The 125,606-nt window shown below is 40.9% G+C and overlaps 1 protein-coding gene and 2 long non-coding RNA genes across 5 annotated transcripts; 1 reads left to right on the forward strand and 2 right to left on the reverse strand.

Annotated features, from left to right (window-relative positions):
• Positions 1–2,728: 2,728 nt before the first annotated feature.
• On the reverse strand, positions 2,729–65,545 carry nlgn2b (neuroligin 2b). Of its 3 annotated transcripts, none has more exons than XM_082548563.1 (9): positions 64,823–65,545; positions 41,271–42,018; positions 33,914–33,967; positions 27,565–27,714; positions 10,441–10,626; positions 7,743–8,008; positions 7,289–7,442; positions 6,617–6,977; positions 2,729–4,562 (listed from the first exon to the last, which is right to left on the reverse strand). In XM_082548563.1, exons 2-9 carry the CDS (start codon positions 41,785–41,787, stop codon positions 3,632–3,634), a joined length of 2,619 nt encoding a protein of 872 aa, XP_082404689.1. In that variant the 5' UTR covers positions 41,788–42,018; positions 64,823–65,545; the 3' UTR covers positions 2,729–3,631. The 3 variants fall into 3 exon arrangements, with proteins under 3 accessions (XP_082404689.1, XP_082404688.1, XP_082404690.1); XM_082548562.1 differs by having other exon boundaries at positions 6,617–6,983; positions 64,823–65,544; XM_082548564.1 differs by lacking the exons at positions 41,271–42,018; positions 64,823–65,545 and adding an exon at positions 35,061–35,118 and having other exon boundaries at positions 6,617–6,983.
• Positions 65,546–81,657: 16,112 nt separating this feature from the next.
• Positions 81,658–85,453, forward strand: LOC309715440. Its single transcript, XR_014279208.1, has 2 exons — positions 81,658–85,094; positions 85,241–85,453. It is a non-coding gene; the product is annotated as an uncharacterized lncRNA (long non-coding RNA).
• Positions 85,454–87,488: 2,035 nt separating this feature from the next.
• On the reverse strand, positions 87,489–90,388 carry LOC309715438. Its single transcript, XR_014279206.1, has 2 exons — positions 88,848–90,388; positions 87,489–88,195 (listed from the first exon to the last, which is right to left on the reverse strand). It is a non-coding gene; the product is annotated as an uncharacterized lncRNA (long non-coding RNA).
• Between the last annotated feature and the right edge of the window lie 35,218 nt (positions 90,389–125,606).

Genomic DNA, 125,606 nt, shown 5'->3' on the forward strand with positions numbered 1-125,606 from the left:
GTGTAAACATGTAAACTTGGTGAGTGTGCTTCCGTTATCTGTTGGCTCGTCCAAATCCCTTGTTTCCAAAAAAGAAGGAAAAAAGAAAGAAGGAAAGAAAAACACACATTTTCTTATGCTGTGGCTAACTTAAACTCACTAACAAACAGCTGGATCAATAATCCCCAAAATTCAATGTGCAGACAAGATTGCAAAAAGGTAGCAAAACAACCACCGTGGTTACTAGAGTTTGAAATTAGACTAAAAGAATACAAAGGATTTCACAACTTCCCAATTACAGGTTATACTGTATGACAATGCCCGAGACAATGTGAGACACTAACAAGTAAATTCAACAGCATCACAAAGAAAAATAAAAAAAATAAATCTTTTTTTTTCTATTTTTGAGCATATTTAAAGAACTAACATGTTGTTTTTTCCAAGCCTCATTTCACAAATCTTCTCAATTTCCTCCTTTTTCGTGTGTTCTCCACAGCTGTTCTTTGGCTTTTCTTTTTTTTTTTTTAAACCAATGAAGGGATTCATTTCACTCAAAAGCTGCCTTCATGATTGATGGAATAGTGTCAGGCCTGTACGTCACATTTTAGGCAAGACTATTTTTATCACAATCTATGCGAACCTGAGCCGTAGACATTCCTTTTTCATGTTCATGCTGCCCTCAACCACGCTGTGCCCATACAACCTACTGGAACCTGACCTTGAGTTCAAGGAAACAAAGGAGAATCGAACATATTTGAAAACCATGTAAGTCACCAAAACTTGCACCTGTTGTCACAAAGAAAAGATCCGGCCAGTCAGTCAAACCAAACGACAAACATAATATTTACAAATTCCAGTTTTGTTCGCTTACACTTAAAAAAATGTACAGTTTGTTTTTATGTGTTGTTGGGTTCTTTTTTTCCTTTTTTTGTTTTTTTTTTGGGTGGGTTCTTTTTTTGTTGTTGTTGTTGTTCTTTTGTCCTCGCAGCTTGCTCCAGTCCAGCGTGAGGGATGGCAGTCTGGCTCCAGAGTGTGGTTATCCTAAGCAGACGGGACATCACAAGGAAGGAGGGGGACAAGAGAGGAAGAGGACGGGGGATCCTGCTCACCTTGCGTTCACGGTTTATGTTGTGTGAGTAATGTCTGTTAAACTGGGTTTTCAGAATGTATCCTCTGCGCACTGACGGATCGTACTGTCGCTATTTTCGTCATCGGCACTGTGTTTGTCCAGCGTTTGTCCTAATGTCACTGTTTCTGTTTAGTTTGCTTTGTTTTTTTTGTTTTGTTTTTTCCCTCCTCCTCCTCATTGTCCAGAGTGTGACCCGTGTCCGTGTTGGATTGTGCGAAAGATGTGAAACGCGCATACAAGGCTCTCTCACCTTTTTTTTTTTTGACCATAAATACATCTTATCCTTTCTCCTGCCTTTTGCAAAAGCCAGAAACATGGGACAACAAAAGAGCAGACGGAAAAAAGATAACTGTCGGGCAGTCCTCAAAGACTTTGAAGCAGGAGGGAGGTTAATGTCCAGTCACAGACAAAGACCTTATTTATACTCTTTGTGTAAAGTAGTCATTTCTTTTTTTCCCTAACTTTAAAAAAAAGTGCTATCTTCAGGTTGATTCAGAGACAGTGACTGTGCAAGCTCGACATTGCAAAAAATAAAGAGAAACAGCAAAAAAAAAAAAAAAAAAAAAAGGGGGAAAAAAAGGGGGTGGGGGTTATAAAGGCTTTCATCAGTCTTTCCTGTAGTTTTTGCAGCACAGCCTCGGTGTGTTAGGGAATGAAAAAAATAAAGAGGAAATATTTACTCTCTTTGTTATAATCATAGTTTTACACAATATTCATCTTTTAATACTTTAATACTTTCTGAAGTACCACAAAGTGCAGCTGATATTGAAACGGGATATTAAAAAGAAAAAAGAAAAGATTTTCAAAATAAAATAAATGGCAAATCATCAAAATGACAAGCTAACTTCTAGAAAAAAACCCAGAAAAAAAATCCAAACATGCAACAAATATCCCACACAGTAAAGTTGTTAATAAAACTCCTTAAAAAAAAGAAAAGAAAAAGAGGATATATTGAATCTGATTTCTCTTTAAAGAAGAGACCAGCCACAGTGCAACATTGAGTGGAATTAAAAAAAAAAGTTTAAAAAAAAGTGTGTGGTTCAAAACTAAAGATGAAGGGGTTGGCACTTTTTTTTATGGTAATTCCTTTTGTAAGATACAGTCAGGGTGGACCTCTCCAGGCGGTCCACTGGACGCCAGTAAAAGAGGAACTTTATCACAGTACTTGGCACCAAGAATGCTGGTAAAAACGAGATATCAGAATATCTTTTTTTTTTCATTCATATCCTTACAATTTATTAATAATACATCATTTACACTTGTGTTTTTGTATAAAAGACTCCAAAAGGAAAAAGAGAGTCTAGAAGTGATTGCAAGAAAGAGGAAAGGAATGCAGATGGATTATGTCGATGGTTTTAATAAAAAGAGCTACAAGGGCAGATGCAGAGCGAGAACGAGAGAAGCGGTTAAATGAGACAAAAGAGATTGTGGGTATGAAGATAAATAATGTAATGGATGTGATTAGAGTGTGTGTGGCTGAAATGCAGCGACTTCTAATGGGCAGCCTGGATTCCAGGTTGCATCCCACAAAGTGAGTGGGATTCAGTAATTTCCTGTACCGCCCCACAGTTGAGGCCTCAATCTGGAAATGTTTTGAAAGCAGCAGTGGTGAGTATGCACTTTTGTTTTTGGTTGGGTTTTTTTTTTTAAAGCGTGGGCAACTTAATCTCCATGGGATGCTTTATGTTATTCAGCTAGCATCACAACCAAAGAAAAAAAGAAAAAACTCAAACAAACAAACCAGTAAATATATGTCTAATTAATAAAATCGCATTTTAAAATTAAAAAGTCGTGATTCGCCATCCAGTGGATTCCACCCCTTTTCCTTCTAGGCCCGTCAAATACATTTCACGCTAAACAATAATCCCCAAAAATCACAAAGGAGGGACAGCTGTTGGGACAGAGTGCTAAACACAGGGTGCCAAATTTCACTTCCAGATTGGGCCTTTAAAGCTGCAATTTGTAAGTTTCAGGGAATCAACGCTTCATGACAGGCAGCTTGTCGGGACATATGTTGCCTCAAACAAAGCTGCTCGCTACTGTTTTATCTTTTTTGCTAAATGAGTGAAAATGAATATTTGCATTCGGCGTTAAACATAGTTTTTACACTGACACAACAACACATGCGCAAAACAACGGAGCTACCACAATACATGTCTGACTGATTGTTGATGAGCCTGAGAACCCTCTGCGAGAGCTACAAGCTTAAAGCTGCGTGTTTGGTGGCTCTCCAAAGCACCAGATGTTGAAAGCGCGTTGACGGGGAAAAGCGGTATGCATCTAGTATGACGGTGTTTTGGCAAAGGACCTTTCTTAATCAAGTCCCCCCCCCACCTTGAGTTACGGTTACAGTTTAGAGGTATTTCACTGCTTCGTATCTTACAAACTGCAGCTTTAGTTGAGGGCTTAATGAGAAAAGAGAAAAGTAGAGTAAAGAAGAAGAGAAGGTGGAGTTTGGATGGAGCAGTTTGTGTGGTGCATCTCTGTAAGCCCAGAGTGGGGTAGCAGAGCTTGTGCCTGGTCCTATACACGGGTGGTGGAGTGTTGGTGTGGCAGAGCATTGTTGCTGTGGCTGGGGACGGGTGTAGTAGACGGGGCTGGGACAGGGGGATAAGTGTTGAAGGGGTGAAGGGGCTGCATGCTGCTAATGGTGCTGGGGATCATGGTAATGGTGTTAGCTGTCATCAGTGGCACATCTTCGGGCGCTCGCCGCAGGGCCAGCGTGTAGTCAGGTGGGCACACGGGAGGCCGCAGCGGTTCCAGGTCGCCGTGGACACCGCGGGACGGTAAGGGGGTCCCATGCTCTAGCTCCACCCTCTGCTGTTTCATCTGCAGTGACATTAGCTCCTCCTCCTGACTCAGCGCTAGGTCGTTGTGCGGTGGGGCCCCTACGACTCCCATGCCAACACCCATGCCCATTGTCGTGCCGCGTTGCGGGGAAAGTCGGCGGTGGCGTCTCTGCATGAGTTCATGGCGCTTGTCCCGCTTATAGTAAAGTGCGGCAAAGGCCAGCACGTTCAAGAAAAGAAGCGAGGCGCCGACAGCTACCGTTACGCTCAGCTCGGTGGAGTAGTCCCTCGTCTCGCTGGGGAAGGGAGGATAGCGGGGCCTCTCTGAACTGTCAGGGTCAGGATCCGGCGGGTAGGTAGAGACCACAGGGTGCCGTGTTGAGCGAGTGCCAGGATGAGGGGCCTTCCAGCGGCTGGTGCCTCCAGGTGGCAGACGGGTGGTGATGGAGTTAATGATTTCCTCGTGAAGGCTGTGGAGGTGCGGTACCAGCTCCAGCCAAAAAGCCACCTTGTTAGCGCGGTAGTTATCTCTGACACGGGGCTTCAGGCCAATATGCAAGTACTGCTTGTCCTTGGAGCTGAACTTGGTCCAGATGACCTCCTCAAATCGGTTAGGCTTAGTGTGGATGAACGTGGTGTCCTGAGGAACTGGTAGGTTAGGGTCTCTGTAAGACACAAGACACAATTATTAGGCTATAAACCTAACCTTATATTTGCTTTGATAAAGTCAGTCAACCAAAAAAAAGGAACTGATATGACATTTGAGGGTAAAAGAGCAAAGAATAGCAAATTACTAGGCGCTCTATAACCTTCAAGTGCTTTACTGCAGGTGGTTTATGCTTGTTGTTGTCATCCTTGTGCTTTTGTGTTGTCATGTACCTCCTAAAGTTTATAACCTGCCATTTTAGCTGGGATGGAGGCACAAGTCAGCAAAGAACTTGGCCTCTACAGGCATCTCTCTGAATCAGTGCAGGAGCTTAGGGATTCCAAAATAGGCACACAGGCAGAAAAAGTTGGATAACATGATGTTCTGTAGAAAACTTGTTTTGACATCTTCCTTTTGGAGAGGTGAAGTCGTGATTGTAGATGGTATTCTTTTGGGGCATTAATGCATAATGTTTTTGGGGGGGTGGTGCCTGTGGTTATCGACATAACAGCAGCAGACTGGCATTTATATGGTGATCTAGTGATCGCTCTGAGCACTTTATGGTGCTGTTTTGTATATACTTCAAGCATTCTATCTACCTCACATTCATGGCCAGTTTAGAATCACCACAAAACCTATCATGCATGTCTTTGGAGAGTGGGAGGAAGCTGTAGCACATACAGGACCAAGAGACTACATACTAGAACCTTTTTTGCTGTGAGCCAACAATGCTAACCACTGGGCTGCCACAGTTTGCAAGAGCAGTGAACAAAGCATTGATTACCAGACCTCAAAAGGCTGCATCCTGGCTGCTTGGGCAAGATACTAACCCCATGTTTGCCTACTGGTGGTGGTAAGAGGGCCCGGTGGCGCCTGTGTCCGGCAGCCTCGCCTCTGTTAGTGCGCCCCAGGGCAGCTGTGGCTACAATGTAGCTTGCTATCGCCAGTGTGTGAATGTGTGTGTGAATGGGTGAATGACTGAATGTAGTGTGAAGCGCTTTGGGGTCCTATGGACTAGAAAAGCGCTATACAAATGCAGGCCATAATCAATTTCTTGCAGTGAAGTCCCCTAAACTCACTGCCATGTTTATAACAATGAGTCTGATTTGCCTTAGCTAACATTTGCATGTGAAACAGTCTTACCATAATGCTGGAAATAGCAATTAAAAGATGGTAAACTGTGGCTACATGGGCTCTCTATTGATTTTTTATTGTGACAGTAACTCCTTGTCCTTCTTGTTATGTGACAACGGTACTAACCAGTGCCCTCCCCACATACAGCAAAATATGATGCTTTTAACCAATTAAGAGCATTTGCAGCATTTCAGAGCTCAGCAACGCAATGTGGGGCCAAGTGTTTTCCCCTCCAGTGGGTGTGATTATGACATAGTGTTTCACATGGTCTGCAACAATACTCAGGCAGGATGTGGCATTCAAACCATAATTAATTCATAATTAATTCTTATGGTGTGCCAAAAAACATTCCCTGCACCACTGAACCACCAGCAGGCTGGACTGTTGACACAAGGCAGGGTCTATGGATTAATGCTGTCCTCAAGTGTCCTCAACTTCTGACCCTATCATTTAGAGAAAGCAACGATCAGTTTCCAATTTTCGGGTTTTGATGATCTTGTGCCCTCTGTTGCTTTAGATTTCTGTTCATGGCTCACAGAAATGGAAACCCAGTCTCTTCCACTGTGGGGGATTCCTCTGTGTCACTATAGGTTTTGTGACAACACCAATTCTCCTCCAAACTCTTTTAACGTGAATTTCTGTGAGTTTCTAGAGATGGCTGTGTGTGAAAATTCCAGGACGGCAGTTTTAGAAATGTCATGTTCTATGTTAGTGTTTACTGAAACTCTTGTATGCTGTGTGTCTTTCAGAATCTCAACACAGAGGACTGATCCATAAAGCTTTATACACAAAAATGTTTCATCTGTAAAATCCCCAGAAATATCACTGGGCTTGTCTTTTAAAAGTCTGACTGAGTTAGTCATTGTGTTATATGTGACAAATATAATCAATACTTTATACACAATTCATAATTCACTTGAAATTAAGTGTTATACTGACCCTGACTTGGCAAAGTTGGTCCAATATGTCATCACAACAGCACTGAGCATTACGTCATTCTTGGAGAAGTTACAAGGAAACAAGTCAGTGGCCCCCACCATGGGAATCCCAAACACATAGGGGATCTCATCTCCATGGGCAGCATCTGCCCAGTCTGGCCTCGCCTCGGTCTGACAGTGGTGGTGGAAGGTATAGAAGTAGACAGGTGACTGGAACTCAGCGTGGAGTTTGGCAGTGGCGACAGCTGGGGCCACCCACTGGTGGTCTGTGAACAGAGCCAGGAGGGTCTTCCTGCGCATGTCGCTGTTGTCTCTGTCAGCCCAGTCTGTGTACATGAACTTTATGGTTTCCCTGAGGATATCTTTACCTTGGAAAAAACAGAAGTTAATGTGAGCATTTATGCCATGATAGAGTCCATGTTTGTCTGCGACATTATGTGGAAGCATGTAAGGCTGAAATCTTTTAGATTTTTTGGTCAAAACATGTTTTTTGCCACAGGAAGATTCCGAAACATAATTTACTGTGAATACTGTTGACCAGCCTGGCTTACGAAGGACTGTAGTCGCTATTCACAAGCAAATCGATGTCATTTTTATAAATGCTTAGTGCTGTTGACAACATTTAGAAAGAAACACATCGTAATAGTCTAGAAAAATAGGGATAGGATCTGACCATCGGGGTATCCATACAGATTGTCCACAAAGTTGGAGATAGTATAGTCAAATGAGGCAGCTGATATTCCATCTTCTCCTTCACTGTCATCCACAAACTTCAGGCCCTCTCCCTGGTTGACACCCAGCAGTATGTCGTAGTTGAGGAACTCGCCCTGGTGTCACGACAAACACACACAAAGCATGACATACAAAACAGAATGGAGCAGTAATGCTTGTCAGGAATGTATTTATATAGTATAGGTTAAATAATTATTTCATCCTCTGCTGAATTTGTAGGTTTGAATTTCTGATTTTATGTGATTTTCATTATAATGGAGAAAAATGAAATTGAAAAATCAAAGTCAAACTGTGGGAGCCAGAATTCTGTCTGGCGCAGCGGATCAAATACTTTTTGATATTCTGTCTCTCACAGTATCACACAGTGTACGGTAATTGAAGAATTCAAAGCCGACCTGCTGCATGAGGATCTCAGGGTCATCAGGTACCACGTCCCCATCTACCACAGGACCAAAGGCGATGTGGTATCGGGCAGGCTGGATGTCTTGGTCCACCAGCTCCCTGAAACTCTTCCTACGCAGACAGTCCACCAACTCTGCATTGTCCCCTGTGGTGCAGCCAACCTTCTTGGCCAGGATCTTGGTATAAATCTGCGGTCGGTAGTTCACCGACCAACTGGAGATGGCTGAGCCACTCTGAGCAATGGCCCTCTGGAACAGCCCTATACAAAAACACAGTCATATACACCAGATGTATTAAAACATACAAACACTTATTCTCCATCAGCTTAGCTGCCCCCCCCCCCGACACACTCTTGCTAGCAGCTGATGGTGTCTTCAAGGCCTTACGTTAGGCCTTGAAGACACCAAGGCCTTGAGAGCACGTTAAATAATGCATATGTTAGAGGAGGAGCAATTGTAGAGTATTACAGGGGCAAGATGAAGTAGATATCCTGCTGCACTTCTTAGCTGGAGAAAATCTTTATGAAGACCAGAGTAAAAAACATGAAGTGTTTCATTTACATGCAAAGAGAGACAGCAGCAAGAAAAATGGCGGCAAATCTGCGCACGGCTTGTTGGATAAAGCGAAAAGGACAGAAAGAGAAAGAAAACTGCTCGCACTGTTGCACCGCTGCACTGTTATGTAAAGTGGCTTGCTGTCCCTCTGTTTTATCTGCAGATTCTGTCATTAATAATTAAGCCCCCCCATATTCTGCGTGTGCCCCGCCCCGCTCCTCTCCCTGTGAAATCAATTAAGAAGCCTCTCAGCTGCAACTCCAGCGCCTCATCTCATCTCTCCTCGGCATACGCACACACACACACACACACACATGCAGACACGCACACACTGTACCTTTAAAAGCTGTTCAGCCTCCAACTTTTTCTTGACTTTGCGTTGCTTCAGCCTGCTTTCAAAATGGAGTTGGGCTAATCTATGCAAAACAACCAGTTGTGTTTTTCTGATATTGCACCCACTATTAAACCTGCCATAACACTGACCTACAGTCGCGTTCTACAGAAGAAATTCTCAGCAATGCACAAAGCACATAAAGGAAAGTGTGATCAGTGTTGATGTAATATATGTGTTTTCAGTGGAAAAAGTATATAAAGTCTGTGAGCCTCAGTGTTCAACCTGGAAACCTGGACTATCAAAGTATCCATGCAATATGAGCTGGTATTATAGGAACCTTAAAAACTTAGCAAATGACCTCCTGACTTTTTTCCTGACTCAATCCCTTGCATCAACCGAGAATCTGCTTCCTACAGTATATGCAGTATTTTTATTTGTTTAATCCGTCCAAGATTAGTCTCTCTGCGTGAAGGTTAACAGTTTAGTAATATCATAATCTGAATTCTTGGTAAGTAATGAAACGCTATTTGACTTCTCAGCTCCACAGACCAAAATCATAGAGAGTATTAATGACAGAACACCTGGCGAGAATTTAGAGATCCGCCATTCAAGAACTAAACGGTCCTTTTCTACTAATGAGGTGCAGATGCTAGTGCCTAATCCAGAACCTGTTATGTGGATGGTTACAGGTCCCACAAAATGAAACAAATTTCAAGTTTCAGGCTCAAATCATTTTCATGGTTTGGGGCTGCATCTAGACACTTGTGTTGGGGGGCTTGTCAAAAGTGATAGAATCAGATTTTGATCCACCATCCTTCAGAAAGTGTGTACTGCATGGTACTGGCTTTAATTTTCAATATGAAAATGATCCCAAACAGCTAACCCTGGATAGAAAAACACCACGTGGAACACTATCAGTCATGGATTGGCCTCCCCAGATCCTGGACCTCAACATTATTAAAGCAGTGTTGGACGATCTTGACAGAGAATGGAGGGGGGGGGGGGGGGGGGGGGGGGGAGGCAGCCAAGAGCCAAAGAAGAGCTTTAAATGTCCTTCAAGAAGCCTGGAGAACTATTTCTGAAGATGAATTAAAGAAATTACAGCAACATATAAAATAAAATGCTGGATGTCTTAAGCCTTATATAACATTAAAAGCACATTAAATAATAAAGTACACATTTATTACACAAAGCTTGCACACAGGTGCATCTTAGGCCATGCTTATGACCATGCTTCCTAGCAACCACCTATCAATGGGCTATGTTTGGGCTAGTTTATGCACCTATAACACATAGTAAAAGTTTAGATTCACAACACTATATGTAACTCTGTAACATTTAAAAGCCCAATTTGACAGAAAAGTGATGAGAAGACGCACTCATTCATCTCAGTGCTTTTTCAGTGACTGTAGTTTCATGTGGAATGATGTTATTTGGAATTATTAAAGGGTTTTTGTCCCAAGGGGAGTAATGGTTTTTAGAGCAAAAACCTACTGTCTAAAACCATTTGTCAACTCCAGAACTCACAACCTTGTTTTCTTTCAAATTACTTGATCTTTGGAGTTTTGTCCTGCTTATTGAAATAATACCATAGTGCCCCAAACTGTAAGTGACTCATCTCTGAATCCCTTTCTTCGTGGGAATAATACTGCAGTGCATTTTTATCTGCTTTAGGCTTTTCACTGAAAAGCACCAACATGCTCTGTAAAGAAATACATTACCCACACACTGTCCTGAAATATTAATCCCCTTTGAGTGGAGTATGTGACTACTAATCGGTCAAGGACAGGAAAAGAACCTTACCCTCGGAGTGGTGGGAGAGGATGAGAAGGTTCACACAGGCGGCACCAGCTCCAGAGCCAAAGATTGTGATTCTCTCTGGGTCTCCTCCAAAGTGGCCGATGTTTTCATTGAGCCAACGCAAGGCTTGGATCTGGTCCAACAAACCATAGTTCCCCTTAGCAGACTGATCCCCGGTGCACAGAAACCCTGCAGGGCAAATTAGAACAAATACAGACAGGAAAAGAATGAAAAAACATAGATTTTCCCAAATGAAGGATCAGGGCCCGATTTAAAGAGACGGGATATGTGTATATCTTTTTCCGTGTCCCACACAAACAGAAGATGGCATCCTGTCATTGTCAGGAACTTCTAAGCCTCCAACTCACTTCAAGTCTGTGGAGATTTCACACAGAAAGCTTGCCAAATTACTCATTTTTAATACCCACGCTGAAAATACAACACAGTTAAGAGAACTTGTCAACAGAGAGAGGAGGAGAGCAACAGAAGGCATGTTTCACCTACTTCCAGGACACACATTTACACAGTTGGTGCACACCCACAACAAGATAAAATAAACTGAACAAAATGCCACACACAAACACACACACACGCACACACACACACACACACAAACACACACACACACACACACACACACACACACACACACACACACACACACACACAGCTCTGTTCTTATGAGAGTGAATTAAAGTACTTTACATGTGTTTCAAGCAGCTTCACTCCGTAACAAATGTAGCATTTCAAATTTTCCACTGTTTGGATGACTTCAATACCCGTGAAACAACTAAAAATTATTTCAGTTAACTGCACACTTCTCAGAGCCGTGGCTGTAGAGGTGGAAGATATACTGAAAAAGAAAATCGTGTTCAAGCATGTTCACCCGACTTTGATTTAGCCAAGTCTGCTTAGCAGTATTTACTCAGGCGCTTCCTGTGAATAAATACAATTTCCTATCCGGTCGTTAAGTCTGACGTCACTAGCCGTGTCTGGGCCTAAACTCCGCTGCAGGTCCATATATCAAACGATCACTATGGCATTACTGAGAGTTGAAAAACTGTCTAAAGTCTTTCATCTTTAATAAAATGATCAGCGTTCTGCTCTACCAGGTGTAACAATTGAGTTTAACATCCAGGCATCCATGAAAACGGAATTTATGACATTTAACGGAATTAGAAGTTAGCAGGAAGTTAGCTTGCAAGCTTCTATCTAAATACAATATAGCATGTCCTGACTGTGGGGTTTTGGAAACAAATTAAAACGTACAGCTCTGTTATCACTTCCAACATAAATGAAGACAGAAAACTAAACAGCAGTGACGTTTGATGTGCTACGTGACCGCTAGCGGCTCAGCTATGTTAGCATAATATAAACAAGCTAACTTTTTTTCCACTCGATAAAAGTTAACGTGAGTGTTCTCGGTGGTCAGGAACAAATGTAATCGCATGGCGGGATGCTGTAAAAGGACTTCAGCCAAGAGAACAATTGAGATAATCCATCCACAATACGAGGTTAGTCATTCATATACTGCACGGGCTGGGGTGTAGTTACATCCTAAGGTTTTAAAAACTGAGCTTAAATAAATGATTAGCGGTAATAAAAGCCAAGGGAGGTCAACAGTGATCACTGACTGTTTTAGGAGCTTTTTGAGATTAAATAGAAGAAAATACAAAACATTAAACATGTTAACAACACAAAAGCCATATTAAACGCAGACTACTTTAGGCCTGGAAGTAGGATTCGTCACGTCATCACTGAACGACCGGATTGTTGCCTATAACTAATACCAGGGGGCAAGATTTATGGAGACAGAGTTTTATTATGGCTTAGATCTAAGGGTCATATAAGGCACAAGGCTGTTTTGATCTCAATTATGTAAAATGGGGCTAATTTGGAGTGAATTTTTAGGGAAAAAAAGGACAAAAAATGGCTGACCGTGCAAGTCGGTAACCTGCGGCAAACAAAGATGCTCAGCTATCTCGTCATGCTAATGTGGTCGCTCTCTGTTCTGACTGTTTTCTCCACAACACTGTTAGCAAACAGTAAATTACCCTGTAGGATAATGTAGTTATTTGGTGCCACTGGTCACTCTGTGTCAGTGACTGTTATCACTGAAACATGGATCTCAGTTCAGGCTGAGTCTGGAAGCCAGCTTGCTAACTTATTACGGTAGTGTTAAAAGAAAATCCTGTTAGTGCAATGTTATAACTTTTTTAATAACACTTAAAAGCCACTTTGCTAAGACTTCATGATGCATGCAGACTGCACTGTTATGATACCTACTGTATTATATACTCAGTGTGAATACACTGACCTATCCACACTGAGCCTGGTACAGCATCACCACCTGCCCATGTGCACTGTGTTAACTTAGAGTCTGTAAACAAAGCCAATGACAGCTAAATGGGCTGAACATGGTTCCCTGTTGGCAGTGCCTTAGTAGACCGTAGGGAGCTATGGACAGCCCGTCTACCTGCAGTGAGCATCTGCTGCCAAATGGAAACAGTGTCCAAAGTTTGTGGTAAAACCAGCCTGTGGGCTACTCTTACTTGTGCTGTTCAAACATGTCAGGAGAAGAGGAAAGTCATAACATATGAAGAGCTGAAGTGAAACTGAGTGTTAAAAAACAATGAAAAGTGTCCACTGCAGCCATCATCTGTGCTCTGCTGTATTTTTAACTTGTTGTTAAAGATGTTTTGCTTTAAGCTTGTCCGATTACTGGTGAACTCCCTTCCCTGCTCCAGTCCAGCATCTCATCTACGTACAGCTGATCTATGAGGCGTTGAGCTTTTGGAGGCTTGCACGACACCATGTTTGCAAAGGTTGAAAACCCCTCACTCTGTAGGCAGTCTGAAGGCAAGCGCCTACGCAAGCAGACATGACAGCAGTACTATAAAACAAGAATAAGATAATTGTTCCACTGCATGCCCTGAGTCCTACCACAGGAGAATGCCACCATCACTACAAAATCACAATATGATGCATATGTTTATGCATCATATTGTGATGTGATGTGAGATGCTTTGCATTGATGGTTTATATCTGAATGTGGGACATTTACTGGGCAAAATATGAAGCGGATCAGAGTGCGTACATTTCGAAGTGGATTGTAATACATCAAATATATCAAGGGAATACTGTTATTTTATTTTAATATACATTATGCCTATTTTGCAGATATCATTTTTGGCGTTCTGAACCCTGTGCTGCCTTTCTAACATAAGACGAGGTAAAACCAGCCAATAAGATGTAATGTTTAACCGGTAACAAGTTTTACAATACTTGCAATGTGGCAAATGTGTTGGCTTTGATATATTAGAATGATAATAACCCATTTTCAAGCCAGGACTGTTCATTCAAGAATTAAAACACCAGTCTTTGAAAACCAGGCCTGCCACATCAAAGCAAAGCCTTGCCCGGCTAAACTAATCAAAACGAGCAGGTCAATCATCTGGAGGCGGGATCTTTAGTGTCCACCACTTTAACATCAATTGTCAAGGAAAGAACTCAGAGGGACTAGCTGGACTCGGAGCATGAATGGGGCAGTAAAGCTCTCATGGCTCTAGGCTTTTCCGATTTCCAATTGCAAGGCTCAAATTGTCAAAACGTGCAACTTAAAATGCGAACGTGAAGACTGAGGAGGCTTTAAAAAAGACTTTTAGAGTAATCTTTCTAATTTGGCAACCCTCTAATATGTCAGATGTTCTCTGTCATTAAGAATGTATGTACCTCTGTTAGGTCATAGCCAGCTCAACACAGCCTTTTCTACAAGAAAGTGTATCCCTTCCAGATTCACTATTCAAATAGTTATAGTAAGAGTTATAACAATAATAATAGAGCTTTAAGGTATTGGCCCAAGGGCAGTTGGGGCACAAGCACTTGGGAAGGGACAAAAGTGTCAGAGGTCAGGGAGAGGTCAAGGAAAAGCTTTCAAAAGCTCCAGGGTGCTTTGTTCTAGTTAGACCTGGGGTTCAAAACATAAGGCCCAGGGGCCAAAATCCACCCAGCAAAGACTCCAACCCAGCTCCCTGGACTGGATGTCTTTCACTAAACAGAGCAGCATTTCTCTTCATTTCTGTAGAAAAACTGTAAAAAATAACTTATTTTTCTTATATTAGGATATCTAAAGATTAAAGTTCTTTCCACTGACAGAAAGGGCGGCTTTACTGGTTTGGCCCGCTTAAGATTAAAGTGGGCTCCATGTTTCCCACAATGTAAAATGAGTTTGTCATCCCTAAATTTGACTGAGAGAAAAATGAAGGCTAGCATAATACTAAAGGGTAGTCTAAATCAGGGGTGCCCAATCCCGGTCCATCCAAATGTCATACTTTCGTTTGGATGAAGCCAAGTGACCCAAAAACTCTGGGAACACATTTTAGTTCATTTAGACCAGGGCTGCCCAATCCCAGTCCTCGAGAGCTACTATCCTGCAGCTTTTAGATGCATCCCTACTCCAACACAGCTGAATCAAATGGTTTGATTACCTCTTCAGCATGCCATCATGTTTGGCAAAGGCCTGATAACAAGCCATTCATTTGATTCGGGTGTGTGGGGACAAGGATGCATCTAAAAGCTGCAGGACGGTAGCTCTCGAGGACTGGGATTGGGCAGCCCTGGTCTAAATGAACTAAAATGTGTTCCCAGAGTTTTTGGGTCACTTGGCTTCATCCAAACGAAAGTATGACATTTGATTTACGTTTTAAAATGGTATGACTTTGCTTACACATACAGCTAGTCATTGAATGTGGCTATCTTAAGCATTCAAGTATTCACACATCCACAGGAAATCTTTAAGGAAAATGGAGCTCTCTGCTTCTATCCGACAATAATTTGTGACTTCACCTGCTGGATTATACGAAAGCAACCATCAGACCTAAATAACCCCATCCGCTGGTTGGCTTTCCAGATTGGCGCTTGCTTTACACTCTGAGACAGTCCATATATAGTTCAATAAAGATGACTAGTTTATGACCACATGCTACTTTACATAATGCAGCCAAGTCTCAAATAGGTTTCTGAGCAACGTCATCAAAATGTACCAGGAGGCTGAACACAAATCAAGATGACTGGGAACTTCTGGCTACATGTAAAACCCTTTTTAGCGGTTTTAAACTGCACAAAGTGACCAGAGCAAAATACTGGCCACAATCCTGGACTTTGCACTGGAATTAGAGGAATATGTGCACCTTTCAAGTTAAGACAATGAACCTTGTTGGTATGGGTTTTTTTTCCAGGGAAACAGTACAAACATCGTTCTCTGTGATCAGTGTTTCAGTAAGCAGTCTGATGTGCAATGTCACTCCAGTCATCTTTAATAGAAGACAACAGTCTATCTGGCCTATTTTTGAGAAAAAAATCTTTTCACAGATGTCACGAACAACTAATGGCACAAATATGTAACCAGAATTTGGGCATCTGCGCACCATAACTTGCGCAGAAAAAGCTGTTATTACATATTGTTGCTTCCTGGCTTTTGCTCTGATTTAGGACAGAGCTCCAGATTTATTACTAATTCCAGGCCAAACATTGTTTGGTCTGTGATGCGGTGCTTCCAGCATCAAGTTTCAAAATATCTTGCCAAAAACCGACAGACAACTGTCAAAGGTGAAATGTAGTAAACCGTGAATTGCTTTGGATAAGCCACTGGTGACTGTCACACCCAAAACAACAATTATTTTTCTGGTTTCCAGCAACTGAACACTGAAAATAACCATTTTTGGTTTCATGACATTGCATTGGCATGTTTTCCACCTCCCTGCTGCACATGGATCCTAGATTGTTTGTACAGTATGTCACCTAAACGTGCATAGTGGCTGAATAAATGTTTACCGTCGCAGGGCAATGCACAGCATAACCTTGCGTATGCAACTATATACAAGGTCACAGCCACAGTGTGTTTACATAAACTGTGTTATAATACTTTCTCCTGAAGCAGTATTGTTTTGTGAACTAAATTCCCATTCTAGATGTTTTCTCGTGCGGACAAAAGAAACACACTGTATAAGAAACTGAGTTAAAGGGCAGTTTGTAAAAAAAAAAGGTGGTATAGCTCAGTACAAAGGGACAGATGGTAGGAACAGACAAAGCACATTTTCAAGTGTGTTAAATAGCAAATTAAGTTTTATTGTTGATGATTATTAATGAAAGTGATGGCGATGCTGATGAAGGTAACAGCAGCCATGATGACAGTGGTGATGATAACCTGCCAAATTGACCTTTCTACTACAGTCAGTGTGACACAACACAACTCTCATTCCACACTCTTCACTGTACTTACACTACAGTCAACAAGCACTTGAAGCCTGGAGTGTCGTGTTGGGTTAACCTGGCTTAATTGTGATTCACATTACAGAGTGCACAGTTATTTTGCTGACTTTTGGGGGTTTTCTTTCAATATGACTGTTTGCCTTGGACAAAAAGTGCAAATTCCAGCCACGATGACAGCTGATGTGTCACTTTATCATAGCTTAAAAAAAGTAAAAATCTACGTTAACTTAAAGTCAACATTTGACTTGTAATGAGCATTAATTAAAAAGTTTTTTCATTCATTTTTATTTTGGAATTTAATCCTCAAATGCTGTGACAGGATATTTCACATTCAAAGAAAACACTGCAATCAGCAAAGTAAGCAAAGAATATGCAACCTCAAAGAGTGACCTCGTCTTGAGCAGGCAATAATGTTTGTTATGAAATGGCTGTAATGTGATAATGATTTTGAAAAGAAAAAAGTATGATTAAACTGTAATATAGAGATAATTGGATTACCAAATTTATAAGAAACCACAGCTGCTGCCTGTCTCTATAGTGCAGTGTTTAGTGTTGGATGGATTATTAAAAAACAGAAATCATGTCTCAGTGCTGTAGCAGAAATATTACTTTGAAAGGATTAACCCCACTAATCAAGATATCACATGTTACTATGTAATTGTATTATCCTTGCATCATCCCAGCAATTGACTGGTTCTTAGCCTTATGTGGCTCTGACCTGGTAACATATTACCACTGACCTGTGCCGCTTATCAAAACCATGTGCACGTGGAAGTGTCTCCTGCCCAGCCAAGTGCTGAGCTGCCTGCCACAGTTGCCTGGCAACTGTCTAGGACTTCAGGCAAAATGAAATGGACAGGCACTCACGAAGGCACTCGGATACCCACATTCAAGCACTTCCATATTCAAGTACGCAAACAGCAGCATGCAAATGCACGTGAACTCCAAAGTCAGTGCATGTACATGCAGGCAACTTCACAGTATGTGCTAGCATGCTAGCTCTAGTGCCGCTCTCTTTGAAAGGCCGACATGAAGGGAGGGAATTCGGTTTATCTTCCACCATTGAAGATAAGTCAAACAAGTTCCCTCCTCTCCTTTCTTTCTCTTTCAGTAAGTTTTCCTTCTGATCCACCACCCACACCCCTCCCATCTGCTGAGTTGGGTTTCCTACTGACTTTAGTGCTGAGAACAGCAGTTTATGAGGCTGAACTCATGCATATTCAACACTTGCTTGAGGTAGCAGCCAAGGAACTGTGAGGAGAGTCATCAACCTCTAAAGATACAGGTTGAAGACAGTGAAGTGAATGGATGAAAGAGAAACAGAGGAGGAGTGAGGAAACCATGGAGGGAAATTTAAAAACAAACTGTATGATAATAACTGGAGCTTCCAATACCTCTGGGATTGTTACCAAAAGCTCTTTCCACAATGCATCTACTCTTTCTCTAATGTATGCCAATGAGGAGAGTCATTATAAAAGCTATTATTCCCAATAGATATCGTATTGCGTCTACAATAGGATGAAATATTTGCATTAGCTGGACTTTTATTCATTTTGGGACAAGATACAAAAAAAAAAAAAAGACCAACACAGAGATTGTTATTGGTATGTTGTGTCTTTACTCTAATTCTCTCTTAGTGAACTGCACCATTCAGAACATCCTCTGTTGTCACCCATATTTGTAAAAGTCATTCACACATTTTAGCCCTAAAACTACGCTCAGCCATATTATTGCTTTACAGAGATAGGAACATCTGCAGAGCAATTTACAGGACTGAACGGAATAACTGTAGTAGGTCACTGAACATATTTCTGTGAACAGAGAAGAAAGAACAATAGGAGAGGGAGGGGGGTGGAGTTGAGGGTGAAGGATTAAAAAAGGGAAAAAAAAGAAAGAAAGACATGAAACAGGTATTAAATCAAATATTGCCCAAAGCTACTGTCAGATGTTAACTGACAGACAGTAGAGAGGAATACAGTGAAGGACGAATTATATAATTTCATTGTGACGTCACGCAGGAGATGATCAGAGATGTCTACATTCAGAGGAAAGATGTAGATTTTATTTTATATACACAGGAAAGGTGATTGAAAAGAGGAAACAAAGCGTTCTTGTCTCTGTATATGTGAGTCACAAAATTAATGAAGCACAGGTAGAGGCATTATTATACAAAAAAAGGAGCGGGGAAAAAAACCCTTAGCAGATGGTGAATGTCTCTTGCACACTGAAGACTCTGTTTAGATGAGCAGAATAGAGTGGATTGGATCACTCAATACTGTGCACCGGAGTCGGGGATTATCTGCTATGTGTGTATGTAACAGTAGATTAATATGACAGGAGAAAATCACAATAGAAAATTCTTTAACTCAGAGAGATGCTATTGTAGTTCACCTCTTGCACATTCTTGCTGGATTATCTTTTTTTTTCTTCTTTTTTTTTGGTTACACAAATCTGTTAAATCTCCTTGTCGGCACCAAGGGTTTGATTTGAAGACTAGCTGGCAGGTCCGTTTCAATTATGCATCATTCTGTATGTCAAGTATACCCAGAAATGAAATTATAACGCAATTGGGTTTCACTTCCACTGAACTAATGTTAGTTCAGTACACCGCCCATAGGCCTCTGATGTCATTGTATTTATTACCTTACTTATCTCGTTCAATTTTTCCTCACAACTGTCTACTCAAATGGCACCGTGCCATGCAATAACACCAGGCTGCCATGCAAATTTGAAAAGCAGCGGTTCAAACATCATGTTGCCTCTCAAGACTTTTCAAAGCTTTTCAAAGTTCTGTTTCAGAAACGCCTTATTGCTCATGAAAACTGCAGCCTGCCTGAATAAAAAATCAAGTCAAATTAAATGAATTAAGAGTCTTGAAACAGAGCCTCGTCTGCAGTAGGGGACGCAATTTTAATCACAGGGCTAATATTTCAGACATGAAGCTATTTTAATTAATGATATGGTGTCATTAATCATACTTGTTACATGTATCCACTCAGCCTCTTAATATGGCAGTTCAGGTGCCCAAGTGATTGGCAAACATTTATGTAATTTTACATTTACTTACGCATAATGGTATTTAAATGTGGATATTTCACTTTAATCACTGCCTCCACTATTAGGTAACAGTCAGATTAAGGCTTTAGCACTGAGTAGATGACACAAATGAATGCTAACACCAATTATGGCACAAAACGGGGACAGATTCATCAAGCTGAATGAAAAATCTTGCCATCAACCGAGATCTATCTGTCATGTAAAGGGGCATTTAAATTATTTAAATAAATGAACCTTTTTTACATTTCGCTAGTATTAAAAATATCTCAGTTAGTTTTACAGTTAATTCTATCCTGAAATCACGAGTTAATACTGATAATAGACACTGGAGCAAAGTTTTATCTGAAATGTGTAAATCACCCTGAAAAGAAGAAAATGTGTGAATAATGTCTTTCACTGCCAGAAAATGTTCCTCCTTTCTTACTTGTTGAATTCCTCCAAGGGAGGAGAGACGCACAGTCTTGAAATCTCAGATTTAAATTCAGAACAACTGTGAGCAAAGACACAGCTTGAATATCTCTGATGTTATATCATAAACATCTACGGGATACAAACAGAGGAATAGATTTCAGTTGCATACACTGGAAAGCAGCGCACAACAGTGACTGCCCACTTTTTTAAGCGCTCCAGTTCTGTAAGTGAATTTTGTCCTCGTTTAAAAAACAAACAAACAAAAAAAAAACCACGTATAAATGTCTTGAACCAAGCCAATCAGCTACGAAGTGAATTATAACCATAAAAAGATTTGATTTGATTGTAAAATAAAATGTAAAAAAAAAAAAGAAAAAAAAGAAAAGGGCAAAAACACATCATTACGGTGTGATTGTAATACGTGTGAAAGAAATACTCATCCCAAAATACATTGCAGATGCAATGTAATACATTACACAGAAAACCACATTTGAGCTTCTGGAATTTAATCGTTTCTCATTATTGTAGTCCTGTAAAATAATATACTTGAATATATTTGGTAATATGTGTAGGGTACACCGCTCTTGTGGCTTCTAAAGTTTCATATTCACTATGTTTGCAGCAATCAGAGATGTAGCTGGATTCTGGGTAGATTAGTTCCGTAAAAGAAAAACAAGCTTGATGTCATACAGACCTGTGGTTTTTACAGAAGAACATGCCATTGTTTTACAGTGTTGTAGCTCATAGTTAGTCTACTTTGGATGGTTACAACATCACAATCAGTCATAATCGACTGAAATTTAGGTACTTGAGGCCTGGACAATTTAAGGTCCCTTATGTGTGGCATGTAGGTTGTAGAGCATCAAGTAAGGGGAGCTGCATAAATGATCCTTCTCTTATTTGATTGGTGCAGCTGTGTATTTGGCTACCAGCCTGCGACACAGATTGGTGTCAGTTTAAGTCAATATGCCTATAAGTCCTTAGGGTTCACTGAAAACTGTCTCTGGCTACTGATCCATGTGTCAAGAGCCTCATGCACGTTATAATACACATTATAAATAATGTCCGCAAAGCATTAAACACACTTTTGCAAGGAACAAAAATAACACGAAATGTGAAATATTTAGAAATATGTAATTTGTAGAGTGTAGATAGAGGATTTTATAGCTGAATCTACTCACAAACAGATAATGTTAGTTTTTGATTCTGTTATTACAGAGAATGCATCATCACTAGGCAAAAAGAAAAAAGAAAATGAGGGTTGTGAGAAGACTTTGTCTAGATGCAAAGAGTGGGAGGTGTGTTTTATTTGTATTTAGAGAGGAGCTGAGTGGTGAGAAGGCAGCAGGCTGAAGTTAATTGACAGCACTGGCTAAAAATACTGTTTATGTCATATTTAAAAGGATGTGTTTGAGAACAACAGGCAACACAATGTAAAGTGATTCCGAAGGCTGACTGAGCTATGCACTATTTATGGATGCACTGACACTGTTTGACTTGACTTTCACTAAAAATGTTTCAATGCACAAGATTTTAAAATAAAACATATTAAATAAAAGATAAAATGATAAAATTACAGGAGTGTCACAAACAGAGTACATGAGCACATCATTTTTAGATACGTCATTTTTACCTACCAGTCTCTAATTAATGAACAACTCAACTAAGCATAATACAGCGTAAGACATTATGAAGGCTTTTCTCTGCATTTTGTAATTATAAATACAAAGTAAGGACATTCTTTTCATTTCTGGGTAAGATTAGTAGAGCATTTTAAACAGTTAATTATACTGTTATCAATGGTCATGATAATTTGCTTACTAATGATCAAGGAACTGACCTCACAACCTATTTTATTCATTCAGTGGGCTAGCTTCAGTCATTGTGCAAATGTACTATTTATAAAGTTGGGGAAACCTGCAGTCAGCTGAGACCGAAGAAGTCAGTCAGATGGGTGACAGTGTTTCTCCCACTGAAAATTCTATGTCCGGATGAACAGAATCAACCATTTGGGAGTTAATTAGAATTTTTTTTGTATTTAATACACATGCAATTCAAAAACGCAAGAGATAAAAACATTAGTAAAGACTTGCTAGCTTAAATTGTAAAATGACTGATTTGATGCTATACTACTGTGGTACCGTAAGTGGTTTCAGATATCTCTCTTTGAGCACTAGTGTTCAGTTCAGTGTCCATTTGTACGTGTTACCAATTAAATCTTTAACAAGCAACCTTTTCTGATCAATAAGCTAATGAACTGTAACTTTAAAATAGCAAACATTATACAAGCTAATGTAACTAGCTTGTAGTTTAAGCTAATGCTCGTACCAACTCAGCACCTGCTTTTACTTTTCAGTCTGTCTTCTGCCAAAAAAATATATTGCTAACATTTAAAAAAATGGTCTGACGCCACTGTGTCAAGAATTTGAAACAATTTTGTTATATAGAAGCTTGTGTTTAAGTACATAGGATTTTTTTTTTTACTTTGGTATCAAACTAGCGTATTCAGAATCTGTGTATTTCTACAAGTACTACTAGAGACGCCTACATTTCTGCTATTGTGACAGCCCAAGCAATATGTTAAACTTATCTCAAATTGACATAAGTATATGATATATGATGAGTATATAAAAAACTTGAATGTTTTTTTTGAGGCAGCACACATAAAACACAATTTTCAGGGAATTTACATCAAATTTACCATGTTTTCAAGCAACTTTAAATCATATACATACAACATTTTTATGCTGTGAACAAGATGATATTAAACATGGTGGAATTTACTCCTAAATAGGTTACTTGCTTACTTGCAAGTAAAGAGCTGAAATTGGGAAGAGAAATGTTTCCAGAAGAAGCGTTTCATCTCTCTTCCTGCGGTGAAAAATGTTCTCACTCTCAGAGCCCACGATGGTGGGCCTTTCCCCAGAGTTCATTAATTAGTTAATTAGTTAATTAGTCTAAACAGATGGCTATGCAACACAAATCAGAAGGCTCTCTGGGCCTGGAGCAGGAGGAAGGTAGGAAAAGGTGAGCTGAGCCGCGATCTCAAATCACAACTGTCACTGAACCTCTGAACCGGGCTGTGTGCTGCAGACATTTTCTTCTGGTTCACTTATTTTATTCCACCACAACGAGGCGCATGATAAATTAATATTACAAATCCATAAAGTATATCATTTGCTGGAAATTGACAGATGCACGTGTTGTACTATAATGAAACCATTAAGTCATGTGCAAGGCTGCTGCGGTCACAATGCAGGAGGGTTTGTTCGAATGAATACTTTGCATCACTGCAGATTTAAAAAAGCATTTCTGAAGGTTTATTTTTAGACTGCTCCCATCTCCCCCCTTCTGTTTCCTTTTCCCTCACTGTCTCTCCATGATTCTCCCTCGCTCATCTGTCTCTGTTTCCTGCACTCTCTGCTTCCCCTATTTCTGACTCCCTATCACTCTTTTAAAGGCGCAGACATTGTATGAAATGAGGTTGGCATGTGTAAGCTCCTGTGAGTGTAAGTACGGGATAATACTTAAGACAAGAATGTAAAACTATTAAAATACCAAATGCCTGTGTTTCTCACTGTGACTCAAATGCACAGTGTCAGTGAGGAGTGCTATTAAAATTGCAGATGGATGGTGCATTATTTATATATATATTTTACGCATGGCACGCAACCAATTGCCTACACACACTCTATCACATGCAAAAGAAGGACTTTGTGTGCACACAGACAAAAATGCATACATGCTTGTGCCACACAGAACATGCAAAAAGACACACACACGCATACACACAAGGATTATCGCCTTAGTACAGTAACCCATTTAAAGCATATCTGAGAGTCAGAGTGAGAGAGCACACATTCGCCCACATACCAAAATTTTCAACAACATTAAAGGAATCGAGGACACTGCGTCATAATCACTCAGCAGGATCTATCTCCACCTCTCTCAATGTGCATCTTGCATACTTTAATGATTATATGTGGACGTTCTGTACAACACATGAGTGCACTCCACACATCTCTAATGTGGATCACAGCAAAAATGTCAATGTAAATCAAATACCTTTACGGTCCGGAGCCAAGGTCGAAGTGAGTGTAAGGAAAGCAAACGAGGATGCCAATGAAGAGCATTTGGAATAGCTTGTAATTTTATGCAACAATATCAGTTCCAAATTGTGAACTCAGTCTTTTGGCTCGGCTTTTTAATGATCGTGATTTGTCAGGCAGCTGCGAAGAAGAACACGCAGAAAGGTGAAACTGAGCCGTGTAAAGCAGCAGGTCCGGGCCCTCATTTCGCTAACTCTCAGTTTGTCCTTGTCCCTCTGCCTCTCCGCTGGCATTGTCAATAACAGTGTGGCTCACGTTACCCTCTGCTAATACTTGCAGAAACTCTTGGACTCCATCCTAAACTACTCCCATTTCTCTGTTTATCATTATCCTGATATGTTGAAACAGGCGTGATGCAATAAACAAGATCTGATTACCCAACCTGGCAGCCGCAATGAATGACACAGGGAGCCTGTGTGCAAACACCTCCAAAAGATGACACCAAATGTAAATACTTGACTCCACTGATATCCAGCAGCAAAAAGGGCTAGGCGTACACATGCACACAGCTCAGCCCACACTCACTGGCTCATGAGCTCTATAAAAATGAACAAACAGAATACCCCTTGATACAAAAATACAATGACAGCAACAGACGCAGTTCTGTTTTCTGTTGCTGAATGTTACACCAAAGGCGCTAAGTTGTTGTTTGTGTCTTTTGAAGTACAGAGACTGTGATCCTGGCTGTCGTCTTTACAGAAAGGCATGTTAATACAAAAATTAATGAATTACTCTAAAAAGGAAAAGCCAGGATGTGAGAAAACAGAAAATACACCTGTTTGTGTTTTAATACAAAGTGCCTGCTGCAGGAAGACATAGAGTCACTGGTGAAATGTGAGCAACAGTAGCCAAAATGATACCAAGATTAGCCAGAACGTTTCAAGACTTGTGGAAACACAATATGGCCGTTTAGGATTGATACACTTTGGATACACTTTGCTTAGGATAGTCTATAAGATTAGATTAGACATCTTATTGTTCTGCTACATGAACTGATACTTCATCAGAAACTGTGGATATGTTTGCATGAAGTTCTTTTAAGCTATAATCTGTCAAAAAATATCTCCGACATTTTTTCAGGCACAGTTTCCACATAGTGTAGGCACTGCATTGCTAATTCCATCATCTGCAATAGATGAAATTAGGCTTTAATGCTTGAGTTGGTTAAAGTTCCTAGATTTAGCAGTACCAGTGAGGCACAAGAGGGGGGGACACACAAAAATACTGCTGCTCATGTACCTGTCAGGATGATCCAGGTTAAACCTTAAAGACACTGGCATTTGAAGTAGTAACGCTGAACGCTTATGTCACGTCTCTGAGTTAGGACATGCTATTTAACTTTATTAGATTGTTTCCTGAGCCTAGTTCCTTCTGGATAAAAAACCCCTCCAGAATCCTCTTTCCTCTACATCCCCAAACATGGGCAAGCCCTCTACACCACACTACACCACAACTCAATTCAACTAATAAATGTATAAATTTGTAAACTGCAGTTTTATGAATAAGTTCCGTGGTCTAAAATTTGATTACACGTTTCAATTTGTTCTGAGGGCATAGTCGCGCATAAACAGAGCATGAAGTTGCTATTCAAGTCAAAACATCACTTTAATCTTATGAACCTTCCTAATCTTAAGAGGTGCTCTTAAAAATGGCCGTAGATTAATAAGTACCTCCTACACAAGAGCAGATGGCTCAGAGAATCTTAAAAGCTGCAGAACTTACTCAAACATGACTTGTATGACTGAAGCTTTTTGCCCTGTGTACTTATTTGCCTGCACTTTTTAAATAAGCGCTAATGGTTTCTATTAAGCATGAAAAAAAAGAGTTAAAGGGACAATAGGAGCTTTGTTTTTGTTTTTTAATTTGTGCTCAAAAGATGTTTTCTTTATCAATTAATTAAGAATAAAACATACTTACACTTTTAATTATACTTTTTGTAATTATGTGTTCTCATGTTTGGATTTTAGCCACATGTCTGTTTTACTCTTTTTATGTTTTTCATAATTTTTATATTTGTGTGTCTTCAGAAGAAAATACAAAAAAATATGGAAAAAACTGAATAAAATATAAAGACAGAGGAAGAAGTGTGCTATTTTACTTTTTATGGGACACTGTTGCTCCTTTGAGATAGTATTTATATTTATACCTGCCTCTTTTTCACACATGCTGCCATCATTTTCCCTGACATGTCTTTTCTACTGTGGCATGTCAACACTGCTAAAAGAAATAAAACTCAAATGGCATCTTTACAGTATATGACATGACTGGCATTAATAGAAATTCACACACCTTGTAATATTAACTCAGACCATGTAAGGACTTCTTTAGTGCACACAGGAGTACAGTAACAGGAGTTCTGATTTTTCAGTACTGGGCAAAACTATTGAGCCAACCCCCATGTCGTTATGTTTTCCTAGGAAAATGGCACATATGTGCAGGGATTTATTAAACATGTGCAAACACAAAAGGAAACATGGTATATAGTGCTAAAACAGAGTTCGCACAATTCTAACAAGCTTGAAAATTAGTATTTGTTATGACCAATTTTATTTTTCAACATACTCCATATCATCACTCCATAAGACCTGTTGCCATGGGTTTTTAGGCCTGTCACTTCTTTGGTCCTCTACTTGTCTAGTTTCCTTAAAAAAATTTTTTTAACAACATACTTTACACAATGCTGAGAAATGCCAAATGTTCAGTGAATAGCTCTTTGGGAATCATTTTGCTGGTGTAAAAATCTTATTTTATGCCTGTTAAACTATGTTATCTTTGGCAGTTCTCACATGTTTCAACAAAAAAATGGAAACTAAGTGTCTGCAGGTAAAGGAGACAATGAAATAACTTCTTTAGCACACACAAGACTACAATAGAAAGAGTTCTGATTTTCATTCATAGGTCAGTGTTGAGTTGCTTAACAAAAAAAACCCCTTCTGAAAATGGTCAAATACAATAACTGGACTGAAAATGAGTGAAAAAGCAAAGAAAAGACTGTCAGAAAGCCTGGAGAACTACTTGTTATGACTACTTTCACAGATTACAGTAAATTTTGGCTCATAGGAAGCAAAATATTTTTAAAAAATGGTGTGTAACTCAAGACGTTTACACAGTAAACTATAAAGAATTTCAGAATGTTATTTTTCATGCATGTGAATGCTGTCATTTTTAAATACAGTTTAACATGGCACACAAGGCCTGGTCTAGCTGAAATGAGGCAGACCAAAACAAAGGTTGTAAATGTATAAACAGTTACATCAAATATCTGACACATCAAACTTACCGAGCACGCCAAGCCGATAGTTCATAGTGACCACGATGACATTTCCATAGGCAGCAAGGACACTACCATCAAACATGTTCCCTGAGCCCTCCATGTAGGAGCCTCCATGGATGAAGAGCATCACAGGCTTCTTACGGCGATCCCGAATATCTGCATAGCACAGATCAATGCAGGTGTTTGTTAGTTTAGAGTTGATCCACTAACATATGTTAAAGAGTTGAAATTCAGCTCCATTAATCCCTGGCTATGGTTTGAAATTTTCTCCTGAAATAGCATCTCTAAAATCAGTCACTAAATGGAAGAATCAAATTGTCTATATATAAGAAACAAATCTAACCTAAAAACAAGTAACAAGGATAATTAAGTTCAATTACATTTTATTTATCGATGACAATTTAATTTAGTCACCTTAAGGCTCTTTATATTGGAAAGTAAAGATCTTACAATAATGGAGCGTAAACCGCAGCAATCATAAAACCACTTGGTGCAGTTCGTGATAGTGGGAAGGAAAAACTCCCTTTTAACAGGAAGAGACCTTCAGCAGAACCAAGCTGAGGGAGGGGCGGCCATCTGCCATGACTGGTTGGGGGTAAGGGGAGGAAAAGGTGTCCTTGTCCTTGTTATTAGTTCAGAGTGAACAAAGAACACTTCTTTTACCTCTGCCTTGTAACAGTAAAGTACAAATCCACTGATATTAAAGGATTTATCTGTTGTGGTTGTTCTAGTACTAGGTATTTAAGTTAAAAAAAAAACCCAAAAAAACCATGCAAACTGTCTTAACCTCAGGCATCCTGTGATTGATGAAAGAAGAAGGTGAAAATACAAAGCACAAAACACTTGTGTTCATCTTCTATTTTTTATTCTGTGATGTTTGTTTCCCCTGTCCTGAGCCCTGATGGTACCTTCCCAAACTGCTATTCCCCTCCATGTTTGGAGCAAATGGTGCAGGCAGTTCTGTTGCCCTCACTGTTATTGGTGTCTTTGTGTCCATCAGTGTGTTGCTATGGTTCACTCTGTCAGCCTCTGTGCCTCGCCACCACCCCCTTCCTCGTCTATGGTACGGCCTGAGTGTCTGAGTGTGGATGAGGCTGAGGGAGCTGCCAGTGCAGCCCAGTTAGGCTGAGCATCTGCACTGTGCAGGGCCTGTAGATAATTTGTATGAAAGCCAGACCAAGTGGAAACATAAATAACAGCCACAGCATCTGTTTACCCTGATGAGCTTCAGCACTCAGAGATGGAGGAGACGGGGAGATAAGAGGAGAGAAAGAGAGATAAAGGAGGGAAGGGGGGGGGGGGGGGCAGGAAAGAGACAGAGGAAGGAGATGAAAATAGGGCAGCATGAGAGAACTGACGGGGGTAGAGAAATGCATGAGAGCTTCACACCAAGAAGAATAAATAAATAAATACGATTTGATAGCATAGATGGAAAAAAAAACTATGAAACGTTACAAAGCAAGTCATACACAGTGAGGTGCGTTAATGAACATTCACACAGGATTCACACAGACACACACAAGCACACATACACACACAAACTCTTGCATAGGCAGCTGCGATGTTGAGTCGCTATGGAAACTGCTTCTCGCTAATAGAACTGCACCAGCCATTCCATCGCACCGACTCACTGAATGCCTGTTGCCGTGGTAACAAATTCCACTCACGTATTTGCACACCCGCCTGCATCACCACCTGAATCTCAGGTTACACATGCACTTGGGTGCGTCACTCACAGTCGTGCGTGCAGACTCACACACACACATACATGCAGACAAGTGGATGTGGTAAAGCGGCACGTATGGCTTCAAACACGCAGGTATGTTTTATAGATAGCACGTACGACACAGGCAGGCTGGCTTTAAATTAAAAAAAAAACCAAAAAAACTTTGAGTTGCACACTCTGATGTGCTGCTCCTTTTCCCCTCTCTTCTCCGGTGTATTCAGAACCTTGGCTGATTTCCCAGAAGATACGTAAAAAAGTTCAATTATCTTGGCATCACCAGGACAGTAGAAAGGAGTGACGTTTCAGCCGGCATCACGAGCAGCGCTCACAGCCACACTCCGTATCTCTCAAGCAGAGAATACATGATTTATCTACATTTTTAAAGTCCCATTTAGCAGTGTTAAGTTTTTACAGCTTTCATATATGACTTTCAGACCCACAGTGGGATCAACCACCCGGGTTCTGAAAAATTAACCCAACCCAGAAATGCCAAAAACTGCAGTTTTTCACATGGCCACTTGAGGCGAGCTCCAAAAGTGATTTAGTCCCCTTAGACTGTCACAGTAAAATGAACAGCACAAAGAATTAGATTTATAGCCTTGTAGGAAAAATATATTTTGCCTGAATGGAGGCAAATTCATAACTCAAAGGTGGGTGTACATTTTCATAACTCACTGTAGTTATACTAGTAAGGCTTTAGGTTAGAGTCCATGGATGCTTTGATTGACAGGTGTGCTAACATAGGGACCTGTAGTTGACTGTTGTGTGTCTTAAGCCTCACCTCTGCCAATAAGTCACTAAACTGTATCTTTTGTTAATATACTTTGATATTGGTCCCTTTTTTTGCAATTTTTATGGCAAATATGCAACGGGATAAAACCCATCTAGAAATCTGTGCTTTAGTTTTGATGATTGAAATTCTACTATTTTAGTTGTCTCTTACCTTAATCGCTGATTCTGATTAGCAGACATGTGCCTGTGCATCTTGTGCACACATGGTAACTTCTGTCAATGGTGTCATCCAATGTAATCGTGGCACCAGCTAATGTAGCCTAATGTAGCTTCGAGCAGAGGTGAAAACTGCAGAGGTCCGGTAAGCTCAGCTCTTTCTTACTACACACAATGCCGTTTTTAGCCTCAACAGACACCAAGTTTGTCTGTGTGTTAAAATGTTATTCAACATCTATCATTAATCCCTATTAAAGTTTTACTTTTCTCCCTGTACATAAAGCATGTTGATCTATCTCTGTAGCTATATCAACTAAGATAAGATAAGATAACATCAAATTACATTTTTGGGGGTCTCTTGTGTCACAGATTACATCTTTAATATTTTTTAATAGAAAAAAGGCTTAGGGATAGTTATGGGGCTTGGTAATTCAAGATCTATCTCTGTAGCTATATCAACTAAGATAAGATAAGATAACATCAAATTACATTTTTGGGGGTTGTGTAAGGACAGATTCTTTTCTTTCTACTTGTGTCACAGATTACATCTTTAATATTACATTTTTTTAATAGAAAAAAGGCTTAGGGATAGTTATGGGGCTTGGTAATTCAAAATACTGCAGTGGTACTTAAACCACAAAATAGATATATGTGGGGAGGTTGCAATGTTAAACCATAATAAATGAATATTGTTAGCATGATAACTGGAGCTACAGAATTCATAACAATACACACTAATGCGCAAGTATGAATCAGAGGAATTAAAAGGCAAAGTACTATAGCTGGTACTGCTAATCAAATGCACTTGATTAATTGCGTGAGCACAGTGTGAGGATTTTCATAAAAGGAGAAACATCCCAGTAAATTCACACCAAGGTCAGACAGTGCAATACTCCCCAAAACAGCAACAACAACCCCCCCCCCCCCCCCAAAATAAAAAACAAGAGCTACATCTCAGACTCTATAGGCCTCAGTTAACATGTTAAATGTTCATGTTTATGAGAGTATAATTAGAAATAGACTCAAATATATCTTGTTGGGTTGCCAGGAGAAAACCTCCACTCTAAAAGGAACTGTAAAAAGAAGATGGCAGCGTGGCTTAGATTTGTGAAGCTGCATCTAAACAAACTACAAGACTTCTGGAACAACTTTCCTTTAGATAGATGAGACCAACGTAGCGATATTTGACCATAATGCACCACATAACAGCTCATACCAACTGTTAAGCATGGTGGTGGACGGATAATGATTTGGGCTTGTTCTGCAGCCTCAGGACCTGGGGCACCTTGCAGACATTGAGTTGACCATGAACTCCTCTGCGTACTAAAGTATTCTAGTCAAATTTGAGGCCACCTGTTTGAGAGCTTGAACACAATTGTGTCAAGCAACAGGACAATGATTCCAAGCACAGCAGCAAATCTACATAAGAAGGGCTGAAAAAAGAAAAGAATCAATGGCTAAGACCTCAACCCAGCTGAAATGCTGTGACAACCTTAAGGTCTCAATAAAGTGAAGCAACTATGTATAGAAGAGAGTTCCCAAATTCCTCCACGGTGATGTGACAAACTGATAAAGTCATACAGAAAATGATTAGGTCAAGTTATTGCTGCCAAAAGTGGCAGTCCTGTGAAAACCTTCTTTTTCACATGACTGTATAACTATTTTTGCCGATCTTATCTTGTTTTTCTAATAACAACAAAGGCGAGAAAATATTCACTATCCTAATAAAGCTAAAATTTTAAAAATAAAGATAACAATGAAAAAATCATTAATTTTGAATAAAAGATCATACGCGCATGCACAGTCACAATTAAAAGTGTGCGTTTGCATAATTTTGGGGGGGGGGGGGGGGGGGTACAGGCATACAAATGCCTAGCTATGCATTCTCTGGAGATTTTGCCACACAATATTTCAGTTTTAAAAAGATGGAATATTTGAATGTGTTTAAGAGAGGGACGTGTCGGAACAATTGAAAGAAGCTCAACACAAATGCAAAAATGATGAGACGATGGAGGGTGATCCACTCAGTCCAAATTTGAGCCTATAAAGCCAATAAGGAGCTGGCTGTCTTCCCTTCCTCCCCCCATAACACTGGCACATTATTCGCTTCTCTCATTTCCACCTAACCTGATACTGTCCTACTCAATATCCACCTTTGTCCTGCACAGACATTCTCACATTAATGTCTTACTGTTTCCAACAGATACTGCCCACTTTCCACTTTTCCATTCCTCCGGTCCTCTCTCATTCATTCCCTTATGGAAATCTTCATTGATTTGGGTGTAAAAGTTTTCAGCCTGCCTCAGCACTTGAACAATTTTCGCACCCGGACCCACAGCCAAGACTCTACACTTTCACAGAAAAAACTTTCCAGCAACAAAGCGCTAATACTACTGTTTTACAACAATGTTTAAGAAACTCTGTCCAATCCATACCTAAACAATTAAGCGAGGAATTCAGCCATGCCCTAGCCCTCCTGATCCTGTCAGGATCCATCAGGTGTCGGCATAAATGTCAAGCTCTACCAGTCTCCTACTCATCCACCCTCTCACTCTCTCCTTCTCCACATCTCTCTCACTTTCAAAGCTCTATAAATGTCATTTCATAATGCACTTGTCTTCATTATGACTGTTTTTTCCCCCCTCCTCTCCCCCACCGCTGCCCTCGCCAGTGCTCTCGCGGTGTTCAGCTTTTTTCTTTTCTTTCATCTCTATTCAATCATTCTGCTCCTCTCCTTTACAATCCTGCATGGATCCTTATTTCTGTTTTCACCGTTAAGAAACCACACAATTGGATTAGCTACATCTGTCTCTTTTTAAAACACAGCAATTAGAAATGCAAGGAAGGGAGAATTCAATACTGAAATAGCACAGAGCCTGAAATACAAAACACACAAACACACACTGAGGCGCAAACTGGAGCACACGCGCTCGTGTGTTGAGTTGCACATGCGCTGTGCTCAAGTAGACACACATGCACGCACACACACATGCACAAATGGAAATGTGGAGCACTGCATGTGTGTATAATACTATGCAATATACAGTAAGCCTGGGCACGTGTACAAAAACACACGCACTAATTGTCTGCACAGATTTTGGTGCACCAGTAAAGTGTAGTGCGAGCATCTCCCCTTGTCTGCAGTGATCTTGAAAATATACTACAGTGGCAGAAATATGCAGAAGTCCTTCACTTTTTCCCACTTTAAAAATGAAGGATTGGGTAGAGCCCAATAACGTTATGAAGGACGATAATTTAGCCGAGCAATTCACGAGAACTTTAGTCCAAGAATAAAAGCGCAGGTGAAGAAGGACTGAATATCGATTTTCAGTGATGCGTCACGCTGGATAGCCAGAACATCAGAGTGTGGTTAATCAACCACACAGCAACCAAGCAAGGAAAGTTAATTAGCTCCCCGTGCAAGCACACAAAACGCAGCATTTGTGACAAGGGTGGAATAAAAAACAAATACTTTGTATGTGGCTTTTATACGACCAAAATGCGTGCCTGTGAGAAGGAGTGACAGATTTGTATGCTAATAAAGGCAGTTAACACAGGACAATGTAATGTGCACATAGGGTGATTACGCTCAGATGGTTATTAACACAGATGAAAACACCACAACCCCCATGGAGTTTGAAAAATAGAGCATGAGGGGAAAAAAACATGCAATTAAAATACCTTCATCCCTGGGTCTGTTCATTGAAGACTCATCGTGTTTTTTTGTGAGCGGACCTGAGGTTTAGAAAAAAGACAAAAGACAAAATTCAAGGTTGCACTGGTACAAAAAAACAAAACAGAAAAAAAATTAAGAAAAGGATTAAAAGAGAGGGAAAAAATATGCTGTTTCTCGGTTTCATTTCAGTGGCTGTGTACAAGGATTACACACTGTTTCCTTTAAAAATATAACCCCCAAACTCATCTGTTTCATCTGCTTAGGATCTAGTCACGGACTGCCTCGTAAATGACCCCAGAGGCCACTTCTCCTCAACCCTTCTCCCAATCAGTCTTGACACACTGCTGCTTTGTAAAGAAAAATCAATAAACAGAATCAAGCCATCACTCTTTTGGGTCAGAAAAAGCAAAGGAATGCCAAGATGCTGCGTGTCCTGCTCTGAGGACTCAAAACACAAGGTTCATCCCTTCACTCCTGTATAAATGTGACTGAATATATATTAGAAACACCAGCCTAAACCTAAAACATGACTTAAAAGTCTTGCCTACCTAATTTGCCAAGAGGAAGTTGGGGTTTTTTGACGGTTATGCCACCTGCATGGGTTTGTGACAGGATTGGCCTCATCAAGGTCAAAGAGGAGCTCTGCATTAAGCTTTAATGGTGACACCAGTTAAATGCACTATAGGGGAGAGCCAATAACGAGCATTTATCACCGTGACCAGCCAACGCCCTGGCATGTCAACCTCTGTAAGTCTTAACTGATAAGGATCCCATTAATTTGTTTTTTTTCTTGGCTTCTGTCAGTGGGGCTTTTTCATCAGCAAACACTTAATGCTGCATTTTGTGTCGTCTACAGCTGCCGCCTGCCCGTTTGGAAGAAAGTCACAAAATACACTAAAACACCTGCAGTCCCACACACATTTAAATCACACACCACGCAAGGAATGTTAACAGTTTACAATCAACTTGTGCTGTCGTCCTTGTACACACCCAGCAGCAAATTTCCCTCTTTCCAATGAAATATTGTTGCAGTCTTTTAAATTTGCTCTATACTCGATTGCCAAGAGGGTTATCACTCTGCTTCTGTGCTGCTGACATGCCTGTTTCTACCCTTTTGCTGAAAACCGTCTTGTAAAGTTATGGCATATATACCTTTCACAGTAGTTCTCATCTATTGACAAAGGAAACACCCAGCACTCCACCATTATAATGCAGCATTTTCACATCTCTATCTGTATGAATATGGTTTCCTGGTATAAAATGTTTATCTTCCATTAAAATGGGACAGGATCAATGCTGAATGGATTTGCTGCATCCCATGAACACCATCATCAGGCGCCTGATCCAGAGAGCACTTAGTGCCATAGCGGGAGATGGTATAGTCGTAGGTCCTGGACTACAGAGCAGGCAGGTAAGCAGACCAGTAATGGATAGAAGGGCACATTACTACCCTATCTTGTCGGCACTTCCTCACTACTTATCACCACTCTAAAACCACACCTTCCCGCTTAATGGATGGACTACTCGGATTTCAGTTCAAAGTCCTCATGCCTAATAAGACTTAAACTTTATGTGAAGATGAGCAGCACATCCACACTTTGTCATGGAGCAGATATCGCCCAAAGATATCCACAGTAAATTTGTTAAAAAACAGAAAAAACACTGAAGAATCTTTTCTTCTTTAGTATTATTTTCACTATGAAATAATCAGTTTAAAAGCCTAGCACAGCTAGCCAAAGCCCAGTGTAAAGGCTACAGCCATGCTAGCATTTCTGTAACGGCCCCTAAAGACTGACATTTCAGACATCCCGAGATGTCTGAAATGTCATTGAGAGTTCATTGAGAGCCACACTGTGATGGTTTGGTGTAAGATATCAAGTTTGATGCCCGGAGACTGTATGACTGATAATACCTCCTGAATCCCGGGGTATGATGCGCATCTATGAATCCTTTGCTACTTGCAAAGGACAGCTGGATAACAGCTGGATGTTGGACTACTGTTGTGGAGCCAAAACGGAAAATCATCCAAAGATGACCAGCACAATTCAATTGTGCTGGTCATCTTTCATCTGCACCAGCCCAAAATCACCTAAGTTGGCTTAATTGGTTTAAGCTACATGTCAACATGCTAGCACTGACAAGCCTAACCACAAAGCACAGTGCAGATGAGGTTGATGGGAATGCCACTGGTTTTGCAGGTGTTTATTCATAAACCAAATTACTTGAATAAAAAAACGAGTCACCAAAATGACTCAAGTCTGAACTTAACTTCACAACAATCCATCAAAGAGATGTTGAGACATTTATTATACACTACAAATTCCACAGTGGCTCTATGAGAAACATCACTAAATTATCTAAGTCACTGGATAAATCATTTTAGCATTGGTAGTGGTTTTATTGTGGCTATTTTCCATCATGGCTAAATGCTACAGTGGCTGCGCTTGTGTGTTTAATATACTGAATTTGCACTAAAATAACTGCTCATGGCAGTATCTAGGTCTTGCCCGACTTGACTAGGGTTTGAAGAAATACTACAATGGATTACACAAGACATAAAGTAGGACCTAGCCAAAGGGAAAAACATACGCTTTTTGGGTCAAAAACATCCATTCCATCTGCTTCCCATCAGCAGAGAAGCCTGCCGGTAGGCTGAGTGCCACATGATGTAATGGGCCACTGGTCAGTGAAATGCTACGGCCTATGCAGGAACATTTAGCTTGGGTTGTCCCAGTACTGTTTGACCTAATGCAGCTCCATCTCTCAGTCGACAGCGTTTCTGTTCGGTTCAGTGAGCTAGTGGCCAGTACGCAAGCTGTCTCCCGTCCCTCTCCATTTCCTCAGTGCAGTAATCGGGATGAAGCTGCAGTATGTCATGTCTGTGGTGGCCTGTCTGCTTGACAAGGTGTCAGACACAGCTTCAGATCAACACCCCCACTTCCTGCAGCTTCTAGCACATGCAGTCCTATCCTTTTGCTCTCTATCTCTTCTACTGTGGCCCCAGCCCCCAGCTCCATTCTTGCCTCCGCTGTCCTGCCTCCTGAAATATGGTTTTTAATAAAGAGCACGGTAAATGCCTGCTCTAGCGGTAATAAAAATGAAGAATCTCAGGCTTTTGGCTGGGGAGTGTCTTGGGGAAATAGGAAATGCGATGAAACAGTGCTCTTGCCTGACAGCCTGACCAAATGCTAAGAGTTAGGGTGGAACACTAGAGAAGGTGGTAGAGAGCAAAAGAGAGATAAAGTGAGAGTACAAATCTCACTGTTCAATCGGGGAAAACATTTGTGCTATTTACATGGTACTACAAAGTTGAAGAAGTAGCAGGCTACATAGTGGCCTGTTGGGGAAGGGCACTGAGCTCATTTGCATTCAGAACAGTAACCCCTTCTACCGCCATCTGCATAAAGATGGAGGAGTGAGGAGAGCAGAGAGGAGAAGGGGTAGGGGATGGTTTTAGGGAGGAGAGAGAGCAGGACGGGTGAACGGATGCAGAAAGAAATAAAGCTTCTTCATGTCCAACCAATCACATGACGAACATGGTCAGAAAGAGTATTTCTGGGTATGAAATAAAAATCCCAGTCAGAAGGTGCATGACTAGAGGATACTACATAACACTGAACTCTAAAAGCTCTTTATGAATTTGTGCTGACAATTCATTTTGGCCCACCTACATCCGTTGTGCGTGGGAATGCAACTCCTCGTTGCCAAACACAGCACAATACAGCCCCAGCAGCCAACCTTTATACATGCTTGACCATCACTTTAGAAAACAAACCTACTCCTGTAGATAAAAAGCTCAGTCTGGCTGAAACATCACTAAGAGTCTACAGGAACAGATGATCAGTGAGGCCAATGTGCTTCCACCAGTAAATCTTAAAACTTAGCTTTAAAATGCCTCTGGGCTCTTATTTGGGCATTTGTTTAGAGAAAAAACACAATCAAATTTAACTTTAATTTCTGTGGTTACCAGGATATAATACTGGATGCATATAATCACTAGTCACATCTGATAATTCTGACATTTCTTTGTTAATTTTGACCACAAATAACCTTTTGTTAGGCTTTTTTTAAACAATGGAATGGAATTATTTTAGTCTTTTCTGAAAAGACTTTCGGTCCTTTGAGCACGATGTCCCTCTGTTGTATTTACAAGTAGTATAAAAACGACAGCTGATGTCAATATAAACCAAATTATCATGGGAACAAAAAATCAGGGCCAAATAATAGCACAAAATTCTAAAGTGCAGTTCATCTTCATCCAAATCTAATGGCAATGAATCCTATTGTTCCAGAAATCCTATTCTAAACTATAAATGTAAATCCAGTGGAGGCCCCATGGGATCACTAATGAAATGGACATGCACTGTCTTGGAAACATGACAACAATTAATTTTACAGAGGTCGACCAATTATAAATGTCTAAAGGAAAACGTTTCATGACATCAGGATGGATGCTTTGTTTGTGGTTGATCTTTTTGTTTTAAAGTTTTTAAGTGAGTGATCCCAAAAAATTGATCTCAGATTATAATAATACTTTAAATGTCACAGTGAAACACTTAAAAAAAATCTGCTCCATCCGATAAAACCACCAGTTTAACATCATATAAGCAATTTGAGAGATTATGACAGCGGTAATATGTGAAAAATGTATCTGATTCCTGGGGCATATCACTCTCCTCCCGTCTCTATTTCTCTCTCTCACACACACAAGGCAAAACATATCCTCGGGGAAAGCATTGGCCTTGTGTAAGTGGTGACCCGTGACAATAAGTGACAGATTCTGACAAGCAGACAGGGTAAAATCTGTCTCACTCATTTGCACACCTTTCCCCATGGGAATAACACAGAAAAGTCTAAATAATCCTTTTTGTAAATATATGTATATAGCTTAGATATTCCACTAATTCTGTCCTTATGGCCAGAATATGCACACTTTCCGTCATGTTAAGAGGAATTTAAATCACTTGATAATCTCTGTCATCACTTTCTACTACGCTAACGCTCATTTTTTCCACTTGAAATTAACATTACCATCTTCTCTGGGAGGGCGGGGGGGCATGGGAGCACTCATTAATGATATATAAGTTTTCATTCCAGCTTCATTGTTGAAACAAGAATGTTTTACGCCACTCTAGACTAATCTTCGGGCTAGGCTTCATATATTTGCAGCAGCTGTAATGCATAAACATGTGTTTTGCTTGAATACTCTCAGGTAAGTCTCAGGTGAACCCATTAATCATAGGCTTTTTAACATTTTATCATTAGCCTTGCTCACTATCATCAGCAGCATATGCTTTGCCTCCGAAGTCAGACTTTGATCCTGTGTTCTCTTACCTGCCCATCTGCTTTCACAAACGCTCTCCGCTGGCTCATTAATGCAAGAACTACACCCAGGTAGCCCATGTGGAGTAAACAAGGTTATGCTTGGCAATGTATTGTATTTGTTATATATTTTAATAACCTAATAAAAAAATCACCATATTGGCAGCGCAACTTTGAGGAGACAGTTCCTATTACTGCATGAGACAGTATGAATGCCAGTCTCAGAGCTCAATATTATACAGGCATATTTTTGACAATTATAAGTCAATCATATTGTCTTTATATGTAAACTCTTAACTGGAGCAACCTATAAAGTGATAGACAGCAAATGGGACATGAGCTAAAAGCTCAGTCATGCTAGAGTAAAAATATGGAACTAGCAAAAATCAGTGATTGTGTTGAATTTTTTCGCATTCAGCAATAAGATCCAAACAGTCACAGTGACCCAAATGTTCAGTATGAAACACCTTCAACCTCTGGGTGACCACTTTCGATGGCTTGCACAGGTTGCCTGGTGGAAGGCAAACTATTTCCAAACAGTTGTGGTTAGACTCAGACTGTCTGCAGTCGCTCTCAGGAAGGTTGTTAAAGGTTTCCAAATAACTGCCATCTAATAGATAAACGCAGACTGGTTGAGAACACGTTGCAATCATTCTGAGTTACTCTGCGCCGATGAGCGCAACTCATTTGTGTCTCTTTGCAACAGCGTACTCGGCTTGATCTGTGGGGTTGTAAACATATAAAATGCAAGGTCATTTTGCAGTTAAATTGTTATCCTGCAGTAATTATGTCACTATTCGTGTATTTCTGAATTTTTAATTCAAATTCATGAGGTTCTGGCATGTTACAAACTAAGAGCAGACTGACTCTGTCTTACTGATGTTTTATCACCATCTTAACACAGGTTGAGATGTGGTGGACCTGGTCCTTGTCTTTGAAATAACCATTTGAAAGCTAACAAGACTGCAAGTTCACTGCACATGGTTTCAACCACTGTGGAAATGGTTGCAACAGTGTCATTTGATGTGATGTGATGTCACATTATGTTATGTTGCAACCACACTGGGTGTGACTTTGATAAGTAGGAATTCATTATTGAAAAAGCACTGCTAACAGTATTGACAGTACTGTCATAGTCATAATTGCTGGTGAAGAGTTGGTAGAAGAAGAGAGTTACCTTCCTCTGAAAACACTTGAATGGTATAAAGTCATAGTGTGAAGGACAGCTGTGTGGCTACAGGGGATTCTTTGGTTTGATTCTCTTAGCAACATTGCTCTACACTTACAAGTTTGTCAAAAACTAAATGGAAAAAAAACAAACAAACGCTAAGTTTTCATAAAAGTTTTTAGACTGTAGAGTTTGTATGGTTTCCTTGTGCATAATGGGTTTCCTCCCACACTCCAAACACATGCATTTAGTTTAAGTGGTGAAGATATGAATCTGTCTGTTTGCGTTAGCCATGTGATGGACTGGTGAACACTCCAGGGTGATACCCTCCTCTCACCCCACGACAGCTGTGACCCTATGTTAAGAAAATGGCTGGAAACAAATGAGCACCAGTCAAGCTAAAGGATATTACAACACAGTGCTGTTAAAAATAGCATAATAAGCAGCTAAAATGTTTTTGCTTTCATTTTTAAAAGTCTAATGATATCCATCCATCCATGTTAAAATGAGTTGCACATGAGCAATAAAACTAAAACATATAACTTTGTTGCAGCATTAACATTTCTAAACAATTAGGCCCAATCAATAGTAATTTAAACAGACCTTCTTTGGAAATCTCCTGATTGTCTTTTGGCTTATCTTCCTCTGAATACAATCCAGATAAATTTATCAAACTGACACTATTTCATGGAGTACTTACACTCAGTATAAAATGTGAAAATGACAAGAAAAGTACAATCTGTTCTTTCTCTGTGATACAGTTGTGACACAAACTGGTGCAAATTATTAACGAGAATTCGCCGACAGAGACACTCAATGCAAGACTTTCCACTTGCATGTAATACAAGCTACACCTCACATTACGGACTCACCATCTTCAGTGGGGACATAAATGTTGAGGTAAAGGCAGTCCTCACTCTGGTTCTGAACATAGGTGGCTGCAGCATCCAGGTTGTCTGTGAACCACACTGGTAACATGATCTCAGGAAGCACCCCGTGCACATTCTGAGGACACACAGGCGCAAAATGAGTGGCATTGCGAATCTCTTGCCAGGAACCTGGGGCTTCAGGAGGCTGGAAGCGCCTCTCGCCAATAGGTGCGGTGGCATATGGCACACCTAAATACTGTTCCACTGGGCCCAAGATTTCATTGTTGAGCTCTTTCCTGATACCACGGACCTTTCCGTAACTCGTGGATACTATGGGGTGTTTCAGGTCAACTCGTTGACACGAGGAAATCGTCAGGTGCAGCACTAGTCCCAAGAGCCACACCAGACAGTGATTAGCAACCTGCTGAGTAGAATAGTGATGCTTGCCGCCATAGCCCTGGTGGCTGGCAGCGCTGAATGGAAAAAACAACATGTCCAAAATAAAAGCTCTTGTACTCATATCAAAGGGACTTCAGCTGGGAGCAGAAAGGGATCACAAACTCAGTGGGATATGGGGGATGACAAAGGCAAAAAGAGGATTGGTGGAAGGGGGCAGGTTAACGGTGTTCCTAGAGCGCCATGGTGAGGTTGAGGGCCAGACAGCATTCTCCAGTAGACTCTGTGGTCTCATATGTCTTCCTCTTTGGAGCTCCTGAAGGGTCCAGAGCTGCAGCTGGGATACCAATTAAACCTGGAAGACACAGACAGGTCGCAGGTTTGAGTAAAGACATGTGAATAAAAGCTCTGTCAGGTCAGGCTGTTTTATAAAGCTGCAAGAGACACAGCAGGACAGAAGGATGCACTCTTGTGCTAACTATCTCACCGAACTTAAACCAGATATTATACAGTGCGTCATTTGTATTTAAGTCAGAGCTATTTAGCCAGTCTATGGTATCACAGTAATCAAGTATGTTTGCTATAATAACGACTGTATTTTCTACACATTAGCATGACTTAGCTCAACACACTGCTAGCAGCTAGCATGGCTATACAATTCATGTTCTGTATTAGAATAAGTGTTTATAAAATGTTATCATGCTAGCTCAACATTTAATAATTCTAGTCAGGATGAAAATCATTAAGCACCGAACGAAACTGTCATGTTAGTCACCTATTTAAACTTAATAAACATTTGGCTAACATCTATTTAAACCCTTTCCTTATATTTTAAGGCTGCATTTTTACCACTTTGCTAATAAGATTGGAGAATACTGTGTGTAGAGTGCACCTTATGTTGTGTCATCTGAATAGACTCTGAAAAGTCTCAGAATTATCTTGGCAGTTGCTACATGTTGTGCGATGGCTCCCTAATGGATTTAGGCTGTATTTAGAATTCTCTCAGGGTTTTCATCATGTTAAAAGGAAGTTTTCTCCTCACTGTTTCCAAGTGCTTGCTCAGTGGGAACTGCGAGGTTTTTGTCTGTCATATTCTAAAGTCTTTTGTTAACAGTATAAAGTGCAATGACATTCACCGTTGCGAATTTGTGTTACATAAATTAGCGGCACCTTTTCAAATTCTTCATTCTGTATTTGGTGGCGACTCGTTGACTCGTTCGGTGACCGTTAAGTTACGTGACTGTTAACATACGTTAGACAGGACATGTGAATCAAACGCAAATTGAGAAAGTAACATTATTTTTAGGATATTTACACAAGAGTTACACCCCTTTGCTGCTCTCACATGCTTTCAGAAATACTAGAAATATTTTAAACTTGAACTCTAAAATGCTATGAAACTCCGAACCTTGGGTTTTTGAAAACAGAAGTTTATAATGAGCATGTGAAGCCAGGGTTATTTCTGAGAATATTCAACCAACGTGGCTTCAAAAACATTTAAATTTCATACCAAAGGGAACATTTTCAATCACTATTGTGTAATGCTGCCACACTTTATGTTTTCATCTTCCCAATAATCACAGGACTTTGAAACCTAAAACTAATAATTGTATGATAAGCTAATAAATAACAAAAAAGTAAACACAGGCTAAAGCATGATTTTAAAGCATGAACAAACCCCACTGGCCCTCCACCCTTTTCAGCCATGTGTCAGAGTTAGCCTTTTTCTCACAAGTTCAGTTCCTTCTTGCTTCCACATCATTACAGATGAATGGGCAGTGCTTATCTCACTGTGGCTTTGGGAGACAGAGCCGTTTAGGTGTGATAAAGGCTTTATGTGGTGCTAACTGTTGGTTGAACGCCACCTCATCCCTCCGCCCACAACCTGACAGTATCCACACTCTACTGCCAGTCAGCAGGCACAGGGATTGATAGTTAAATATAGCACAGAGACAGGGTGCAATGTCATAGGATGTTTAAAGTTAGTAATGTACATAATGACAAAATAAGGAGAAGCTGTGTGGAAAAAATATCCACTTGATTAAAGCCTTATTACGGCATATCATGGAGGAGGTATGATTTGTAAGGACACCCTGAATTGGTGTGCAGACATAGTCAAGCTGAAAATCCAACTTAGAAAAAGATTAATGTGAATTATACACAGTACATGACTCTAAATTGTGCTGGAAAGACTCATTGTGATGGGGTAAGACTGCGTGGTTGGAGAAGCCACTAAAGTTGTGGAGTAACTGAGAAATGGATGAGACGTGTTCATTCCCCAAATTGCTCATCTCATTTTGGTATTAGCATTTTTGACTAAGCAAAGCACACTTAAAGGAACAGTGTATCATTTTATTTAGTCTTTTTTTTCTTATTTAGAGGATAAGGTTTGACACCGCACTTCTACCTGTCTCTTAGAGACGTGCCTGCCACTTCTAAAGCTAGCTGAACCCCCTTCATAATGGATAAAAAACTTTTTAAATATTCACAAACATCTGTCCTTTCTTTTTAGATGGAGAGATTACTATTGGCTAATAACTGCAGTGGTCATAACTGCTTTTCTTATTTTGCTAGGAGCTAGCTCAGTGGTTAGTTAGCAAGTTCTTACAAACAATTTCCATGCAAATTACAGGCGAAGGCAGAAATATGCCAGAGACTGAACAATGACAAAGAGATTTTAGGTGCAGAGCCCTTTTTGTGAATTATTTTACTTGCCAACCAGTTGTGGAATACTCATTTTTCCCTAGCAACCAGAAGTTGTCAGGAGGTTGCCAACTGGTCTCTAGTCCAGTGTGGCTGATGTCTTAGATGAGCAATGCTGGCAGTAAGTGAAGTAGTAAAGTCAATGCTGAAGCAGGGGTGAGGAACAGCCTTCTGAGGTTCAGTGAGTTCACCTCTTTCTAATTCTAAAACGCCACAATGTATATTTTAATATATGTAATCTTATTTCCAACTAACAGTAACTCGGTTGAGGCAAGCTGTCAGACTTCTGTGAAACTACAAATGGTTTAGAAGCTTTTTTGCACATATGTAGTTCTAGTCACTAAGACCTCAAAACAGACTTTGATGTACAAACCCAGTCGAGTTTTCCATTTAATTTGCTTTAAAACTGCAGGGAGATGCAAAAAGATGGCTTCAAACAAACAAATCAAGCTTCAGAAAACACAGAAACAAAAAGGAAATCCTGACAACTGGTCTCAAACTACTGTACAAATGATCAGTAATATTTGAAGTTAGTGAGACCAAGAGAATAAAACAAAATGCAGACAGAAACTGAAGTACTACACATACACTGGCTCACACAAATAAATATGTATGCACACTGTAAAGAACGCCTTTGTAAAGGTTGCAACTTTAAATAGGGTCTGATTACACAACAGATGCTGTCACTGCTCATTGCTTACATTTTCTATATTTGTCTACACATCTTGATATTTGAACAGCCATCTGTGTTTGCATTCTGTCGGTAAATGTAACTTAACATATAGCACAAGCCCAAGGTCAGAGCACCTCTTAGTATGCCCAGCAAGGATGCACACAGAGGTATGTCCTTTCTGGGAAGGATTGCATAGGTGGGTCAAATGTTAGCAGCCCGCCAGATTGTTCTTTATATACTATCTTGCCTCTCTGCACGTGCTAGCAATAATATGCACACATATGCACACAGATGTGTAAAATCCAATGAGGCATCAGATGTTGCATGCAAGAAGAGACTACTGTAAGTACATGTCTCACATGTGGCTTGGAAATGGTAGTACCCTAACATCTAACATCTGTTCGTGTCAACCATCCGTGAGCTGGAACGGCATCGACCGCGCATCTCCACGCATAAAATGAGATAAACTGACACACAAATCACCAGGCTGATGTAAGCTGTTTTCTCTTCTGTTTTATATAATAGGTAGTCCTGTCAGCTGAAGCTATTTGAGAAGGTAATGCCTCCCTGCCAGTGGGACTCTTTTATGGGTATGTTTTAACGAAATGGTCCGAGTGGTTTGTGAAAACTTTCGCTGAATGGTGGTGTTTGAGGAAAATGCTTGCCTTGGGATTTTTTATTGCTTTGTTTCCACTTTGACTGTTAAAACTACATACACTACTTCAGCTGTCAAGCTGCTCTGCTCTGCTAGTCAACATCTGTGGATGACAAGCAGCTTAGCAAGCCAGAAACAGAGTGCTGAGTTTTTGACTAAACTTTCTATTCTCTTATCTACTGTCTCTGTGCTTAGAAAATGAACCTCTGGTGGCTGTGTGTTGTCTTCACTTGCATCCAGCAATATGTAGATACAGCAATCTGTTGTCTTTTTTTTTTAAATGCACCATTATTTGATGAGAAAGAGAAGTCCTTTTCCGCAGAAGTGAGGCTTTTGTTTATTCCCTTCAACAGCATCTTTGCGAGTTAGCAGCATGCTACATATACCAGCTCTTTTCTTAGAGATTTTGGGAAACTGCTTTGGGAATTTAAGTGGTAATCTAGGCTTGAATAATCTACATTTGTAGTATTTAATTACTTGCTTGGTTCTACCAATATTAGATAGCTTACACAAAGCTGTTTTATTAATGCATGCATATTATTAAAATTTGGGACATAATGGTTGTATTGATGGATAGCAACTTGAAATGCTCCAAATATGCCACTACAGCATGTAATAATGTAAAGATAAGCTCTGGCAGACTTGGCTCTGTGCTTGGCTTTAAAGGGTTAAAGGAAGTAGAACTCGACTAAACCCAAGCTACAATGCTAAAGCCTGTGCACTTAAAGATCTTGCACATGTAACCCAAGAAAACCTTCACCGCGCTGGGAAAAAGATATACACAAAACTGTTTAAGTAATTACAAAGTATTTCTTATATAAGATATATCTTTATATCTTGGGAACTAGGTTTAGGTGGGAACGCATTGGCATGATGTAAGGTAAGAAAGCAGGTGACTCATGCATGCTGTCTGCCTCCCCATGGTTCTTGTTCTTTTCTGATAAAACCAGATGATTCGATTGCTTAATGTTGTCTTTAACCTTAAATTGACCGGGGAAGAATAAGTTGTCTTGTTGATGAATTGAGAGGCTAGAAGATTAGACTTGTCAGACTGCATATGTAGGTTCAGCCAAAGAGCCTTATCCCCTTTTCACATGCGGTCCTGAAGCTACCCCAAATCCACTCCAGTTCCTCTGTGTACAGCTTGCCAGGGTGCACAGGGTAATTCAGGGTAAATAGACTATGAGGGAAAAAAGAGTTGCAACTTCCTGGAAGTTGCAGCTCTCGCTCTTCCAGGACGTTCCAGCTCTCTCTTTTCTAATGGTGGCTTTTTAAAAGTCACCAGTAGAAAGATTCATTTGATTTGATAATTCATTACTGAAGATGTTAGTCCATTTATTAAAGGTCATTACAGGTGAGTTTTATGCTGTTCTTGTCATCTACAATTACGTGTGATTCATCTGCTTAGAGACCCAACTATCAATCGATTTTCTTAACCGCTTATCCAATTTAAAGCCCTCTTGGTGCTGCAGTCTATCCCAGCTGAACTGAGCGGCAGGACAGGTTGACATTACATCACAGGGTTACCCCAGAGAGGCAGTCAACCACACACTCACATGCAAACTCTACACAGAAGGGTCATGCCCAGGCTGTTTTTGTTTTTTAAAAAACAGTTGGTGGTGAAATGCTTTAATTTAATGTATTAATCCTAAAATCTTCTTTTTCTCTTCATCTTCTTAAACGTATTAATATTTACAATGGTAATAGACAATATCCAGAATAATATTTTTAGATGTGCCAAATACCAAAATAGTATTGGTACACTTTCAATTTACCAGTTAACCTAGATTCCAACTCCGGTTAGTGACAGAAAGAAAGAATGAGCCACAGATCTCTTCAGGTTTGTTCTACAGAACCATCTATGAAGTTGGTCTTAGCAGCTGTTGTAAGATGAATCATGTTTCCACCCCTGCCTATCACAACTAACTTGAAATCATTATAAAGACTGCAAAAAAAGGAAAAACAAGCCTCACTCGGAGAAGCTTTGCAAGCTAGGAAGTTCTCGATGTAGCTAGCAGGCTCAATATTTAATGCCATCTCAGCAATGAAAATAAAAGACACTTATAGCCACAGGCATTCACTTTCAAAAAGAATTTGGGCAACCAATAGTTGCAACACTTTTGGCAAGTATTTCCTGTAGGATGACCGTTGCTCTGAAGCAGGTGTGGATAGCTAGCTTGCTAGCAAGAAAACAACAAAGGTTGCTTTACTTTGCTGACTCTAAACTTCAGCAAACACATGTCCCTCTTCTGGATGGAGTGGTAAATGGACTGGTTCTTATATAGTACTTTGCTACTCTGTCTGAGCACTCAAAGCGCTTTATACAACTAACTCATTCACCCAATCACTTCTTATAAGCTCTTAAGTGCTCTATCTAACGTTCATACTCCGATAGATGCATCAGAGAGCAACATGGGGTTAGTATCTTGCCTAAGGATATTTGGCATGCAGACTGGAATAGCCTGGGATCGAACCACCACCCTTCTAGTTAGTGGCTGACCTGCTCTACCACCTGAACTACAGCCTTATCAGCCAATATGAAGATTTGAGCAAAGACAATTCAGCTGTATTTTTCAACTTCTATTTATATAGCATTGGTTCACAGAAAAAAGCCATCTCAATGCTCTTAATGATGCAAGGTAAAAACCCCAACGGTGGCATCCCATGAGCAAGCACCTGGCGATGATTAAGGAGCAGATCACACCAACTTTGCAACCGTGCCAATCCTGAGTATTCTCATGCTGCCAAGGGGATCAACCCTTCATTTTTAATAATCAGATGGCATTTCCTCAAGCAGAACCCTAAGAGAAAATGACATTGTAGCAACTTCTGAAAAAAGCACTTTGTTTTTGCGTTCATTACAGCAGGCACAAAATTTTTATAGTCAGTTGCTATAATGCCTTAGCATCACTGTCATTGACTGAAACATATGAACATAAGTGGGAAATAAATGCCATGTAAATTAATTTCCCCTTAAGCTTTTGTGCACATGTTTTCATAGAAAGTCTGCCATGATTTCAAACTAAATCACTCTGTAACAAATCTGGTCTAGAGAGCAAGATCCAAACAAAGGTTAATCTGTCAGAGAAATATTTTAGGTTGTAAGTTCTTGTCACGGTGTTAATTTTTATAGCGACCACATAATTGCGGAGAACTGCTGCATTGTTAGTGCTGATGGAGGCTTTGAACTTCATCCTAAAATTTATTCCATTTACCATAAGCTCTCCAGACTCCAACAGCAGCTCAATCAGATACCATGGCCGCTCCATCTGCCACTACACTCCCATCATCATCTCACTGCAGCCAGAAAAATCAGAGGGATATCCTCAAGGAAATATCACTTTACACTTATTGTAATCAAACCAAGCTGCAAGCATCCATTTCAAAAGGCAATAAGGCTTTCTGGACAAATCCTGACAGGCAAAGAACGGCCAAGCTCAATATAGCCCTTTAGATCACAAATTAAACACCTCTATTTTTCTTCATGGACTAATCCTGATAAATAATAGGAAAACACAGGTTAAGATGAAAGAAAATGTTGACAAATGATCAAGGAGAAGTCAATTAAAGGGGCCTTAATGATGCGGGTTATTAAAGCTGCGGTGAGGATCATCAAGCAGCAGGCAGTCGGAGCAGATAGGAGATGGTAGACAACAGGCCCTCTGTCACCGCTGGACCAAAAAATCAATATGTTGCTGTTGGTAACAACAGTTTCTCTATCCGCTTAACACATGTGGATCACATGGAAATCCATTTATCTTACAGATCTACAAACACAACAAAATAAACAATCAAACAGAGAATGATATCTTGACATCAACTGGCAGCGTAACTTTAGAAATGTGTTATAGTAGAACGCTGTTGCCTCTAGGGGCTGTTACTTCTTATTTATCCGCTTTTTTTTAAGTGTGTTTGGGGGAGAATGTGCCAAATTGAGGCCAAGTAGTGAGCACAATCTGGTGACACACTAATTAGCGATGATCTAGGTGAAATGCTAGCTGTGTTAGCATGTGTATAAGTGTCTGTGGGCGATACACACAGTTTGAAGGAGCAGTCTGACAGCTGCTTTGCCTCAGGCTTAAAGCTTATTCAAGAACAGAATGGCGAACTAAGTTAAATAGAGAAGGCCGCTTAACCATGTTAAAAATGACTGTCCGATCTTGCTGACACATGGTGCCTGGAGATGAGAAAGACGATCGTTTTCAAGCTCAGAAAAAAAAAAATACAGTCGCAAGTTTGAAAACAGTGCAAAAGAAAATGTGTCTAGAGGGATCAAATTTACAAGATGTTCAGAATGAAATTGAATTAACTATCCTGCATTCCTCTGGGCATGCATGTTCAATGCTACCCCCCCCCCCAAAAAAGAACAAAACAAAACAAAACAAATCTACAATCAGCTTTCGTCTTGATTCTACTGGAGCAAAGTAAGAAAACAACTTCAGAGTAGCAAAACAAGAAGCTCAAACTTTATCAAACTCTGAATGGGCCTGCAATTACTTTGACCAAATTAAAATGTGATCATTGAATGTTCATGTAATGTGTCAGCCTCTAGTTTATAGACCGACAAGCTACAACCCATTTTATTATTTCCCAAAGCATCTGACTCCCAATAAAAATGCTGCAAATGGTTGTCTCATGCTCTTGATGTGGGTGTGTTAAGAACATTTTACTGGCAACGTGCACGTCTGACTAATTCATCACCCTCTGTGACATCCACATCCAACTGACAGGCAAATCCCTTTCCTTTTATTTGGTGAATGTCTGGATGGAATGCGTAGCAAGTTGGTAAAACAAACTGCCATCAAAGCCCATACAAATCACTAATAATATAACAATTATAAAAATAACATTACATGAGAATAATATTCCAAACTCACTGTTTAATATTTTGAATACGTATTTATATTGTATCCAAATACATATTACATATTGTATCAATTGCACTTGATTCAATTTAATTCAATTTCCTTTGTATAGCACCAAATGACAACAACTGTCACCTTAAGGTGCTTTATATTGTAAGATAAAGACAATCTTATCTTACAATATAAAGCACAATGTTGGAGAGGAAAAACCCAGCAATCGGACAACCACTTTGAGCAAGCACTTGGTCACAGTGGAAAGGAAAAACTCCCTTTTAACAGGAAGAAACCTTCAGAAGAACCACACCGAGGAAGGAGCAGGCTTCTGAGCATGACCAGTTGGGGGGGAGGCAGTGTGGGCAGGACAAGAGACAAACTATAAAAAATAAATGTTAAATTTAAATTATTGGTAATGATTAAATGTAGTAGTTCTACATAAACACACAGGAAAAGAAAACAGATGAGTGAAGAAAAATCCTCAATGCATCATGTAAAGCCAGGAAGGATTCAGTGTTACCTGATTGAGCCCTAACTATAAGCTTTGCTAAAAAGAAACTAAATCTCAATCTGCTGTGCGATATGGCCAAAATCTCATATCCCGATATAAGAATTCTATCGTCCCGATAACGATATAAATCACAAAAATGTAACATTTTCTGTAAATTCTGTGAATCTCGGGCAGCTCGACTTGCGGGAAGTGTTTCCAGCTGCGCGTCATGTAGCTGGAGTTGAGTGTTTTAACAGATGCATGAAACTATGTCATTTTTTAGACATAAGTTGTAACAGCCGCTGTTTTCTTTGTGAGTATTTATTACTCGGCGTGCTGCGGGGAAAAGCCTGTTCTAACGTTTGAGTCTAAGGTTTCTAACCCTAACCCCTAACCCATAGGTGTCAAACTCTGGCCTGCGGGCCAAGTTTGGCCTAATTACATTTGGCCTGCGAAGCCATATCAAATTACTATTAGAGCTGGCCTGCTGGTATTATACAGCTAATATATATATTGTTTAGTATTAAGCTTTGCTTGTTCCATATTCAGTTTTTCAGCTAAACTTGTTTGAGTCCATAAGAAAAGATTCATTCTTATATCTGGAGGAAGATTTTTTTTTCAATAAATATTAATGTTAGCCCGCGACTTTGTTCCATTTTGAATTTTGGCCCACTGCGTATTTGAGTTTGACACCCCTGCCCTAACCCTTTAGCACCTGGCGGCTCTTTTTTACTTCTCATCTGTAAATAATCTGCTCTTTCACGTGATTCAGTTTATTTTGAAAAGTCTCAACAGGATCTTGAGCTTTATTGTGAAAGGTTGATGTGGAACATAAACAAGCGGACACGCGATGGTGTTACCGTCGTTGTTGCTCACCACAACGCATAAAAACAGGCGCTTGCCCGTCCGTAGTGTGGTTATATTAAATATAAGAGAAAGAGAGAACTTTAAGAAATTAATATAGCCACTACAGCGACCATCAAAACAATGAAAAAATATTGCCGTAAACAGTTTATTTTGTGACACCACGAAACAAACGATAGCGTAAAATGAAACGATAGACGTTTTTACATCGTCATCCGATATATATCGTTATATCGAACAGCCCTACACTATCTTGTGAAACATTTCTTTTGTTCCTATGTTTTTGTGTTTAATCTGTTTTCATATTCATATATTCAACATCCTTTGTCTAATATATTCATTATCCCTCCTGGACATGTCCAAACCATCTCAGGCTGCATTCAACCTGATACATCACAGCATGCCACTAACATCTCACTCTTGACCTTTCCACCTGTCGCCCTCTGATTCACAGACATGTAAGATTACATGGGAGTGTGGAGGTATGCACTGACATACCTCCAGACTTCCAGGTTCTCTTCTATCTGCTCCTTACTTGGTGTTAGCATTTCAAACCCGATACAGATAACTAGGACACTTCAGTCCTCCATAGTGTTTTCAATCGCACAGGCAAAAAATTACAAAAATGAAGAGGATTTAAAAGAAACAGAAGATTAAACAACACCATCAATAGCAACGCTATTTTGAAGTTGTCTGCAACAAACAATAATACAAAACAAAAAAAGGTTACAGGTGGGTACAGTTGGCTGATAACGTTGGCTGCCTGCATTGATATTATTGTTTTTTATAAAGCCACTGCCTCAGTGGTAACTTAAAAGAGGGATAATGTGGCTATCGAGTATATTGCTAACAGTTAAACAGCTAACGCTTACATGTGTACTCCGCAGTTATGATAAATGTTTAGTACTTGTTCAGTGTTACTGAAATCAAAGTTTTACTGGCCTCTTGTTATGAAGGTCGATTACTTGGCAGCTAGTGAGGGGAGGGGCTATGTGTCTTGTTGTTGGCATCAATGGTCCAATATAAATTTTTTGTTTCAATTATTATTTCAATTAGTATCTGAGTGTCTATTTTTGGACAGCCCTACCGTCAAATAACACTTTTGTTTCGTACAATTTTACACAATTTCTGCTTGAAAAAAGGCAAAGGAGGGCAAAGTAAGAGAAACATAAGACCTCACTTAGCTTGTTCAGTCTATGATATATCACTAGTCATTAGTAAGAAAGGCCAGGTGATCCCATTTTCAAAGCTTTAGAAATACTCCTCAAATCTTGTCCCAACAATCAGCAGCTGTGCACCTCTAAGCGGTTCCCTCTCATACTTGAGATGGGAATGTGAAAACAAAATAGCACTGCATTTTTAGGAAGCTCTTCCCACTGAAGATTTATTAAGAAATAGAAGTTAACTGAAATAGGAAGTTGAGTTGGCTGCTCATTGGATTGCTAGAAAGGCAAATCAAAACCCCTATTTGGCTCAAAGAAGACCTTTAGGGAGGTTTAGCTGGCTCTGGAGTGGTGGTGCACTGTTCTACTGTGCAGCAACACCTGCACAAGCATGACCTTTATGGAACATTCATCAGTAGAAAACCATTCCTGCAGGAGAAGGAAGGGTGCAAAATGTCATGAAAAGAACAGCTCACCAAATGTTCCACACGGGAATGGATCGATCATGCTTTGGGCTTGTGTTGCAGCCAGTGAAACCAAGAACATTTCACTAGTAGACGGAAGCACAGGCTCAGTTAAATACCAAGCAAGTCAGTGTCTGTCAAAAGGCTGAATACACAACAACTCAAAATCCTAACTCAAAATCCACAACGGACTACCTAAAAAATACCAAATAAGTTGAAGGTTTTCCATGCGTATGACAACTGTGATTATAAATATGCACAAAGTCTCGGGAATATTAGCGTAAGTAGGTATAAAAGGGTGAACTGCAAGTCTCGCTACTGACAAGCGTAGTGCTTGCCAAAAGGATGGTACTAAATACTAACTTTGCAGGCTTCCCAGTTGTTTTTTAAAATAAAAAAATATATATATATCAATTACAAAACTAATCTGAATTAAAATATTAAAGGTCTTATAGTTATTAGCTGTTTTTATCTTAAAAACATTGTTCACTGGATTAAGAGCATCAACTTAAATAAAATAATAAAAAACAATCTGTTCTTTCTTAAAGGGATTCCAGATGATGTGATAGTTTTTCTGCCAACAAAACGGAGAAAGGGAAATAATAATAATAGCACAAGAAAAATATCCCAAGGAATAAAGATGGAAAGAACAAGATATGAAGCCAAAGTTAGCACAAAGGGGAAGGCTTGGGAAATAATGTGAGGAGAATGGTGGAAAGGTAAAATCAGCCATGGCCACAATACAGGCAGGTGCTGGTAGTAAGGGTAGAGTGGTTTGCTGGCTGTCATGTTAGAGCTCTTCCTCCTGGTCTTAAATCACACTGATAGTTTATGAAGACAGCATGTCGAACCATAGCTATGAAAGAATTATACTCTTAGCATAGGTTGAATAGTTTCCGTCTGGTCTGGTTTCCTCTATTGTATCTAACCAAGGATTTACACATCTAAAACAGTGATACAAACCCTGTTGCTGTACAAACCTACTGGGGACCTCAAATGTCCCTAAAGCCAAAGGCCAGCACTTTTACATCACAGTCATTGCTTCATTTCACTTTACACATGGCGGTCTACCTTCATAACACGTCACTCGTCAGTACTTTTCTGCCTGCGCTGTTTATATTTTCAAATGGCCATTCTGCCATGAAGTTTCCCTCGCAGCTCATTTCAAACCAATTCAATTTCAGTAGTGTCAAAGGAGAAGTAGCATGGTTGTTAACTGTGATTTTATAAGCCACGGACGAAAAGAGAGAAAAATCTCTTTCTAGGAGGCAACAATCTTGACTTATCTGAACCAGAACAGTATGTTATTGCACATTTTTAAAATGTTCTTATTTACTTTAGAGCATTGGTCAGTTTAATATGCAAGTAAACTTAAATTTTTCTTGTAAGGACTAAGCGTTAATATTCAAATTTACCAAGCAGCCACAGTTCTGTTTGACTCTTAGATAGACTAGTCTGTAAAGTTTTAATGAGTTTTGAATATTATTTTAAAGAATTAATATCAAACTACAGAGAAGCCCATGTTGAAAAGAATGAAAGAAAATGTTTTTCACCGATCATAATTGTTTTCAGTCAATTAAACACAGCCCTGTATTAAGATGTTAAACATGTCACATCAACAGTGGTCTACTAAATGTGTGACAGCGGGATATGGGGATAACCTGGTAATAACACCAGCACTCCAGACACTAGTCATTTATGCTTTTGCTTAAACATGTTCTTTTTGTCAAGAGGGTTAGGAAGGATTTGACAAGAATTCCCTCATGGTGTGTTTGCAAGGCCGACAAAATGGAGCTGTAGTACCGAAAGCCCTCGTCTTTTTTGATTGAATGCTTTCAGGTAACCTTGCGAATAATGAGACCTCGCTCAAAGAAACAACAACAAGAAGTCAGGCCTGACATTTCTCGGTAATTCCTTGTCTATGTAAACTGTCCCCGGTCTAACTAAACATACCCCTGCTGGGTTAAATCACCTTAATGTGAACTGAGCGTATGCTTAATTGAACTATTACTGCAATCTGTGTTGTCCCAGTAACAAGCATGGCCTTGCCTTTTTACTATCATATAATCAAAGTCTAGCCACTTATGTTTTGAACATTACAACAAAAATGTGATTAGGTTTTTCTTTATTATGGATTTAAAATGATATTTTGTAATGGGTGTTACAATTTGAAATTTAGTTACACTCCCAAGGGGAAATAATACACATAAGGAGCATTAGGAGATTGTGCGGTTCTTACTTGTGTAAAACCATGTCAGTTAAAAAAAAAAAAGCTATGCTACAGAGATCACATATGCTGAGAATGCAGTGTGTATTTGGAGAGAACCAGAGGTGTATTGGAAGACATAACACGAAGTGCAACTGGAAAAGCAGGAAAATTGAGCTGTAATGCTAAGACGGGGTGATAAGTAGATGTAACGCTGTGCACAGAGGCTCCTGTTAAAGTGAGAATGAAAAGAAAAGACCACAACGACATAGTTTTATGAAGAAATGTTACCATGTCAAATTTAAACTTTGATTTAGCAAAATCTATTATTTTTTGTTTCAAATCTTTTTTTCCTTTTTTTCCTTTTTTTTTTTTACCCGATTTGCTTTGGTTTCCACACAATGCTTGTTTAGGTTCAGGTACCAAAAGTACTTGATTAGCTTTAGGGATTTTTTTGACATTGTAAAGTACAGGTTAAAAAGCTCTTTTCTCTAGCTTACAATAGCATTCCCACAAACATCATACAACCACTATGTCTCCTTCATAATCTTTCATAAATTATTGATTACAATAGATGAGCAGATAACGTCTGGGCTTATTTATAGGTAATAGTGGGAGCCTGCTTACTTGTAATATGTATGTTGGGCCAACATCTGATAACAGCATTGTATTGCAACTGGGCGGATAACTTCTTAATAAAGTAGTGGTAAAGAGTTCAGCATCAGCAAGATTTTACTTACACACAACACAATTTATAATACTATAGGTGCAAAAACATATATTTTGAAATGGATAATACACGGTAATTTTGTAACCAATTCAAATCCAAAACCATGAGCATCAATAAACCTTTTGATTCAATACTGAATAAGTCTTTACACCAGCAAAGGTGCTTGTTTAGTTGCTCAGATGCTTTGAAACATTTGATGCAATTACACCAGCGTGTTACTGTCTCTCTGTTTGGAATTCAATGACTGTCTTGTGTTTTTAAGTACATGGCATTCATTCTGTTCGCATGTTCTTGTTTGTGTTGTTGGAGTCTTTCAGCGCTGCTGAAACCCATCTCCCTAACTGCTGTGGTAATGCACTGTAGTCCAGTTGTGTTCTGCACATCCAAACAAATGAATAATTAAAATGTTTTTTAAAACAAGGCTGGATTGGATAACCTGCGTAGCGTTTTCTCCTCTTTGGCAACGCGGCAGCCTTTTTCCTCTGAAAATTAAACCAGGCGAGCTCTATAAGTGTGAATGCAGCTACTCCTGCAATATCAGCAAGGGATCCCAAGAATAACAAATTGAGTCTTTCGGGTTGTTTTTTTCTTACCCTTTATTACACCGAAAAGGGAAAATGGCATTGAAAACCATAAATATCACCTTCCGCAGTAATACGTAGCATTTTCATACTCTTCAGAAAAGTCTGAAAAGTTAAAATACATACAATAAAATACATTTACCTCAAAGGAATTAAAAATACACTCATCTAATTGGATGAGTTGGCATGGAAACTGATATTAGGTGGACTGTGTATCTGCTAAATAAGGTTCTTGCATATTCTGATTGTTTGACTGATATAGGACTTTTAGGACGAACAACAGTACCGATATTTCCTGATAATTCCTTTTTCAGACACACAAAACATAAACACAACAAATCTGTGTTACATGTAGTTATTTAATTACTCATTTACACTAGGCTCTGCCCAACTGCTGTGTTTGTAGGAAACACTTGTTGCGAACAGTGAATTTGCATAGTGCCCTCTGGTGGACAAGCTATGCAATATTGACACTCATAACGTAGTTGAAAGATCTTCACTTTTTTAACCTTCATTTATCCACCCTTAGACTTAAATAAAAACTGAAATAACAATCATAGCTATGAAAGCTGTCTCTGCTTTTAACCAAGTGCTTTCACTGTATAAGGCTTAATGTAACTTAAGTAACTGAAAGGGAAAATGTTGTGAATTAAAAGAGCAAGCAAACAACTCACATTGTTATAGTAAGGATCCAAACAAAAATCTGCTTTTTATGATCAGGCACAATCACGATCTGCTTCCATACTGCACATGGCACAAGTAGGTTTTTTCACAGAACAGCAGGAGGTCACCTTGCCGAGGAGTTGAAAATGTACACCGGTCCTTAGCAGCTCCTCCTCAAACAACTAAATATAGAGCCAATGCTTCTGAGCCAAAATTAAAAACGATCTGAAGGGAAAGATCTCCCATTAATTACCATTATCTTGTTTAGCGGAGGGGTTTTTGGTGAAAGACTGCTGTCAAAGCTAAATTCATTAGTAAATATATTACTCCTGTGGCTTTGCTGCAATAAAAGTCACAGTGGGTTTTGCAAATTGCCTGCAAATCTTTTGCTGCCCTCAAAATAGCACCGTAACAATGACCAGACACTGAAAGATAAATCCAGATTGTGCAATCTGGACTTCAACATATTGAGGAATCATTATCAGTAATGCACAAGACCAATCGGTGACGGCTGCAAGAAATATGCTTTTCTTTTGATCTTCAGGAAGCCATTATCATATGTTTTACATCTATATTTCATGAAAACTTGCTGCCAGGGGAATCTGTAATACTGTCTGAGATGCAACACTGTAAAACAAGTGTTATTACACTCTGGCATAAATCGATGGATACCCAGAGTGCATCAATATTATAATAACTTGTCTACAGCCATTTTAAACTCATCCATTAAAGAGCAGCTATTATTTGGTAATGTAGATGTGCATCATATTGGAAATGTGACAGATTTTAAAATAGATTTACAATAGAAAACTAAAAAAAAAAAAGCAAAAAAACATCACACGATATATGCGTGAGAGAGCAGGTGCATTATATCTGATCATCAGTGAGCACGATAATGGGCAGGACAATCGTCTATAAGTTGTGCAGCCGGTCCCACGGAGTTCAGCAGCATGGAAAGCGGGCCTGCTTCATCGTCTTACAATGGGGCATCATTCATAGTAAATACGCTCTGTGCTATTTAAGGTGACACGACGCAAAACAGCTACAGAAAGTTAAACACTGACTGTCACGTTCACTGGAAGGTGTACTCTTAACAGATGGGATGGCTGCAGTCATGATCTTCTGGGTTAGCTTACATAAAGCACTGAGACTTGCTGTATGTGATGTATTCTGCTGGAATGATTTGTATGCCCAAAAGTGTTGAGAGGTTTCCTGTACTCCAAAGGTACTGCTGTGAGGTCAGCTGAATAAAAGATGGGGGTAGGGGCAATCTGGGTTTCAATGCTGGTACTGACTTTAAAAATAAAAATAAAAATGAGGAGAATACGAGTAGTTAACTGGATGAAGATTGTTGTTTACTAAATTTGATCTGCTCTTGAGATTTTTCAGTTCTCTCCTTTCATAGTTTGCACACCAGAGACTCCGCCATGCCACTTGGCTTCACCATCATTAGCAGAATAACACACACAGTTCACGTGGACTGCTGTTTCTAATAAACTGCCCTGAATCCTTTGATGTAAGTATTTGACTGAACTACCTGACATACTGTAAGGGTGCATCTGAACTCCCTATGCTACCACAGTGGTCCTCGATGTTCAATCATTTCAAGTGTCCTGAGCCGTGTCTTGTTATTCTGTACTTTTGCTGAATTTATTTTCAGTTGTTGAGGAAGTCCTAAGATTAGTAATGCAAGCAGAATATTCCATTCAACTGAAAATGATCGTCAAGGTCAGCCTTTGTTCTTCTGGTAAAACAATGGTCACAATGCAAGCGCCATAGAGGGTGGCTTGTAGAAAGCAGTAGCACGCTCTGGAGATACAGATGATCAGGTGAAAATATGGATGGTGTAATATGATGCAGATTTAGGTGTTTACATGAAGCTGAATTACCCATAAATCACTATGTACTGTAGAATTCCTAGCATGTGTAGCAAGTCAGCAGAGCAGCTTCTCCAACAGGTGACATGCTGAGGAACTGTATTTAGGAAACACTGAAATTTCATGTATAGCCACTGTAGATCCCTGGTGGTCTAGTGGTTAGGATTCGGCGCTCTCACTGCCACGGCCCGGGTTTGATTCCTGGTAAGGGAACGCCTTTTACTGAATATGCCGGGGGGAACCCACCCGAGGGATTAATAAAGTTTCATCTGATCTAATCGAATCTAGATATTCAGTAAAAACACACACAAAGTAACTCAAAGTGTAACAGAGTACATAAATAGAATTTTGGCTGTATTTTGCACATCCAACATGGGTTTTTACACCAAGTTGAGCAAGATACAGCATCTAGTGACTTAATGTATAATAAATAAAACACAACAAATCATCCTTGTGGGATGACAATTTTTACACAGGGCAGCAAGTTTAATGTTCAGTTATTTAAATGTTGTGTACAGTGCATGTTTTAGGTGAGAGACCAAGATTCAAAAGAAGACAAAATTTGAAAAAGCTCCAATTTTCACATTAAAGCTCGCCACTTAAAGTGATGCTTCAAAGCTTGCTCTTTTTATCAAATCCACACCCAGGGGTTCATATTTTTCAGCAATGAATGCAGAACGTCTGCAGCTTTTGTCCGAATTTTGAAAAACATTTTTAAACATCACTAGTATTCGGTATGCTGTTCAACGCTGGTCAGAGTTTGATGATTGCTGTTCTGTATTTTTAAATGAGAGCGTTTTACATTACCTAGCATCTTTCTGTTGGCCACGTTCTTACATTGTGCTTAGCTTTAAATATTGATTTGGTGATAGAGACAAAAAGGACAGTGGACACACAATGACTTCTTAATCACCGCATCAGTTTTCACTGACTTCCCAAATTATGACTTCACCTTTATTTGTTGGGCTCCTGTAAAGCAGTGATTGAACTGCCAAGCACCAGCTGACATGAATCACACACTCTTGTGTACTTTACACCGAGCAACAGTTCAATCCTGCAGCAGTGGCAGAAAGCAAGTGGTTATCTACAGTTCCTGCAGTTCTGCTGTATTTCACACTTGTCGTCAGTGTCCTTCAGCCGATGAGACTACCGTTCGCCAGTGTCATAAAGCAGATATCAAATCCCCATCTAAAAATGTAGATGCTGACATTTAAATAACAGCAAAATGGGCTGCCGCCCTAATAAAAAGTATCATGTCAAATGCGTCTCATTCATGTCAACACAGCCCACAGCTCCATAATAACCATGACAGGAATATTTATTATAATATTTTTTTAAGAATACATGTCATATTTCAATGCCAGCTGGAGTTTGTACACCACTGCAAAAACAAATAAATAAAATAAAATTAATCAAATATTACAGCTGCTTAATGGATCACGTGCGATGAATTTAAAAGGTGGATCTTTGTGTTTCAGGAAAGGTCACGTGTCCCTTTTTACTGGGCTTTTGCATGTGTCACTAATAAAAAGACGCATTAACTTAGTGCATATTTTAATGGGTTTTGCCGTGATATTCTTCTCGGAGCGCGCGAGACAGGATGGCCCTTATCCTGGCTTATCTTATGGATCACTCTTATGTGATGTTGTTTCAAAGGAGGTTGCACAAGATGGTTACCATGGCATTTGCACAGGCGTTTTCTCCAGCTTTACTTTGCTCACAGATAATGGGTCAGGTCAAGCTATTCTACAGCTTCTCCTCTCTGTGGTCGTGATATGACTGAGAGCTGGGTCATTTTAACCTCCCTTTCCTCTGACTCGACATCTTCGGGCAGAAATTAAAATCTCCGAGCCTCCATTACAGCAGCTACAGGTTTAAACCCAGCATACAGTCAATGTTTTATATCAAGAAGGGTTAAAGACACTTGGCTAAGGTACGGGATACGATGAGCGGATAGCAACAGCTCCCACAATTCAAATATAAACGAGCTGCAGATGGGTTTTAGTGCTGTTTTGTCCGGATTTTTATTGTTCAATTTTTTTAAAAACCCACCATTAGAGTGTTAAAGACTCCAAATTTAAGAAGTGATGTCCTATGTGCAGCTTTATGGACAGCTATTAAGTGGTATTAAGTGTACTGCAGCAGTGACTATGGGTTACATCTAATCCCAAAGTTCAGAACAACAAAAATAACAGACTTGTGAAGAATGTTCTTGATAAATCTCTAAGGGCTCAGGTCAGTCCCACACAGTACAATTGTAAACGGCATGAGGGCTCTTTTGTGGAATTTTTGGACTCTTGATAAACACTTTCTCTAAGTGCACAACCCTGAAGACTCTCGTTGTGGAACTCACTCACAACTGAAAAAAAAAAGGACTGAGAGTCAAACCCAGGAAGTATCCATGGAAATATGAACATTAAAATAAGAGCATGTTAACTCTGCACAATTAAAATCAGTTTAAGTGCACTGGGTGTGCGTTACCCTAATGAAGGCTATTTTGTGTTGGGTATTTCTAACAGAAACAAACTCTAGTGTTCACACTAGTGATCAAACCTTCTCTGGATTAAAACACGATGCTGACTTTGCCATAACCTGAAAACATACTGTTTGTTTTGGAAGTGTAAATCTCTTCCACCTCTTCTTCAAGGTCAGCTTGGAGCACTTTGAACTGGATTATATGAGAACATAGAAAAACATTAGGAAATGTAATATTTTTGCACAATTCAAAGTATCTTATTTCAAAGTATCCCCTTATTAAGGCTTTTCCCCCAGTGTGTAATGTCTTTAGTTCTCTAGTTTATGTTTTTTTTTTCTATTGTTAATCTAAAATACAATTTTGACACCAAAAATAATCTAAAGTGGCTCTAAAGTGAGAATTATAGTGTTGAGCATTCCAAGCAAATAATACAAAAGTAAACCCAGAAGGTATTTGAAGAAAATTGTCTCATCCAAGGCTTAGTCCCTGATAGTTTTCCTTTTTTGTGTGTTTTCTCTGTCATCAAAGACAATCAAATGACAGTGATCACAAACGCCTGCCTTGTCTCTCACAGTGCAATAACACATGGAGTAACATGTAGGTTCAAACTGAAAAAAAAAGAAATATAAATGCAGTTGGCTTTTGGTCTTGTGCAGCCAGATGAAAGCAATCTTGTGTGTGTGTGTGTGTGTGTGTGTGTGTGTGTGTGTGTGTGTGTGTGTGTGTGTGTGTGTGTGTGCCAATCTCAAACATGAAGTAACAAATGACACTTCATTTTACCATCGCTTATTACCTCAATCTTACAGTTATGAATCCATAAACCATAGAACAGCTTGCAAGGTCAGGATGCTAACGTGCATGAGCCTGTTCACCAGCTGCCATGTTCTACATGCTACCTGTTATTTCAAGACATGCAGTGACATCACTTAGCTGCAGTCACACAGGAAAGCACTGATGAGGAAATTCAGCTAAAAAAAAAAAAAAGACAATATCCTGAAAGTAATAGAGGTATGAAAAATAATAATTAAAATCATATTGCTTTAAAATTCTGGGCTATAATGATGGAAACAAGCACTGATATGCGACAAGGCTGCCTCATCCAAACAAACAAATACACCTATACAAACAACCCAACAGCTGTGCTGCTGCAAGAAAGCTCTGACTTTACGAGAGGAGAGAGAATATTAAAGTGAACACTTCTGAGCACTTCACCTTCCTCACCCAAACATACTTCATTAAACATTAAGACTTAACACGTTTTGTTCCAGATTGTAAGTCCCCCACCTTGTGTTCTCATTCAATCCATTAAGCGGCCGTTCTTTCCTTTTCGTCCCTTTTATCTTCACTTCTAGGCCATTTTCTCTCTAGAAACCGACTGACACCGAGCTTGCCACAGTATTAACTTTATTGGCCCTTAACTGTAGTTTATTGGACGTAGTGCTCTGGGAATGGTGGCAATCTCTGTATGTTCTTGAAGATTAAAAAAAAAATAAAAAAATCAGATGAAGCACACGTATTACCTGCGGTGTATATGAAGAAGAATGGTCATGCTACAATTCTGCCATACTGTAGCGTGCTATTTTTTTATTTTTTATTTTGTCTGATATGTAGTGAAACAAATTCCCACTAAAAGATGAAGCCCAGGCAAGGCTTCCCAGTCTTCAGCTCCATTCTGCTGTATTTGAGTAAGCCTCCTAAAATGCCAGCGCCGAGGCTGACGTTACGCCGGCCTAAGAAAAGCAATCACAGCTATTTGAACAGCATGCCAACAAGAGTAATACGAAATTCTTCAAAAGTCTACAAAACCACTTTATTGGTTTTCTGATGGATTTCTAATGTCACTTCTCCGTAGCTACAGGCCCCATATCTGTGTGTGTGTGTGTGTGTGTGTGAGAGAGAGAGAGAGAGAGAGAGGAAAAAAACAACACACATTCACTCCTTTAAAAATGAAAATATACCATTTCTCATGACCTGTCAGAACAGAGGTCCTGTTGTCTTCCATTAACTGAGCACTGCCCAACCACCGCTGAATATTAATGGAGCCTTCCCTGGATCATCAGCATGTGCATTTAATTCACAATCCTATCTGCATCTTCTAGGGCACAGGCTTTTTTGACTGCATGTGTGTGTGTGTGTGTGTGTGTGTGTGTGTGTGTGTGTGTGTGTGTGTGTGTGTCAGAGCTGTTGTGAATTTGTTGATTAGAGGAGACGTCTTCTGAGTTCAAGGCCTGTCACACACTGTGCTTGAGATGAGTTACGTTGCAGCACAGAGGCATAATTAAGCTGTCATCAATAAGTGTAATGAAAAAAAAAAGGGGGTCATCAGAAAATAATCAATATCTCCACAATCGAGCGGGATCGGCAGCCCCGGCTGAGAATAGCAAGCCGGTCTGATTGACGGTCCCCGTGCGTGATGAGCTGATCTCCAATTAAATCGCAGCCGTATCTCCCCGCTAGCCGCGCGGTTAAAACCACTTGGATACGCAAAGTGGACCGATCGCGTTAAGATGCCACAGCTTATCAACAGGCAAGGCCAATAGAAGGCTCCCACTGAAAGGAAGAAAATGTGTGCTATAGCAACAAAGTGGCTCGAGGATTTTACATGGGAATCTCATTCCTCAGTATTGACAGTGCGTCAGGACGGGCAACGTGCGCAATGTGCGAAGTCACCAAACATATTGCGCACACATGAAGCCCGCGGTAGACAGCAAATCTCCAGTCACGTTTGGGTGCTGGTGGTGAACATATGGCTTACCTAAAAGACGCGATGCAAGCACCGGAATTAAGATGAAGAAGAGGATGATGATGGTGATGATGGCCCGTCCATCTAAGCACGATTCTTCTTTTCTATCCTCCGTCGGCGTGTCGATGATCTCCTAACTAGGCCATTTCTCCCCGGCTCGCAATTATTTCTCAGGAGAGCAACGCAGTCGCAGGCTTCCGCACATCAGCACACCTTCTCGGTGTCCGTCTTTCTCCGGCTTTTCCAAAAAAAAGCACACCTCATACTGGCCTCCTCCTCCTCCTCCTCCTCTCATCCCTCTCTGACAACACCCCTGCTATGTTTCCTTCTCCACGGAATATTTGACTTTTTCTTTTCTTCTTTTTTTTAATCAGGCGGAGACGCAGCAGCGAGTGCGACCCAAACACGGGAAGGAGAGAGGGAGAACGAGAGAGGGGGGAAAATGAACTCACAGGAAAATAAATGCGTAACGCTATAGCGTCAGGACTCGCGCGTCGCTTCAAAAGTCAACGCAGCGATCTGTCCTCTTTCTCTCCCCCCATTTGCCCGCGCTGATAATAATCCGCGGTGTGCGCCCCCGCTGTGCCGAACGGCCCCCTTTAAAGAAGAAAAAAAAGATTACAGGTTGACTGACTTAAAACACGAAACAGCGCTTCAGCGAAGACACCCCACCGAAATCAGGTGTCCAATCTCTTCTTCGCGCGCTTGCGTGGTGCTCTCTCTCTCTCTCTCTCTCTCTCTCTCTCTCTCTCTTCACTTGGTCTCTGATGCTAAGGAGAGAAAGCTCGGAATGAGAAAACAGAGCCCGCACCTTCCGATCAGCCCGGTGCTTTTGGAACAACACCTGAAAGGCTGTGAATATCAGGATGATGCAGTGGTATTTATTTTTGAAGCCCGCACTGAAGGAGATCCCACTGCTTTTCAATCTCCCTCTCTCGCTCTCTCTCTGAGCGCAGTCTCATTGACTCTCGCGCAATATTTCAGTCTCACTGCTAGTTGTCATGACGAGGAGGCGAGACGCATAATTCGGCGGAAAAGGGCGCTCGATCTGCTGAAATACTCGCGTGGAAAAGCAAAACGCGTTTGCTTCCAGCGTTTATAGGTGATGATCTGTGCCAGGCTGACGCAGATTTTTGTTTTCTTCTTTTTAATTTTTTTAAATTTATTTTTGGTACTTTTTTGGTGGGTGAAATATGAAACACCGTAATATACGAATGCACGGGTTACATATAGAGCAATAATAATACAAATAACAGCAACAATAAATACTTACCTATAATTTCTGCTTCCTGGTTGAGTATATTATTTAAGGAAAATGAGCATGGATGCAGAGCTCAGCTGGTACACAGTAAAGACTACCTGCATTGATGTGACCACTAGGTGGCAGCACAAGCACAACATGCCAGCCAAAAGTGACCAGTTAGTGTCCCTAATAGCGTATTCAAATTAAATCGTTGGGGTTCGCCTCTATGCTGTGAATTGAACTGAGCTGAATCAGTTGTGTTGGCAATCAATTGTTTGATGAATCTTGCCACGATACTAACTTTCTATTAAGTTCTGTTTTGTTCTTCGCTCACCCTCGAGGGAAATATGTGGCCCTTCAGCTGCTAGATGCTTTCTCTGTTTGTCATTTGGTCCTCGACAGGTAGCATGAAGCAGGGGGCTTTAAAGCTGTTTTTGATCAAAGTAATTGCGGCTGCATCTGGAAGCGATGCCGATAGGAGCATTGAGGAGGGTAAATGGACTGCACTTACATATAGCACCTCTTTACCCTAGCTCTTTACAAAGAGCTTCAGCATTTTTTGTCTCTCATTTTAACCACATAGACACCAAGACGACAGGAGGAAACTTGCTGAAATTTTGCCCAAGGACACAGTGGGCCCTAAAAGTAAAACAATGAAGACGGGTCCCAAAAAGAAAAGAGGTCAAGCAAGTCAAGTGATGATTGTTGGTCGATTCATGACTCATTAGTGAGTCTTCCCATACAATCTGTGAGGTGTATCATTGCACAGTGTCATGCAATTAATATATCCTTAGTGTTTATTTTCTTTATTATATTGTTTTATGTACTTTAATAATGAAGGTTTGTAAAGCAAAGCCACTTTTGACTCATAAACTAAGTTCAGACAGGTTGCCCTGGTAACGGACCTCAGAAAGGGGAAGTTATTGCAAGCTGCACAGGAAGTTTTAGTGCACAGGCATATTATTAAATCAGACAAATAAATCAGACACAGAAAAGAGGAACTGAGTAGAAGGAGTTTGTAATGAAACTGTGTGTGTCACGTGTGTGACATCTGAAGTACCGAAATAACACTATGTAAGACACATGTTCAGCTAAAAATGTTAGAGTTTCTGCAGCTGGCTTTTGGGGCTGTGCAGGGCTCTCTCTTCCGGAAGATGATTGAATAAAAAGAAATATAAATGTTTTGACCACTATGAGTCGGGTTTTCTCTGTTCTATCATGGGGACAAAAGAATCGGGGTTAATAACAGCAAATTTTGGGTGTTACCAAGCTGTGGTCAGAAGAAGCAGTGTGTGAAGATGACACTCAGTATGCTCGCTTTGAATCCACAGTTCAACGTTACAACCCTCATGATGGAATCTTTCTAGTCACAGGAAAAAATGAACCAAGACGTTCTGTAATTTACCCAAACAAGCCTCTTTCGCTGGATGACTGAGTTCTGAGTTTAGACTTTCAGACAGAGGTTGATGCGTCTTTACAGTCAGTGAGTCAGGTGAGGAATTCAGTCATTCGATATAGTTTGGAGCCCGGGATGACTTGTGCAAGGTCTTCGGGGTGACTGGACGTACAATCAGAACACACTAGAGGGATGAAGTATCCCATTTTGCCTTCAGAAGGCAGCTTGATGTCTCATGGAAAGAAAGATGCGGCTGGAAGTATGTCTGAGCCACTTACTAAATGCAGATAGGTGGCAGGAAATGGATAGATGGATGGACAGATAGATAAATGCACACTAGATTAGCCTTCAATTATGACAGCCATTAGTGCAGAGGAACTGCACCGTGATCCTGTAACTCACTTAAGCAAATGTTAGATGATCTTAGCAATATGTCTTTGCTATGTACAAAAATGATGACTGCTCAGTGCAGCGAAATGCAAAGAGCACTGGACTCTTTGAGTAGTTTAATTGTGAAGTGAAGAGGTCTAGCTAGTTTCACCTGATTTAGGATGCAAAACTGTGACTTCATTACTGTTAGTTTAAACTGACCCTGCGTTTTCAAAATCCCTTTTTCTGCTTTCATTTCTTAAATGTGTGTACAGTGTTTAATCATTCATTTCTAACCCCTGTGAAACAATACTGTCACTTAGAAGTGTTCTGAAGTATTCTGACATATGAAATAAAGGGGGCTGATATCAAAAGGGCACGATTTCCAAGGTCAAGATTTCGGTATGTTAAATGTGTCTTATAAAGACATAGAATGCACCAAGGAAGAGTAATCACAGACCGTTAGCAACGTCTTGTTGTCAATCTGGACAGAGAACCTAGAAAAGGGAGCTGATAAGCACTATTTCTTCTGGGCCGGTGCAGAGGGAAATCTTTTTTTTTTCACCATTCCTTGCGCAGAGGGCAGATCTCAGGTGTCTTGTTAAAACGAGAGGGGAGATACGGTAGGTACAAAGGTCCCCGAGGCTCTGGCCTCTCCTCATAGGTCAGGGAGGAGATTAAAGGGAGTCAACAGCTGCAAGAGTATCATCTGCTTACCAAATATTATTAACCGCAACAACAAAGCAGTATGTGACCAGACTGGGAGCTGGAGCCTTTGCTGTCAGAAACTGTGAGTGGGAGAGAGGTTTTTTTTCCTGGATTGCATCACAAGTGAGATTTTCAAGGGAGAATAGTGAAACTCTGCACTGCTGAATTAAACTGTCGACTGGCTTGGATTGCATTCAGCTAGGGTACAAGCCTATTGTAAATCAAGGCTGTGCATGCTGATCTCCCATCCATGGGTTGCAAAAGGTGGTATATGACTGGAAGAATTTGTAAATTGCCCTGATGTTGATTCAAAAAGGTACAAGAAAAGATAACTTTGTATCCAGCGGTCAGGACTGCTGCAAAGTACACGTTCTCTCTAAAATCCCATTTATAACCTGTAATCCTGTATTACAGTTCTTTCTGATTGCTTAAGCACATTTTTTGTAACTATTGGCTAATTTTGCAAAACTCTTCACACAAATAAGAAAACCTGTCACCCAATAATCAAAACATTGTAGTTCTCTTGTAAAAGCAAACACAGCTAGATTAACTCTTCACACCTTCATAAAAATGGTGTTTCCGTATCAAACAGTACACACAAGCCATCATCTACTAAGCACACAATGCGCCAACTGCACACTGATGGTATGAATACAAAACACATCTGGCTTTTGCTTTCTCTGTGCACAAGGTAGGCTATGTCAGTTTGAGCTCATACTTCTGTCATAGATCCATAAGCATAGAGGGATCCAAACTTCAAGTACTGGTGTTTATTCACACACATCAAAACAAACACAAGTGTTTATTTCCAAGTATAGGATTATTTGCAATCGCCATAATGACTATATGGGTTACTTGGTCTGCAGTGAACATGCTTCCTCTGCCCCCAGCATCTGGTCATCTAGCAACTCTGTAAAGTAACAATTTCAGTATTTTTACATCAATGGTATTGGTGTGTTTCTCATTGGCATATGGCAGTGCTACAAATCTTTGTGCGAAGTGACTATACTCACCGATTCTCATTTCAAGATGTCCTTATGGTACTTGCTACAGTGTAGCGGCTCGAGTTAGGCTGGACCCGTTGGCCAGCTACCCTCAGGGTCATTCCACGGTTGATTACATGGTCCACTATTGTAGCTCTGATGTCATCAGTGATTCTATTTCTTACTCTTCCTACCCTTCCTCTCCCCCCTCCTCATCTTCCTCTCCCCCTTCCTCGTCTTCCTCTTGCTCCTCCTTGTCCTTGTCGTCCTCTTCATCCTACTTCTTCACCTCCACGTCCTCTTCCTCGGCCTCCTCTACTTCTCACTCTTTCTGCTCCCTCCATTGTACTCCGCACACACAGCTTACCTGTATTATAGTGCTTAGGCTGATTGCAAAGTGAACTAATTATCTAAAAAAGTTTTCACATGTGAAAGTGTGCCAGACAGTTGGCAAATTAGTGTTAATGATAGCCATACATGTGTATACTTTTGCTAGGAGTGTGTTGGAAATTTGGTAATTGAGTGTTGTGCAGTGAATTGTGCCTACAGTTTTGCAAAGTGTGTGTTACAAAATTGCAAACTGAGTGCAAAGCAGTTTTTGTGCTTTTAGTTTTGCAAACTCAGTGAGTGGTTTTGCTATAAGTCTGAATAGTTTTAGAGATTGTGCTACAGGAATCACAGTTAGGGTTTAAGCATTCAGAAAAAACTGTAAAACGCTGTCGTGCTCATTAAATAGACTCTGAGCTTCCTATGCTAACTGACTGAGCAGCATCAAACAAGCACACAAGAGAATTAGACAAGCCACGGGATCCAGTTTATGAGGAGACAGCGCATTTCCTGTATTCAGATGTTGTAGAACACCTCCCTCTGCTGGATAGCTGCTGTTATTGCATTTCAAGACAGTCAAAGGTCTATTTGAAGTGCTTAAAGTACTTCGAGGGTACACAATTCAACTCGGCACCCCCGTTTTGTACTTTAAAAAAACTACTAATGATCTTAAGTAAGTACATACACTCATAAAAGACTTGAAAAGCGCCAGTGTAGTAGGACGGCACTCCATCATCAGTGGAAACATTTTGTGAATACTTACATTTCAAAATGAGTTAAACAGTCTTAATCTAATTCACTTATTACAAAACCCCTCCATTCAATTAGTTTTTACAGTGTCTGCAGAGAGTAATCAGTAAAGGAAAGCAAGCCGTGTCCTTTGGCTAGCAAGATATGCTTTATAAAACTCTGGATGCGCTGTGAAAAGAAGAAGGTCATAAAACTGCATTGCTAAAATGTAGAGCCCACTCTCATTAAGTTAACGGCTGTACTGCTGCTATAAATGCACTGCTGTGGAGCTGAGGTCCTTATCCTGCTAGCTGTTTAAGAAACAGGGAGGAACATGTGATCAGCGACTGTGGTTGGAGTCAGAGCAGTCAGACAGAAACTCTGGAGCTTTAGGTTATAAATGGGAGTGAAAAATACTCATGACAGAGAGAAGGCTGAAGGATGGTGACTATAGTTTTACCATTTCCATGTCCATTTAGCATGTCATCAAGGATCTAAACACAGTATGTGTTAAATATCCAGGATGGATGTCTTCTCGTTTACCAATCCATTATTCAGTGTGAAATATCCAGATGACCCTGTCATATCATAAAGGTAATCATGAATCATGTATAGTACTGTGAAGGTAATTGGGCTAATGTTAAAATAATGATAATGTAAAAATAATCTTACTATGATGATCGGAGCATGTGCCTTATCTCCTCCTTAATGGTTGGGACAATCTGAAAAAAAACTTTGCATGAATATGCATGAGCAAAATTCAATTCAATTCCATTTTACTGTTTTTTCTGAATGCTTAAACCCTAACTGTGATTCCTGTAGCACAATCTCTAAAACTATTCAGACTTATAGCAAAACCACTCACTGAGTTTGCAAAACTAAAAGCACAAAAACTGCTTTGCACTCAGTTTGCAATTTTGTAACACACACTTTGCAAAACTGTAGGCACAATTCACTGCACAACACTCAATTACCAAATTTCCAACACACTCCTAGCAAAAGTATACACATGTATGGCTATCATTAACACTAATTTGCCAACTGTCTGGCACACTTTCACATGTGAAAACTTTTTTAGATAATTAGTTCACTTTGCAATCAGCCTAAGCACTATAATACAGGTAAGCTGTGTGTGCGGAGTACAATGGAGGGAGCAGAAAGAGTGAGAAGTAGAGGAGGCCGAGGAAGAGGACGTGGAGGTGAAGAAGTAGGATGAAGAGGACGACAAGGACAAGGAGGAGCAAGAGGAAGACGAGGAGGGAGGAGAGGAAGATGAGGAGGGGTGAGAGGAAGGGTAGGAAGAGTAAGAAATAGAATCACTGATGACATCAGAGCTACAATAGTGGACCATGTAATCAACCGTGGAATGACCCTGAGGGTAGCTGGCCAACGGGTCCAGCCTAACTCGAGCCGCTACACTGTAGCAAGTACCATAAGGACATCTTGAAATGAGAATCGGTGAGTACAGTCACTTCGTACAAAGATTTGTAGCACTGCCATATGCCAATGAGAAACACACCAATACCATTGATGTAAAAATACTGAAATTGTTACTTTACAGAATTGCTAGATGACCAGATGCTGGGGCAGAGGAAGCATGTTCACTGCAGACCAAGTAACCCATATAGTCATTATGGCGGTTGCAAATAATCCTATACTTGGAAATAAACACTTGTGTTTGTTTTGATGTGTTTGAATAAACACCAGTACTTGAAGTTTGGATCCCTCTATGCTTATGGATCTATGACAGCAGTATGAGCTCAAACTGACATAGCCTACCTTGTGCACAGAGAAAGCAAAAGCCAGATGTGTTTTGTATTCATACCATCAGTGTGCAGTTGGCGCATTGTGTGCTTAGTAGATGATGGCTTGTGTGTACTGTTTGATACGGAAACACCATTTTTACGAAGGTGTGAAGAGTTAATCTAGCTGTGTTTGCTTTTACAAGAGAACTACAATGTTTTGATTATTGGGTGACAGGTTTTCTTATTTGTGTGAAGAGTTTTGCAAAATTAGCCAATAGTTACAAAAAATGTGCTTAAGCAATCAGAAAAAACTGTAATTCTATAACGCCACATCACAACATCAGTTGCCTCAAGGCGCTTAGCATGCATTTTCCGAATATGAGTGCACTTGCTGCCAAATGCAATGGTCAGATCTGTTTATTCGTTGAAAACTTGGAAAAATCGAGCTTGGTTGATTTAAAAAAATAAACGCTTCTGACTCATCAAATTATGAGAACGGTGTGAACAGCTTTGTTAAGAATAAGTGAATCCACAAAAGATTTTCGATGCATTAAACAGTACCACGCATTTTACACATCTAGTACTCTGAAGGTTAGTTTTCTGCTGTACCTCAGTATTTTTACTTTCTGTTGTTTTTTCCTTCTGTGAGAACGTCATCCCCATCCTACCTATCGTCACCTGTACCAATTACTTTCCTGTTGTTTAATGAGACAACTATCTGTTTGTATCACTTCTTGTGCCATCCTGTTCTTGGATTTAGTCCCTGGTTTCCAGACCTCACCCTTTTTTCTCTTGGGTTTCTATTCCTTTACTTTTTAGACTTTGTTGTTATTGGATTTTTTTGTTCACATCAGCCATCAAACCTCACTTTTTGCTGAAATATTCTGCCTCCTGCATCTAGGTCCTCACCTCTACAAGCCCTTAAAACAAGCCCTGCAGCAGTCTGAGGCTTACAAAAACTCTTGAGAACAAAAGTACAGGGCAAAGATTGAGGCTGGATGATGGGAATTAATAAACAAACTGCGTACAAACCAGTACTGCAGATTGACATTGCACAGGGAACACTGGCAAGAAGCAAAGTGTAGGAAACACGTGGACAAGAGAAGACAGATGGATGACCAATATTAAGAACCGAGGACTTTAAATCTAAAACGAGACAGATGTTACAGAGACCAATGACAGCAGCGCAGCTAAATACAGGAAGTAAGACCAAACAAAAACCCCAAAACATAAAATGACTAAAAACAGACATGCGCATGGAAACATGGAAGGAAAGACAAAAATAAACACAATATTAAAACAATTAAGAAGGCCAAAATACAAACCAGACCAAACCAGTGTTGGGTGTAATATGCTACTGAAATCACATTACATTTTTTATTAACGTAAAGTGGCGTGGATATGGACGTCACTTTTATGTTTTTACTGCATAAAAGAATAAAAGTGATGAAGATGAAACACAAACTACTTCTAGGAGAGAAACAATGGCATTTATGGTCTTTGCTAACATCTGCACAGATAGCATGCTAACACAAAGCTAGCAAAAAAAAAAAACTAGCAAAAAAAAAAAACAGAGTTAACAGCTGAGCGGCCCAGTAGCCAGAACCTGAACTTCAAGAGGTAATGAAGGCAGTGATGAGCATTTAGACTTTCAGCATTGTAGCCTCCATTTCTGCCTTTATACTTTTTTACATTAGAAGTAGTTTCAAGTTTCTTTGTGCTCATTCGGAGAGGGGCTTATGTTGGTGTGTGGCCCTGTAGGCTAATATTTACATTGTTAACTGGTAATTATGTAACAATGCGTTTCAAGTCATTTTACGCAGTAACGTGAAAGTAAAGTTTAATTAATTACTTTCTCCTGTGTGTAATTAAGTAACCTACTGCATTAGTTTGAAGAAAGTAACATGTCGTTATTAATAAATTACTTTTCTCTCTCTTTTTTTTTTTGAGTAACAACCTCAGCACTGCCCCAAACCATAACAGCATCACACAAATATCATATTGACTCAGGCTTTCTGTTTTTCTGTATAACAGTTTCTGACATTTAGCAGTTTAAACACACTAAAAAGGAGCTTAATTGTGTCATTGAGTTTTTCCTTCAGTGTGCAACACAAGTATTAACATGCTGTCCTTGCGCTCCTACATAGATGTCATTGTAACCCCCTAAAAAAGGGTTTAAAATAGTTCTTGAAAGTTTGCAGTACAGAAAAAAATAAATAAATAAAAGCCACATTCTGACAAACTCTAACGGTAAGGGGAAAAGGCTATATTTAAATCACTATGTGAAGAAAAAGAAATTATATTTGAGGAGGGCAAATAATTAAAGGTCATCCAGTCAAATCTACAAGACATGATGCTGAGAACATTAGGAGCCGGATTGCAGATAGAGACAGGGCTGGAATGATGATTTGTTCCCTATATTTAACACCCATTTAATCTCTCTCCCTCTTACTTCCCTTTCACTCCTTCTCACTCAGTCCCCCTCCCGTCTGTACGTAACACATTACAGTCTCCATAGCCACAGCTATGTCTTTAATAGGATGAGCAAAATCATGTTAAAGGATTTAAAACCTCTGCAGTGAATCGCTGTAGCGTTGCCAAGCTCACTCTCTGTCGTTCAGCTCCTCATTTTGTCTCCCCTCAAACACTCTCCCTGCTCAGAATTACTTAGCACTGGCTCACACCGTTCACTCCCACAGACTCCAGACTAATGAGAGAGGGCCAGCAAGGACGCAGCAAAATAAAAAAAAAGAGAGAGCAATAGTAAGTGGTTGACTATTTGTGCCACCGTGTTTTTCACACTTTTATGTTCAGCGCAAGCCACATTAAAAGTTCAACATTTCAAAAAGAGCTCTGGTGCAAACGTCGTTTGCAGGATCTAAAAGAGTATTAAATACTGGCGAGAAAATGTTTCAGTATGAATGTTTGGAAAGGGGTGGGAAAGGGATGTCTGATATCGAGGAGCACGACTTGAGGCTGCTGTTGGAATCAGAAATGTGAAACACAGAGGGTACAGCCTGTCCCAGTTTTCCCATCATTGTATCCAAATTTGCCAAGGATCTTTTAAATGAGTTGAAACCCATTCGGAGTGGATTAAATAGGGAAATCACATTACAATATGTAGCTGCTGGAAGTGCTATGTGTTATAGTTAATGGCTGTTTTAACACAACACTAATGGGACATAGGACATGTGGGTCATCCAACATCCCACATCCTGCTTAGCAAAGTAGATGAGACATTTGATTAAAATGTTTTGCCTTCCTTCATTACATGGTGCTAAAGTAAACCTTGCCTTTTTATAACAAAAAATTCTACAACGCACTTTTGGTCAGCAGCTGTGAGGTCTTAAATTCTTCATAAGTAACCATACTCACACTAAAAATGGTCCTGCAACATAATCGAATCTGTTAACTGTTTAAAGATAAGTCAGCTTGTGTCACTTCCAGTGTTCACCAGTCAGATGAGGATGTTTCGTAAGACTAAACAGGACAGCTAGGATTATAGTCACACAGATGTTCAGATCATTTGTTATTCGCAGTGGAAACCTTGACATAAAATCACCATAATTATACTGATTAAATATACCCCTCTTTTTAATGTCTTTTGCACATGAGCACAGGCATGCTGACATGTGCACTGAGCTTATTGGGAAAAAAAAAGTGTTAGTGAATGAACAAAGCAGCCAGGGGAATGAGCGAAGACATGCCCTTGCTGTGTTTTTCAAGGATGCAGCAGACCTGTGATTCAGTTGCGTTTTGTGAACAGCAGGAGGTGCTGGCTGACTGCGCTTGGCTTTCCTCATCGGTCTCTAATCCCGTACCGGCTCTGTCAGGGGGAGATAGTCACGGTCTGCGAGTAAGAGCATCAAGAAGGAGAGGGAAACCGGGATCGAAAAAAGGAAGATGGGAGGATACACGGGGACCGGCAAGGCAAATGGTGCTTTAGTAAGGTGTTAAGATGAAAAGTGAGGGTATAGGTGGTGTGGGGGGGACAAAAGTGTTGTGAGTACATCCACAGATGCGTATTTGGAGTGTGTGCGCAGTGCTGGATGGGTGATCCTTAAAGACATGTTTTGGTTTAGCAGAACCACTCGGTGGCTGCCTCTCCTCTCCCTGTCCTCTTTCTCTGTCTTCCCTGACTGGCTTCAGACCAACACTTCTTCTAGTGTTACAGCCTCTCCCATGCCCCCTACATCCACCTTCTCTCCCTTTTTCATCCCTCCCTCTCGTTCTCTGTTTTCTTCTTATCACTCTGTGAAATACTTCCTTATCGGATTCTCTCCCTGAGGCCCTTTGTCTCTTGGAGTTGCAGGTGAAATTAGAGGGTATAATTTCCTACAATCAGCAGAATCTGGTCCACGGCACCCCACCCCCTCCCCGCCTCTTCTGCCCTTCCGCCATACAACCACCCCCTTCTCACAATCCTCACCATGGCCAGGGGCAGAGGAACACCAGCAGACTCGGTGAGAAACCTCACTTCGTTCTGGGGTCACTTTTATCTTCTGATCGTGGGGAAAGCACAAACCGACACAAAGGAAAAGAGGCACTAATGAGCGTATTGGTCCGGTGTGTGTGAGTGTGTGTGCTGAGGTGGAGCGAATGAAGGTTAGAGTCAAACGCATGGAGGAAAGTGGAGGGAAATTAAAGACAAAGAAGAAGCAGTGACGAAGGAGAAGCAAAACATTTAATGCACAGACGTATCTTCACACATGGATGTGAACATCACACACTGAAGCAATCTGCCACACTTGAGGAGATTATGCCGCTGAGTTTCCTGGATTATTCTCTTCTGTAGCCGCCGAAACATCCACCTCCCATCCCCCACCCACACAAAATACTGCCTCTCTCCATCTTTCTGCACTGGTCTGGGGTCTAGACTCAAGCAAGGATGCCCCAGTCTTCCACTGCTTACATAAGCATGCCCCCATCCTCTCTTGTGTCCCCAAAGCTGTCCAGTGAACACATGATCCCATCACTCAAACACTGATTCCACTGCTCTGACACTGCTCAGCCTGCAGGAGAGCCTGTCTGCAGTCAATTAGCTTCATATAGCATCTCAGCCATTTGACACTGTCTTAGATGCCGAACAACCTGCTTTCGTTAACTATGAACAATGCAATTCCACAGGAATGTTTTTCCCTCCAGCTAATCGTGTTCCTTTCTCTAGTTTTACAGAACAAAGCTTTTTTTACCCCCTTTGTACTGTATGTTGTGGTGCACTTCACCATGCGATGATCACTCCGCAACACTGAAAATGGACAGTAAACTGTAATTATCTGGGGAACAGCTTGCGTACAAAGGTGTTTTTCACCTCAGAACTTAGTGTATCCTTTCCCCAGACTAATGAAATCTATCCATCTTTCACTCTGTCCTTGATCGCACCCACTTCCAGCGGGCTGCTCTGTCTCCACCACCACTCATGATGCTTTTTCTCTTTTGCTCTTCTATGTCTGTTTGTTGCTCGTACCCATTAATCTCCATTAACACAGTAAGAGTATTAATAGTTTCAGGGAGAGGAATGAAAATGGGAAGCTATTGGGACTTTTGGGGAAAATTACACTGGTCATTAAATGACTGATTTACAGTTTGAGCACTTCCTTACTTTGTATGCATTCGTGACTGTCCTCATTCCTGTTCCATCCTTATCTTCATGCTTGTTATTAGAATTTGTTAATGCCACTAGTATACTGTATTGATGCAAATGTTTTGCACCAGTGACTTATGTGTTTGATTGGTACAGTTCTGTTAAAGCAGTTCTAATTGACCAAAATATGGAGAATACAAGAAAAGAAGGGGCAAAAAAACTTATAGAACAAACTACACAAAAATCTAGACCAACGTATCTGCAAGCTAATCTAATGAAATGTAATGAAATGCTGGGTATATCGATGTTAATGCTGTTTTCTGTGTTGCCACCAAAGGAAAGCAGGAAGTTTGCAGGATTAATGTTAAGTCAGCCATTTAATCATCCTCCACATGTCTACAAAATGAATATCACAATAAAATCTAACAATTCTTCTTCTTTCCTCTAGCTAATCAAGATATCGGTCTTTTTAATAATCAACTTTATTAAAGTTTTAAATGATTTGTTGCCTATCAAAGTCATCTCCCATTGTGGTGTCAAAACCCACAAGGTTGCCCTGTAGAGAGTCCAACAAGGACATACAAGAGAAATTCAGGTTACAAGTGTTGTCTATGTCAGCACAACTTTCATTGTGAAGCTATTTTTCAATCGTGACTTAAGGTCTAGAAAGGACGGGCGACTAATTGTTATACAGTGTTGAAATATTTTCTAAGTAGTTGCAACGTGGCAAAACTTGTCAGGGCAGATGGCTGCGCCTCTCTGCTAGAGGTTTCTTCCTGGTTTCTTCCTGTAAAAATTGAGTTTTTCCTTCCCGCTGTTGCCAAAGTGCTTGCTCACAGAAGGTCATATGATTGATGAGGTTTTCTCTGTTGTATTAATGTAGGGTCTACCTTACAATATTAAGCGCCACGGGGCAACTGTTGTTGTGATTTAGCGCTGTATAAATAAATTTATTGTGTGTAGACTAATATAAGTCTAATATAATGGCACCTGTTACCTTAGTAACCATAAACAAGATTTGTGCAAATTAGGCAACAGTCAAATTAAAAATGATATAATAAAAATGAGTAAAAATGGTAACTCTTTGCAGGGCATTTTGGAAATATGCTGGAGCTCTCCATTCTTTCCAGGGCTTATGTTGAACAGCACTTGTTCGGATTTAGTAACTAGCTGAAACAGTTTTTTGGCACTGACTTTACTTGATTAATTAGTATTCCCTTTGACATTTTTTTCTCAGGTTCGAAAAGGAACACTTGGATGCAACAAAATTGGCCGTGGCTCAAAACCTTTGAAGTAAAACTGCCTGGGTGAAGTCGACTATTGTAAACTGGATTAAGAGTCAAGGGGGTAATAAGTAATCAGTTTTTCATTCTTCAACAACTTCTGGTCTCCTGCTCTTCTCAGACATCCACTCTCCTTCTCCCTGCTTGCGTCATGTCTTTTACTCGGTCCTACTATTTGCTCAGCTCCAGCAGGAGACTACAGCAGTCTGTGGTGCAACATTTTTTCTCATTACTTTGTGAACTGAAGTGCACGACCAGAAACAAATTAATTCAGATAAACTTGGTGAGCTCCGCATCAGTTTTAGTTCATATAAGGATTTGCACCGTGACAGCTGCTATGGCACGATGATAAACGAAGAGGTGAGTCTCAAACGTTCATTAGCTCCTAATTAGCAGAATTGCTGTCTGAAAGATTACTACAACCCACAGACGCAGAAAAATGACACACACACAGATGATGACGCAAAGAAACACTTTGACGAGATGGAAAAAGAAAAAAAGCAGACTGCTAGGGGAGTGTGACAAATGATGCCTTAAGCCATGACGCACTAGATGGGCTGCAGTCCGAAAAACAATCAGAGAAAAAGGCCTCTCCCTCTTTCCACTCGCTATCCGGTAAGAGTAGCATACTTCTAAATGTGAATTTAGTCAGCGATACTCAGAAGAAGTAACTGAAGGCATATATGGGAGCAGAAATTTAACGAGCATTGCCATTGCATCAGCCAGTGTAAGAACAAGAGCACTGTATATGTCTGTGAAGGTTCTCAGTCATCCAGGTCATCGTAGTCAAAGGAGCTTGCAAAGAAAAGCGTCTGGACTTCTTTAAGTTACTGTGAGCGACCATCTTTGAACAGAGGCGGGGGTTTACGACACCAACTCTCTGCCATCTATAATCCAGTTTTGAGATCCCTTCCCAGACGCCTTAACGCCCACTCACATCCTGGGCCATCTGACCTCAGGAATTCGCATGATAAGGTGGGGCCAGGTTTCACAATGAACACACCCGAAACTCTGGCTGATTGGGACCCACACCCAGTTTCACACCTTGGCTCAGGCGATTAGAGGATCATCAGGGGGTCCTTTTGTCCCTCTGTGGGGGGATACTCCCACTAGGTTTATATCTGGGACTCTCCACCATTTGACCTTAGAACTGAAGAAGTTTCTCGGATGAGAGGTGAAACGTCTTCAAGCAACTTAAAGAAGTCCAGACGCTTTTCTTTGCAAGCTCCTTTGACTAAGAGCACTGTATGTTTATGGTGTGAATCCACTGCTAGTTTTAACCGACGCTGAACTTGCTGTCTTTAGGTCTGTAAAGTCCACTGTACGGTCTTCAGTGTGATGCATTTTATGGGTCCTCTCTCCAGTAAACTTGTGTCTTAAAATTCATCTCCGTTTAAAATCCTTATTGCCAAAAGCTTAGGCCGTCTGCTTTAAAGGCAGATACAGTGGCCTATTAAACCCCCACATTACCAGGATGTAAATTTTTACTACTCAATTTTTAAAGCAAGAGCTACAACATGTGCTGTCCTCAAATAACAGCATCTGTTTGGCACACGGAAGTGACAACGTTTTAACATATTCGTCTTGGCTTTCCAAGGCTTATTGTGCCAAGCTCCTCGTGTGCCGCAGCACCTCAAGTTAGAATAATAATCGGTGAGTAGAAATCTCCGAGGAAAATGAAAGCTATTACTCATTATCATATGAACAGATATGTCAGTCCATTTTTCGGAGTCAGTATTAGCGTTATCAATCACAGTCAAGTAGCGAGATGGCATGTGGAGTTTGCAGGACTAAAAAGTTTCATGGTAGCTGTTTTTAGCCTTAAAGCAACATACAGTAAGAAGGTTTCTCTTCCAGTGTCTATGGTGGTGGCAGACATAAATCTATGCTGCTCTGTTGTTTGTTAATTTCCCCTAGGGGATAAAATTCTGATTCTGATAACACATGCTCTTCTGAGACTCCAGAAAGTAAATACAAAACAACATAGCTCCTGCGATCACTCAGGTATGCAAAGCCTTCCATGACTGTAAAGTGGCATGGCATCATGGAGAGGCTCATCCACACTTGTGTGTGTAGTGACGAAAAGAAGAATTTTGCAGATGTAAGCAGTAGAAATCAGCTTCCTCCTGAGGGTGCTGGACTCACTCTCAGAGCCAGGGTCACTCGCTTAGTCATATGGGAGGGGCTTATAGTAGAGAAGCTACTCCTGTGTATTAAAACGAGTCAGTCGAATTGTTTGGGCATCTGAGTAAGATGCTTGCTAGCTCAGGCTTTTCAGGCAAATGCAATGGAGATAACATGACAGGGTAGACCCAGGACACGCTGGAAGGTTGCGACTCTCAACTGGCTTCAACTGCTGTCCATCTTTCTCAGTCATGAGTCAAGGTCATGGTGGTCCAAGGAGCTTACAAATAAAGCAACTGGACTTCTTTAAGTTTCTTGAAGATGTTTCAACTCTAATCCAATAAGCTTCTTCATTTATAAAACCAAAAGGTGGAGAGTCCGAGGTATTTAATCCTTAGTGGTTGTCCCTTACCAGGGTCATTGACCCACTATTGATCTTTATTTGATATACCTTTATTAGTCCCACAAGGGGAAATTTCATAAGGCTGCCGACCTGTTGCACGCAATGGCGGCGCCATCTTACCCTCCGACCATACATACATTACACAAAACATCACATGGGGAAGACAGGTCAGAGAGGTATAACAATGGAAAAATGCACCACATGAGAAAAGATAAGGAGAAAAAAATAACTCCCCCCAGACTGAGCTCCAACAGGGAGATCAGTTTGAGAACAGAAAAAAACACCTCTGCACATAGCACATGAAAAAATTCTTAACACACCAAAGAAACACATGACAAGCAACAGGGGTGGGTAAAGGGTGAGAGAGAGCCGATTTAGACAGTACATCCGGGCCTGCGTGGGCTGGTCTCCTTGATCCACCGTCAGCATCGGAAGGGAATAAGCGTCGAAGGCGTTTGGAAAGGGAGGGGGGATGAGTGTGTGCATATCAGTGTATATGTATGTGTGTGCGTGTCCAGAGTTCAGCTGAGACAGTGTCCTTCACCCTGCTAGGCTAAGTAAACAGTCTTCCAGCCAACCCAGGTGGCCTTGCATGGAATGGGAAGGACAGTCTAAACACAGTCGTTATCAGGATGTTTTTGTTCGGCTCCAGCCTTGAGACCGCAGCTGGCGCCGAGAGGGTATCCGCATGAAGTGATGGTGCTTTTTACTTTAGTGCGAACAGCTCATATGAATTTCAAAGCAGTTCTACAGTCCAACACTGGTCTCTCAATCTCCCGTTGGAGAGCAGTGAGCTTCGCCATACTTGCGTTCTGTGATGTTGTCATTCTTGTGCTCAAGGAGCCGATTTCTGAGAACTCACGGCAGTGTGCCCCCCCCCCGAGATGTCATCCACTTTGCGCCCAGAGATGTTATTTCGAGCTAGCCCTTCCGAGATGTAATCCAGTCTGCAGTCAGAGATCTTATTCTGAGTATTCACAGCAGCCGTAGCCTCTCCAAGATCTTATCCATGCTGCACTCAATGAGCCCATTTTGAGAACCTCACGCCTCTTCCCATCATTTCAATCCCAGCGGGCAGCCTTGTGGGGGTTTGAACAGCCGGTTCCGCTTTCTTAATTCTTCGATAAGTCAGGGCCAAGCCAGCTCCGATCAGCCAGAACCCTGTTACCATGGTTCCGAATAGGTAGATATCTTCAGCACTCAGGCTCACCCAAGCCCAAACTTCTCGTTGAGAAAGGGGTGTCAATTGCATTTAGGGACCAGTTGATCCAATCCATAATTCCTCTTTTAGGTTTTAGAGAACAGACTGTGAGAGAATGTTCCAGGGAAAAGTAATACAAAAAACACAAGACTAGAATATCAAGGGAAGCTAAGGGAGAGGAGGAGAGGAGAAAAGTGCGACCGCCTTCGTCAAGAGCAAGAAGATCATGTGCCCAAGGTGTGAAAAAAGGCGTCGAGTGACATCATTGTGAGACCTTGCTTCACCCTATCAAGTGAACCACTGAGATCACCTGACCCAAGATGTGAGTGGGGGCTGAGGTGGCTGGGAAGGGATCTTAAAACTTCACTGTAGGTGGAAGACAGTCGGTGTCGTAACCCAGCCTCTCTGTTCACAGTGAACGTAGATGGCCTCCATCTGTCTTCTCTGTCCAAAATGTGAAGAATTGGCATCCTCAAAAGTGTGACCTTTATCCTATAGATGCAAATGTACAGCTGAGTCTGTTGCTGTCGAGTTATTTTTTGCTAAACCCATGGTTCATGTGGCTAACAGTACATCCACACAGCATTTCAGCTATGTTTAGTGCAAGTCTGACACTTGCATTTTAGTCTAGGTAAACCCACCCAGGTAAAGAGTTGATTTTTCACTTGCAATATAAACTCTTAAACTCAGCTCATTTTTACCATCTATGATAACGTCACTAATAGGTTTCTTACTACTTTCCAGATTCCTCCCACTTCACAGGATTGTCAAGTAAATTTTCTTAATACAGCCAAGTCTTACATTTCTTTAGTGTGGACATTGCTCAGCTGGTTGACACAGAGATAAATAAACATGGTGGATTTAAGTGTCAGTGAGAGTCAGTCAGGAGATTTACATCCACACATCAGTCTCATCTGATAAGCTGACATAAATATCCAGTACACTCATCACCCACTTGTGCCAGTGTGAGAGAGTAACATGTTTGGAGAACACTGCTGTGTGTCTAATAGCGTGAGTGAAAGGTATCATGTTAATATTTTAAACACAGGCAGTGTCAGTGCTGTTGAGAGACAGGCTTAATTTTGTGACAGATGAGGGGTTAGGGGTAAACAAGGCTTTGGCTGTCCTCCATGGGAACTGAGAGGACAGAGTTGGTGGATTAAATCTCAGTTTTGGCCGAGAAGCATCTTGCCTGTGGCGGCATGTATGCAAATCCATGAGCTGATTACCGAAGGCATTTGCATCAGGCACAATATGCTGGTTCACTGTGCAATCTCAGCAATGAAATTTCACATTTTAGCTCAGAAATACATGTATAATGTCTGATTAATCCAACAGGATTGGAGAGAAAATTCAGTTGTTGCCACAAAAGCGCGTTTTCCATCGGCAGGTTAAAGCACAGGTGTTAATTAGTCTGCATTTGAAACCGTTTGGAACACAACAGTGGGTCACTGACTTGCTCTGTTGCCTCGCAGCAAGCTGTTTCCTCAGAGGTGAGAATGTGACTGTGATGGTGTTAATCTGTTTTAGCCTTGTGATGGACAGGCATCCAGCCCAGGGCATGCTAGGATAAGCTGTTGCCCTCTGTGAGGTAAAGGTAAGGTAGGGTTTCAAAATTTTACAACGCAGCACTATAACTGATTTATCCAAATTTTTTTTTAAAAGGACCAGAATTGCACAAGTGGAAGTGGCACAAGCCTCCTATGAATTTATACATGTACAGTTGAGTTCAAATCATGCCCTGGCGTGTACCTCACTGCTTCTAAAGCCGGATTTAAATTTGGTTCACGTGAGATAAACAGCAGGCTCTGACCCCTTAAATTAAACTTATCAAGACTACTCCTGTGCAGTGCCCATTTCTGAACACAGCACATAGAGTAGAGCACATGAGGTCAGGCTGCTGAGAGTGCATTTTAAACTAAATAAAGTTGGCATGTATAATCATAAATACTTATCAAACCCAGCAAAATTAAGCGCCACATAAAAAACCCTTACCTTATATGATGAATATATGCCCTTCCTCAAATTTGTTACTGGGCATTCAAAAAGAAATATCCATAAAAAACAATAGATGTTTTCTTTAACTTTTAAGCGTCCTCTTGTGTGTTAGTTAATTGTGCTACACAGGTGGGGCAGTGCTTGTTCACTGGCTTGCTTGGTGCAGCAAATAAAAAAAATGTTTTTCCCCGGTCTCTATGTGTGTGTGACGGTGCATGTGTGCTTGTCTTCATATCACAGCAGGTGATTAATTATCATATGCCGGAGGATTTCCATTAGAACTGTCATGCTTTTTGCACGTCTTGGTGTTAGATGTTAGATTTTCAGTTTTTCAAAGCCCAGTGGCAAAATTCATGGGGACGGATGATGGTAAAGAAGGGATAGATCCTATCTAGAACATCTTCTATCAAATAAGTAATTTGCTGTTAACTTACAAAAGTTGTAAAAGCCCATAGAAAGTGAAATACAGAAATCTACACCTCATTATTTATGGTCACTCTTGGCATGACCATGTCCTGCATCAGCCTTTTTTTTTTTTTTTTTAAACAAATATAAGATTCCATGGCATTGCCTCTGGCTGGGGCATATGCGGGGCATGACTTGTGCTAAGTTGATAATAACAAAGATCTGCATGGTCTGCTCACAATAGCGCAAGCAAGCCCCCAGCAAGAGACTTGACTGCAATATCCATTAATCCACTGCAGTTTCCCACTGGTTCAAAGGCTGTCTTGCAGCGGAGCTCTACAACATCAAAGAGAGCTCTCTTATGAAGGGTAGCAGTAAAATGTGAAACTCAGCTATCTACCAAGCTGCAGAAGATTGTTTGGAATCCACCAAGAGATGCAATTACAGCTGGTTTTGATTGAAATGACCTCTACATGCAAAGGGTGAAGATGCTTTCGTTCTGCTCATAGCCCTCTAATGATGTCAGCAGTAATTTCAGCATTAATTTAACGGTACAACTGCCTCTCATTGAATGTGACATACGGTTGGTGATTAGTCCGAAACAAGTCTTTATATTAAGGGCCATCAGTCAAACAATACTGTTTGGTCTGGGTCTAAACAGAGCGCGTTGTGTGTGACGTCTTCTTTTGCTCGTGCGGGCTGCTTTGAGGGCCGCGAACGGTTCACACTAGAGCGCGTTTGCTGTCACATTTTATTTGTAGTGTGAACAACCAGACAAAAAAATCGGATTTGATCAAAAAATCGAAACTGAGCATTAAGACCTGCAGTGTGAATGTAGCCTTACTGTAGATTATCTGGTTGTTGGGTTGTGTACCTACGGTGGCCCCTAGAGACAAAGCACGTACAAACTCCAAAACACATGCAAATTCCAAAACACATGCAAACTCCAAAACACTTGCAAACTAAAGAACACACGCAAACGCCAAAACACGTACAAACTCCAAAACACTTGCAAAATCCAAAACACTTGCAAAACCCAAAACACGTACAAACTCCAAAACACTTGCAAAACCCAAAACACTTGCAAACTAAAAAACACATGCAAATTCCAAAACACGTACAAATTCCAAAACACTTGCAAAATCCAAAACACTTGCAAACTAAAAAACACATGCAAATTCCAAAACACGTACAAACTCCAAAACACTTGCAAACTAAAAAACACATGCAAATTCCAAAACACTTGCAAACTAAAAAACACATGCAAATTCCAAAACACGTACAAAATCCAAAACACTTGCAAACTAAAAAACACATGCAAATTCCAAAACACGTACAAACTCCAAAACACGTACAAATTCCAAAACACGTACAAATTCCAAAACACTTGCAAACTCAAAACACGTACAAACTCCAAAACACTTGCAAAATCCAAAACACGTACAAATTCCAAAACACTTGCAAACTCAAAAACACATGCAAATTCCAAAACACAACGGAAGTGCTCCAGGACGCTAGGGGCAGTGTTGAGCTCGATTTGCAAAATAAACGGCAAGTTTGTCTGTATGGGACGGTCTAGTCTCCGTCGCGCTTCCCAGGTTGCCTAGCAACCGTGATACTAACCGCTGGAAACGTGTCATACAACTTGGTTTGACAGAAATGAGGGAGAACATATTTTGTTCATTTGTTTGTTTGTTTCTACATGAGCTTTGTGTGATTTGATAAGTATCTGAGGCTGAGACCACAGGACAGTAAAACATGATTTTTGGGCTTCATTTCTGTACTGAACAGTCATTTCAAGATTAATTAGTAAATAAGAATTAGCTGATGTTGTTCATGAGACTAAAGTCATATCACTTTGGTAATGTAAATATAATATGGCCAATATTCTAGTTATTATATTAATCATTATTAGCTATTACAGCAGTGAACATGAACTCTGTGTCAAATACTGAGCTTCAGTACAGATTCAAGTTGCAGTTATTTATATGTCTTATCACCTTAAATCTTCACTCAAAGACAAGTATCTTTGACAGTGCATATATAGGTGTATCATATATAAGAGACAAATGTTGTTCCTTCATGCTGGCATTACTAAATTTGGCTCATTGCTTACATATATTTATAAAAAGAAAATGTACAAGCTGTGATAACTGTTTCTGATAAAATGAAGAGTAGACTGATATATGAAATATTCCTTTATTGGGTGAGAAAATCAGACCATGTCATAACTGCTTTAAGTCATACAGAATAGATATCAGAGCCTTAAACAGGCTGGCTTCTGCTAAATGGGTCAAACTGGGCAGAAAGTAAACAAACACATAACATCCTTACAGAATATGATGTAACACTATAGATCAACTTAGCTCAGAATATATAAAGCATATAAACAATTACAGCAATATGATGCAACAAACACAGCAGTGCTACTGATCCAAAATACTCAAAGCTTCATAGAACTGAAACAAACATTTGTTTTTAGCTCCATTCTGCTGCTGATACATACTTTAGGTTTCTGAATATTACACTTGTTGCTGCCTTTCATAGTGTGTAACTTGAAGGCCCTGAGTACTTTCTCCCACACTGAAAACACTGGAATGATAAAATTATTTGAACATTACCTAATAAGACTGATTCAGGACAGACAATTAGTTATTTTAAACTTTTCTAGCAGTCCTTCACAAACAGGGAACAGTCTGTCTATTCTCTCCATCTGTCAGCTGCTGCTGGCTCTTCCTCCTCCTCTTCCTCACACACTGTTGAGTTTGTCCTGGTGGATCATCAGGGGTGCAAAGCCTCACAGATGATGTGCAGCAGTGGGTCCCTCAGTCTGTCCTCACTCTGGACACTTGCAGTCGTCACACATGGAAATCAAATGTGTGATAAGCTGCAGGATTCAAACACAAGTGTGACTTATAAACACATGTTCATATTTTTATTACACAATCAGAGAGAAAGAAACAGAGAGAGTGCAGGACAGACAGACAGGTGACAGTCTCAGGTGTATACACTGCTACAAAACAGCACAAAAGAAGGAGGATTTAGTGTTTGTGTTATTACGAAACAAGAGGAGTTCCCAGATGGTACAGTGGACACACATGTGTGACTCCTGTGATTAAAGCATCTTTCTTTCAGCTTAACGAGTGAACCGTCAGCTCGTTCAAACACACGTTAAAGTCCGTTTGGCTCGACACCACCGAACAGAGGCAGCAATATAACACAGCTAACATTAACAGTGCAGTGAATCCTGCTTGTGCTGTGATATTCAGGACTGCAAACCGAGCAGCATCACTGACTTTCAGCTTGTTGTGTTTGTGGATATATGACTGACTTTAATTATCCACAAAATCATCACAATCTCTGTAAGATTAAGGTCGACTATATATATTTTTTTAAAGTAAAGGCTTTAAAACCAAGTTAATTCTGAAAGTACAGACATGACTAATGTCACATAACTTTCCCGACATGTGGCCAACAATAATGTTCTTCATTAAAAAAATATTTGCGCATAAATAAGTGACATAATATTCAGTACTTACTTCTGAAAGTTTACACTTCCTCCGCTCCGCTTCCACCGTTTTTTTTCGGCAAAATTATCCACACCACCACCGCACTATGAAGTCTGGGATATGTTGGGCCATGAAGGCTACACCGACCCATCCTTAAAATTCAGGGAAATTATGGACGCATTTGAGGGCCGCATTTCGAGCAGCCTTTGAATTGGGAAAGCCTTCTCTTGTCGCTGTGACGTAATCGGCCTTAAAATGCGGCCTTTAAGGCTGCAAACCCCAAATCCGGTCATTGGTACTTCCTGGCTTGTGTAGTTACTAGGTAACAAAAGCTCAACACTGCCCCTAGCGTCCTGGAGCACTTCCGTTGTGTTTTGGAATTTGCATGTGTTTTTGAGTTTGCAAGTGTTTTGGAATTTGTACGTGTTTTGGATTTTGCAAGTGTTTTGGAATTTGTACGTGTTTTGGATTTTGCAAGTGTTTTGGAATTTGTACGTGTTTTGGAATTTGCATGTGTTTTTTAGTTTGCAAGTGTTTTGGATTTTGTAAGTGTTTTGGAATTTGTACGTGTTTTGGATTTTGCAAGTGTTTTGGAATTTGTACGTGTTTTGGATTTTGCAAGTGTTTTGGAATTTGTACGTGTTTTGGATTTTGCAAGTGTTTTGGAATTTGTACGTGTTTTGGAATTTGCATGTGTTTTGGAATTTGCATGTGTTTTGGAGTTTGTACGTGCTTTGTCTCTAGGGGCCACCGTATGTACCAAAGTCATCAACAGTGAACTTGCAGTGTGCCCTCTGGTGGACAAGCTATGCAGCGTCAGTATTCAGGTTTGAAGGGTGTTTTTCCTTTACTTTTGTTATTTCATTGATCTTTCATTATAAAAGCTCACACTGATAAATCGGCAAATAGCCAATATTGGCCGATAATACTAATCAAATTTAAAGCACAGCTGTTATCTCTAACAATATGATTGTTATAAAATAGCAAGACCATCTGCAGACACTTTTCTGTAAGGAAAACGTTAACTATTTCAGCTGGTCTGTCTGACATCCCTCACACTCAGCACATTGAGAATCATGCTTTAGTTGGTGTTTGTGTGAGCTTAAGCTTGGTGATAGGACACTGTGAAAATGCTATGCTTTTTTTTTTTTTTTAACAGAGAGCAGTTTATAATTTGTTCTAATGACTCAACACAGCTGGAATTGTGTGCATTTAAGCCATAAATGTTCTCCACCTGTGAGTCATGCAGGCTCTTTCCACATCAGTGTTCTCCCCGATGATCCATACTCATATACCTTAAGAGAAATCTATCTGCAGTGTTTACTTTAAATAGCTTACATATCTTGCAATACATTATGTGGAGTATATGTTGCTGTCTTACTTTAATGTCTATTTGGCTATTGAGCAGAAATTAATTGATGTCTCAAACTTGAAATTGAACAAACATCATGATTCAATAATTTGTTTTATTCTCTACATTCATCTAATCTCTATCTCGAATCATTATCCTAAAAAAATATGCAGTTTATGCTGACACCTTATAAATGTGGTGCTGTCAGTCTAATTTAGTACAGTTCATACTATCCATTTTTTAGATCATTCTTGTCTCTTTAACGATCAGACACAATCATTTTCCTCTTAGTTTTATCTCTTTCTATCATTGCAATGCCCTTAAACTGTTATCTGTACATCTGTAAAGGTCATGCTTGTTTCATGGATGTTTTTGACATTTCAAGCATTTTACAGCTTTGTTACTATATATATATATATATATAGAAAAGCTTTTTGTACCGTGTTTGCTAAATATGGAATATAAATTGCTTTAACTTTGAAGATAGATGACGCTTGATAAAACGAAGTACTAACTTATTGAGAGATAGGGTACAGATAAGTGGGGAAAGTGAGAAAACACTGCTTACCTCCCCCACCTGCATTACCACGCTGAGGTAGCTTTTAGCTGTTCTCATCTGCTGCAATAAAGTTACTCACTGGTGAGCAGATAAGTCTAGCTGTGCTGGACAGCCTCCAGGTGTAAAAGTGTGCAACTGCATGAGTGTGAGCGTTGTTGCTCTAAGAGATATGCAGGTATATAAAAGATTAAAAACTTAATAAGACATCTACTTTATGCCTCCACCTTGCATCGCTTTTCTCCACTCCACCCAAGGAATATCAAAAGTAGCACAAGAAATAATTACATCAGAATGGAAGGCTTTAAGTGGATTTGTTTGATGGCTGCTGTGACCACCGGATAAGTGTGACAGATGAGGCACACAGAGGCTGGAAATAGACTGTATCGTGACTCTAAACAGAAAGCTATACACCTTGGACAGAGATCAAGGTTGGAAAAGGAAACTCAGAGCAAGATTACACTGAAAAAGGCTGTGGCATGGTTAAGATAATGTATTAAAATAGGGTTCAGTGAAATAGCTCTTGTTGAAGGAAAATCTAACTTAGTTGGTGTCCGGGATTTTGTAAAGCTTTTCCTTTCTGTAATTTTAGCTTCTCAGAAGTTAAAATACTTACCTTCTTTCGCATATGGCATCGCATTTCATCATGTTACTGTCACAATTGGTTCAGACATCCCAAACCTTATAGAGCCATTGCAAAAAACATTTTCCCTGTGATTCTGTAGCAGGAGCTGAGAAAAAAAATCACAAAGCGGAAAAAGCTAAGAATAGGATTTTCGGAACTTCAGCAATGAGTGATACTGGTGCAATAATGGATGTGTAATGTTTTCCACTGTGTTTGAGCATATTAATACCGCATCTTTAGGGCCATTTGTGCAAGTGCAAAAAATCTCACACTGACATTAATACTTTCATTAATACTTTCAGGTTTACTAAGATGTGTGGAACTAATGTTAAGCCCAAAACCAGTGCATCTGTATTTGTAGGAATAAATACACAAAATGTAGGGAGGGGCGTTTTTAAATGAAACATAAAAACTGATTTACTTAAGTTTACTGTGTACTTCAAATTTCACTATTAATTAAAGCCCCTAAAATGTGTGACTTTTGCAACACTCCCAATGGCAACAAGAACAAGTAGTTGTTCTCGTTGCCATTGGGAGTGTTAAAATATGTGGAAGGTCAATGCAAGACGTTATCAGAGCAGCTCCTAAGTGGAACAAGGAACTGCTCAAAGGTCTGAATACAGGGCTTGATCTGTGGCTTTGTTTTACAAAAACATCAGGTGTTTAGTCCTCAATAGTGGTATTTTTTGTAACAAAGTAGAACTTAACAAGTACCAAAGGGAAAATATAAGATGCATACTTATTAAGATAACCTTTATTAGTCCCACACATGGGAAATTTGTTTTGTCACAGCAGGAAGTGGACAGTGCAAAAGTTATGTAGCAAAAATTAGAATATAATAAGAATAAATACCATATACAGTAGAATAAGATAGAATAAAATATACAATAGGATAAAAATAGAATACAAATTCTATATACAACTGAGTAAAAATACAACGATGCCAGAAAAAGAGTATTGCACTTAGTGTTATTGCACATGTGTGGATATGTGTGTTTGATCAGTTGGAGTCTTTGTTGTACAGTCTGACAGCAGTGGGGAGGAAAGACCTGCAGAATCTTTCACCGTGGGTGCCGCAGCCTGCCACTGAAGGAGCTGCTCAGTGCTGTCAGAGTTTCCTGCATGGGGTGGGAGATGTTGTCCAACAGGGATGACAGCTTAGCCACCATTCTCCTGTCACTCACCACCTCCACTGGGTCCAGAGGGCATCCTAGAACAGAGCTGGCCCTTCTGATCAGCCTGTTCGGTCTCTTCCTGTCACCAGCAGAGATGCTGCCACCCCAGCAGACCACACCGTAAAAGATAGTAGAAGCCACCACAGAGTCATAGAAGGTCTTCAAGAGTGGGCCCTCCACTCCAAATGACCTGAGTCTCCGCAGCAGGTACAGCCTGCTCTGCCCTTTCCTGTAGAGGGCGTCTGAATTATGAGTCCAGTCCAGTTTGTTGTTCAGATGAACACCAAGGTACCTTGGTGTCAGTGATGAGGCCGACTATTGCAGAGTCATCAGAGAACTTCTGCAGGAAGCACTGGGTGGAGTTGTGGGAGAAGTCTGCAGTGTAGATGGTGAAGAGGAACTGAGCCAGAACCGTTCCCTGTGGGGTCCCCGTACTGCAGATGACCCTGTCTGACACACAGCCCTGAGTTCTCACATACTGTGGTCGGTCGGTGAGGTAGTCCAAAATCCAGGTAGTGCGGTGATGGTCCACTCCTGAGTTCTCCAGCTTGTCCTTCAGGACCGTGGGAAGAATGGTGTTGAAGGCACCGGAGAAATCAAAGAACATGAGTTGAGATGTCAGAGATGTCAGATGTCGGCCTGTAGCTGTTGAGATCCTTGGGGCGTGAAGTCTTTGGCACTGGTACAACACAGGAGGTTTTCCAGAGCTGTGGGACTCTCCCCAGCCTCAGGCTCAGGTTGAAGAGGTGCTCCATCACTCCACACAGTTGATCTGTGCAGGACCTGACGACCCTTGAGCTGATGCCATCTGGACCCGCTGTCTTCTTGGATTTAATCCTCCTCAGTTCCCTCCTAACCTGGGTGGTTGAGAGAGACAGGCTGGAGCCTTGTGTTGACCGTGTATTGGATGCTGTTGTTGGGGGTTGGGGAGGAGTGAGCAGGGTGAGTAGAGGAGGTGTGAAGTGTCTGAGGTGTCAGAGGTGGAACAGCAGCAGTGGGGGTGGGTGAGTCTGCAGCCGGTGTTGAAGACTGCCTCATGGATTAATCAAATCTGGTGAAGAAATGATTCAGTTCATTTGCCCACCTCACATCCCTCCCAGGCAGAGAGTTCTGATGTTTGTGGCCTGAGATGGTTCTGAGGCCTCTCCAGACTTTGCCAACATTGTTTTGCTGAAGCTGGTTCTCCATCTTCTGCCTGTAGCTGTCCTTCCCATTCCTTATCAGTCCCCTCAGCTCTCTCTGCACCCTTTTCAACTCCTCTTTGTCTTTGGATTTGAAGGCCCTCCTCTTCTGCTTGAGGACAGCTTTAATTTCTGGGGTAATCCAAGGTTTGTTGTTGGAGAAACACCGCACAGTCCTGGTAGGTATGGTGTTATCCACACAGAAATGAATATAGTCAGTAATGCATGTAGTAAGGCTGTCGATGTCCTCTCCATGGTCGTCACAGATCACCTCCCACACAGTCAACTCAAAACAATCCTTAAGAGCCTCCTCGCTCTCCTCAAACCATCTCTATACTGTGCGGGTGGCTGGTGGCTCCCTGCACACTAAGGGCTCATACACAGGGACAAGGTGCACCAGGTTGTGGTCAGATCTGCCCAGGGGAGGGAGAGGTGATGAACTGTATGCCTCTTCAGCATTGGCATACAGTAAGTCCAGTGTTCTATTGTCTCTGGTTGGGCATTCCACTTGGATGTATTACAAGTTATTTTTATAGTGAGAAGAGATTAGTCAATAATGAAAATGGCAGCGGGTACAGAATACTTCGTGTGTCTTTACCAGTGTTGGGTAAGTTACTTTAAAATAGTAACTTAGTTACATTACTAGTTACTTCTCTCAAAAGTAACTCAGTTACTTCAAGTTACTCGTTACTTTCAAAGTAACTAGTTACTAGGGAAAGTAACTTTGGTTTTACTCAGAATTCTCTTGTTAATGTGTTGCTTCCATAACTTTGCCAGTCTTCTAGCTTGCTTACTTGCCACAAGTGCACTGTGCCACCTACCAATAGAAAGGAAAAGATAATGTGCATATTTCCACGAGAGAAATCCCACGCCTGGACCGTCATTGACTGCTGCCATGATTCTAGCCTACGTCACAGCGTCATGTGCACCTTTTACATCCAACACAAAAACTGCAGTCGTGGTGCTTTCGATTGTACTCAGAACTCGGAAATTCTGCCTTCTGAATAGGAAGATGTAGGCAACACCAGACTGCAGATGAGCTGCATACAGGGCTGGACTGGGACAGAAAATTGGCCCGGGCATTTTGACTAGAGACTGGCCCACGATTATAGGAAAAATCATAAAGCCTTTGAATGAAAATAAACACTGTTGTGACAGTGATGTACACTGTTTTGATGGTATATATGCATCAATCTGTAACACCTGTCCCACGTTCTATTGAGAGGGGCCCTGGGTTCCTGTTGTTACTTTCCTATTGATACTCCCTTTTTAATGCTTATGGTATTAAATATGCAATAAAACTACACTATATGGAAATAAATCACACACAAACAGGTCAATTATAAAGTTAACTCCACTTTAGTGAATGCTGAACTAACAACACAAAGAAAATAAGTAAAGTCAATGAAGTTTGTTAAACAATGATAAGGTATCTACCGCAACAGAAACAAAACAATCAAATAATATTGTGGGCCCACACGCACTCTCACCAAACACACACACACCTCAAGTGCTACAGTCTTTCTGCTAGCAAACCCCTCGTTGCAGGCCTGAGTCGTGGCTCGGGTGCGTTGGGACCTAAAACAATATGGTCGCTTCACTTGTTGCCAAGCAGTAAAAATAAAAAGCACGTGCAAACAACAGTACTCACACCTCCAGGCAGTTCAAAGGGATAGCGGGGAAACTGGGTCACGGCTACCAGCAGGCCGCGGCAGCAGCACTCACAGTCGTCCTTTCCACGTGCTCCCACGTGAACACATAACTTCAGCACACCAGCAGAAGGGACCTCTCTGACACGCCAGCAAGACGTCCGTCTCCTCCTACTGAATCACACAACTCCGCTAAATGCCAGTTCACATGCGATAACATTCAATCTTAGCATTAGCATAAGAAATAAAAACAGAGCAGAACAAGAGTTTAGCGAATATGCTAGGCTACGCTAGCGGCTATGTTAGCAGTTGTGCTAGCGGCTGTGTTAGCGCTAATCCGTTTTACACAATAACATTGGGTACAAGTGTCAGACAAAATCCACATTTACCTCACAGTAGGGTACAACAGTTCTCGACTCCAGTTAACTATCCGTCAACCCAAAAATGCGTCTGTCGCCCTTCTATGAACTCTGCGTTCACTCGACACTGTTCAGCTCTCGTCTCTCTCGCTTCCTGCAGAGTGCACACGGCTCCCCACTTACTCCCACCCCTCTACCTGAGACTACTTCAGGGTTCACTGGAGCTGTAGTACATATCAATACCATATCAAAAATAATGACATAAACCTCAAAATACAAATAAAAAGGTTGTGCATTTAACTGACACACATCACATACTTTGCAGGCATTTGTATACATTCTTGAACACATTAAACATTTGCAATTAACTATCAATATTAATGAACAAATTGAAATAATGAGCTACTTATATAGCCAGGGCTACACCCTCCCCCTTCTGAATGTCTGAATGTCCCCATCAGACCTATTTTCATTAGGCCAGTTAAAATCTCACTAAAGAGTACTGGCTAGTGCATTAACATTTAGGAGTCAGGGTCGTAGCAAATCTGAATTACCATACCTCGGTAACTAATAGTCACAGGTCTGTCAGTGGGCCTTCCAAGTTCATCATAACTGAGGCGCAAAACAGGTCTCACTCTCCTTTTTGTTTGGAGGTCATAGGGTGAGTCAGCACCCCCAACTGAGATACTAGGTGTAGGAACATCTCTGTCCTCCAGCTCTTCAGCCCCCACCAAGTCTTGGTGTTGCTGTGAACTTTCCTCCGTCTGATCTACTACTACTGAGAGTTCTTCCCCCTGTTCCTCCACCTCGGACAATTCATGAACACTGGGATGATCACTTTCCATATGGTCAGGAAGGCTCACAACCTCCTCACGTCGAGGTTCAACACTGTCGCGAAAGGCTAAAGGAGGTTCATAGTAGACACACTGTTCTTCAGACTCTGAGGACCAATCATCTTCACTCAGATGCTCCAAATTTTGTGTCTGACTTTCATCTTCACACCTTACTTGCTGTGCCCTGGTCCTTGGTCTCTTTGGTCGCGCTGTCTTTTCTGATGGAGCAGACATCCTGACCATGTAACCAATGGGCAGCAGGTGATTCCTATGCACGGTCCTCACAATACCAGTTCCTCTCTCTGGTTTTACACGATACACAGGGAGATTGGGTAACTTGGCGATCACTATGTAAGGTAGTGAGTTCCATCTGTCTTGTAGTTTGTGCTTTCCTGTGAGGCCCAGATTCCGAACCAGCACCCGATCACCTTCCTCAAGTGTCTGATTCCGAACTCTCGCATCATACAGTCTCTTGTTTCGTTCATTGTTCCTGGAAGCTGCATCAGCGGCTAGCTGGTAAGCTTTTTGAAGTTCTTTTCTCATGTTAGCCACATACTGGTGGTGCTTTAAGTCATTTTCTTCATCTGACCCCACACCAAAACACAGGTCAATGGGTAGTCGTGCCTCTCTTCCAAACATGAGGAAGTAGGGCGAGTATCCTGTGGCATCATTTCTAGTGGTGTTGTAAGCATGTACTAGCTGGCTTATATGCTGGCTCCACTTAGGCTTTTTAGCTGAATCCAGGGTGCCCAACATTGCCAGCAAAGTACGGTTGAAACGCTCAGGCTGCGGGTCACCCTGAGGGTGGTAAGGTGACGTTCGGGACTTATGAATGCCCAGCAGGGTCAATAGCTCCTTAATGAGCTTGCTCTCAAAATCTCTACCCTGGTCTGAGTGAATGCGAGCCGGCAATCCATAATGCACAAAGAACTTTTCAAAAAGGACTTTGGCGACAGTCAGTGCTTTCTGATCTTTTGTGGGAAATGCTTGAGCATACCTGGTGTAATGATCAGTGACAACCAGCACATTAGCTATGCCTTTAGAGTCTGGCTCAATAGAAAGAAAGTCTATGCAGACCAGGTCTAGAGGGCCATTACTGGTAATGTGGTGTAAAGGGGCAGCTTTCTGTGGGATGGACTTCCTAGCTACACACCTTCCACAGTTCTGTATGTATGTTGCAACTTCAGATGCCACTCTGGGCCAGTAAAACCGGTCTTTAATGAGTTCTGTAGTTCGTTCTGTGCCCAGGTGAACCAGCATCATCATGCACTGATTTTAGTACCATTGGCCGATACTTAGCAGGCAAGACGATCTGACTCACTTCTCGACCAGAGGGTCTTGTGGTGACTCTGTACAGAAGGCCACGCTTAACCTTTAACTTGGATTTTTCTCGCATCAGCAACACAACATCTGAGTTTGGATGCGTGGAAGCTGAAACACTTTGGTTTCTCTCAACCTGAGGTTTCACCACACCTATAACTGGATCAGAGTCTTGGGCTTCTGACAGTTCTTTCAGGCTTTGCTGTTCCAGCGGGCCCACTTCTATCTGAGTGAAGTTTGCATATAAAGCTGGAATGGCGTCTGGCGAAACACCCAGCTGGTCAACAAATCTGGTGGTGTGTTCTTGAAAACCATCTGTAGTGATCCGACGACACAAAGCTTTTACCCCAGAAGGTGGGATATCCACCCATCCATCTGTTGTGTCTTGCGGACTCCTGGACAGTGAGTCGGCATCCACATTTTCACGGCCGGGCTTATATTGAATGCTAAAATCATAGGTGGAGAGTGCTGCTAGCCACCGATGACCTGTCGCGTTCAACCTGGCAGTGGTCAGGACGTAGTTGAGTGGGTTATTATCAGTTCTCACTGTGAACTTAGCCCCATAAAGGTAGTCATGGAACTTTTCCACTACTGCCCATTTCAGAGCCAAAAACTCCAGTTGGTGAACTGGGTAGTTCCGTTCTGCATGACTCAACTTGCGGCTGGCAAACGCTACCGGGCGGAGTCCTTCTGGGACCATCCAAACTTGCATCAACATGTAGGATGTATGGTTTGGCTGGATCAGCAAATGCCAAGACTGGAGCATGTGTGAGCTTGTAAACAATGCTCTGAAAGGCGTCATCACAAGCTGGGGTCCACCGTTCACCAAAAGGCTCGGCAACTCGAAAGAAGCTATTTTGCTTTCCTTTAGTGACACCCTTTTTGCTACCCTGTGCAGGAGGATATCCCTTGGTCAGTTCTGTCAAAGGGCGGACTATGGCGGAGTAGTTCTTGATGAACCGCCGGTAGTATCCACAAAATCCGAGAAAAGATCTTAGGGATTTCAGATCAGTGGGTTTCTTCCAGTGAGTCACCGCACTCACTTTCTCAGGATCAGTGGCAACTCCAGAGGCAGAGACAATGTGTCCCAAGAACTTCACCTGGGGTTGGCAAAATTGGCATTTGTCAATGGAGACTTTGAGGCCACATTCCTCCAGCCGGTCCAGGACTTTAAGTAACTGTTCCTCGTGCTCCTCCAGTGTCCTGCCAAACACAATAAGGTCATCCAGATACACAAGGACTTGAATCAGGTTCATGTCTCCAACAGCTCTCTCCAGGGCAGCACGGTGGCACGGTGGTTAGCACTGTTGCCGCACAGCAAGAAGGTCCTGAGTTCAATTCCAACATCAGGCCGGGGTCTTTCTGTGTGGAGTTTGCATGTTCTCCCCGTGTTTGCGTGGGTTCTCTCCGGGTACTCCGGCTTCCTCCCACCGTCCAAAGACATGCAGCTTGTGGGGATAGGTTAATTGATTAATCCAAATTGTCACTAGGTGTGAATGTGCGAGTGAATGTGAGTGTGAATGGTTGTCTGTCCCTGTGTGTTAGCCCTGCGACAGACTGGCGACCTGTCCAGGGTGTACCCTGCCTCTCGCCCTATGACAGCTGGGATAGGCTCCAGCACCCCCCGCGACCCTGAAAAGGATAAGCGGAAGCGAATGGATGGACTTTGAGGCCACATTCCTCCAGCCGGTCCAGGACTTTAAGTAACCGTTCCTCGTGCTCCTCCAGTGTCCTGCCAAACACAATAAGGTCATCCAGATACACAAGGACTTGAATCAGGTTCATGTCTCCAACAGCTCTCTCCATTAACCTTTGAAAGGTTGCGGGTACGCCAGTGATGCCTTGAGGCATCCTCTCAAACTGGAAAAACCCAAGAGGACAGATAAAAGCTGTTTTCTCTTTATCAGCCTCAGACATCTCCACTTGGTAATATCCACTTCTCAGGTCCAGTACAGAAAACCACTTGCTTCCTGTCAGACAATCCAGTGCATCATCTATGCGTGGCATAGTGTACTGGTCTGGGATGGTTCTGGAGTTCAGTAGACGGTAATCAATACACATCCGCACCTTGCCATTCTTCTTCCTGACTTTGACAATCGGGGAAGCATACGGACTGCGTGACTCTTTGATTATGCCGGCTGCTAGCAGTTCTTGTAGATGGCGTCGGACATCTTCAATGTCAGCAGGTGCGATTCTGCGAGATCTCTCCCTGAATGGTCGAGGGTCTCTCAGCCTTATGTGGTGAGTGACACCTTTGGCTAAGCCGACGTCCCACTCCTCCAGGGAAAAAACATCCGCTCTGTTTGATAACTTTGCTGCTAACCTGGCTTTCCACTCTTCAGGGATAGGAGAATCTCCAAAGTCAAACAGTTCAGGGTTAATAGACCTTTCTTGGGCGGAGGTCTTTGTTAACTCAGTGACAGTGTCCATCAAGTACACCTGAGCTAGCACTGTACCAGTGGGGACAATAGTCTCTCTTTGGGACTCGTTTCTTAGCAGAAGTGTGAAACTGTTAGTGTCCATCTCAGAAGATGGTAGTACTACAGGTGGAACCAACACTCCAGCTGGGAGGTTTGTAGATTCGCCCACCTCCACCATTAGAATACTTTTGTCTAATGGCTGCTGTTGTTCCACCTTGCAAACTGCATACTGTACTGCACAAGGAGGGATAGTGATTGGCCCGGGGCCTTGCCACTTCACATGACCCACCACGCCTGTTTGTTGGCTAATGAGTGATGAGGGCAGTTCTGAGGAGAGACTATTTATCCTCAGTGAGTGAATCTCATCTTTCCCTCCTACCTCTTCACAATCTCTCAGCAGAGAATGCAGTTTCTGGGAGTTAGTGCCAATGATGACAGGAACCGGGTCTGGGCTCTTTGGATCTGGACACACCAAGGCCAAGACAGTGACTGTCTCTACAGCTTCCTTTGAGTTGGGGGGAAAACCCACTTCAACTGCCACATACCCCTTGTATGGGTAGTTGGAATCACTCAGTCCCCATATGGCGAGATCTTTTAAAGGAAGAATGGGCACATTGGGGATGAAACGGGAATACCAGCTCTCAAATATAATGGTGACTCGAGAGCCGCTGTCAAGGAGAGCTTTACATGGTTGTCCTTCTATGGTCACATCGGTCATCATGGACGGGCCAACCAATCCTTCTGGGAGTCCATCCTGTGAGGATGTGTGCACGGAACTTTTCCGGATGGAACCGACCTGTGTGGGCTCAGAAGCGCCACCTGTAGCTCCTTTCCCCCCTTTGCTCCTACGAAGGGCTCCGAGTAGCCTCTGAATTACTTTGGCAGTGTTTTCAGGAGCCATGCAGTGGGTGGCAATATGGCCATTCTCCCCACACCGGTAACAGAAGTAACTTTCTGAATCTTTTGCAGCATATGGTCTGTTTACCTTGCTTCGTCTGGCCCTCCCATCTCTCTTTGTTGAGTCAGTTTGGGTTGAACCCTGTGACACTGCCATAACAGTCAGCTGGTGTTGTAACTGTTGAACTTGCTGCTTTAACTGTTGGACTTCATTCTCCGCGCCAGTCTCAGCAACTTTCTTGGTTTGTTTCAACATTAGCTCGGCATCTGAGCGCTTGCTTGTTAACTCTTTAAGCTCAGAGCGTAACTCTTTGATCTCGGCTTTGAGCTCTTGAACCTCTGTCGATTTGGCTTTTGTCTCTTCACTAACTTTCACTTGTCTAACTGTGGTATTTGACTCATGCCTCACTCTTGCATAGTCTTCTTCTTCTCGAATCTCACTGAGCAGCTTCAGGAAAGCGGGTGGCTCTTCCTTTCTTTCTCTGAGTCTTAGCTGCAGTAACATTATCTCTGACTCAGTTGCACCCCGTATAAGCTGGTCAATACGTGCACGGTCGACTCGATGGCTAGGGAGACCCCCTCTCTGCACTACTTTGGTCAGAGAGCGTTCCAATCTTCTCAGGAAGTCTGACAGCTTTTCTCCTCGCTGTTGACCCAGGCTCCTGAAGGCGAGGTACAAGTCTTCACCTGACTCCAGGGATCCAAATGCACTTTCTAGAGACTCTACATAGCTCTCCGGGCTAGCATCAGGGTTATCTCGTCGTACAGCTTGGATGATCTCCAATGCCGGTCCCTTTAGGCTCTCAACTACTCTCCTTCGCTTCTCTCTCTCAGAGCAGTCACACTCTTCAATCATCAGGCGAGCCTGCTCAACCCAGCTATCCAGGCTCTCTTCACCTGCTGGAGTGGGAGAGTGGCCAGAGAATATCCGCAGACGTCGAGATGCAGTATTCTCACCGGTAGGTCGCATAGTTTTCGCTAACAGGTCTCCGACTGCCCGAATGATGGATTCAGGGGAGTTTTCCTGTGGGGTTTCAGTAGACAGCAAGGCACTAACATCATCAATTGTTTTGCCTTCTTCTACCATTAGTTTCTTAAGCTTGGCTGAGAAGTCATCAACTGACCTCACAGATTCAGTGAGGAGGGAAATCTTCCAGACAGGACCTCCATTCAATGGCTGTACATGTGGTGGTATGCGGTCTGGCTGAGTAGCTTGACGGCATTCACACAGCACAAGGTTATTGCCTGTCTGGGTGTCTCTTAGTCTATCTCTCACTTTTACTCTTCCAAAAGCTTTCACTGACTGAGCTGTCTCTTCAATGTCTGATAAGTCAAAATCAGAAGGAACATCATGCAGTACAAAAGCCCGGTTTGGGTCTATACCTGCTTTACTGCACCAGCTACTAAGCTCAGGTGCAATTTGAGACTCTTTTCGAGTAGTCATCATACAAACCCTAATGCTGGTGTGCTAGGCTGTGAAAATCTGTAAACAAAATACTCCTTTAAAGAACAAACTAGAAAAGTTAAGCACGGGAGCATCCCAGCGGTGCCTCCATAATTGTGTAACACCTGTCCCACGTTCTATTGAGAGGGGCCCTGGGTTCCTGTTGTTACTTTCCTATTGATATTCCCTTTTTAATGCTTATGGTATTAAATATGCAATAAAACTACACTATATGGAAATAAATCACACACAAACAGGTCAATTATAAAGTTAACTCCACTTTAGTGAATGCTGAACTAACAACACAAAGAAAATAAGTAAAGTCAATGAAGTTTGTTAAACAATGATAAGGTATCTACCTCAACAGAAACAAAACAATCAAATAATATTGTGGGCCCACACGCACTCTCACCAAACACACACACACCTCAAGTGCTACAGTCTTTCTGCTAGCAAACCCCTCGTTGCAGGCCTGAGTCGTGGCTCGGGTGCGTTGGGACCTAAAACAATATGGTCGCTTCACTTGTTGCCAAGCAGTAAAAATAAAAAGCACGTGCAAACAACAGTACTCACACCTCCAGGCAGTTCAAAGGGATAGCGGGGAAACTGGGTCACGGCTACCAGCAGGCCGCGGCAGCAGCACTCACAGTCGTCCTTTCCACGTGCTCCCACGTGAACACATAACTTCAGCACACCAGCAGAAGGGACCTCTCTGACACGCCAGCAAGACGTCCGTCTCCTCCTACTGAATCACACAACTCCGCTAAATGCCAGTTCACATGCGATAACATTCAATCTTAGCATTAGCTTAAGAAATAAAAACAGAGCAGAATAAGAGCTTAGCGAATATGCTAGGCTACGCTAGCGGCTATGTTAGCAGTTGTGCTAGCGGCTGTGTTAGCGCTAATCCGTTTTACACAATAACATTGGGTACAAGTGTCAGACAAAATCCACATTTACCTCACAGTAGGGTACAACAGTTCTCGACTCCAGTTAACTATCCGTCAACCCGAAAATGCGTCTGTCGCCCTTCTATGAACTCTGCGTTCACTCGACACTGTTCAGCTCTCGTCTCTCTCGCTTCCTGCAGAGTGCACACGGCTCCCCACTTACTCCCACCCCTCTACCTGAGACTACTTCAGGGTTCACTGGAGCTGTAGTACATATCAATACCATATCAAAAATAATGACATAAACCTCAAAATACAAATAAAAAGGTTGTGCATTTAACTGACACACATCACATACTTTGCAGGCATTTGTATACATTCTTGAACACATTAAAGATTTGCAATTAACTATCAATATTAATGAACAAATTGAAATAATGAGCTACTTATATAGCCAGGGCTACAAATCTATCAATCGTTTGTTGTAAGACTCAGATAATTATTTTTTTAAAAGTGAGACATTTTAAATGAGAATAAGAAAGAAAAGTATTTATTTGTGCCCCCCCTTTCCCTGTTAATGCCCTACATGCCCCCCTGGCAAAACTTCCCTAGATCCGCCCCTGCACAGTTACCAGCTGTCAGCTACCTAAAAAAGGATCCTGGTGTTATTTGTCTCTCAGAAACAGTTCATAACTTCCCTTCAACTCATTCATGTCACCTAAAAGTTAAACCTGTTTCTCCATCACCTGTTCAGCTCTGATGATCCAGTAAGGACATCTCCTGGTTTCATCTTCATGTTTCCCTCTCACCACATAACCAAACCATATCATGACCAGCAGCTTTTTTGCAGCTGTGGCTCCAGCAAACATCAGCTGATACTAGAAATTAATATTAAATAAATTCTAACAATAGCTGATCAAGCTTAAACGTGCTGCTGTTGTTTAGCGCGACATCCGCTGGTTTCCTCTTTCGGCGCAAAGTGGGCGATAAACAAACAAGAGAGCCGATCAGCTGATCATTGATCAGTTTTCATGATTGAAGTAGAAACGGGAGAGGGAGGGGGGAGAATGAAAGAAAAAGAGGCAGCTGTGCAGCGTAAAGACACAGAATAACTCCATCTTTGTGCCTTTTTCATTGTAGCTGAATTACGGGACAAACTGTTCCTTTTCACCTCAATAAGAAACGCGTAATATTTTCTCTGAATACCAGACGGGACGGTTGGCAACTCTAATAACTTATGAACAAAATAAAGTTCAACATCATTAACTTCATAGCACCACCCAGCTGTATAGAAACTCTGTCATGCTAGCTAGCACGCAGTACGGAAAAAGTCAGAATAACGAAAATAAACTCCACCTAAACTTGGTTCATATCTGACCCAGAGAGACTGCAGGTCATAACTTCTTACCTGAAGTTCAGTTCACACTTGGACCGGCGGCCGCCTCGGGTCTCTTTTCCTTCTGCGTCCCTTTTCCTTCATCCACCTGCTGGCCTCCACCACTTGCTAATGTTACTGAATCTGTGGAAGTTCCGCGATAGCCACCACACGAAGTAACGAGTAACGACCCTATCTAAATCCCAGTAACGACTAACGCGTTCCTGATTTTGGCATAATAACTAGTTACCGTGCTCGTTACCACAATAATAACGTAGTTACTGTAACGCGTTACTTAATAACGCATTAGTCCCAACACTGGTCTTTACTTAGCAGTAGAGATGGACCGATCCGATATTACGTATCGGTATCGGTCCGATACTGACCTAAATTACTGGTTCGGATATCGGAGAAAAATAAAAAATGCAATCCGATCCATTAAATATCACGAAAGTACCTCACAAAACTTGCAACACGCCGTAACTCACCTCAGAACGTTAGCACGTCGGAGCAGTATGCATCACGTGATAGAGCGGCTGTGGCATGCGGGACCTGTCGGTGGTCTGGATAGCATTTGGAGCTTCGCTAGCAACCCGGCATTTCATCTCCGACAAAGTTATCCCCGAGAGAAGTAAAGCAAGTGTGTAAGTCCATCTCTGAATGTTTGTAAAGCATTCCTGCGTTAAGCTTAACAAGCGACTGCCTCTTCTTGCTGCTACTTCAATCATGAAACTGCTTAATGATCAGCTGATCGGCTTTTCTGTCGCGAGTCCGTGTCTCTTGTTTGTTTTTGGCCCACTTTGCACCAGAAAGAGGAAACCAGCGGCTGAACAACAGCAGCACGTTTAAGCTTGATCAGCTGTTGTTAGAATTTATTTAATATTACTTTCTACTCGAGGATCTTTTTCTACGTAGCTGACGCTGGTAACTGTGCAGGGGCGGATCTAGCAAAGTTTAGCCAGGGGGGCTGATAGGGCATTAACAGGGAAAAGGGGGCACAAAGACATACTTTTCTTTCTTATTCTCATTTAAAATGTCTAGCTTTTAATAAATAATTATCCGAATCTTACACCCAAAGTTTTAATTTGATGTAAAATGAATAGAAGTCAAGTACTGTATATAGTGACTATTAAGTCTAATATATATATACCCTAGTAAGCTATAGTACTTTTTCCTTTGGGAAGGTACCATCTGTGCAGTCTGCAATTTTGTTGAAGAAAGATGTTGAATCTATTTAATATTTCTTGAAAAATAATTGATTTCTGTGCATTTTTTTTCACACTGCATCAAATTAAGGTCGATTAAGCATCATGAGGTGGAGCGTGAGGGGTGGTTCCCTATTTTTTATTTATTTATTTTTGTTGTTGCTGGGAGTTGGAACCCTATTAGTTAGGTTGCTTAATATTTACGCTAAGTACTCTTTAAAATACCAGAATAGGGAGGATGGTGTAGGTTTAAGTTTATTAGATTGATCAGTATTGCTGAACTATGAAATTTTTTTTTTTGCATACAGGTATAACAGAATAGCTTTAGTGTAGTTGTTGTTTTAAACTTGAGTATGAACTTATACAAAATGCAGCAAGATATTTAAAAAAACTGTCTTGTTGATTAAAAAACACTATATCGGATTCATATCGGTATCGGCAGATATCCAAATTTATGATATCGGTATCGAACATAAAAAAGTGGTATCGTGCCATCTCTACTTAGCAGCCAGCACATACAGAGCTCTGCAACATCAAAAATCATCTTCATGTTTTTTGAATTTCTCTGTTACCAGATCTATTGCATAAAATATTTTCAAAATACACATTATTTTGAATTTTATCTCAAAATATGTCATCTGCTGAATGTCAGTCAGAACAAGAAGCACTCTGAGAGCAGAAGGCTAAACTCACTTTTAGAAGTTGGTTGTTTAAGTAGTAGTTAAGTAGTTTTTTGTTTGTTTGTTTGTTTGTTTTTTTTGCCTGTCCCGTTTGGCTCTTTTGCCATCAGAATTATTGTCTAAAGGCAAAGAAAGATGCCCAACGGATTTACTTTACCAAATTGACCATCCCAGCCTTGCCGTAATGGTCCATTTGATTCACCTTTTATTGTTTATTTTATTTTCACTTGCTGAATACGGGACAGACTTGACTGAGGGAAAGAAGGGGAGAAAGAAAGAGGGAAAGAGAAACAGCTGAGAAGAGGGACAAGGGCAAAAAACAAAAACCAACAGAATGGACAGAAAAAAAAAAGAAAAAAAATGCATATATCGATCACCCGGATCACCTGTTGAGAAAGAAAAAAGAGAACAAGCAGAAGAGAACAAGAGTAATAGAATAAACAACATCACAATGATATATGGGAATATGACAGTAAATACTAAATATTAAACATTATTGTGCAGCACATAAGATCAACAGAACACAGTGTGCTTTGAGGAAGGAGCCAAAAAGGGTGTAGTTTGTGGGTGTGATCACCCGTGTGTACACCTGTGAGCATGGACGCGCTTGTTTTTTTAAAAGGTTCCTTCATGTAATGATCTGCTAGAGGGTGTGGGGGGGCCACAGCCCCGTCCTCCAGGGCATGAAGCAGGTATGGAGGAGATCAAAACTCCAGACATCCAGAGGCCCTCAGAACACAAGAGACCAAGGAAGACCAACAGAGGGGCAGCCGCGCCACTGTCCCAGAAAGAGCTGAGGAGAGTCCCAGATGAGGGCTCACTCAGCAGCCGCGGAGCAGAAGCCAGGGGGAGTTGCAGTGACGCGCCCGTGAGCTCTGCCGGCAGCCAGCTGCGCCTGAGTGACCGAGCCCCAGGCCGAGAGGCCGGGGGCACCCCACCTCCGAAGTGGCCCGAGCGAGCCCCAGGCTCCAGGCCCCGATAAGCGGCCGCCAAGGAGTGAGCCGGTGTGTACCTGGACGCCCATCCCCAGAGACAAAGAACCACCAACGCACCGATGTCTGAGGGAGTCCGCCACTGGCAGGGGAAGTGGTGGTGGGGGGAGATAGGCCTCCAAACCTTGGAGGGCCTGAGATGTCTCCAGAGAGGTGGCGTCTGATACCCAACCTGACATATAGACACAGACATACAGGCACAAACATCCATTCCCACCCTCATGCTCTCATATGCACTTACTCCACAGAGAGTGATATTATACCCCTCTTGTCAACCTGACAGGTCATGAATTATTACTTTCGGAGCTCCGGAAGTAGGAAGTAATTAAGGAAGTAATAAAAATATGATATTCATAAAAATATGATATTCATAAAAATATGATATTCATAAAAATATAATTGATTATTTAGAAAGTTTCTTATATATCAAAATAGCATTCTTTTATTTCTTTAAGCAATTAAATTTTTTTTATTTTTTTATGCTCAAAAAACGCCATCTGGTGGCGGGTCAGTGTGTGTGTTTTGTAACGTTCAGTATGGCCACAAACACATGCTGCATGCCTTGGGGGAAAACTTTATTTCGATTTATATGCATTTGTAGATTTAGAATAAAACTCATACTGATGTGACAATAAAAGTGATTTGATTTGATACTCAGAAAAAACTCGCGATCCCCTAACCCTAACCCTCCTTAGAAACATAAGCAGGGAAAACTCCTTAAAAAACCCTCCGCGTTTTCTCCAAAACCCTACAATAACTTGTTAGGGTACCCCCTCTATTCCCAAAACCTTATATTCGATAACAGGGGAAATCCTGAAAAAATCCTTAGTCTTTTTTCTCAAATTCAGCGCCCCGCGGCTCCCTTCATGCTCAGCCAAACAAAGCCAAAACTCCTTTAAAAAAAAATTTCTCCGCGATTTCTCCAAATCCCTAGAATAACTTGTTAGCTACCCCTCTATTCCCAAAACCTTATATTCGATAACAGGGAAAATCCTTAGTCTTTTTTCTTCAAAAACTTCCCTCTTACTAGCAACCTCTAAAATTCAACGCACACTCTAAGTTCTACCTCGCTCTTAATCTCCGATCCACAACTTCTTGCAGAGCACAATTTTTTCCTGCTTGTTCGCTCCCCGCTCTGCTCCCGAATGCGCTGCTTACCTCGTTCGAAATTTGCGCCGGAGACCAACTCCCCCCCTTACTTCGCCCCGCTGCCAATCACATAACTATTGCACCGCTCCCTTCGCACCCCGGTTAGCCAATCCGCTCCAGGTCCGATTTTTATGATCTCCCGCTCAGGTTAAGACTACCCCCGAGCTCCCAGAAGACCCCTGCCTTCAGCCATATCAACAACTGGAACCGCTCAGACTGCTTGCGAGTTCGCATAGGGAGCGGCCGATTTCAACAGCAACTTGCGTCTCTTTCCTTATCCACATATCATTCGGTAAGTGTTAATCTTCCTCTCTAACTACATTTTTGCATTTTCCTTTTTACCATTCTGTCAATCCTTTCATTTAAAAAAATAAATAAATATCACAATGGTTTCTAACACGTACAATACACCATCCATCCATCCATTCGCCTCCACTTATCCTTTTTTCAGGCTCGCGCGGTGCGCTGGAGCCTATCCCACGTACAATACACTTTAAAATATATATAAGCTCCACTTTTAACTCCCGTAAAAGTTTATACATTACATGTCTACATCACCTATCATGGCCTCATCAGGTATCTCATATCATCTTGTTATTGTTATGTTATGCTCCTTTGATATTTTGCTAGTTTGCGTGTTTTAAAACTCTTTTTGTTTTTCTTTATATTTTTAGACCCAGATGTGTTAACCTGATCCCTGCGAAACACCAGCTCTGCGTGGATTTTGACCGCGAGTGACCGGATGTTGTTTCCGGCCTGAGGTTGCCTGAAATGCCGTGAGGCTCGTTTGAAAGATTGCGCCCGAGACCAACTCCGCCTCCAAGGCATGCCTACCTTTAGCTGCCACCAGTGAGATATCAGAGCCGGGCTCCATATATCCAATCAGGAGCACGAGCAAGACAGCTTTTGCAGACTCTCCAGAAATATACAAGTCCTTACCAACTGCTCTGCAACCCAGTGTTTCTGGTCCCCTCACTAACATCGCTTTTTGAGATATTTTTTATGAACCACCAAAAAAGCAATTTTACCCCACAGTACAGAAGACTGGGTCTGAGGGCAGCAGCGGGGACAAATGATTGTAATGAAGCGACGGACATTTCATGGCTGGTCTTGCATAATCGTGAGTTATTATGTCATATGGTGATAAGTACATAGTTTTGCAAGAGGCATACAAGCACTGTGGAAAAAGTAATCATAAAACTGTTTTTGTGAACACCCTACGTTATGCTTTAAAAAATGTGATACATGTAATGTGATCATCAAAGAACATGATTTTTTTTTTAAAAACTTTTATTCTTATGCTTTTAAAGTATGTCAGATTATCTTAAAACACTTATTTGTATGTTATAATGTTTTTCTTACACCATGTGTAATTTTTATAGACACCTTATTCATTGTATCAATGTGTAATTATGTATCTTTGATAAATAAATAAAATATTTAATCTTGTATTTGTGTACTTTCTGGTGATTCAATAAAAAATTAGTCACATATCGCTCTGATAAACACAGATGGCTGAAAGAAATGTTTGATGGAACAAAGGAAACAAGTGTCTTGCTGCTAAACTTTTAAGTCACCATGGTTTAAATGAGAAAGTCTGTATGTAAAACATGAAAAACTCCATATCAGTGATATCTACAAAGGTGTACTCATTTCTTTGTAATGGTACTTTACTGTTCCAATGAAACAAAAAGAAAATCTCATTTTTAAAGTACATTTTTCGGCCATCCTGACCTATTTTCAGGGGCAAGAGTGTTGATGTTAGACTGTGTTTTAAATCAGGTTGTGATCTTAAACTAACTATCACAGCACTGATTTCAGTTGTAATCTCAATTAGAATCCCAATTTGGCTTTTCTCCAGTCAGTGTTATGGTGAAATTTAACTTGTTCTTTTGTGTAATTGCACATGGCCCAGCAAAGGACCCCTTAGTAAGCTGTACAGCATAAGTTTTCAATTCACTTTTGTCAGAAAACTTCACAGTATGAGAAGTTACAGCACAGTTTCTCCAAACGTGTGGTTCTTTTTCAGCCAGCGTGCTTTTAGAGCATCTACATTAGCTCATGTAGTAAAAGTACAATCAGTAAGTGTACTTTAACATTTGAGATTCCGAGTCACTCTTGCTTAGATCATGTGAACTATATCATGAACCTTTTTTTGTATAATGCATCAAACGTGTTCAAATCAGTTTATTTTCAATTTATTTTAACTAATCTAGAGACAAGCAACTCCTTTTTAGCTTCTGTTATGCATTTACCTCTCACACCTTAATCTAGATGTTAGTGTTCTCAGAGTTAACATGTCTCATGTTGCCATGTTGTATTTCTAATACCCAGCCTCAGTGTTCGCCCTGTTCACCCTCAAATCCAAACACCAATGATCTAGATATTCACAAAATTCATAAGGAGATTCTTAAGGTCTTAAGTTTTGTTGTTTTTATGTTTTACAAAAAAAAACTTCACATTTTTTATATTTTTAAACGAAAGTGACATGCAAGGATATTTTTCTTTAGTGATGTTGCTTCAGCAATCTCAAATACTAATTATTCCGGGAATTTTTATGGTCAAACTATGTGATTTTCCAAATGTGTGTGTGTGGAGTAAAATGACCTTGTTCTTATGATGTTGTCCCCGTGAATCATTTAGGATTAACAAGTAAGTAAGTAAGTAAGTAAAATTTATTTATATAGCGCTTTTCACAGATAAAAATCACAAAGTGCTTTACAACACAGAAAATGGGAATATAAAACAATATAACAGTAAATAAAACAATGTAAGACAATAAAACTATAAAAACAGCATAAGAAGAAATTAATCAAATGCTTTTCTAAATAAAAATGTCTTCAGCTGTTTCTTAAAACAATCAATGGAGTCCGTGCAGCGAAGAGACAGTGGGAGAGAATTCCACAACCGTGGTGCCACAGTCTGAAAGGCCCGATCACCACGAGTTTTAAAACGAGTGCGTGGTACCACCAACAGTCTCTGATCTAATGACCTTAAAGCCCGAGAAGGTGTATGTGATTTCAGCAGGTCAGATAAATATTGAGGAGCCTGACCATGCAGGGCCCTAAAGGTTAGAACTAAAATTTTAAACTGAAACCTAAAATTTACAGGCAACCAGTGAAGGGAGGCCAAGACTGGAGTGATATGCGATCTTCTCTTGGTGCCTGTTAAGAGACGTGCTGCAGCATTCTGCACAGTCTGAAGACGATTTAAGGCTGATTTGTTAAAACAAGTAAAAAGGCCATTACAATAGTCTAAACGAGAAGAAATAAAAGCATGAATAATCATCTCAAGTTCAAGCTTTGATACCATTAGTCTGAGTTTAGAAATATTCCGTAAATGATAAAAACAGTTTCGGACTAGCTGCTTAGAATGCTGCTCGAGCGACATCGAGCTGTCAAATAAGACACCGAGATTTCTAAGGCTTGATTTTACGTAAGGGTCTAAGAAGCTGATATGCTGTCTAATTTCTGGGACCATATGGTCTGGAGCAATAATTAGAGTTTCTGTTTTATCAGAGTTTAGTTGGAGAAAATTGTCATATAACCATTTGTTGATTTCTGTCAGACAATTACTTAAATTAGACAATTTATAAAACTCAGACATTTTGAAGGAACAGTATAGTTGGATGTCGTCAGCATAGAGATGATAGGAGATATATTTATAGCGCTTAATAATTTGGCCTAGAGGAAATACATAAAGTAAAAAGAGAACAACACAAATTGTATCGATAGCAGAAACAGTCTTATAACTTATAATTCTCACACGTTACCGCTAGTTTTACAAACGCAGTCTTCTTCAGCTCTGTTTATGTAGCTTTTATGAAACTGATTTTCCATAGTACAAGTAGAATTTAATTTTTCTTTGCTCTCCAGTATAAATGCAATAATTTGCAGGCTTTTTACTGAAACTCTCACAATGCAACACTCAATGCTCAGAGCTTCATATATCAACAGCTCTGAAAATATCTTCTTTTTTAAAGTAATGTAGGACAGGATCTCTCACTCTCTGTGTCTCAAAAAAACCCAACTAAACTGGCAATCACCACTAAACAAATGAAAGTAGTTTATGGCTTTTTTTTATCAGCTGCATTTCTTTCATTTATGTATTGATCCCATTGTTTATTGGTAATGCTTTTAGGTCACTGTTTTAGCATGTCTGCCTCACACTCCATTTAAACAGTTTAACAGATAGTGGGGTCTGGTAAGGAAGTTGGGGGGAAGCAGACAACTCCACAGGAAGAGTCTTTTTGTCTTTTCTCCACTGTAAAAGATAGCAAGGCAGTGTGAAACTTTCTTTGCGGGAAAGACAAAACTGAGAGCCATGCTAGGCTCAGTGAGAGACTCTGCTCACCCTCTGCCCCAGCGATGGCAGTCCCTCACCAAGCTTGATTTCTGTTCTTTGTCTTGATTAAAGAATGTTAGCTACCGCTCATCGCTTGTCTGCAGGCTTTATTAAACGGAAAACTTCCACAACAACCTCTAAACAGTGGTTTATGGCTTTTTGTCACCTGCAACACCATGTAACACTTGGATGTTAGATTCTTTTACCAGTCAGTGTTGTTAGCCCCAACCCCCAGGCTCCAGGTGTCTGAGCTCTAACCCTGGCTGCCAAATGTCCCCCTGAGGCCTTTGTGCCTTTTACCACCAGACTAAGTTTGTAGTCCTATCTACTAATATTATTTTATTTTTTTATTATAGCACAAGGTTCAGTTAGGTTACTACTTTGACTTCCTCAATTTGAGCACATTTCTGACCCGATACTTTATCAAGCTTTTACTCGAGTGTTTTTGACACTAGCAGCTGTACTTCTACTTAAGTGAAAATTGCCTGCAATTTTGCCACCTCAGTTGCCACTTTTCTGGAGTTTGTACACTTTTTATATTGAAACGTTCAACGTTTTACGTGTTATCCTTGATCACAGTTCTAAACAAGTTAACTTTCTTCACTTCAAAGTAACCCAAAAAAGAAACTATATGTCCAGTTCTCTTTACTCCAAACCTGGTTTAAGGCTATGCTGTTGTTGTGATATGGCCATACAAATAATATTAAGTTTAATTAATCTTTAAAAAAAATGGCTGCTTCATGGCTACCTGTTCAGAGAATTTGCAGACTTTTATGGAAACTGTCACAATGTAACACTCTCACTGTCAAAACAGGGTTGATCCATGTTTCTATGAACACTGATTAATATATCAACAGCTCTGAAAATCCTTTTTTTTTTTTAAGTAAAGCAGAACAGGATCTCTGTATCTCTAAAAATCCCAACAAAACTGGCAATCACCTCTAAACAAATGGAAGTAGTTTATGGATCTTTATCACCTGCAACACCATGTAACACCTAGATGTTAGACTCTTTTACCATCACATTTGCAAGGGTTTATGTGTTATCCTTGATCACAGTTCTAAATAAGTTAACTTTCTTGACATAAAAGTAGCCCAAAGAAGACAAATATATGTCCAGTTCTTTTTTACTCCAAACCTATTGATCGGAAAACATTATGTGATGCTGGAAGTTTTCATCCTATCCATCTGCAAAACAAGTTTACCTGTAAGCCAACACATTAGACGTAAGCAAATTTGTGAAATTCCTGAACAATGTGCTTTGTGGAGTAGCAGTAGTACTAGAACTAGTACTAGTAGTCCTAGTATTCTGCAGCAACCAGGCTTCAAGAGTGATCACTCTTCTGGCTTTCAAATGGTGAAAACATGTCACAGTCTTAACCGCAAATCAGAAATGTTGGTAAATTTAAAAAGGAATTTAAACGTCAGCTTTGACATAGACACAGACTTTATTAATGCCACACTCAGGAAATTCACATGTTACACATGATTTAGCTCACCTGCTAAATCCCCAGAGCAATAACCCCATCAGCATCATTAGCCTGAGTGTTGATCCTCCAGGTGAGCGTTGTTGTCAGTCAAAACCTTTTTGGAAACTCTTTACAAGAATCAATGTAATTATTTGCGCGGGCGCGCGCGCACACACACACTGACCCGCCACCAGATGGCGTTTTTTGAGCATAAAAAAATAAAAAAAATTTAATTGCTTAAAGAAATAAAAGAATGCTATTTTGATATATAAGAAACTTTCTAAATAATCAATTATATTTTTATGAATATCATATTTTTATGAATATCATATTTTTATGAATATCATATTTTTATTACTTCCTTAATTACTTCCTACTTCCGGAGCTCATGAATAATTCATGACCTGTCAGTTTGACAAGAGGGGTATAATATCACTCTCTCTCCACACTCAACCAACGTGGATTCCAGACCGCAGTCGGACGGCCAACTCCTCCTCCTAGCCCCCCCGCTCCAGCAGGCCGCAGAGAATGAGGGTGAGAGTAGACTCCAAACCTCCCTCCACCCGCTCATTGTAGTGTTGATGCATGTGTGTTCTAAGGTGCATTTAAAACCCAGGAGGGCATGGAGCTACCTGCCAGAGAGCAGCAGGTAAGCGCATAGTCCCTCCTGCTAGCCCTCAATGTCTACGTGTATTTAAAATTGAGAGGTCTGCAACGACGCCAGGGGTGAGGTGTACACCCTGATGGTACTTTGGACTCTGTGTATCGTGCCCACCCCCAAGATCCTATATGTATGTGTAATGAGAGTCTGAGTAATGTGAATGTCCAAGTTGTGGGATAAAATTGAGGCAGAGGCAGCCAGAAGGGGACGGGGGGGACGGGGGGGGGGGGGGGGGGGTAGCCTCCTCTGCACCCTGGTGACATACCCCTACTCCAAGGCCCTGCTTGTGTGGGTGGTTGTGCTGGAGCGGGAAGAGGGAGGCAGCTGGAGATGGGGAGGGAAGGAAGGGAGGGGCAAGTGACCCCTCCCTGGGGCCAGCTCCCCCGCTGACCCCAGTAGGCACCCCCATACTCCGCGACCCGCCAGGGAAAGGGGGCCCAGGCCCATCCAGACCGGGGCCCAGTGCAGCAGCGCCTCCCGGCCCCACAGAGCCCGGGACAGTCCACCCAACCCCACCACAGAGAAAACTGCACCCACCCCACCATCCACTCATCTTCCAGACTACATAAGACAATAGACGCCCAGGCTGAGCTCTTCCTCCACCTCTCCTGCATCTCCCCCTCCTGCAGAGAGAGTTCCTGAAGAACGGAAAGCTCCTGCAAGATGTGACAATCTCCCCCACCAGTTGAAGAGCCCCCCAGGTGGCTCGACGCACCGGCTGCACCCTGCGCCAGGGCTGGGCCCCCATGCACCCACCCGCCCACAACCCCGGCAACACACCAACCAGGACCCAAGCCCCCGAGGCCTGGCCAGGGCCCCAGCCCAGAGACGGAGCACCCCCAGAACCTCACGCCCATCCCGGACCCACCCAGGGGCAGCCAGGCTACCAGGTCAGTAAGTTAAGTCAGTAGTTAAGTAGTTGAGTAGTTTAGTTGGTAGTTAGTTAGACAGTAATTAATAGCTGTAGCTTCACATGGCATAGAAAAAGAAAATACTTAAAATTTGCACATGTACACATGTGGCACAACAACAGTAACTTCATTAACTTACAAGCTGATCAAACTCTGTTGTAAAAACTGTTTTTCATCCCACAAGTTCACAATTATACACAGATTTCAGGTTTATTCAGCAAACTTGTTTCTAATGAAGCAGCCCTTCTGTGGGTAACTCTGGCATTCTGGGATGATTCATCAGTCTCAAACAGTTCCATCAGTTTCTAATAGAAGAGTTCACCCTCATATCAGAACACAGCAATTCTCCTTCAGGTGCCACTCATTGATCTGAACTGTCATGCTGTTTAGTGCTTCAAACCTGCACTTACACTGTTATTTTGATAAGTACACCACTTTCTCCTTCATCAAGTCGGCTCATTTTAAAATTTTAATAAGATTCATCATGTGGGGTTCTTGAATATTGCAAAAAAGGCAACCCATAAAAAATTCTTAAGATATTTCATTCTTAACCAAAGTGCTGGAACGATATAGCCATCCCCGGAGTTACTAATGCACTTAGCATTTTCCTGCCATATTTCCTTATTGTTATTTTTTGCATTCTTAGAAATACAGTTATAAAGAAAAGGTATTTTCAGTTGATTAAGGAGGTGGGGTTCGTGCTCTTCACACTATGTCTGTAAGCAGCTGATATAGCTCTGGCTCCATGTGTGTTTGGACAAAATGTTCAAGAACCATATTAAGTTGTAGATCACCCACATCTTGGCAACCTTCAGAGCCCAACACAAATCATTGAAGTTATCAGTGTAGCAGAAGGAAGTAGATAAGGAGGGTAGAAATATGCTTCAACTTCATCAGCATAGCAAGTCAGTGAAAACATTGGATGGCATGTCTAAGATGAGCAAAATATGCTTCTTCCTATGAGACATAAATACATTAATTAATATGTACTCTGTGATTTTTATACACCCCATGTCTGCCTGCTTGGTGCTTCATGGCTCACGATGCAGTGTGGTTTGGGCATTATTACTCTTGAGGACTTGCTTATTAATACCATAAGTATGATTAGAAAAAAACAACATCAACAACAAAAACATGAGATAATCAGCACTGCTATTTTGTACAGTAGTAGTATGATTATATTTTCACATATATGCCTTTTTAATGAGAATAAAGAGTAGAGAAGAAGTGGTGCCGTCTGATTTTACATTTGAAGAATATTTGTAATAATAAACAGAACAATCTACTGAAACTGTGTTGAGAGCAGGTGGGGTGGTCCTGGTTAGTTTAGAGCCTTCTAGAGACGTTATGATCCTAATTCATTACATCTGCGATGGGAGGTGCCCATCTGACATGCCAGTTTTCGCCTACCGCTTCTCTCCTCAACCACCTTAACTGGATGTCTGAATCACATTCTTACAGCTAAATGAATAATGCTGGTTACACAGCACTGTGTGTAAATCTATACCAGCGTCACATATATATAAGGTCATTCTAGTTTTGGTGAGTCAATCACAGTGAGTTATTCTCAGAATTTGCAGTAAGTGTTGTGTAGTGAAATGCCAAAAAAGACTGATGGGACACTTGAGAGATCTCCAGAAACATAAAATCAATATTTATATTGAACACACAGCCAATCTCAAAACCCACTTATTCGACCTCATTTTGCTGCCATTTCTGTATTCCTACTTTGAACTGATTCTCTGTGAACGCTCTTCATAAATGCGAGAACACGCAATAAAAATAAATAAATAAATATCTGCTGTATCACCTCTGGTCTGTAAACATGTAAACACACCATGATTGCATTTCTGAGCCGTTTGTGTTCACTAAAAAAAAACCCAATCCTTTGGGGATGATGAGAATCGGCTGTAGCAAGACTGGTTCATAAATCAGGAGTCTTTATTTAAACCCAAACGTTTCATTTCCATTCCTGAACCATGAAATGAAAGGTCACCCTAATCTGGTTTATTTCTGTTTTATAGAAACTGGAGGATAAATATTGGCAAGCAGGGAAAAAGAGAAGTAATAATGATCCCCAGCTTGTATTAATGACACTAAAATACTGCTGTTGCATGCGAGCGGTTAAATTCATATTCTACCAACACATTACAGTGACTGTAAACAAAACAAACAAAAGCATTAGAGATGTGTCACAGTTAACTGGTTTAAAAAAATATTATTTATAGACTGCATCTCGCAGGTCTAATGCTCACTGACAGAAAATTTAGTTTGGGGGAATTAAACAACATCTCACTTTGTTCTGAGTGCCCTGACATTCAGATGAATGGAGGATTAAAATCAGACACAGAGAATCTCCTTCTTGCTTGGTTTTCTTTAAAAGTATCCAGAATTAAAACTGTAACACTTTTTATATATCTCAATATTGCAAACACAATGTTCCCCCTGCAAAAGCTTTATAACCTTGCTGTTAAGTACCTATCTGGCCTCGTCCCACCCTGTACTCCATCCCAGTGTCTGAAGTCCTTGGACAACTGAGTGGTACCTACCATCCCTTAGAATTCTCCCCCTGCATGGACCTACTGTCACTTGCAAAAGACTCCCACATTGCTACATTTTTTATTCTAGGGCTATATCTTCTGCCTCTCTTTCTATATGCCCAAAGTTACTTGAGTCCCTCAAAAGTGGGTACATAAATGCAAATTTGCAGCACTGTCAGACTCAGTATGGAAGGGGATCACACAGGACAAAGGGAAGGGCTTTAGTGTGGTGATGGCTGAACAAGCTGTGGTGAGAGCAAACTTTAAACACAGAGGCTTTCCAAAAATCTATATTCATCATGAAATCTTTACTTACTCTGAAAAAGTCAAGCTTAATCTTACAGATCTACCTGCTAAGACTTCACCTCAGGCAACAGCGTAGACAAAGACAATGAGAAAAACATCACGTACAAGTACAAAGACTATGTAGAGAAGATGGGTGTGTTTTCCTTTTTGTTAATTCTTGTGGTTTACTGACACAAAAAACTTTAGAAAAGTTGAATGTTTCAAAAGAATTCTAAGCAGGATTTGCAATTCCTGTAAAGAAGTGACGATAGTAATAAGATCAGTAAGATCCGTGTTTCAAATAATATTTTGTAGTCTGCTTGGAAACACTAGTTTGCTGTGAGAGTGTTCATGAGGGGTGCAAACAGGTTCAAATAGAGCCTAAAGATGGCAAAATTCTCTGTCTGCATGGCTCTTGTAACTTTAGCAGCTTTATAGATGGACAACATAAATTCTGAATATGTTTTCAAGTAGCTGTCCAGTTTAGCTAGCTACCTGATACCCATGCCAGTGCTGAATTAGCATGCAGAATAAAAGAGGCACAGTTATTGAGTGAACACCATAGAGAAACATGGATGTAGCCAACACACTTTGAGCATTTTGCCCATTGCCAACCAGCAACTAGGAAAACACTGCAAAAACACTGCAAAAACACACAAAACACGATGAGAGAGAGTTGAATAAAATACAACAGAAATAGAAAAATATGCTGCAAGACTTAAAAATATATATATAAAAAATTTAAAATCATGTAACAAAACTGACGTTTTGTTTTTTGGGAGACAATATGTGACGGAAAAGCTGCAAAGTGACAAGTAAACAGTAAATGGCTAATGGCAAGAATGCCTCTTCAACATGTGATGAAAACACATTAAATTACATTGTTTTCTTTCTTACAGCACTGATGAATCCTCTGTTTCTTTTAAGCCTGTTTCAGTGCTAGTTTACTTTGGTTTCTGTTGCTTTCGTAGCTGGTCCGTCACATTGCCGTATCCCCAGAAACTCTTCTGTTGTGTTTTTTTCTATTTCTGTTGTGTTTTGTGTGCTTTTGCAGAAAGTTGCACCAAAGTTGCTTTCACCATGTACATAAGGTAAGCACCTTTCTCAATTAAGAAATTGGGGTAGGTGAGTGTTATCATTTTGATATTATAATTTATGGTTCAAACTTTTGCTAGGTAGCTCCAGTATTCTGCACATGTCCTCACTGAAAGGGGATCATTAAACTCAATAATGTTGCAGACTGTTCTGCCCACAAAGTCATGAAATGTTTCCATTAACACCACACAGAGATATTTCTGTCTAGACCAGGACAACTGAATGACAGATTGGCCAAATGACAGGCCAACTAGACATATCTAGAGCCATGGCATTAGCATGGTTACAAAAACATTATAAATAGATACATCTAAGCACACGATGTATGTAGAAATAAAATTTTCATTAACACAGTCACACAATAAAACATACTTACACTATCCCCAAACCATAAGCATAATACAATTCTGAATAAATACATAATAGCCATAATTTATCAATTATAAACATAGTAAAGTTGTGGTAGTCATACTTACATTGTTGTGTTGATGATTGTTCTTGTGGGAAACTGCATAAAGATGGTACTCTATCTGATAACAGACGACTGTTTCCTAAATAAACTTTCTGTACACTGGGAATATATTGGAAACAAAATTATCAATAACATAACTACTTGAATGATTTAAAAAAAAAAATCAGCATAACTAGCTTTAATTAGAAACCAGGTGTCTGCAAATGAAACTCAGGAGGTGTTGTACATAAAAAACGAGATTCCGTATCTGTCCGAATAATCAGTATTAAAAGCTAATTACCAGAATGGTCTGAACACTGTTAAAAAAAGCAATGAAACTGAGAATGATATGTGCAGCTCAAAGCTAATGGGCAACTCACCCGTGGGTCATGGACACAGGAAAGAATATTTCTGTATGCAAGAAGCGGGCCTCGGATTCTACATGGTCGCATAATGGAGGGGGATTACGAAGAATACCTCCTGTCATCTGTGGACAGTATGATGAGCTGAGAGAGGATTGAAGGAGAGAGAGTGATGAAGAGAGGAGGGAGAAAGAGACAGAACTGGGCCAATTGTTTTGATGTGCTTAATTCTTTCTGGCTGTGTGTGTGTGTGTGTGTGTGTGTGTGTGTGTGTGTGTGTGTGTGTGTGTGTGTGTGTGTGTGTGTGTGTGTGTGTGTGTATCTATGTGTTAACATAAACATGGGCGCATGTCTAAAGTTCAGGGTAGCTATACTCCATCACAGTTCAATGAAGCAGCGTTTTCAAGGAGCACCTTGCAGCAGCTTTACTGTCTGTATTTCCATCCGTATATAAATCCCTGTCAACATTTCTTGCAGTTCTTTAATAAATAACCAATCATCAATTAAATAATTGCTTTGGCGTTATCAAGCTCACTGCTTTTACTCGGGTCTGAAAAAGATCTTGCAAGACAAAGTGTCCGATGAGCAATCATACGTTTGAGGAAATGAACAAACATCTTATTTCCAAATAACTTTTATAATCTATACTGATAAGAAATCCAAAATGTTCAGCTGGGATGGAGACTTCTGTCACAGTCTTCTGCTCCTTGTCAGCCACCACAGTGTCTGGTTGGTTAGCCAGCATCTGGTTGTCCGTCTGGAATTTGAAGTTGTTGGTTATTTTCAACCACTTTTAGATATGTGTTCCATCAGGACTTTGGGGCTCCTACACAAATGTGGCTATATGCTATGCCATCCACCTGGCTAAGGCTTTCAGGGTTTGTTTTGTCTTACACTCTGTTACAGTGAACAGAGTGGACAGAGAGATAGCTGGACTATCTCATTTGGATCACCACATTGGGTTCTGGCTGCTGTGCTCGACGCCTGCTTCTGCGGATCTGGTGCTTAGGACTTGTTCTTGTGCTGTCGTGATCCGAGACTCTGTGCTATTCTTCAGGGTGGCCTTTTCTATCCTCTGGAAGAATATCTTGATGTCTGCCAGTATCTGCAGATGATGCATTCATGGAGGGGCTGGGTCTTCTATTATATTTTATCTTCCTCCTCCAGGTCATCTGTCTTCTGCTGCCTGAGGCAGTCATATAGCAGTTCTTCACAGAGGGACATTTTGATGTATTTTTCTTGTTTCGTTCTCAGTTGTGATTGTGACACACACTAATCCACATCCTCCCTCTTTTGATTGCACATAGACCCTCTTCGCATGGAACAGTGAGAAGTTTTCACGTCTTGGCGTCAATCTATTACCTCTTATATGGCCAGCTTAATTAATGACTGATAGGACGTTTTATTTGCCCTTTCTTTGCTATCATATAGATGTTGGATGGATTAGTGTGTCAAATGTCTCATTGACTCCTGCCATATGGCTTGATGTCATCCATGTAGATGGCTGATGGTCACTTCACTTCTGCAATAAGGTGGATGACATGTATGGGGCATCAGTGATAGGGTTATTTATAGTCAATCAAGGCACTGATTATGTTGATTCCCCTATTAGCTGGTGCTTTGATCTCCTGGCGTTGCTTCCAGTGCCATTCTGAGCTTTGGGCATGTGTCAGCTTATGTGCCTACTCAATTTACAGGAGATTCCATCCTACGGAAAGGCAAGTTACTCGCCAGTAGCTGGAAGTTACCCTTGTGTGAATCCTCATCAGCATTGTTCTGCTCTGTGTTGGCAGGTCTGGGTGTGCCTATTCTTTGTAGCTCATACAATTGTTCTGCCAGGTGATCACAGATATCTGTTAGGTGTTTCGGCCAAAAGGAGTTGGATCGTACTTGGTCCAGGCAGTGGACCACCTTTGTGATCTTCTTATTCTTGGTAGCTACTGTATATCTTAGCTCCATCCACCAAAGCCAATGGTATTGTGTAATGTCTCTTTCTCCCAGATATCCTTGCATCACTACTTAGTGTCATTTATGGATGTTCAGTCTTTGTGCTGCTGTTCCCTTGGAGCTGAGAGTAGGCTCTTTATGACTCCTTGGACAACATTTGCAGACCAATTATACTCTTGTTCTGATGTATCTTTTCTGGCAGCCAAGCTATCAGTTTGGTAGTTTCAAGAGTCTTACTTATTGTCATGGTCCTGGGCCATGTTGGCCCAGTGTTCTTAGTTTTCTTGTATTTTTGTATTCAGTTCCCTGTTTAGGTTCTGTTTCCTGAGTTGCCCTATTATGTGGTTCCCTGTGTGCTTTCCCTTTGTGACTCTCACCCCCCCGTGTGCCCCTCTATGTATTCATGAGCCCTTGTCCCCTTTCGTGTTTTATTCCATGTTTTCCCCAGCCTGTTATGTCTGTGTTCTCCCCGTGCTCTCTCCTCTTGTCTGAACCTCTGTACTTCCTGTTTTACTTTGACAGTCTCTCGTCAGTATGCGTCATGTTGTGTTCACTCCTGCCCTGTCTCGTTATGATTATCTGTGTCAGCTGTGTTCCCCGTGTGCTCCCACTTCCCTCGTTAACCCTCTGTGTATTTCTGTCTGCGTCTCCCTCTGTTCAGTGTGACGTCGTCCCTCATGCCGTGTGTGGATCTCCCTGTGTCTCTCTGTGAATTCTTAGTTTGTAGTTTTCCCAGTTTAGTTTTGTATTTCCTATGTTCTGCCCCTTCAGCAATAAAGCTGCCTTTTGAGTTTATTCCCTCGTGCCTGTGAGTCCTGCATTTTGGGTCCTACTCCTGCCTGCCACACAGCCGAGCCTTGACACTTATGGGGTTTTTTGCAACCTGGTGCACTTTTATTAGCCAACTAATAGCTGTCCAAGCTACGTACTTTTCACAACTGTAATTACTTTTCAGGATGAAGATGGATAAACAATCCCTCCTTTCCATCTATCTTTCATCCATCTGGCTTATCTAGGGAAGATTATAAAAGACTGTTAAGTAACATGGAATGTACCAAAACCTGAGAATCATTATCCTTGGAAAAACATTTCTGTATAAAGCCCTTTAAAAGAGGATATGCTGTTAATACCCTCCGTTTCCATGTAATTTGATATGCATGCAGGGATTGTGCAATGGATTGTTTTTAGCAAAACATAATTTAATCCTCTTTTGTATATTATTCAGATGATGAGAATTTATACATGTACATTTGACAGAAAGCTCATTTGCTATTTTTATCATTCTTACTTTCATTTAGATTTACTGTTTCTTTCCTTCCTGAATAAAACATCCTAAGGCAGAGTTTCCTGTGTGAGCATTTGTGGGTATAAGAACCTAGCTAGGTGTTTGAGGCAAAAGTGATATGGTAAGTAATTGACTCTAACCAGGATATTAAAGTGTTCTGGCATAATGAGTGTTTATTTTTTTTTAGTTTGGTTTTGTGCTGATAGAGTAGGTCTTACAAAGAAATTTAAAAATGCTGGGTCTTAATGAGTCCTCTAAGTTTATAGCGTGATATTTCATTATAATATTGGACACATTTCTTAACCTTGAGACAGTATAATGTCCCAAGAATCCCTACTTAGCTTTCTTTTGGTGTAACTTGGCATGTACTTGTGACTGGGAAAAGCAAAAAGAAGAACAACCTTTGGCAATGTGTGCAATGCAATGTCCATTAGGAGATTGATTCTTAACCCAGAGTAAGACTAGGGAGTGGCTGGGGATTGTTGGAAATGGTGGGGATTGTTGGAAGGGAGGGGAGGATCATTAGAAAAAAAAATCCTTTTTATGTTTTCACATCAATACAAACTGCATTATCTCATGCGTGGTTCTCTCTCCTCTGCCCCAGGCATGCCCTCGTCCGTCGCTGAGACTAAACATCTGCTGTCACTTGTCAATCAAGTTCTGAGAGACAGTGACCTTGCGTGGCATTGTTAGAAACGATCTGAATTGAGCTTGCATTTTGAAGTCGCCTCTACTGCTGGTTTCCCCAGCGACTGGCTTGTAAAAAGGTGCCGTGTCAAATAAAACTGGATTGATTGCCAATCAGATAAGTTAATTTATTGGCTCTGAGTCTGAGGGGTTGGGCCAGAGATGTCTAGTGTTTTTATATCCAGTTTTGCTACAGAGTCATTGATGGCTTTTTCAAATTATGGCCCAAATCTTTTAAGATAATTTATATATATCTACTTTTACAAGCAAATTCATGACATTTCGTGTATAAATGCAGTCAAATGCATGGGTTGTTTTCATTCCATTCAGTGAAATAAAGGAAAAACTTTAATCAGACCTGCTCTTTTTCTAAAATTTCAAACATAAAGTCTGCCTTTGGAAGAGCAGGACAGTATGTGTGTGTTGGCAGGGCTAGCTGTCTTACTCAATCTGTCCTAACTCATGTTTCTGTCAGGGTTAGTGTAAGCCAGCAGTCGGCTATGTCAGACACTAAATGTCAGTTTCAGGGTACAGAGACACCCCCCCCCCCCCCCCCCCCCCCCACTCAATTGTATATGTAAAGCTGAAGGAAGCAAAGAAGAATATGGAGATTACTATCATGTAAGTGAGTTTCAAAGAGGGAGATGAAGAA

This window comes from Aulonocara stuartgranti (assembly GCF_965226115.1).
Source record: "Aulonocara stuartgranti genome assembly, chromosome: 10".
NCBI lineage: Eukaryota > Metazoa > Chordata > Actinopteri > Cichliformes > Cichlidae > Aulonocara > Aulonocara stuartgranti.

Excerpts from the sequence above, each read along its gene's own strand:
- nlgn2b (XM_082548562.1), bottom strand. The coding sequence starts at position 41,787 with ATGAGTACAAGAGCTTTTATTTTGGACATGTTGTTTTTTCCATTCAGC. Across the intron at positions 33,968-41,270 it reads TTATGTCCCCACTGAAGATG|GTCCGCTCACAAAAAAACAC; the intron begins GTGAGTCCGTAA and ends TCTAAACCTCAG. Across the intron at positions 4,563-6,616 it reads ACCAACTTTGCCAAGTCAGG|AGACCCTAACCTACCAGTTC; the intron begins GTCAGTATAACA and ends TGTGTCTTACAG.